Source organism: Chelon labrosus, assembly GCF_963514085.1.
Source record: "Chelon labrosus genome assembly, chromosome: 2".
NCBI lineage: Eukaryota > Metazoa > Chordata > Actinopteri > Mugiliformes > Mugilidae > Chelon > Chelon labrosus.
The window spans coordinates 9,593,974-9,722,517 of NC_140338.1; the positions used below are offsets into that span (position 1 = coordinate 9,593,974).

The 128,544-nt window shown below is 42.2% G+C and overlaps 10 protein-coding genes across 11 annotated transcripts; all 10 read right to left on the reverse strand.

The window, feature by feature from the left end:
• Positions 1–6,077: 6,077 nt before the first annotated feature.
• On the reverse strand, positions 6,078–13,448 carry LOC311502889 (vascular cell adhesion protein 1-like). Its single transcript, XM_084565321.1, has 7 exons — positions 13,319–13,448; positions 12,826–13,158; positions 11,673–11,930; positions 9,360–9,629; positions 8,862–9,194; positions 7,848–8,105; positions 6,078–7,647 (listed from the first exon to the last, which is right to left on the reverse strand). Exons 2-7 carry the CDS (start codon positions 13,109–13,111, stop codon positions 7,475–7,477), a joined length of 1,578 nt encoding a protein of 525 aa, XP_084421447.1. The 5' UTR covers positions 13,112–13,158; positions 13,319–13,448; the 3' UTR covers positions 6,078–7,474.
• Positions 13,449–14,001: 553 nt separating this feature from the next.
• LOC311507928 (vascular cell adhesion protein 1-like) lies at positions 14,002–27,593 on the reverse strand (the record flags this gene model as incomplete). The annotated part of the gene is made up of 7 exons (XM_084572471.1): positions 27,260–27,593; positions 26,301–26,558; positions 17,983–18,036; positions 17,185–17,448; positions 15,350–15,682; positions 14,352–14,609; positions 14,002–14,171 (listed from the first exon to the last, which is right to left on the reverse strand). The coding sequence occupies exons 1-7, from the start codon at positions 27,543–27,545 to the stop codon at positions 14,002–14,004; spliced, it is 1,623 nt and encodes a 540-aa protein (XP_084428597.1). The 5' UTR covers positions 27,546–27,593.
• Positions 27,594–36,656: 9,063 nt separating this feature from the next.
• LOC311495721 (intercellular adhesion molecule 2-like) lies at positions 36,657–40,631 on the reverse strand. The gene is made up of 4 exons (XM_084555282.1): positions 40,335–40,631; positions 39,237–39,500; positions 38,876–39,160; positions 36,657–37,918 (listed from the first exon to the last, which is right to left on the reverse strand). Exons 1-4 carry the CDS (start codon positions 40,405–40,407, stop codon positions 37,746–37,748), a joined length of 795 nt encoding a protein of 264 aa, XP_084411408.1. The 5' UTR covers positions 40,408–40,631; the 3' UTR covers positions 36,657–37,745.
• A 12,519-nt stretch (positions 40,632–53,150) lies between these two features.
• ptcd1 (pentatricopeptide repeat domain 1) lies at positions 53,151–59,765 on the reverse strand. The gene is given in 9 exon segments (XM_084562130.1): positions 53,151–53,869; positions 53,872–53,986; positions 55,308–55,490; positions 55,592–55,708; positions 55,834–56,508; positions 56,618–56,719; positions 56,821–57,039; positions 59,019–59,159; positions 59,236–59,765. Coding segments are annotated over 9 exon segments (2,166 nt in total). The 5' UTR covers positions 59,707–59,765; the 3' UTR covers positions 53,151–53,726.
• A 1,507-nt stretch (positions 59,766–61,272) lies between these two features.
• On the reverse strand, positions 61,273–65,954 carry fbxl18 (F-box and leucine-rich repeat protein 18). 2 transcript variants are annotated; one of them, XM_084572181.1, is made up of 7 exons: positions 65,797–65,954; positions 64,743–64,940; positions 64,315–64,664; positions 63,539–63,674; positions 62,360–63,441; positions 61,925–62,143; positions 61,273–61,825 (listed from the first exon to the last, which is right to left on the reverse strand). In XM_084572181.1, the coding sequence occupies exons 1-7, from the start codon at positions 65,848–65,850 to the stop codon at positions 61,669–61,671; spliced, it is 2,196 nt and encodes a 731-aa protein (XP_084428307.1). In that variant the 5' UTR covers positions 65,851–65,954; the 3' UTR covers positions 61,273–61,668. The 2 variants fall into 2 exon arrangements, with proteins under 2 accessions (XP_084428307.1, XP_084428306.1); XM_084572180.1 differs by having other exon boundaries at positions 64,315–64,940.
• Positions 65,955–67,659: 1,705 nt separating this feature from the next.
• On the reverse strand, positions 67,660–71,486 carry actb1 (actin, beta 1). Its single transcript, XM_084566821.1, has 7 exons — positions 71,409–71,486; positions 70,314–70,445; positions 69,969–70,208; positions 69,158–69,404; positions 68,867–69,058; positions 68,571–68,752; positions 67,660–68,338 (listed from the first exon to the last, which is right to left on the reverse strand). The coding sequence occupies exons 2-7, from the start codon at positions 70,434–70,436 to the stop codon at positions 68,195–68,197; spliced, it is 1,128 nt and encodes a 375-aa protein (XP_084422947.1). The 5' UTR covers positions 70,437–70,445; positions 71,409–71,486; the 3' UTR covers positions 67,660–68,194.
• Positions 71,487–75,636: 4,150 nt separating this feature from the next.
• Positions 75,637–87,349, reverse strand: LOC311507945 (uncharacterized protein; the record flags this gene model as incomplete). Its single annotated transcript, XM_084572493.1, has 11 exons — positions 75,637–75,817; positions 75,929–76,088; positions 77,298–77,519; positions 79,490–79,681; positions 79,769–79,934; positions 82,182–82,345; positions 83,940–83,998; positions 84,106–84,194; positions 84,285–86,174; positions 86,509–86,877; positions 87,307–87,349. 11 exons carry the CDS (start codon positions 87,347–87,349, stop codon positions 75,743–75,745), a joined length of 3,429 nt encoding a protein of 1,142 aa, XP_084428619.1. The 3' UTR covers positions 75,637–75,742.
• A 3,433-nt stretch (positions 87,350–90,782) lies between these two features.
• Positions 90,783–98,985, reverse strand: LOC311507958 (perforin-1-like; the record flags this gene model as incomplete). Its single annotated transcript, XM_084572522.1, has 4 exons — positions 90,783–91,036; positions 92,067–92,160; positions 92,273–92,748; positions 98,902–98,985. The coding sequence occupies 4 exons, from the start codon at positions 98,983–98,985 to the stop codon at positions 90,818–90,820; spliced, it is 873 nt and encodes a 290-aa protein (XP_084428648.1). The 3' UTR covers positions 90,783–90,817.
• A 94-nt stretch (positions 98,986–99,079) lies between these two features.
• LOC311495731 (perforin-1-like) lies at positions 99,080–103,989 on the reverse strand (the record flags this gene model as incomplete). Its single annotated transcript, XM_084555293.1, has 7 exons — positions 103,647–103,989; positions 103,477–103,556; positions 103,231–103,276; positions 100,722–100,864; positions 100,503–100,641; positions 100,334–100,414; positions 99,080–99,583 (listed from the first exon to the last, which is right to left on the reverse strand). The coding sequence occupies exons 1-7, from the start codon at positions 103,914–103,916 to the stop codon at positions 99,080–99,082; spliced, it is 1,263 nt and encodes a 420-aa protein (XP_084411419.1). The 5' UTR covers positions 103,917–103,989.
• A 19,915-nt stretch (positions 103,990–123,904) lies between these two features.
• Positions 123,905–125,491, reverse strand: LOC311497482 (perforin-1-like). Its single transcript, XM_084557803.1, has 4 exons — positions 125,251–125,491; positions 125,013–125,151; positions 124,849–124,929; positions 123,905–124,521 (listed from the first exon to the last, which is right to left on the reverse strand). The coding sequence occupies exons 1-4, from the start codon at positions 125,418–125,420 to the stop codon at positions 124,024–124,026; spliced, it is 888 nt and encodes a 295-aa protein (XP_084413929.1). The 5' UTR covers positions 125,421–125,491; the 3' UTR covers positions 123,905–124,023.
• Positions 125,492–128,544: the final 3,053 nt, after the last annotated feature.

Below are 128,544 nucleotides of genomic sequence, written 5' to 3' on the forward strand. Positions count from 1 at the left end.
TAAATCGCCATATAATTACATTTTTTTTTTTATCTTTAACCAAAAAGCTATTTTATTTCTGACACACTGAACACTGCGGGTGGGTGTACGAGAGGGAAAGATTTTCAGTCAGGTGAGTTTTAGAAGTTATGGAGATTACAAATGCTCTGTGAATAATACAAACAAGTCTCCACCTGACCTCCTAATGTGCAGTTCTTAATGTTTGTCTGACGTCACGCAACATTGCCTTTTATTAACCCTAGCATATCGAGCTACCGGGAAACACGGTAGTGGTTTTTCACTTGGTCCCGTCCCAATCCCATGACAAAATAAAACAATGAATCTGCTCCATTGGATGTGATGTGATATAGTATATCCAGTCTTGGGGAGTCGTGAACTACATGTAGGCCCCTTTTTTTATTTCAATTTTTAGATATTTTTATATTATTTATGTATGAACTGTGAAATTGCACTTATAGTTTAATTGCATTGAATGGGCCATTTCTTTTGCTATAATTCTATAATACATAATTTATTTAATGTAAAATAGGCCTATCTTATCAGAAGCATTTTCTGTACATTACAAACACTGCACTATACAGTATACAGTATGTGCTATGCATAGTATTGTGAATGTATAAATATGTTCTGTAGGGGGCTAACCCTGGAAGCACCTGTCCATGAGAGCATTTGAGAGCCTTGTGATCAAGTAAAATAGCTGTAGTGAAATATGGGATGGTAAGGCCAGATAACAGGTTCACAAAGGCTTTATAATATATTGTGATTGTTTTTTATACAAGTAGGCAACATACTTTTATATTTTTTATATTCTCCAGTGTAATTCCTGGGCTTCACCAAAATCATTGAATGTATCCACATTATATGGAAACTCAACTGACTGCAACAGAGGTTTCAGTTGTCAGTGCATTTTTTATCAGTGAAAAGTACAGTATACTGTATAAGTTACTTAATTCAGATTCTAATCATTCTATTTAAGATGAGGCCCAACCACAAGGCTCCAGACCTGAGAGCGAGGGAGAGCGTGCGGAGGATCATGCATCACATCAAACAGGTAGCCTACATAATCAGGGTGATGAGCTGTTAGAGAGTTACTATAAAAGGGCCATATCAAGAGTGTGATGAGGAGAAACATAGATGGTAAATGGCCTTGCTTTTATATAGCGCTTTTCTACCTATTGGTACCCAAAACGCTTTACAGTCACCGACACATCTACCCATTAGTAGTAATGGCCCTCTGACACCCGAGGCTCCGACACATGCGCCGAAGCTCATGAAGCAATTGTATCGAACCACTGTGCCGAGGCGTGGTTTGGTCACGTGACTAGTGACGTTTGAAGCACTTGGGTGACGTTCGAAGCAGTTCAAGTGCTTCGAATGCTTCAGCGGCAAACGAATCACCTGAGGGGTTCGGTTTGTCATGTGAATCACCTCGTGGGATCGAGTGTGTTCAGGGATATCTCGGATATCATATCCCTATTTAGTGGTGCTCATTTGAATGTTTCTTTGCAGAGTAGGTTGGTTTGTTGCTGTAGTTGGAGTTAGTTGCGTATTTTGTGGAGATAGATCGTAAGATTCAGATTGAAATAGATAAAATAGTCACACAGTTAGACAACACTAGATTTATAGATAGACATAGTTACATAGATAGTTCAAAATATCATTATATATAGATAAGCTAGAGAGCGAGAGATACAGATAAGATATAGACATATAGTCAGAAGTGCGTGTATAGTTTTGGTTCGGACAAATCACGTGTTTTGTGACGTATGAACCATTTCACTGCTTCATTCAGAAACCCTGTCACTGGTTTGGTTGTCTCGGCTCTTCGGGAGAGATGAGATGAGTCTTCGAAGCAAATAATGACTGAGTCAAGAGAGATTTGGTTTGACAGAGTTGCATTCAGTACAAATATTCTCTAACACTACTAAACCATGATACCAAGAGCAAATGAAAGTAGCTGATGTAAGCGCTGAAACATAATCATTAGTGTAAGTTAGCAAAGGTTCAAAGAGTGTAGCAGTGACGTAATCAAAATGGTCCACCGACAACGGTTTATCATTGAGGAGGTTCGTGGTACACTGTGAAATCACCGGTCTTTCGTTAGCGAAACAAGGGTTCGATTCCCATTTGTTCTTTATTATTTATTTTATTGTTATATGTATATAATTTTCTTATAATAAACTTTAAACCACATATCCATGTAATGTAGTCGAATAGGAATGTGCATGGCAAATCAAGTCCCATACAAGCATGAACCAACGTCTCCATTGCACTACATTTTATTGTCCACTAGATGTCCTAATAGAGCACTGTGTCACTGAAGCTTCGAGTAATGAACCTTTTTTTGAATCACGTGTCGAGGCTTCAACAAAGCCTCGATTGCCCAACACTACCCATTAGTACCCAAGTGTGTTATATTATTAATCAGTGTTGGTAAAGAAGATGATGGAGCTCAGTTCTGGTGTGCAGGCAAACTAGGACAAGGACCTGAAGGACCACAACCCCCTCCAGTGGTGAAGTCAGAAAACATCACTGCTGCAGTCTACTGTGAGTCTGACAAGAAAAAACTACTTTAACATCTTTGTTAATCATTTCACTCAACTTGCATTGATGGTTGACGTCCATTCATTCATTCATTCAATCTGTCCACTTCCTCTCAGCTTTACAGAGCTTTATTTTAAGGTCCAAGACTTTACTGTTTTGGTTTTCTCTCATAGTTCTGACCAGAATCACTTTCTGTTGCAGAAGGCAGCTGTTTATAGAGCTATAGAGTTTATACTAACTGATCATCAACAAAGGACATTCCCCAGCACAGGTTATGGTCACTTTCCCTTTGGAGGACGCTTTAGTGACCAAGCTTTAACTTTTATTTCTAAGGGATGACAGTGAACAGAACATCTAAAACATTTTACACTTAACTGTTTTTATCTCAATGTCTTTTATTCACTGGGACTCTGAACCCTCTTAAAGTCACTCTACATACAGTATATCAGGATCCCCCAATTAATTTTACCAAAAGGTTGAATATTGTGAAGCATTTACATTTACATACCACAATAAGACTTACAAATGGACTTTCACTCCTTAGTCAGTGAGAGAATGACAGTGATGGTCTGAGGCAACATTTCTGAAGTAGCTGGCATTAAAACTGGTAACATGCATAGTGTTGACGTGCTGCTTTACTGAGTACAGAGTTAGAAACATCACTGTGATGACAGTAATGAGGTACTTTCTACTATAATGTTCCAATGTGTGTGTGTCAGTGGATAATGTGTTGAAATAACTTGTTCTATTTCTTCCTCTCTCAATCAACACACAGATGGACCTAAGCCACTTGCGAATGAAAACATCACAATCACAGTAGGAGACACTCTACGTCTGAACTGCTTGACTGAAGGAAACCCCAGACCCTCATACTCCTGGAAGCTCCCAGCAGGAAGAGATAACTCCTCTTTCAATGACAGTATTCTCATCATCCAGTCTGTGGACTTTGATCAAGGAGGGAATTATGTTTGTACCGTCAGCAATCAAGAGGGGACTGTCACTGTGAATTATTACGTGGACGTCCAAGGTGAGTGTTTTCATTTCTAGTTATCAAAGGTTATAATTGTTACTGAAAACTGAGCAACCACAATGTTGCTTCCAGTTTTGCTGCAGCAGTTGAGAATTAATAATAATTCATGTAAAACCAGGAAGGAAGTTCATTGTGACTGTTTCATTTTGTATTATTCTGACGTTTAATGTTCTCTTTTCTTTTTCTCTTTAACCGTACCTCTCACCCACCTCTGCAGCCAACATCATCCCATACATCATAGCAGGGGTAATAGCAGCTGTTGTCCTGATTACCTTGATCACAGGATACATCCAATATAAAGAACACTATCGAACCGGACGATACAACCTGAAGGCCGTTTTCCATTTACATACACGACACGTTCCTCTACCATCTGAAAGTTAAATTTACAGTAAAATCTGTACACATGAGGAAGAAGATTTTTCTAGGAAAGCTTTGTATTCTACTATCAAATTCACCATGCTGATAGCTAACTTGGAGGTTATGGAGTTATGGTTCAAGTATTGAATTGCTTTTTATGTGACCATGTCTTAACACCAACACAGGCCAATAAGATAACAGCCTACAAGGAAACTAGACATCAACTCATAAACATGGTGAACTAGCCAAACTGAGGTGTGTGGAATTTATTTTACTGCAATGCTACCAGCATATGTGTGCAAATACCAACTTGATGGGTCACCACTAGCACGTATCAATCACTTTTACAGCACAGATAATTAATAGGACTATACTCTGTCTTCTCATTCTCCTCACTGTGTCTCTCATCATGATGGTGGATTCATGAACATTAACATTAGCCAACGTGAGAGAGGCCTTTAGTTGTTGTAAAAGTTACTCAGGGTTCCTTTGTAACCTCTCAGACTATTAGGCATCTTGTTTTTGTAGTGATCTGTGTCAGTCAACCTCTTCTGTGGAGGGTAACAGTCGTATTAAATCTCCTCCATTTGTTCACAATCTGTCTGACTCTTGATTTTAAACTCTTTAGAGATGGTTTTGTGACCTTTTTCCAGCCGGATGATCATCAACAACTCTTTTTCTAAAGTCTTGAGAAAGCTCCTTTTGTCTGTGCCATCATACACTTTGACAAACATGAAGATCGGACTGTGACAAATCCCTGAGTCTCATTACATTGACTGGAAAAACTTTTGAACAGATGGACTCTAATTTGAAATTAACTTGTAATCCTGGAAGTGAACTTACTTTTGCAACTCTCTGATATGTAATACTGGCTTATTGTCCTGAATAAACAAATACACAAGCAAGAAATTTCTGTTTTACTTGTTTGATGGGATTTTCTTTGTCTACTTTCAGGACTTGAGTGAAAATCCACGGAGAGTTTGAGCTATTTTTATGCACAAATGTAGAAAACTTTAGAGTGGGACAATCCATGCACATAAATAACAGAAACATCAGGGTTTTTACTGTGACTGACACACAGAGTACTGAAGATGTCAGCGGCATCTCACCTAACACTTACTTCCTTTTACTAAATAAAAAGGTTGTGGTGAGAGCTCAGTACTGGTGTGAAGCCAAGCTAGAACTGGGACCTGAAGGACCACAACTCCCTCCAGTGGTGAAGTCAGAACAGCTCACAGCCACTGATACAGTAACTGTTGGTTCCAGAGCCACAATGATTCACAGCTTGAACAATAAAACAATAAAAACAATAAAAATTAAATAAAAGTCTTACCATTTTTTGTCTCAGTCTTCACACCAGTTCTCGTGCTGGTTGTTGTCGTCACCATCATCTTTGCATCCTCAAAGCTGCTGGAAGGTTTAACTCTGTGGAGTTTGTTAAGGACACAAAGTGTAGTTACATTTTAGGATGTTCTCAGATTGTTTTAATATGCAGAGAGGACTGTGAGAAAGCAGCAGCCTGTGTAGATGCAACGCCTCCATTTAATAATGTAGTACTGACACGTCCCCACTAGGTGGTGGTAGATTATAATCTCAGATCATCAGGTCACATCCTCTGTGAGTTTAATCCCTCGTGGTTATAACATATACACTTTGTGGGTTCTTTACTAGATGATCCTAAAGAGGTAGCAGCAGTAGAGTTCCTGTGTTTGAGTTTGAGAACTTCAGGGACAATAGGGAATAAAAATGAATTAAAGATACAACAGGGTATCAATCTGGTCGCTGTACAGTGTCATAGTTTAGGAAAAAATATAGATGTTTGGATAATTTGAGATATTTTGTTTAGAGTTAAATAAGCAAGTACAGTGCAGGGATTGTCTTTCTGACTTTTTAATATGTACATGAATACATCATATTTAGTTCAGTTCATCTTTTCACTATTTATGTTTGTAAAACAGAAGTTAACACAAATAAAAGCTGAAGATTTGAATGAGTCTCTGTGTTTCTGTCAAGACTGTGATCACATCATTCTCCAAACCCATTTCCCGTCATTGAAAAGTTGAACTACAGAGCTTTGTGCAAGCTCTCACATCCCTCCTGGTGTTTTTCCTGTTTGTACCATTCAAACCTGGGATTACAATAAAGCTATATATTTGAAATGAAAATAGTTTTTGGTGTGGGCGTATGTGCCCTTTGATTTAGGACCACATATCTACCACTTTGGAGGTGCAAAATGAAAAAATTATTAAAACAAACTGAACAAAAATATTAAATCTAAATATTAAATATTAAAAGATATGGAGGGCTTCCTCTGGGAGATGGAGTGGGAAGGGAGCTGGAATAAATTGACTAAATTGAAGAAGCAGGAAAGAGATCAGGAAGGTCTGCTTCTGGAACAAGCACTCCTCCATGAACTAGGCCAAAACTTGTGTGTGGACGGCAGTGGTTTAAAGTCACATTTACTGCTATTTAATTTTAGGTACTTTACTTGAAATGCTACCATTTGTGCAGCTTTACTCAGAAAAATGATAGAAAAATACTACTGATTGTATCATCAGTTGTGTTCTATGCTCACCTTACCTTCAACTTTAGACTAGAAACACATAGATAGAAATGTATAACAATGACAATTAAATGTATAACCTTCAGATATAGAGTGTTGCTTAAAGATTTTTGTGAGTTTTTAGACCTGAAAGTTGATCTTCACAACACGTTTGTCAAAGTGCATGATGGCACATAGAAAGGAGCTTTCTGAAGACTTTACAAAAAATGGTTGTTGTTGATGATCATCCAGCTGGAAAAAGGTCACAAAACCATCTCTAAAGAGTTTAAAATCAAGAAATCAGCAGTCAGACATATTGTGAACAAATGGAGGAGATTTAATACGACTGTTACCCTCCACAGGAGAGGTTGACTGACACAGATCACAACAAAAGCAATTCACATTGGCTGATGTTAATGTTCATGAATCCACCATCATGATGAGAGACACAGTGAGGAGAATGAAAATAGATAGATAGATAGACGACTTTATTGATCCCTTTGGGAGGTTCCCGCAGGGAAATTGACATCTCCATCGCAACCAGCACTTTCAGACATACATGTAGGAGACAGTATAAAAAGCCCAGAATACCAATACACCCAGTGAAGAATAATAAAAATAGTAATACAAAATGAGGGAGATGAGGGTGAGAGGGGAGGTAGTATAGTTGTAATGATTATCTGCGCTGTAAAACTGAGCAATACGCGCTAGTGGTGACCCATCAAGTTGCACACATATGTTAGTAGCATTGCAGCAAAATAAATTCCACACACCTCAGTTTGGCTAGTTCACCATGTTTATGAGTTGATGTCGAGTTTCCTTGTAGGTTGTTAGCTTATTGACCTGTGTTGATGTTTTTTTGACACTTGAATCATAACTCCATAACCTCCAAGTTAGCATCAGCATGATGAATTCGATAGTAGAATACAAAGCTTTCCTAGAAAACTCTTTTTCCTCATGTGTACAATTTCCTCCTGCATTCATGCCTTCATGTAAATTTAATCTTCAACGGGTACAGGAATGTGTCCTGTCTGTAAAAGGAAAATGTCATTCAGGTTGTATTGTCCGGTTCGGTTCTGTTCATTATATTGGATGCATCCCGTCATCAAGGTAATCAGGACAACAGCTGCTATTATCAGCGCTATAATGTATGGGCTGATGTTGGCTGTAGCTGTGGGTGAGAGGTACGGTTAAAGAACAGAGGACATTAAATGTCAGATTAATACAAAATGAAACAGTCGCAATGAACTTCCTTCCCGGTTTTACATGAATTATTATTTATTCTTAACTGCTGTAACAATACTGGAAGCAACACTGTGGTTGCTCAGTTTTCAGTAACAATTATAAACTTCGATAAATTAAAACACTCACCTTGGACGTCCACGTTAAAATTCACAGTGACAGTCTCCACTTCGTTGCTGACGGTACAAACATAATTCCCTCCTTGATCAGAGCCCACAGACTGGATGATGAGAACACTGTCGTTGAAGGAGGAGTTATCTCTTTCTGCTGGGAGCTTCCAGGAGTATGAGGGTCTGGGGTTTCCTTCAGTCGAGCAGTTTAGACGTAGAGGGTCTCCTGCTGTGATTCTGATGGTTTCATTTGCTGACACAAGTGGCTTAGGTCCATCTGTGTGTTGATTGAGAGAGGAAGAAATAGAACAAGTTATTTCAACACATTATCCACTGACACACACACACATTGGAACATTATAGTAGAAAGTACCTCATTACTGTCATCACAGTGATGTTTCTAACTCTGTACTCAGTAAAGCAGCACGTCAACACTATGCATGTTACCAGCTTTAATGCCAGCTACTTCAGAAATGTTGACTCAGACCATCGCTGACATTCTCTCACTGACTAAGGAGTGAAAGTCCATTTATAAGTTTTATTGTGGTACGTAAATGTAAATGCTTCACAATATTCAACCCTTTGGTAAAAATGAATTGGGGGACCCTGATATACTGTATGTAGAGTGACTTTAAGAGGGTTCAGAGTCCCAGTGAATAAAAGTCAAAAGTCCTCCAGAGGGACAGTGACCATAACTTGTGCTGGAGAATGTCCTTCAGTTTGTTGATTATCAGTTAGTATAAACTCTATAGCTCTATAAACAGCTGCCTTCTGCAACAGAAAGTGATTCTGGTCAGAACTATGAGAGAAAACCAAAACAGTAAAGTCTTGGACCTGCAAACCAAATAATAAATCTCTGTAAAGCTGAGGGGAAGTGGACAGTTAGGAGATATATGTATGTGTGTTTGTCACTATAAGGTCCCTGGTTAGGAACAGCTTCAATGAATGAATGAAAGGACTTCATCCATCAAAGCAAGTGGAGTGAAATGATTAACAAAGGTGTTAAATTAGATTTTTTTCTTGTCAGACTCACAGTAGACTGTAGCAGTGATGTTTTCTGACTTCACCACTGGAGGGGGTCGTGGTCCTTCAGCTCCTAGTTCTAGTTTGGCTTCACACCAGTACTGCACTCCATCATCTTCTTTACTAGCGTTGATGTTCAGAGTGAAGGTCTCAGTCACTGGTTTATAGTGTTCACTACTTATAGACTGGAGTTGATCCAGTGCTGTCTCTCCTCTGTAGAAGGTCACAACAAGGTGTTTAACAGGAGCTACGTTCTTCACGGTACACTGCAGCTGGTACTGATGACCCTCAATCATCGGCCCAGTGTGATCTACAAAGCTGATGGACACATGTTCTGGAGGCTCTGAGGAGACAAGGACGAAGACAAAGATGTAGAGAGACACACAAAGCAAACTAGAGACTATAAATCCCTGTAACTACTGTGAATCTGAACTAAAGAAGAGAATAAATTCTGATCATAAATGATAAAACCATCAATGTTAAAAGTGTTTTGGTCAAGTTTACTTACGGTAGACAGTTACAGGTAGGTCAGTACAACACTGTTTATCACCACGAGTGTTGTAATAGCACGTGATAGTTGAGTTCCATTCAGTCACTCTGTCAACGGTCCACACAAATGTAGTTCCATTTTCTGTTACCACTCCCTGGGATTTTTCCAAACCAGATACGATGTCCTGGCAGGAATTATTACAAGGAACACATGTAGCAGAGGTTGGGTCTCCATACTTCACTACCAGACTGGATGGAGTGAATACAGGTTTATCTGCACAGTTGTAATCTGTAAGATAAACAATAACTGCTCTGAAACATCTTCACACACAATGTCCGTCATGAATGAAACCAAACACTAAAGTACTATATGTAACTGTCTGTGGGACAGATTCATTACTTAAATAAATTCACATTTCATAAAAATACAAACAGGTTTGAGTCCATGAAATATTTTTAAAAGATTGATAAATAGGAATATAAGTACAAGACAATAAATAAGTGACGTAAAAATGGTTATATTATAATTAACTTGTGTAACAGCACCATACTAAATGATTCCAGTTGTGTTTAAAAAGAAACCTTCACGTGAGGACGTTTTATTTTGAAATTATATGGTCACATGACCTTGAGTTTGAACTGTGGGATTGTGGGTCAGAACAGAGCCCGTCTCAGAAGCCGGAAGTTCACTGAGAGTGGAACTTCTCCCCTTACTAGACATTCTCTGGTCAGAAGCGGGACCAGAGACATGGAGGTAGGGAGTCATGGTGCATGGTCGTAACTATTTACACTGTGTTCAAGAGGCGCACACTCTAATTGTGCTTTTGTTCCATTTGTGTATATTTTTCAGTGGTTTACAATATAATTTGAGCACTCAGTATATAAGTGTTTATTAATTTATGTTGTGTTAGCATTAGCCTCATACTACGGAAGCGTATTGCTGCCACACTGTAGGAAAAAAAAGGCTCAATATTATGTAATTACATGAAAGTTTCTTGTTATAACATGATATTTTTCACGTTTTAACATGATAAGTATCACGTTATTACATGAAATTATCATGTTATTTCATGATAATGATATTTTCACGTTATAACGTGAAAATATATCTTGAAATAACATGATATTTTCACGTTATAACGTGAAAATATCATTATCATGAAATAACGTGATAATTTCATGTAATAACGTGATAATATTTTATCTTGAAATAACATGATATTTTCACGTTATAACATGAAAATATCATTATCATGAAATAACGTGATAATTTCATGTAATAACGTGATAATTTCATGAAATAACGTGATACTTATCTTGTTAAAACGTGAAAAATATCATGTTATAACAAGAAACTTTCATGTAATTACATAATATTGAGCCTTTTTTTTTTTCTACAGTGTGGCAGCAATACTCTTCCGTATCATACAGATTCTATGCTTTGACTTTATACTCGTCACAGTGTCTTACGATTTGTTACGTCGGTGGAGGAGAAGAAATAAATATGAAATCAAGACGTCAGTACGAAGCGTGGCCTTTTTTGTTGGACGAGTGTAGCTGCACTATATATACTGTAATGTTAACTGTTGATGAAACGTATTCATATTTTTTTAAGCAGAATAATAATTTTCATAAAACAAAAAATAAACTTTAATAATGTGCATGCACACTCCTTCAGCAAAATATGTTTTGATTATGCAGTCTGTCATTTTGATCCCTCTCATATATTCGGTTATTGCTAATTAACCACAGAAATCAATCCAGAAATTTAAAAAGCAGTTTAAGATACCTCTGGAGCTTTTCAGCAAAGCATTGAAACCATATTTGGATTGTCATAAGCTTCCGTGAGATAATGTGATCTAGGAGGTTTGGCTAGTTCACCATGTTTATGAATTGATGTCTAGTTTCCTTGAAGGCTGTTAGATTATTGACCCGTGTTGGTGTTAAGCCCTGGTCACATAAAAAGTGATTTGACACTTGAACCATGACTCCTGATCTCCAAGTTAGCTATCAGCATGGTGACATTGATAGTAGAATACAAAGCTTTCCTAGAAAAATGTTTATTCTCAACAGCTATTATTATCCCTGATATACTGTATGAGGGTAAGTTGGCTGCAGAGGTGGGTAAGAGGTACAGTTAAAGAAAAAAATAAAAGAGAACATTAAATGTCAAATTAATACAAAATTAAACAGTCACAATGAACTTCCTTCCTGGTTTTACATGAATTATTATTAATTCTCAACTGCTGTAGCACTACTGGAAGCAACATTGTGATTGCTTATTGTTCAGTAACAATTATAAACTTCGATAACTGGAAATAAAAACACTCACCTTGGACAATCACGTAATAATTCACAGTGACTGTCTCCACTATGTTGCTGACGGTACAAACATAATTCCCTCCTTGATCAGATCTCACAGACTGGATGGTGAGAACACTGCCGTTGAAGGGGGAGTTATCTCTTCCTGCTGGGAGCATCCAGGAGTATGAGGGTGTGGGGTTTCCTTCAGTCAAGCAGTTCAGACGTAGAGTGTCTCCTTCTGTGATTGTGATGTTTTCATTTGCTGACACAAGTAGCTTAGGTCCATCTGTGTGTTGATTGAGAGAGGAAGAAATAGAACAAGTTATTTCAACACCTTATCCACTGACACACACACACACATTGGAACATTATAGTAGAAAGTACCTCATTACTGTCATCACAGTGATGTTTCTAACTCTGTACTCAGTAAATAAGCATAGTCAACACTATGCATGTAACCAGTTTAAATGCCAGCTACTTCAGAAATGTTGACTCAGACCATCGCTGTCATTCTCTCACTGACTAAGGAGTGAAAGTCCATTTGTAAGTTTTATTGTGGTATGTAAATGTAAATACTTCACAATATTCAACCCTTTGGTAAAATGAATTGGGGGACCCTGATATACTGTATGTAGAGTGACTTTAAGAGGGTTCAGAGTCCCAGTGAATGGAAGTCATTGAGATGAAAACAGTTCAGTGTAGATGTTCTGTTCACTGTCATCTGTTAGAAATAATCTTAAACAATAATCATCTTGCTAGCTCAATTAACTGATCCTGAACCATCCTTAGCCAGAAAAGTTAAAGCTTGATCACTAAGGTGTCCTCCAGAGGGAAAGTGACTATAAGCCGTGCTGGAGAATGTCCTTCAGTTTGTTGATGATCAGTTAGTATAAACTCTATAGCTCTATAAACAGCTGCCTTCTGCAACAGAAAGTGATTCTGGTCAGAACTATGAGAGAAAACCAAAACAGTAAAGTCTTGGACCTGCAAACCAAATAATAAACCTCTGTAAAGCTGAGGGGAAGTGGACAGTTAGGAAATATATGTATGTGTGTTTGTCACTATAAGGTCCCAGGTTAGGAACAGCTTCAATGAATGAATGAAAGGACTTCATCCATCAAAGCAAGTGGAGTGAAATGATTAACAAAGGTGTTAAAGTAGTTTTTTCTTGTCAGACTCACAGTAGACTGTAACAGTGATGATTTCTGACTTCACCACTGGAGGGGGTTGTGGTCCTTCAGGTCCCAGTTCTAGTTTGGCTTCACACCAGTACTGAGCTCCATCATGTTCTTTAATAGCAGTGATGTTCAGAGTGAAGGTCTCAGTCACTGGTTTATAGTGTTCACTACTTATAGACTGGAGTTGATCCAGTGCTGTCTCTCCTCTGTAGAAGGTCACAACAAGGTATTTAACAGGAGCTACGTTCTTCACGGTACACTGCAGCTGGTACTGATGACCCTCAATCATCGGCCCAGTGTGATCTACAAAGCTGATGGACACATGTTCTGGAGGCTCTGAGGAGACAAGGACGAAGACAAAGATGTAGAGACACACAAAGCAAACAAGAGACTATAAATCCCTGTAACTACTGTGAATCTGAAAAGAAGAGAATAAATTCTGATCATAAATGATAAAACCATCAATGTTAAAAGTGTTTTGGTCAAGTTTACTTACGGTAGACAGTTACATTCAGGTTGGTACAACATTGTTTAGCATCATGAGTGGTGTAATAACACTTGATAGTTGTGTTCCATTCAGTCACTCTGTCAACGGTCCACACGAATGTAGTTCCATTTTGTGTTATCACTCCCTGAGATTTTTCCAAACCAGATACGATGTCTTGGCAGGAATTATGACAAGGAACACATGTAGCAGAGGTTGGGTCTCCATACTTCACTACCAGACTGGATGGAGTGAATACAGGTTTATCTGCACAGTTGTAATCTGTAAGATAAACAATAACTGCTGTGAAACATCTTCACACACAATGTCCTTCATGAAACAAACCAAACATTAAAGTACTATATATACACTGTAATGTAACTGTTAATGAAATGTATTCATATTTTTAAGCAGAATAATAATTTTCATAAAACAAAAAAATAATAATTTAATTCTGTGCTCACAAACTCTCGTTATATATTTTATTATTGCTAATTAACCACAGAAATCAATAAAGTTATAGAGCATGTAGTTTAAGATATCTCTGGACCTTTTCAGCAAAGCATTCAAACCACCATGGATTGTCATAAGCTTCTATGATTTAATGTGACCTCGGAGGTTTGGCTAGTTCACCATGTTTATGAGTTGATGTCTAGTTTCCTTGTAGGCTGTTAGCTTATTGGCCTGTGTTGGTGTTAAGCCCTGGTCACATACAAAGCGATTCCACACTTGAACCATAACTCCATAACCTCCAAGTCAGCTATCAGCATGGTGAGATTGATAGTAAAATACAAAGCTTTCCTAGAAACCAGTTTTTCCTCAACAGCTGCTATTACCCCCGCTATAATGTCTGGCATGATGTTGGCTGCAGAGGTGGGTAAGAGGTATGGTTAAAGAGAACATTAAACATCAGAATAATACAAAATGAAACAGTCACAATGAACTTCCTTCCTGATTTTACATGAATTATTATTTATTCTCAACTGCTGTATCAATACTGGAAGCAACATTGTGGTTGCTCAGTTTTCAGTAGAAATTAAAACACCTTGGACGATCACGTAATAATTCACAGTGACAGTCTTCACTTCGTTGCTGGCGTTACAAACATAATTCCCTCCTTGATCAGAGCCCACAGACTGGATGGTGAAAACGCTGCTGTTGAAGGAGGAGTCATCTCTTTCTGCTGGGAGCTTCCAGGAGTATGAGGGTCTGGGGTTTCCTTCAGTAGAGCAGTTCAGACGTAGAGTGTCTCCTACTGTGATTGTGATGTTTTCATTTGCTGACACAAGTAGCATAGGTCCATCTGTGTGTTGATTGAGAGAGGAAGAAATAGAACAAGTTATTTCAACACATTATCCACTGACACACACACATTGGAAAATTATAGTAGAAAGTACCTCATTACTGTCATCACAGTGATGTTTCTAACTCTGTACTCAGTAAAACAGCACGTCAACACTATGCATGTTACCAGTTTTAATGCCAGCTACTTCAGAAATGTTGCCTCAGACATTTCTCAAAGACTCAAAGTCATTGAGATAAAAACAGTTAAGTGTAAAATGGTTTAGATGTGTTGTTCACTGTCATCGCTTAGAAATAAATTTAAACAACAATCATGTTGCTAGCTCAATTAACTGATCTTGAACCATCATTAGCCAGAAAAGTTAAAGCTTGCTCACTAAGGCGTCCTCCAGAGGGAAAGTGACCATAACCTGTGCTGGAGAATGTCCTTCAGTTTTTTGATGATCAGTTAGTATAAACTCTGTAGCTCTATAAACAACTGCCTTCTGCAACAGAAAGTGATTCTGGTCAGAACTATGAGAGAAAATCAAAACAGTAAAGTCTTGGACCTGCAAACCAAATAATAAATCTCTGTAAAGCTGAGGGGAAGTGGACAGTTTGGAAATATATGTGTGTTTGTCACTATAAGGTCCCAGGTTAGGAACAGCTTCAATGAATGAATGAAAGTACCTCATACATCAAAGCAAGTGGAGTGAAATGATTAACAAAGGTGTTAAAGTAGTTTTTTCTTGTCAGACTCACAGTAGACTGTAGCAGTGATGTTTTCTGACTTCACCACTGGAGGGGGTTGTGGTCCTTCAGGTCCGAGATCTAGTTTGGCTTCACACCAGTACTGAGCTCCACCATGTTCTTTACTAGCAGTGATGTTCAGAGTGAAGGCCTCAGTCACTGGTTTATAGCGTTCACTACTTATAGACTGGGGTTGATCCAGTGCTGTCTCTCCTCTGTGGAAGGTCACAACAAGGTGTTTAACAGGAGCTACGTTCTTCACGGTACACTGCAGCTGGTACTGATGACCCTCAATCATCGGCCCAGTGTGACCTACAAAGCTGATGGACAAATGTTCTGGAGGCTCTGAGGAGACAAGGACAAAGACAAAGATCAAAGATGAAGAATCAAGAATCCTTTATTGTCATTATGTGAGAACATAATGAAATTTTGTGTGGTAGCTCCTGGCTTAAATAGTGCAATATAAAAAAAGACAATAGAATAGGCAAAAAAAAAATAACTATAAGAATAAGATAAAACGTAAAAATACAGCTGTACAAATATATACATAGGAATGAATAGTTAAGAATAATAAGAATAAGAAAAACCTTTATTAGTCCCTCAATGGGGAAATTGCAGTTTACAAGAGCGTACAGAAAATGCAGAATAAAAATAACAAGAGCAAAAAGAGTAGCTATAAAAGATAAATAATGAAATAGAATCGGATAGAAATATTGCACAGATTGAACTGTAACATTGCACGGTTTGAACTGTCACATTGAGGCACAGGATGTTTTCGATGGTTGCTCTGTAGAAGTTCATGAGCAGCTGTGAAGAGAGTCCACTCCACTTCAGCTTCCTGAGAAAGAAGAGCCGTTGTTGAGCTAAGCCTTCTTCACCAGGTGTGAAGTGTTCACGGTCCAGGAGAGGTCGGAGGAAATGTGGATGCCCAGGAACTTGATGCTGTCCACACGCTCCACTGCCTCCCCATGTAAGCAGAGGGGAGCTTGTTCAGTCTTTCTGGTCCTCCTGTAGTCCACTATGACCTCCTTGGTCTTGCTGATGATCAGGATAAGATTATTCCTGGGGCACCACTGAGTCAAATTCTGGAACTCTCCTCTGTAGTGGGTCTCATCGTTGTTGGATATGAGACCCACCACGGGGGTGTCGTCCGCAAACTTCACAACTATATTTGTGGGGTGGGTGGCAGAGCAGTCGTGAGTGAAGAGGGTGAAGAGGGCAAGGCTGAGCACACAACCTTGTGGCGTGCCTGTGTTGATGATCAATGAGGCTGATGTGGACTCCCCTGTCGTCACCACCTGGGGTCTGATGGTGAGGAAATCCCTGATCCAGGAGCAGAGCGATGCTGACAAACCCAGATTGTGGAGCTTCAGGGCCAACACATCTGGGAGAACAGTGCTGAAGGCTGAAATGAAATCCACAAATGGTGAGTCAGGGCCGTGTGAAGTGCTAACAAGGCAGCGTCCTCCGTAGAACGGTTCTCCCTGTAGGCGAAATGTAGGCTGTCCAGGCCAACAGGGATGGCGTCCTTGACGTGCTTTAGGAGGATCCTCTCGAAGCACTTCATGATGATTGAGGTCAGAGCGACAGGATGGTAATCACTGAGGCAGGGGATGGTGTTTTTTTTGGGCACAGGCCATAATGATGGAGGACTTCAGGCAGACAGGGACCATGGAAAGCTGCATGGACATATGCATGGAGCTGCAAGATGTAGAGAGACACACCAAGCAAACTAGAGACTATAAATCCCTGTAACTACTGTGAATCTGAACTAAAGGAGAGAATACATTCTGATTATAAATGATAAAACCATCAATGTTAAAAGTGTTTTGGTCAAGTTTACTTACGGTAGACAGTTACAGGCAGGTTGGTACAACACTGTTTATCACCAGTATAGTAACACGTGATAGTTGAGTCCCATTCAGTCACTCTGTCAACGGTCCACACCAACGTAGTTCCATTTTCTGTTACCACTCCCTGGGATTTTTCCAAACCAGATACGATGTCCTGGCAGGAATTATGACAAGGAACACATGTAGCAGAGGTTGGGTCTCCATACTTCACTACCAGACTGGATGGAGTGAACACAGGTTTATCTGCACAGTTGTAATCTGTAAGATAAACAATAACTGCTGTGAAACATCTTCACACACAAACATCAAAAGTACTATATATAATTCATTCATTCATTCGTCTTCTGTAACCGTTTATTCCTGTGAAGGGTGGCGGGGTCTGCTGGAGCCTATCCCAGCTGTCATCGGGCGAGAGGCAGGGTACACCCTGGGCAGGCCGCCAGTCTATCGCAGGGCTTACTATATATATACGTTTTGATTATGCAGTCTGTCATTTTGATCTCTCTCTCTTTATATATTCTGTTATTTCTAATTAACCACAGAAATCAATAAATAAAGTTATAGAGCATGTAGTTTAAGGCATCTCTGGACTTTTTCAACAAAGCATTCAAACCATATTTGTGTCGTCATTATGGTTTGTTAATATCTTATATATTATCTTACATATATACAGTCCATGGATGACAGTGTACACCACAGGTGGATCACAATAAAAGAAAAATTAAACTGGTCTTTGTGGGTAAACAAACATATTTAAATATTTCTACTAATATTTAAATAAACAAAACTTACCACAGCCGGACACATAGAGGTCACGCTGAAAGGTCATCAAAGAAACAACCAAGACTATGGAAGAGAACAACATTATGTCCTGTTAGTTTTGTGGCTAAACAAGCAAACACTCTGTCTGGTGGTGATAATCGCTAGATGGAGAGGGTCTGCAACAACAAGTTGAAGTGATGAAAATAGTAAGAACCACTTCTTTTTAATCACTATAAAAAAGGGGAAGTGGTAGTTGAGGCACTGGTGACATCTTCAAGTCTTCTGTGTGTCAGTCACAGGAAAAACCTGAGAGTGGCTTGTTTTTATGTGTGCAGGTTTGGAGTCTGATAAAACGCCGTACAGTGGAACTAAACCAAAACTCCTTGAACCGTAGCACCACTGACTGTGATATTGCTGACTATACATTATGTGTTGTGCTTCAATTTATTCACTTTCTCTCTCTGTGTCTCATAAAAGCAGAATATAACGTTTTATAATATCACCTTTTCAAGGTATTTATCATGTTCCCTCTATCTTAATTTTATTTAATTCCCTTTCTTGAAGATGGGTGGTTTGTGATTATTTTCTGTGTCAAAATGGCAGGGCCAGGTTCTTGTCCCACTCTGGCTAAAGCTATCTGAGCAGAGGTACCTTCTTAAATACACTTACACTGAACTCAGTAGCCATAGAAATCTTCCATAGATGATGGAGATGATAATCACTCAAACATTAAAAAGTTTGAAGACAGTTTGCATATGCCCTGCATAAAAACACATTTTCAGTTCTGCAAACACAAGGTGTCAGATACTTGCCATGATAACAAAGCAACACTCGCTTTGTGTAGTTATTTTAGAAACTGACAAACTGACAAAAACCAACAAGCGAGCGGCAGCACTTCTGCAAACTGAATCCGCCTGTTAATGAGATCAGAGGAGAATGTGCAGACTCAAACAATTATTTTTGAGCTTCGCGAGGAGAAGATCACGTTGAAAGAAATATGCATCATCAGCATAAAACCATGGAGCCAAAATGCCTTATGTCAACAGTCCCAGTCCCAGTGTAATAGTGTGTAAAATGTATTTTTGGCACACTTTTGGCTCCTTTGAGTCTATCCAAGTACCGATGCAGATCCATTTATGGCCACGGTCTATACAGTCATCTCTAATCCATGTCACAAACATTACTATTAGTTCATTGAACTTCAGAGGAACTGACTACAGATGTGGTTCAACGATTCTTCTTGGAAACACACCACAAATAAATGCTCATCATCATGAAGGACACATTTGCATATGGAGGAAGTATCACATGAGGTGTGTGAAAGACTGATTCATCGTGCTAAAAAAGTTAACCCTAAAGTGAGGCAGTTGCAGGGCCTGCAAGCAAACATAATGGCCCTCTTTCCAGAGAGCCCTTCATCAAGTACGTACCAGAAGAAGTCGTATTTAAACCTCAGCTTTCAAGTCTGTTGAAGATGTAGGATTTGTTATACCTTTTAAATGTCTCGTTAGGGCACCACCTCCTTTTATTGTAGGAAGAACACGGTTTAAGTCAATTTATCAGTCTCGATTAAATATGTGCAGTCAGGCACAATGAGACACTGTAAGATCTGGTTCATCTGGGTTTATTTCTGGTGAGGATGGCAGACAATTGATGCTGGTTTCATCTAAAGAAAAAATAGGTAACATTATAATAAAACTAAATACATAAGGATACAAATACATCATTCTCTTTTAACTATAATCAACATAAAGTGTTATACAAAATCAACTTTAACTAAATGATTATCTTTCACAAGAGAAGTGTACTAACATAAGAACTCACATTTTACTCAGACAAACAATTGCACAACACCTGTGGAAAGGGAACTGATGAAACCCATGAATATACAGGCTCTAATCAAGCTAGACTCCTCCTACTTCCTGCTTCCTTCAGATCCCTCCTCCTACAGGGCCTTCTCTTCACAACAGGGATCTTTCACCTTCATTGCATGGACTCCTAATGACACCAACTCTTGATCTCAAGCAGGTAACAGCAGAAAGATTCAGCCTACTTTTCATAGAGACTTCCCAGCAGAGGACTGTGAAGGCGAAGGGTCAGCGTGTTCCGGTTTGACGATATGATGACGAAAAGGCACCGCCAGGCTGGTTTCACCTGGAACGGTTAACAGGCACACGTTGCGTGGTCTGTAACTCAAACACCCAGTGAGGACGCTTTAGAGCGTTGTAGGTGTACAGCCAAGGCGGTAGATTGCAACTTTACAATGTCTTTGCAGGTGACGGAGGAAAGCGGGTTGTCACGGCTTCTCTGGAACAGCGTCGTTACTATGGTGATATGGTGGCATGATATTTCTGTTTTACTTGTTTGATTGGGTTTTCTTTGTCTACTTTCAGGACTTGAGTGAAAATTTTGAGTCATTTTTATGCACAAATGTAGAAAACTTTAGTGTGGGACTGGATCATGTTTAATCAGACTCACAATCCATGCACATAAATAACAGAAACATCAGGGTTTTTACTGTGACTGACACACACACTAAAGATGTCAGCGGCATCTCACCCACCACTTCCTTCCTTTTACTAAATAAAAAGGTAGTTGTGAGAGCTCAGTAGCCTACTGGTGTGAAGCCAAACTAGAACTGGGACCTGAAGGACCACAACTCCCTCCAGTGGTGAAGTCAGAACAACTCACAGCCACTAACTTGGTTCCAGAGCCACAATGATTCACAGCTTGTACAATAAAACGATAAAAACAATAAAAGTTAAATATAAGTCTTACTATTTTTTGTCTTAGTCTTCACACCAGTTCTCGTGCTGATTGTTGTCATCATCACCATCATCATCATCTTTGCAGCCTCAAAATATGCGGAGAGGACTGTGAGAAAGCAGTAGCCTGTGTAGATGCAATGCCTCCATTTAAATATAGCTGTAAGCAGCAATGAGGGGTCCAAGCAGGTCGTTTCGAATAGAGCTGCAATAGTACTGTGTCAAGAGGAAGCTGGCAATTTCTGTCAATAAGACAACCCACAGTATCTCCAGACATCAGAGTTCAGGTTTAAAAGTCAAACACATCCAGTGATATGAGCCAAAAAGAGACTTTTGCTAATTGCAGCGCCCCCTAGTGGCCGAATGACACCCAATAATTAATCTACTAGTACGATTTGTTTTTTTAAGTGGCCATATATAATATTTATATTGGCTAATACTACTGTATATTAAATAAATGATCATTCATGAACCACACATGTCAAACTCAAGGCCCATAACTGTATCAGGCAAGATAATATTTTATATCTATCAGAACTGACCTGCAGTTATTTTGCGTGCGTCAGGTAGGTACGTCATTCGGCTCCTCCTCACAACTTTATTGACAAACTCGGCAGTCTCATGGCAACCGCTCAGCATATCGGTACGGCAGCGCGGCGCTCTGCTACAAGCATTAGAGCACTAACTGCTAAAATATGTTAACGGTGATCCTGACACAGAGAATAATGCCTGGATTATGCTTCCGCGTAGTGATCACGCAATGGTCACGCAATGGCCACGCAGTTGCTTGGATGCAGTCGTGAGACCGTGATGGTTCTGCGTGGGGTTTACGTGTCGAAATGCAATTCAATGCCACACCGGTAGAGGGCGCTATGATTTTTTGTGACCGACCGACCAAGACTCTTGTGACGTATCTCGCCTCGTATAGTTATTTACCTTCCGACTTTTGTCGTAGTCACAGTGAACGATGTTGTCCATTCTCAAAGACCAACCAAACTGAAGACTTTTTAAAAATGGCGGTGTTTATGAGTGGAAACCGGAAAAGCGGTCTCCAGCGGATGTAGTTAGCGGACCAATCACAGCCAATGCCGCTGCGTTGCTGCTGCGTCGCCTCGACGCGCGTCGAGGATTTTTGGGAGGTGCACGTCTGGCCCTTGCGTAGGACGTACGGGGGTCCGCAAGGACGTAATAGGTCCGTACGCCCCCTCGCGCTGTGTCAACGCGGAAGCATAACTTGGGCTTAACGCTGTACCAGTTAGCAGCGTTGCTACTACGTCTTTGTGTAAGACGTACCAGTTACCAGACAGTTTGCACACAAGGCAAACAGAACACTCACTATAAATGACAGCACCACTGCAGCTAAACACCAGTCTGTTAACATAACATACAGACACACTGAAAGTGTCCGTTAGCCAAATAACAGCAACATGTTTAACACGGTATTAGCATTAGCATGCTAACTTAGCCCCGTGGTTAGCTCAGCTGATTGAGTTTGACACCACTGTCCTAAACAACCAATCAAACCACAGTAGTGTAATAAAATAGGCTATGCCCATGAACTGAAATATTCTGGCAAAACCATTGACCATTATTGTTAGATTTAGTGTTAGTGTGTGTGTGACAGACATGTGTTTTGGACATTTATGGAAATACGGAACAAATCACGTCCAGTATTGTAAGTAAAGTAAGTAAGTAAATTTAATTTATAAAGCACATTTAAACACAGCATAGACTGACCAAAGTGCTGTACAGTGGATAACAAGTATTAAAACAAATAATACAGAAAAACACATTGGACCATTAGTCATAAAAACATAATTAAAAGGAACCACATAGGATAAGCAGGAATACAGGATTAGGGAACAAAGAAGGCCAGAGAGTAAAAGTGAGTTTTTAGCCTGGATTTGAAGGCAGAAATGGAGGGGGCAGATCTAATATCCAGGGGGAGCTGGTTCCACAGACGTGGAGCAGCAACTTCAAAAGCTCTATCACCCCTTAGTTTGAGCCGAGAACGCGGCGCATGGAGAAGCCCTTTACCTGAGGATCTCAGGGACCTTTGCACTGAGTAGGGCTGTACAAGGTCGGTGGTGTAGGTTGGGGCCTGCCCATTTAGTGCCTTAAAAACAAATAATAAAACTTTAAACTGAATCCTAAAAACAACTGGGAGCCAGTGCAAGGAGGCCAAAATGGGGGGTGATGTGTTCACGCCTCCTGGTGCCAGTTAGAAGACGCGCAGCTGCATTTTGGACCAGCTGCAAACATCTAATTGAGGATTGGGGGAGACCAAGGTAGAGGGAGTTGCAATAATCCAGCCGTGATGTAATAAAGGCATGGATGACTTTCTCAAGGTCATTGTGATCAGTATTGGTTCAATACAGGACGCAACATTTAATTGCCAAAGAAGGGACGATTCCATATTTTACGGGACGGATGGCAACCCTACGTGTAATGTTAATTAGTTAGAGGCTAAAGTTAACATTTTACAAAGCTAACAGTGCAGTAAATCTACACAATAAACGTTAGCTGGCTGTAATTTCGTTCAACAGTTCCACCTTATACACACTAAATTAAACAATAATGACTTACTTGGCATTTTACACCAAATGAAGTTCGGAAAAGTTCATTAATCACTTCAACCATCTGCTCCTCGTCCGTTTTTCACAGTAAGGGAGAGACCAGTAATGGCGTCAAAATCGAAACTTAAAAGACGTTAGTGGGTGTGGCCATGGAGTTTACTCAATTGCACTCCAAATTGTTTACACCCAAGTGGCCGAATGACACCAAATTTGGCATGTCCCCTCGGGACGGGGTCTCTAAACATACTTCCAAATTTAGTTTTGATATGTCACACCGTTCCCGAGATATGAGCTTGTATCCCGTTTGCTGCCTTCGCCGCCGATTTTGATTGGCTGTAGCGGCCGAGCGGATATGAAGATCGAAACGGCTACAGGTAACTTTTGTGCGGATCGGTCTGAAGACGGTCTATGCTGATTTTGGTGAGAATCGGAAAAAAATTGCGACCGCTGAAAATTTTGTTTCGCTTTCAACAAAATCCAATGTGGCGGACAATCCAATCGTGCGAAATTAACATCATAGGTATCGTTGATCTCGGCATGATCCAAGGAGTCCAACAGTACCATGTTTTTGAATATCAGGCATACATGTCAAAAGTTATAAGCAAAAACGCAATTTTGCTAATGACATCGCCCCCTAGTGGCCGAATGACACTAAATTGTTATTGCGCACTTGAGTGGGAGCTGGGCTGGAATAAACTGACTAAATTGAGGAAGCAGGAAAGAGATAAGGAAGGTCTGCTTCTGGAACAAGCACTCCTCCATGAACTAGGCCAAAACTTGTGTGTGTAAAGTCACATTTACTGCTGTTTAATTTGAGGTACTTTACTTGAAACGCTACCATTTGTGTAGCTTTACTCAGCAAAATGATAGAAAAATACTACTGACTGTATTATCGACTGTGTTCTATGCTCACCTTACCTTCAACTTTAGACAAGAAACACATAGATACACTTGTATAACAATGACAACTAAATGTATAACCTATGCATAATCCTTTATTTAACATCTTTATGTAACATCTCTATGGTTGGATTCACAATGTTTTCTCACCTGTTCTCCTGTCTTCACATGGTCATTGCACTGAGGATGTTACGAGCAACAAGTGATAAGGGACTGATAGAACTCACATTACCATGGAAACCACATACCAAGATTATCTGTATAAAAGCCATGTGTGTAGGGGAGACAGCCAGAGGAGCTTCTCTCCAGAGAGAAACTGTGATTAGACTCTGATTAAAGAAACCTTTTTGACTTGATCAGAGTCTCTCAAAGTTCTTTTTTCCCCTCACAAAACACTTCATTTTACATAAAAACATGTGATTCATCTATAAAATATAAAATAGACAGAATATAATAGAAAATAAATTAAAGGCCTGTCCACCAAGGTGTTTTCTTTCAGATATACAGTGTCTCTTAAAGGTTGTGTGAGTTTTTAGACCTGAAAGTTGACGAAGAAAACCCAAACAAACAAGAAAAACAGAAATATTATACTTGTGTATGTTTATACAGAAAATAAGCCAATATTACATATCAGAGAGTTGCAAAAGTAAGTTCACTTCCATGATTACAAGTTAATTTCAAGTCCATCTGTTCAGAAGTGTTTCCTGTCAATGTAATGAGACTCTGGTGTCATTCAGTGCTCTGTTTAGTTAAAAAACAAATCAGATCTGTCACAGTCTGATCATCACAACACATGTTTGTCAAAGTGTATGATGGCACAGACAAAGGAGCTTTCTGAAGACTTTACAAAAAGAGTTGGTGTTGATAATACGGCTGGAAAAGTTCACAAAACTATCTCTAAAGAGTTTGAAATCAAGAAATCAACAGTCAGACAGATTGTGAACAAATGGAGATTTAATATTACCCTCCACAGGAGAGGTTGACTGACACAGATCACTACAAAAGCAAGATGACTAATAGTCTGAGAGGTCACAAAGGAACTCAGAGTAACTTCTACAACAACTAAAGGCCTCTCTAAACTAAAGGCTTCCACTTCCAGCTGTTCTTTGACGTGTGCACGCATTTACGGCGCTACTATTTCACCTGGCGACTAGAAATACTATTTTGTCCCATCGGTAGGCTGATAGGTCGCTGATTCAAGCAGGGTAGTCTGCTTTCGCCTCATCCATTCATAGATTACCAATCTCTTTTTTAAACAGTCTACGTTAATAATGTGCGAATTTGATCACTTTTGTGATAAAAGAAGTGTGGCGTGTGAGTGAGCGTGTGACCTTACTGAAATGCGTGTGTCTCATTTGAGAGCCATACAGCACGCCATCCAGCCTCCATTGCATCGGGACCACTGCTCCTCGTCCCAGCCATACAGTCTGTGGTACCAGTCAGCCCAGGTAGCCGGTACCTAATATCATTTGGTGCCAGCCTAGCGCCCACTGGTGGTATGTAGATGTATGGCTAGAGGCACACAGACAAATCTCCACACGCATTTGCAAAAGTAGCAAAAGTCACGTGTAAGAACATATCCAATGGAGAGGCCAGATATTTATTTTATTAATTTAGTTACACACACACGGATTGAAATACACATTTGCACGTTTTGCTACAATAATGCCCCCATAGTTTTTCCTCATGTGTACAGAGGGTCCATCTGCATTTTAATCTTCATCAGGTACAGGAATGTGCTGTGTATTTAAACGGAAAACATCCTTCAGGTTGTATTGTCCACTTCGATAGTGTTGTTTATGTTGGATGTATCCCGTGATCAAGGTAATCAGGACAACAGCTGCTATTACCCCCGCTATAATGTATAGAATGATGTTGTCTGCAGAGGTGGGTGAGAGGTATGGTTAAAGAGAAAAAGAAAAAGAAACGAGAACATTAAATGTAATAATATAAATAATACAAAATGAAATAGTCACAATGAACTTCCTGGTTTTACATGAATTATTATTAATTCTCAACTGCTGTAAAAATACTGGAAGCAACATTGTGGTTGCTCAGTTTTCAGTAACAATTACAACCTTTGATAACTAGAAATGAAAACACTCACTTTGGACGTCCACGTTAAAATTCACAGTGACAGTCTCCACTTCGTTGCTGATGGTACAAACATAATTCCCTCCTTGATCAGAGCCCACAGACTGGATGGTGAGAACGCTGTCGTTGAAGGAGGAGTTATTTCTTTCTGCTGGGAGCTTCCAGGAGTATGAGGGTCTGGGGTTTCCTTCAGTCGAGCAGTTCAGACGTAGAGTGTCTCCTACTGTGAGTCTGATGTTTTCATTTGCTGACACAAGTAGCTGAGGTCCATCTGTGTGTTGATTGAGAGAGGAAGAAATCTAACAAGTTATTTCAGCACATTATCCACTGACACTCACACATTGGAACATTATAGTGGAAAGTACCTCATTACTGTCATCACAGTGATGTTTCTAACTCTGTACTCAGTAAAGCAGCACTTCAACATTATGCATGTTACCAGTTTTAATGCCAGCTACTTCAGAAATGTTGCCTCAGACCATCGCTGTCATTCTCTCACTGACTAAGGAGTGAAAGTCCATTTGTAAGTCTTATTGTGGTATGTAAATGTAAATGCTTCACAATATTCAGCCCTTTGGTAAAATTAATTGGGGGACCCTGATATACTGTATGTAGAGTGACTTTAAGAGGGTTCAGAGTCCCAGTGAATAAAAGACATTGAGATAAAAACTGTTCACTGTCATTGTCATTGTCTTAGACATAAACTTAAACAACGATCATGTTGCTAACTTAACTAATCTTGAACCAACATTAGCCAGAAAAGTTAAAGCTTGATCACTAAGGCGTCCTCCAGAATGAAAGTGACAATAACCTGTGCTGGAGAATGTCGTATTGTTTGTTGATGATCAGTTAGTATAAACTCTATAGCTCTATAGAGGAACAGCTTCAATGAATGAATGAAAGGACTTCATCCATCAAAGCAAGTGGAGTGAAATGATTAACAAAGGTGTATTTTTTTCTTGTCAGACTCACAGTAGACTGTAGCAGTGATGTTTCCTGACTTCACCACTGGAGGTGGTTGTGGTCCTTCAGGTCCCAGCTCTAGTTTGGCTTCACACCAGTACTGAGCTCCATCATGTTCTTTACTAGCAGTGATGTTCAGAGTGAAGGTCTCAGTCACTGGTTTATAGCGTTCACTACTTTTAGACTGGAGTTGATCCAGTGCTGTCTCTCCTCTGTAGAAGGTCACAACAAGGCCTTTAGCAGGAGCTACGTTCTTCACGGTACACTGCAGCTGGTACTGATGACCATCAATCATCGGCCCAGTGTGATCTACAAAGCTGATGGACACATGTTGTGGAGGCTCTGAGGAGACAAGGACGAAGACAAAGATGTAGAGAGACACACAAAGCAAACTAGAGACTATAAATCTCTGTAACTACTGTGAATCTGAACTAAAGAAGAGAATAAATTCTGATCATAAATGATAAAACCATCAATGTTGAAAGTGTTTTGGTCAAGTTTACTTACGGTAGACAGTTACAGGCAGCTCGGTACAACACATTTTATCATCAGTGGTGTAATAGCACGTGATAGTTGAGTCCCATTCAGTCACTCTGTCAACGGTCCACACCAACGTAGTTCCATTTTCTGTTACCACTCCCTGAGATTTTTCCAAATTAGATACAGTGTCCTGGCAGGAATTATGACAAGGAACACATGTAGCAGAGGTTGTGTCTCCATACTTCACTACCAGACTGGATGGAGTGAATACAGGTTTATCTGCACAGTTGAGATCTGTAAGATAAACAATGAAATGTATTCATATTTTTTTAAGCAGAATAATAATTTTCATAAAACAAAAAATAATAATTTCATTCTGTGCATGCACACTCCTTCAACAAAATATTTTTTTGATTATGCAGTCTGTCATTTTAATCTCTCTCTTTATATATTTGATTATTGCTAATTAACCACAGAAATCAATCAATAAAGTCATAGAGCATGTAGTTTAAGGTATCTCTGGACTTTTTCAGCAAAGCATTCAAACCATATTTGGATTGTCATTAGCTTCCATGATGAAATGTGATCTACTTTCTTGGTTTGTTATATTATCTTACATATATACAGTCCATGGATGACAGTGTACACCACATGTGGATTACAATAAAAGAGAAATTAAACTGGTCTTTGTGGTTAAACAAACAATATATTTAAATATTCATTCATTTTCTGTAACCGCTTGTCCTGTGAAGGGTTGCAGGGTCTGCTGGAGCCTATCCCAGCTGTCATCGGTCGAGAGGCGGGGTACATCCTGGACAGGTCTCCAGTCTATCACAGGGCTAACACAGAGAGACAGACAACCATTCACACTCACACCATGGTCAATTTAGAATCACCAATTAACCTAACAAGCATGTCTTTGGACGGTGGAAGGAAGCCAGAGTACCTGGAGAGAACCCACGTAGACACAGGGAGAACATGCAAACTCCACATAGAAAGGCCCCAGACGGCCCATGGATTAGATCCCAGAACCTTCTCGCTGTGAGGCATCAGTGCTAACCACCACGCCACTGTGCCGCCCTATTTAAATACTTCTACTAATAATTAAATAAATCAAACTTACCACAGCTGGACACATGGAGGTCACGCTTAAAGGTCATCAAAGAAACAACCAAGACTATGGAAGAGAACAACATTATGTCCTGTTAGTTTTGTGGGTAAACAAGCAAACAGTCTGTCTGGTGGTGATAAGCGCTGGATGGAGAGGGTCTGAAACAACAAGTTGAAGTGATAAAAATAGTAAGAACCACTCCTTTTATATTTACTATAAAAAGGGGAAGTTGTAGGTGGGGCACTGGTTTCTTCAAGTATTCTGTGTGTCAGTCACAGCAAAAACTTGAAAGTGGCTTGTTTTTATGTGTGCAGGTTTGGAGTCTGATAAAACGCCGTACAGTGGAACTAAACCAAAACTTCGGCACCCTTTAGACTCGTTATATTTCGGCATAAAAATGACTCAAACCACACTGTGCCACCCAATATAATACTTGTGTATTTGTTCATTAAGGAAAATGAGCCAATATTACATATCATTCTAAAGAGTTTAAAATCAACAGTCAGATAGATTGTGAACAAATGGAGGAGATTTAAGACGACTGTTACCCTCCACAGGAGAGGTTGACTGACACAGATCACTAAAAAATAAAGATGCATGATAGACTCAGAGGTCATGAAGGGTAACCAGGGTAACTTCCAAGCAACTAAAGGCCTCTCTCTCTTTGGTTGATGTTTATGAATCCACCGTCAGGATGAGGGACACTCTTGAGCCCTCACAAGTCTGTAGCACCACTGCCTATACGGTATGTGTTGTGCTTAATAATTTATTCACTTTCTTTCTCTTTGTCTCATAAAAGCAGGATGCTGTACTTTGTTTTTAGATTACCTGCTGCAGAATATAAAGTTTTGTGAAGTCACCTTTTGAAGGTATGTATCATGTTTCCTCTATCTTAAATTTATTTCATTCCCTTCCTTGAAGATGGGTGGTTTGTGATTAAAATGGCAGAGCCAGTTTCTTGTCCCACTCTAGCACACATGGTGTTATTTGGATATTAAAGCTGTCTGAGCAGGGGTACCTCCTTAAATATACTTACACTGAACTCAGTAGTCAAAGAAATCTTCCATGGATGATGGAGATGATAATCACTTAAACATTAAAAAGTTTGAAGACAATCTGGATACGCCCTGTATAAACATAGGCTACACTTGTGATTGAGGTCACACTGCAGTAACCATGTATTTACTCTGCACACATTTTCAGTTCTGCAGACAAACAAACAAACTGCAAATATAGTGGGGTTGTTTACCACAATACTAGGCAACACTCACCTGGTGTGGTTATTTGAGAGACTGACTGTCTCTGTTTTCCTGTATTTTCTTCATTGGATTAAAACACAAAACAACATAGTCGCGGTTCATATAGCTCTACAGTTGGTCAGGTAACAGCGAAGGCATAAAAACGTTCAGACACGGGTCAGTGGTCACCGCTAACGAATCGGGAAGAAATGTGATCTCTGTGACTGTTAGTGGCCGATGCTCTGGTTTAACTGCCGATCTCTTGGGATTTTCACCACAACTGTAGCATTTGCTCACAATGAAAAAAAACAAAAAAAAAACAACAAGCGAGCGGCAGCACTTCTGCAAACTGAATCCGCCTGTTAATGAGATCAGAGAAGACTGTGAAGACTCAAACAACAATTATTTTTGAGCTCTGTGAGGAGAAGATCACGTTGAAAGACTGGAAATATGTATCATCAGCATAAAACCATGGAGTCAAAATGCCTTGTGTCAACAGTCCCAGTGTAATAGTGTGGAAAATGTATTTTTTTGGCACACTTTTGGCTCCTTTGAGTCTATCCAAGTACCGATGCAGATCCATTTATGGCCACGGTCTTCACAGTCATCTCTAATCCGTGTCACAAACATTACTATTAGTTCATTGAACTTCAGCGGACTCAACTGACTACAGCTGTGGTTCTACGATTCTTCTTAGAAGCACACCACAAATAAATGCTTATCATCAGGAAGTATCACGAGAGGCGTGTGAAAGACAGATGCATAGAAAGTTAACCCTAAAGTGAGGCAGTTGCAGGGCCTGCAAGCAAACAGATCAGCCCTCTTTCCAGAGAGCCCTTCCTCAAGTGCATACCAGAAGAAGTCGTATTTTAACCTCAGCTTTCAAGCCTGTTGAAGATGTAGGATTTGTTATACCTTTTAAATGTCTCGTTAGGGCACCACCTCCTTTTATTGTAGGAAGAACACGGTTAAATATATTTAATAACTAAAGGGATGAATTCTTTAACACAACTTATACCATTAATGCTCCGCTGTAAAATAACATCACAACCTGTTAAGTATGAATAATTATTTATTTACTGAAGTGACAACTACAAATAAATGAAGTACTAATAGAATATATTCACATGTGTGTAATCAAATATAATGGATATGATGAGACCTGAAATAACAAATTAGGAGTGTTTGCGGAGCAATGGTGAAGGATGGAGATGTATTATGGCTTAAACTAACGGGAGTGGATTAACTATGATAACTAATCTGATCAAATGTCTCTAAATGATATTAATGGGGAGTTTCAAAGTTAACTAGATGATGGTAAGCGATCATACAGGGGTCCATGCCATGGCGAAGCTGTCCCCGAACGGGACACAGAGGCATAAGCAGATCGGACATGGCCTGAGAGGAGGCAAAGTGTCTGTGGAGGAATCCTTCGGCTGACAGGTGAATGAGAGTCAGGTGGGTCGGAAGCAACGAAATTTGGTGGGCTCGTATGTAGTCTTCCACAGATGCCATTGCCTCAGTCTGCCACTAGAGGGAGTCATACGCTAAAGCAGGTGGGAAAAGACCTGACAAGAGGAGGAGACGTGTGACTAGGGGAAAGCTGGGTCTGCCAACTGAGTAGGACAAGGGACTCAAATATTCACACGTCACCAATAGCGCCCCCTATAGAGCATATTGCACGAGACCTGGTGGGCTTGTAAGGAGTCATCCACAGATTATTATTGTCTTTCAAGCAGTTTACTGTGGTGATTTGTGAGATATAAACATGCAGTTGTTGTAGCGCCCCCTACAGCCCAAATTTCACGAAACTCAGCACGATTGTACGCAAGCATATTATGACGGTTGCTAAGTTTCATAAGGATTGGGTGAATAGTTCAAAAGTTATAGGCCTTAAAGTCATATGAAATGTTTGTGTCACCTGTAGCGCCCCCTGTAGACGTAATGCCACGCAGCTTGATGGACGTCTACACAATATCTTACAGATTGTGTATGTCAGTTTTCATGAAGTTAGCTATTGCAGTTTTTGAGATATTGAAATGTTGGTTTCGTAGCGCCCCCTAGAGACCAAGGGTTGGGGTGCTTGTACAGAATCATATTATCAGTGATATGAAGTTTGAATAAGTTTGGGTATATACTTCACAAAAAATAAGCTTTGGAGTTATACTGTTGCACGGCATAAAAATTAAGTAGCCATTGACTTTGTAATTAATAACCCTGCTAAAGTTCTTTGGAAAACTTTTCATTATCTTTGTCCTTAAATTATATATGCCAAGTTTGGTGAGAATTGGAAGAACTGGATGAGTTTATTTTGCTTTGAGGTGCAATTTTTTAAAAATTGCCGAAAAAAAAAAAAATGGCAGGCGGAAATGGGTGTTGCCTTGTCAGTTAGAACCAGGACTATGTAAGGAATCAGACGGAGAAAGAATTTTGTTTCTAGGGCACACGGTCGTCAAGATATGAGCCAAAAAAATTGGCTTATTACAGCGCCACCTAGCTTTAGGTAGGCCTATGTATTGACACCTTGGCAAAGTGAAATGCTAGGACTTCTACCAAGTTACCAGGTTTGATGCCTTTCGCCCTTGCAGTTTGTCCTGGGCAGACACTTTTAGCTAAGCAGAATAAGATTAATCATAAGAATAGAAATCGCAACAAAATCAATAGGGATTGTAAAATAGCTCGTCTCAAACTGTATTAAGTGTTGTCGGGTACCAGGGAAGTTGTCATCACTACAGTTGTGCGGTCAGGCACAATGAGACATTGCAAGATCTGGTTTATCTGGGTTTATTTCTGGCGAGGATGGCAGGCAATTGATGCTGGTTTCATCTAAAGAAAGGCACCGCCAGGCTGGTTTCACCTGGATCGGTTAACAGGCACACGTTGCGTGGTCTGCAACTCAAACACCCAGTGAGGACACTTTAGAGCGTTGTAGGTGTACGGCCAAGGCGGTAGATTGCAACTTTACAATGTCTTTGTGACGGAGGAAAGTGGGTTGTCACGGCTTCTCTGGAACAGCGTCATTGCTATGGTGATAGTCTTGGTAGTTGATAGTTGAGAATTAATATTAATTCATGTAAAATCAAGAAGTTCATTGTGACTATTTCATTTTGTATTATTCTGACATTTAATGTTCTCTTTTCTTTTTTTCTTTTTTTCTCTTTAACCGTACCTCTCACCCACCTCTGCAGACAACATCATCCCATACATTATAGCGGGGGTAATAGCAGCCTGAAGGACGTTTTCCATTTACATACACGACACGTTCCTCTACCCGTTGAAGGTTAAATTTACAGTAAAAACTGTACACATGAGGAAAAACATTTTTCTAGGAAAGCTTTGTATTCTACTATCAAATTCACCATGCTGATAGCTAACTGGAGGTTATGGAGTTATGGTTCAAGTATTGAATTGCTTTTTATGTGACCAGGATTTAACACCAACACAGGCCAATAAGCTAACAACCTACAAGGAAACTAGACATCAACTCATAAACATAGTGAACTAGCCAAACTGAGGTGTGTGGAATTTATTTTGCTGCAATGCTACCAACATATATGTGCAACTTGATGGGTCACCACGAGCGCGTATTGCTCACTTTTACAGCACAGATAATCATTAGGGCTACACTCCCTCACCTGTCGCTCTCGTCTCATTCTCCTCACTGTATCTTTCATCATGATGGCAGATTCATGAACATTAACATTAGTCAATGTGAGAGAGGCCTTTAGTTGTTGTAAAAGTTACTCTGGGTTCCTTTGTGACCTCTCAGACTATTATGCATCTTGTTTTTGTTGTGATCTGTGTCAGTCAACCTCTCCTGTGGAGGGAAACAATGTTCACAATCTGTCTGACTGTTGATTTTAAACTCTTTAGAGATGGTTTTGTGACCTTTTTCCAGCCGGATTATCAACAACAACTTGTAAAGTCTTCAGAAAGCTCCTTTGTCTGTGCCATCATACACTTTGACAAACATGTGTTATGAAGATCAGACTGTGACAAATCTGATTTGTTTTTTTGTTTTTTTAACTAAACAGGGCACTGAATGATACCAGAGTCTCATTATGCTGACTGGAAACACTTATGAATAGATGGACTCTAATTTGAAATGAACTTGTAATCCTGGAAGTGAATTTACTTTTGCAACTCTCTGATATGTAATATTGGCTTATTATCATGAATAAACAAATACACAAGCATGATATTTCTGTTTTACTTGTTTGATTGGGTTCTCTTTGTCTACTTTCAGGACTTAAGTGAAAATCCACTGAGATTTTGAGTCATTTTATGCGCAAATGTAGAAAACTTTAGAGTGGGACTGGATCATGTTTAATCAGACTCACAATCCATGCACATAAATAACAGAAACATCCGGGTTTTTACTGTGACTGACACACAGAGTACTGAAGATGTCAGCGGCATCTCACCTAACACTTCCTTCCTTTTATTAAATAAAAAGGTAGTGGTGAGAGCTCAGTACTGGAGAGAAGCCAAACTAGATCTGGGACCTGAAGGACCACAACTCCCTCCAGTGGTGAAGTCAGAACAACTCACAGCCACTAACTTGGTTCCAGAGCCACAATGATTCACAACTTGAACAATAGAACAATAAAAACAATAAAAATTAAATAAAAGTCTTACCATTTTTTGTCTCAGTCTTCACACCAGTTCTCGTGCTGGTTGTTGTCGTCACCATCATCATCTTTGCATCCTCAAAGCTGCTGGAAGGTTTAACTCTGTGGAGTTTGTTAAGGCTACAAAGTGTAGTTACAATTTAGGATGTGCTCAGATTGTTTTAATATGCAGAGAGGACTGAGAGAAAGCAGCAGCCTGTGTTGAAGCAATGCCTCCATTTAATAATGTAGTACTGACACGTCGCCACTAGATGGTGGTAGATTATAATTTCAGATCATCAGGTCACATCCTCTGTGAGTTTAATCTCTCGTGGTTATAACATATACACTTTGTGGGTCCTTTACTAGATGATCCTAAAGAGGTAGCAGCAGAGGAGTTGCTGTGTTTGAGTTTGAGAACTTCAGGGACAATAGGGAATAAAAATGAATTAAAGATACAACAGGGTATCAATCTGATCGCTGTACAGTGTCATAGTTTAGGAAAAAATATAGATGTTTGGATAATTTGAGCTATTTTATTATTAATAATGAATTAAAAGTTAAATAAACAAGTAAAGTGCAGGAATCGTCTTTCTGACTTTTTAATATGTACATGAATACATCATATTTAGTTCAGTTCATCTTTTCACTATTTATGTTTGTAAAACAGAAGTTAACATAAATAAAAGCTGAAGATTTGAATGAGTCTCTGTGTTTCTGTCAAGACTGTGATCAAATCATTCTCCAAACCCATTTCCCGTCATTGAAAAGTTGAACTACAGAGCTTTGTGCAAGCTCTCACATCCCTCCTTGGTTTTTCCTGTTTGTACCATTCAAATGGTGAGAGACTCTGGTCAACACAACTGGGATTACAATAAAGCTATATATTTGAAATGAAAATAGTTTTTGGTGTGGGTGTATGTGCCCTTTGATTTAGGACCACATATCTACCACTTTGGAGGTGCAAAATGACAAAATTATTGAAACATACGGAACAAAAATATTAAATCTAAATATTAAATATTAAAAGATATGGAGTTCTGCCTCTTCTGGCAAAGAGCTGGAGAGGAAGGGGGTTGGAATAAACTGACTAAATTGAGGAAGATAGATAGACATAGATAGACAACTTTATTGATCCCTTTGGGAGGTTCCCGCAGGGAAATTGACATCTCCATCGCGTACAGCACTGTCAGACATACATGTACACAAATTATAAACCCACATACCAAACACCCAGAAAATAATGATAATAATAATAATAATAAATATTGTGACTGTACTGTACATACATGGTTGTTGAAGCATGGAAGCAGGAAAGAGATAAGAAAGGTCTGCTTCTAGAACAAGCAATAGGCCAAAACTTGTGTGTGGACGGCAGTGGTTTAAATTCACATTTACTGCTGTTTTAATTTTAGGTACTTTTCTTGAAACGCTACCATTTGTGCAGCTTTACTCAGCAAAATGATAGAACAATACTACTGATTGTATCATCGATTGTGTTCTATGCTCACCTTACCTTCAACTTTAGACTAGAAACACATATACACTTGTATAACAATGACAATTAAATGTATAACCTATGCATAATCCTTTATTTAACATCTTTATGTAACATCTTTATGGTTGGATTCACAATGTTTTCTCACCTGTTCTTCTGCCTTCACATGGTCATTGCACTGAGGATGTTACGAGCAACAAGTGATAAGGGACTGATAGAACTCACATTACCATGGAAACCACATACCAAGATTATCTGTATAAAAGCCATGTGTATAGAGGAGACAGCCAGAGGAGCTTCTCTTCTCTCCAGAGAGAAACTGTGATTAGACTCTCTGGGAATCATTGATTAAAGAAACCTTTTTGACTTTTGACCAGAGTCTCAAAGTTATTTTTTCCTCACAAAACACTTTCATTTTACATAAAAACATGTGACTCATCTATAAAATATAAAATAGAGTAGAATATAAAATGCATTAAAGGCCTCTCCACCAAAGTGTTTTCTTTCAGATATACAGTGTCGCTTCAAGGTTTTTGTGAATTTTTAGACCTGAAAGTTGACGAAGAAAACCCAAACAAACAAGAAACACAGAAATATTATACTTGTGTATATGTTTATACATAAAATAAGCCAATATTACATATCAGAGAGTTGCAAAAGTAAGTTCATTTCCAGGATTACAAGTTCATTTCAAGGCCAAATTAGACTCCACCTGTTCAGAAGTGTTCCCAGTCACTGTAATGAGACTCTGGTGTCGTTCAGTGCCCTGTTTAGTTAAAAAACAAATCAGATTTGTCACAGTCTGATCTTCACAACACATGTTTGTCAAAGTGTATTTTGGCACAGAGAAAGAAGCTTTCTGAAGACAAAAAGAGTTGTTGTTGATCATCCGGCTGGAAAAGGTCACAAAACCATCTCTAAACACTTCGAAATCAAGAAATCCACAGTCAGACAGATTGTGAACAAATGGAGGAGATTTAATACGACTGTTACCCTCCACAGGAGAGGTTGACTGACACGGATCACTACAAAAGAAAGATGCATAATAGTCTGAGAGGACACAAAGGAACCCAGAGTAACTTTTACAACAACTAAAGGCCTCTCTCACATTGGCTAATGTTAATGTTCACGGATCTGCCATGATGAGAGACACAGTGAGGAGAATGAGAAGAAGGAGGGAGTATAGTCCTATTGATTATCTGTGCTGTAAAACTGAGCAATACACGCTAGTGGTGACCCATCAAGTTGCACACATATGTTGGTAGCATTGCAGCAAAATAAATTCCACACACCTCAGTTTGGCTAGTTCACCATGTTTATGAGATGATGTCTAGTTTCCATGTAGGCTGTTAGCTTATTGGCCTGTGTTGGTGTTAAATCCTGGTCACATAAAAAGCAATTCAATACTTGAACCATAACTCCATAACCTCCAAGTTAGCTATCAGCATGGTGAATTTAATAGTAGAATACAAAGCTTTCCTAGAAAAATGTTTTTCCTCATGTGTACAGTTTCAGAGGGTCCATCTCCATCTGGGTCCATTCATGCCTTCATGTTAATTTAACCCTCAACAGGTACAGGACTGTGTCGTGTACGGAAATGAAAAATGTCCTTCACGTTGTATTGTCCGGTTCGGCTGTGTTCGTTATATCGGATGTATCCCATGGTCAGTCCGAAGGAAACTAGGACAACAGCTGCTATTATCCCCGCTATAATGTATGGGATGATGCTGTCTGCAGAGGTGGGTGAGAGGTACAGAAAAGACAAGAAAATTAAATGTTAGAATAATACAAAAGATGTAGAGTGTCTCCTGCTGTGATTGTGATGTTTTCATTTGCTGACACAAGTAGCTTAGGTCCATCTGTGTGTTGATTGAGAGAGGAAGAAATAGAACAAGTTATTTCAACACATTATCCACTGACACACACACATTGGAACATTATAGTAGAAAGTACCTCTTTACTGTCATCACAGTGATGTTTCTAGCTCTGTACTCAGTAAAGCAGCACTTCAACACTATGCATGTTACCAGTGTTAATGCCAGTTACTTCAGAAATGTTGCCTCAGACCATCGCTGTCATTCTCTCGCTGACTAAGGAGTAAAAGTCCATTTGTCTTATTGTGGTATGTAAATGTAAATGCTTCACGATATTCAACCCTTTGGTATCAATTAATTAGATAAACTGTATGTAGAGTGACTTTAAGAGGGTTCAGAGTCACAGTGAATAAAAGTCACTGAGATAAAAACAGTTAAGTGTAAAATGTTTTAGATGTTCTGTTCACTGTCATCTCTTAGAAATAAACTTAAACAACAATCATGTTGCTAGCTTAACTGATCTTGAAACAGCATTATCCAGAAAAGTTAAAGCTTGCTCACTAAGGCGTACTCCAGAGGGAAAGTGACCATAATCTGTGCTGGGGAATGTCCTTCAGTTTGTTGATGATCAGTTAGTATAAACTCTATAGCTCTATAAACAGCTGCCTTCTACAAGAGAAAGTGATTCTGGTCAGAACTATGAGAGAAAAACAAAACAGTAAAGTCTTGGACCTGCAAACCAAATAATAAATCTCTGTAAAGCTGAGGGGAAGTGGACAGATTGAATGAATGAATGAAAGGACTTCATCCATCAAAGCAAGAGAGTGAAATGATTAACAAAGGTGTTAAAGTAGTTTTTTCTTGTCAGACTCACAGTAGACTGTAGCAGTGATGTTTTCTGACTTCACCACTGGAGGGGGTTGTGGTCCTTCAGATCCCAGTTCCAGTTTGGCTTCACACCAGTACTGAGCTCCATCATCTTCGTTACTAGCATTGATGTTCAGAGTGAAGGTCTCAGTCACTGGTTTATAGTGTTCACTACTTTTAGACTGGAGTTGATCCAGTGCTGTCTCTCCTCTGTAGACGGTCACAACAAGGTCTTTAACAGGAGCTACGTTCTTCACGGTACACTGCAGCCTGTAACTACTGTGAATCTGAACTAAAGAAGAGAATAAATTCTGATCATAAATGATAAAACCTTCAATGTTAAAAGTGTTTTGGTCAAGTTTACTTACGGTAGACAGTTACATACAGATTGGTACAACACTGTTTATCATCAGTATAGTAACACGTCATAGTTGAGTCCCATTCAGTCACTCTGTCAACGGTCCACACCAACGTAGTTCCATTTTCTGTTACCACTCCCTGAGATTTTTCCAAACCAGATACGATGTCCTGGCAGGAATTATTACAAGGAACACATGTAGCAGAGGTTGGGTCTCCATACTTCACTACCAGACTGGATGGAGTGAATACAGGTTTATCTGCACAGTTGAAATCTGTAAGTTAAACAATGAAATGTATTCATATTTTTTAAGAAGAAGAATAATTTTCATAAAACAAAAAATAGGAATTTAATTCTGTGCAAGCACACTCCTTCAACAAAATATGTTTTGATTATGCAGTCTGTCATTTTGATCTCTCTCTCGTTATATATTTGATTATTGCTAATTAACCACAGAAATCAATCAATAAAGTTATAGAGCATGTGGTTTAAGGTATCAAAGGACCTTTTCAGCAAAGCATTCAATCCATATTTGGATTGTCATTAGCTTCCATGACTTAATGTGATCTACTTTCTTGGTTTGTTATATTATCTAACATATATACAGTCCATGTATGACAGTGTGCACCACAGGTGGTTTACAATAAAAGAGAAATTAAACTGGTCTTTGTGGTTAAACAAACAATATATTTAAATATTCATTCATTCATTTTCTGTAACCGCTTGTCCTGTGAAGGGTCGCAGGGTCTGCTGGAGCCTATCCCAGCTGTCATGGGGCGAGAGGCGGGCTACACCCTGGACAGGTCTCCAGTCTATCACAGGGCCAACACAGAGAGACAGACAACCATTCACACTCACACCTGCCCTCAATTTAGAATCACCAATTAACCTAACCAGCATGTCTTTGGACGGTGGGAGGAACCTGGAGTACCTGGAGAGAACCCACACAGACACAGAGAGAACATGCAAACTCCACACAGAAAGGCCCCAGTCGGCCCATGGATTAGATCCCAGAACCTTCTTGCTGTGAGGCATCAGTGCTAACCACCACGCCACTGTGCCGCCCTATTTAAATATTTCTACTAATATTTAAATAAACAAAACTTACCACAGCCGGACACATGGAGGTCCCGCTGAGAGGTCATCAAAGAAACAAACAAGACTATGGAAGAGAACAACATTATTTCCTGTTAGTTTTGTGAGTAAACAAGCAAAAAGTCTGTCAGGTGGTGATAATCGCTGGATGGAGAGGGTCTGCAACAATAAGCAGAAGTGATAAAAATAGTAAGAACCACTCCTTTTATATTTACTATAAAAAGGGGAAGTGGTAGGTGGGGCACTGGTTTCTTCAAGTATTCTGTGTGTCAGTCACAACGAAAAACCTGAAAGTGGCTCGTTTTTATGTGTGCAGGTTTGGAGTCTGATAAAACACTGTACAGTGGAACTAACCCAAAACTTCGACACCCTTTAGACTCGTTATATTTCGGCATAAAAATGACTCAAACCATCACGCAAAGAAAGTAGACAAAGAGAACCCAATCAAGCAAGTGAAACAGAAATATTATACTTGTTTTCTTCTTATGTAACCGCCTGTCCTGTGAAGGGTAGAGGGAGGCTGGAGCCTATCCCATCTGTCATCGGTCAAAAGGTCATGTCTCCAGTCTATCGCAGGCTTAACACAGAGAGACAGACAACCATTCAGACTCACACCTACAGCCAGTTTATAATCACCAATGAACTAATGAGCATGTCTTTGTATGGTGGGAAAATCAAAACAGTAAAGCCTTGGACCTGCAAACCAAATACTAAAGTTCTGTAAAGCTGAGGGGAAGTGGACAGTTAGGAAATATTACAAAGCCACGCAGACACAGGGCGAACATACAAACTCCACACAGAAAGGCCCCAGGACTGGATTCGCATCAGCGCAAACACTGTGCCACCCAATATAATACTTGTGTATTTGTTCATTAAGGAAAATGAGCCAATATTACATATCAATCTAAAGAGTTTGAAATCAACAGTCAGACAGATTGTGAACAAATGGAGGAGATTTAAGACAAGTGAACCTCCACAGGAGAGGTTGACTGACAAAGATCACTAAAAAATAAAGATGCATGATAGACTCAGAGGTCATGAAGGGTAACCAGGGTAACTTCCAAGCAACTAAAGGCCTCTCTCTCTTTGGTTGATCTTTATGAATCCACCGTCAGGATGAGGGACACTCTTGAGCCCTCACAAGTCTGTAGCACCACTGCCTGTGATATTGCCTACTATACAGTATGTGTTGTGCTTAATAATTTATTCACTTTCTTTCTCTTTGTCTCATAAAAGCAGGACGCTGTACTTTGTTTTTAGATTACCTGCTGCAGAATATAAAGTTTTGTAAAGTCACCTTTTGAAGGTATTTATCATGTTTCCTCTATCTTAAATTTATTTAATTCCCTTCCTTGAAGATGGTGGCTTGTGATTAAAATGGCAGGTCCACTTTCTTGTCCCACTCTAGCTCACATGGTGTTATTTGGACATATTAAAGCTGTCTGAGCAGGGGTACCTCCTTAAACATACTTACAATGAACTCAGTAGTCAAAGAAATCTTCCATAGATGATGGAGATGATAATCACTTAAACATTAAAAAGTTTGAAGACAATTTGGATACGCCCTGTATAAAAATAGGCTACACTTGCGATTGAGGTCACGCTGCAGTAACCATGTATCATACAGCTCTGCAGTTGGTCAGGTAACAGCGGTGAATGGCATAAAAACGTTCAGACACGGGTCAATGGCCACGACTAACGAAAGGGGAAGAGATGTGATCTCTGTGATTGGTGGCCGATGCTCTGGTTTAACTGCCAATCTCTTGGGATTTTCACCACAACTGTAGCATTTGCTCACAACGATGAACAAAACAAAAACCAACAAGCGAGTGGCAGCACTTCTGCAAACAGCATCCACCTGTTAATGAGATCAGAGGAGATTTTGAAGACTCAAACAACGACTATTTTCGAGCTCTGTGAGGAGGAGATCATGTTGTAAGATTAGAAATATGCATCATCAGCATAAAACCATGGAGCCAAAACACCTTGTGTCAACAGTCCCAGTGTAATAGTGTGGAAAATGTATTTTTGGCACACTTTTGTCTCTTTTGAGTCTATCCAAGCAGATCCATTTATGGCCACGGTCTTCACAGTCATCTCTAATCCGTGTCACAAACATTACTATTAGTTCATTGAACTTCAGCGGACCCACCAGAGGAACTGACTACAGCTGAGGTTCAATGATTCTTCTTCGAAACACACCACAAATAAATGTTCATCATCATCATGAAGGACACATTTGCACATGGAGGAAGTATCCTGTGAGGTGTGTGAAAGACAGATTCATCGTGCTAGAAAGTTAACCCTAAAGTGAAGCAGTTGCAGGGCCTGCAAGCAAACATAACTGCCCTCTTTCCAGAGAGCCCTTCCTCAAGTACGTACCAGAAGAAGTCGTATTTAAACCTCAGCTTTCAAGTCTGTTGAAGATGTAGGATTTGTTATTTGTTGTTATAAATTAGGAGTGTTTGCGGAGCAGTGGTGAAGGATGGAGATGTATTATGGCTTAAACTAACAGGAGTGGATTAACTATGATAACTAATCTGATCAAACTTCTCTAAAAGATATTAATGGGGAGTTTCAAAGTTAACTAGATGATGGTAAGCGATCATACAGGGGTCCATGCCATGGCGAAGCTGTCCCCGAACGGGACACAGAGGCATAAGCGGATCGGACATGGCCTGAGAGGAGGCAAAGTGTCTGTGGAGGAATCCTTCAGCTGACAAGTGATTGAGAGTCAGGTGGGTCGGAAGCAACGAAATTTGGTGGGCTTGTATGTAGTCTTCCAAAGATGCCATCGCCTCAGTCTGCCACTAGAGGGAGTCATACGCTAAAGCAGGTGGGAAAAGACTTGACAAGAGGAGGAGACGTGTGACTAGGGGAAAGCTGGGTCTGCCAACTGAGTAGGACAAAGGACTCAAATATTCACACGTCACCAATAGCGCCCCCTATAGAGCGTATTGCACAAAACCTGGTGGGCTTGTAAGGAGTCATCCACAGATTATTATTGTCTTTCAAGCAGTTTACTGTGGTGATTTGTGAGATATAAACATGCAGTTGTTGTAGCGCCCCCACAGCCCCACAGAAACTCAGCACGATTGTACTCAAGCATATTATGACAGTTGCTAAGTTTCATAAGCATTGGGTGAATAGTTCAAAAGTTATAGGCCTTAAAGTCATATGAAATGTTTGTGTCACCTGTAGCGCCCCCTGTAGATGTAATGTCACGCAGCTCGATGGACGTCTACACAATATCTTACAGATTGTGTATGCCAGTTTTCATGAAGTTAGCTATTGCAGTTTTTGAGATATTGAAATGTTGGTTTTGTAGCGCCCCCGAGAGACCAAGGGTTGGGGTACTTGTACAGAATCATATTATCAGTGATATAAAGTTTGAATAAGTTTGGGTATATACTTCACAAAAAATTAGCTTTGGAGTTATACTGTTGCACGGCATAAAAATTGAGCAGCCATTAACTTTGAAATTAATAACCCTGCTAAAGTTCTTTGGAAAACTTTTCATTATCTTTGTCCTTAAATGATATATGCCAAGTTTGGTGAGAACTGGAAGAACTGGATGAGTTTATTTTGCTTTGAGGTGCAATTTTTTCAAAATTGCGGAAAACAATGTCAGGCGGAAATGGGTGTGGCCTCGTCAGTTAGAACCAGGTTTATGTAAGAAATCAGAGGGAGAAAGAATTTTGTTTCCAGGGCACACGGTTGTCAAGATATGAGCCAAAACGTAAATTGGCTTATTATAGCACCACCTAGCTTTAGGTATGTATTGACACCTTGGCAAAGTGAAATGCTAGGACTTCTACCAAGTTACCAGGTTTGATGCCTTTCGCCCGTGCAGTTTGTCCTGGGCAGACACTTTTAGCTAAGCAGAATAAGATTAATCATAAGAATCGAAATTGCAACAAAATGAATAGGGATTGTAAAATAGCTCGTCTCAAACTGTATTAAGTGTTGTTGCTGGGTACCAGGGAAGTTGTTATCACTACAGTTTTGCCATCAGGCACAATGAGACACTGTAAGATCTGGTTTATCTGGGTTTATTTCTGGTGAGGATGGCAGGCAATTGATGCTGGTTTCATCTAAAGAAAAAATAGGTAACACTGTAATAAAACTAAACTCACATTTTACTCAGACAAACAATTGCAGCAAGGAGAGAGCCCAGGGCTCATTCAGTGCCCTGTTTAGTTAAAAAACAAATCAGGATTGTTACAGTCTGATCTTCACAATACATGTTTGTCAAAGTGTATGATGGCACAGACAAAGGAGCTTTCTGAAGACTTTAGAAAAACAGTTGTTGTTGATCATCCGGCTGGAAAAAGGTCACAAAACCATCTCTAAAGAGTTTGAAATCAAGAAATCAACAGTCAGAAAGATTGTGAACAAATGGAGGAGATTTAATACGACTGTTATCCTCCACAGGAGAGGTTGACTGACACAGATCACTACAAAAACAAGATGCATAATAGTCTGAGAGGTCACAAAGGAACCCAGAGTAACTTTTACAACAACTAAAGGCCTCTCTCACATTGACTAATGTTAATGTTCATGAACCCATGATGAGAGACACAGTGAGGAGAATGAGAAGAGAGAAAAAGATGAATGTGAGAGGGGAGGGAGTATAGTCCTTTTCATTATCTGTGCTGTAAAACTGAGCAATACGCACTAGTGGTGACCCATCAAGTTGCACACATGTGCTGGTAGCATTGCAGCAAAATAAATTCCACACACCTCAGTTTGGCTGGTTCACCATGTTTATGAGTTGATGTCGAGTTTCCTTGTAGGCTGTTAGTTTATTGGCCTGTGTTGGTGTTAAGCCCTGGTCACATAAAAAGCGATTCGACACTTGAATCATAACTCCATAACCTCCAAGTTAGCTATCAGCATGGTGAATTTGATAGTAGAATATAAAGCTTTCCGAGAAAAATGTTTTTCCTCATGTGTACAGTTTCAGAGGTTCCATCAGCATTTCATGCCTTCGTGTAATTTTAACCTTCAACAGGTACAGGAATGTGTTGTGTATGTAATTTGAAAACGGCCCTCAGGTTGTATTGTCCAGTTCGGTTGTGTTCTTTATATTGGATGTATCCTGTGATCAAGGTAATCAGGACAACAGCTGCTATTATCCACACTATAATGTATGGGATGATGTTGGCTGCAGAGGTGGGTGAGAGGTCTGGTTAAAGAAAAAGAAAAGAGAACATTAAACATCAGATTAATACAAAATGAAACAGTCACAATGAACTTCCTTCCTGGTTTTACATGAATTATTATTAATTCTCAACTGCTGTAACAATACTGGAAGCAACATTGTGGTTGCTCAGTTTTCAGTAACAATTATAACCTTTGATAACTAGAAATGAAAACACTCACCTTGGACGATCACGTAATAATTCACAGTGACAGTCTCCACTTCGTTACTGACGGTACAAACATAATTCCCTCCTTGATCAGATCTCACAGACTGGATGGTAAATACACTGTCGTTGGAGGAGGAGTTATCTCTTCCTGCTGGGAGCTTCCAGGAGTATGAGGGTCTGGGGTTTCCTTCAGTAGAGCAGTTCAGACGTAGAGTGTCTCCTACTGTGATTTTGATGTTTTCATTTGCTGACACAAGTAGCTTAGGTCCATCTGTGTGTTGATTGAGAGAGGAAGAAATAGAACAAGTTATTTAAACACATTATCCACTGACACACACACATTGGAACATTATAGTAGAAAGTACCTCATTACTGTCATCACAGTGATGTTTCTAACTCTGTACTCAGTAAAGCAGCACGTCAACATTATGCATGTTACCAGTTTTAATGCCAGCTACTTCAGAAATGTTGCCTCAGACCATCGTTGTCATTCTCTCACTGACTTATTCATTCATTCATCTTCTGTAACCACTTGTTCCTATGAAGGGTCGTGGGGTCTGCTGTAGCCTATCCCAGCTGTCATCGGGCAAGAGATGGGGTACACCCTGGACAGGTCTCCAATCTATTGCAGGGCTAACACAGAGAGACAGACAACCGTTTGTGTTTGGAACACTCACACCTAGGGCCAATTTTGAATCACCAATTAACCTAACAAGCATGTCTTGGTGGGAGGAAGCCAGAGTACCCGGAGAGAACCCATGCAGACCCAGGGAGCACATGCAAACTCCACACAGAAAGGCCCAGTTGGCCCATGGATTTCAACCCGGGACCTTCTCGCTGTAAGGCCTCAGTGCTAACCACCAGGCCACTGTGCCCTGACATAAAAACAGTTAAGTGTAAAATGTTTCAGATGTTCTGTTCACTGTCATCTCTGAGTAATAAATTTAAACAACAATCATGTTGCTAACTTAACTAACTGATCTTGAACCAACATTAGCCAGAAAAGTCAAAGCTTGCTCACTAAGGCGTCCTCCAGAGGGAAAGTGACCATAACCTGTGCTGGGGAATGTCCTTCAGTTTGTTGATGATCAGTTAGTATAAACTCTATAGCTCTATAAACAGCTGCCTTCTGCAACAGAAAGTGATTCTGGTCAGAACTATGAGAGAAAACCAAAACAGTAAAGTCTTGGACATGCAAACCAAATAATAAATCTCTGTAAAGCTGAGGGGAAGTGGACAGTTAGGAGATATATGTATGTGTGTTTGTCACTATAAGGTCCCAGGTTAGGAACAGCTTGATGAATGAATGAAACCAAACATTAAAGTACTATACAATGTTAACTGTTGATGAAATGTATTCATATTTTTTAAGAAGAATGAGAATTTTCATGAAACAAAAATAATTATTTAATTCTGTGCATGCACACTCCTTCAACAAAATACATTTTGATTATGCAGTCTGTCATTGTGATCTCTCTCTCGTTATATATTCTATTATTGATAATTAATCACAAAAAATCAGGTGGCACAGTGGCGAGGTGGTTAGCACTGATGCCTCACAGCAAGAAGGTCACTGGTTCGAATCCATGGGCTGGCTGGCCTTTCTGTGTGGAGTTTGCATGTTCTCCCTGTGTCTGCATGGGCTCTCTCAGGGTACTCCGGCTTCCTGCCACCGTCCAAAGACATGCTCATTAGGTTAATTGGTGATTCTAAATTGGCCGTAGGTGTGAGTGTGAATGGTTGTCTGTCTCTGTGTTAGCCCTGCGATGGACTGGCGACCTGTCCAGGGTGTAACCCTGCCTCTCGCCCGATGACAGCTGGGATAGGCTCCAGCAGAACCCCTCAACCCTTAACAGGAATAACCGGGTATAGAAAATGAATGAATGAATCACAGAAATCAATCAATAAAGTTACAGAGCATGTAGTTTAAGCATGTAGCATTCAAACCATATTTGGATTGTCATTAGCTTTCATGGCTTAATGTGATCAAGTACGTTTGGCTAGTTCACCATGTTTATGAGTTGATGTCTAGTTTCCTTGTAGGCTGTTAGCTTATTGGCTTGTGTTCATGTCAAGACCTGGTCACATAAAAAGCGATTCGACACTTGAACCATAACTCCATGACCTCCAAGTTAGCTATCAGCATGGTGAATTTGATAGTAGAATACAAAGCTTTCCTAGAAACCAGTTTTTCCTCAACAGCTGCTATTATCACCGCTATAATGTTTGGGTGGAAGTTGTCTGAAGAGGCGGGTAAGAGGTATGGTTAAAGAAAAAAAGAAAAGAGAACATTATACATCGGATTTATACATAATGAAACCGTCATAATGAACTTCCTTCCTGGTTTTACATGAATCATTATTAATTCTCAACTGCTGTAGCAATACTGGAAGCAACATTGTGGTTGCTCAGTTTTCAGTAACAATCATAACCTTTGATAACTAGAAATAAAAACACTCACCTTGGACGTCCACGTTAAAATTCACAGTGACAGTCTCCACTTCGTTGCTGACGGTACAAACATAATTCCCTCCTTGATCAGATCTCACAGACTGGATGGTGAGAATGCTGTCATTGAAGGAGGAGTTATCTCTTCCTGCTGGGAGCTTCCAGGAGTATGAGGGTCTGGGGTTTCCTTCAGTTGAGCAGTTCAGAAGTAGAGTGTCTCCTACTGTGATTGTGATGTTTTCATTTGCTGACACAAGTAGCTTAGGTCCATCTGTGTGTTGATTGAGAGAAGAAGAAATAGAACAAGTTATTTCAACACATTATCCACTGACACACACACGTTGGAACATTATAGTAGAAAGTATCTCATTACTGTCATCACAGTGATGTTTCTAACTCTGTACTCAGTAAAGCAGCACGTCAACACTATGCATGTTACCAGTTTTAATGCCAGCTACTTCAGAAATGTTGACTCAGACCATCGCTGACATTCTCTCACTGACTACGGAGTGAAAGTCCATTTGTAAGTCTTATTGTGGTATGTAAATGTAAATGCTTCACAATATTCAACCTTTTGGTAAAATTAATTGGGGGACCCTGATATACGTAGAGTGACTTTAAGAGGGTTCAGAGTCCCAGTGAATAAAAGTCATTGAGATAAAAACAGTTAAGTGTAAAATGTTTTAGATGTTCTGTTCACTGTCTCTTAGAAATAAACTTAAACAACAATCATGTTGCTAACTTAGCTAACTGATCTTGAACCAACATTAGCCAGAAAAGTTAAAGCTTGATCACTAAGGCGTCATCCAGAGGGAAAGTGACCATAACCTGAGCTGGAGAATGTCCTTCAGTTTGTTGATGATCAGTTAGTATAAACTCTATAGCTCTATAAACAGCTGTCTTCTGCAACAGAAAGTGATTCTGGTCAGAACTATGAGAGAAAACCAAAACAGTAAAGTCTTGGACCTGCAAACCAAAGAATAAATCTCTGTAAAGCTGAGGAGAAGTGGACAGTTAGGAAATATATGTATGTGTGTTTGTCACTATAAGGTCCCAGGTTAGGAACAGCTTCAATGAATAAATGAAAGGACTTCATCCATCAAAGCAAGTGGAGTGAAATGATTAACAAAGGTGTTAAAGTAGTTTTTTCTTGTCAGACTCACAGTAGACTGTAGCAGTGATGTTTTCTGACTTCACCACTGGAGGGGGTTGTGGTCCTTCAGGTCCCAGTTCTAGTTTGGCTTCACACCAGTACTGAGCTCCATCATGTTCTTTACTAGCAGTGATGTTCAGAGTGAAGGTCTCAGTCACTGGTTTATAGCGTTCACTACTTATAGACTGGGGTTGATCCAGTGCTGTCTCTCCTCTGTAGAAGGTCACAACAAGGTCTTTAACAGGAGCTACGTTCTTCACGGTACACTGCAGCTGGTACTGATGACCCTCAATCACCGGTCCAGTGTGATCTACAAAGCTGATGGACACATGTTCTGGAGGCTCTGAGGAGACAAGGACGAAGACAAAGATGTAGAGAGACACACAAAGCAAACTAGAGACTATAAATCCCTGTAACTACTGTGAATCTGAACTAAAGGAGAGAATACATTCTGATTATAAATGATAAAACCATCAATGTTAAAAGTGTTTTGATCAAGTTTACTTACGGTAGACAGTTACAGGCAGGTAGGTACAACACTGTTTATCATCAGTGTTGTAATAACACGTGATAGTTGAGTCCCATTCAGTCACTCTGTCAACGGTCCACACAAATGTATTTCCATTTTCTGTTATCACTCCCTGAGATTTTTCCAAACCAGATACGATGTCTTGGCAGGAATTATGACAAGGAACACATGTAGCAGAGGCTGGGTCTCCATACTTCACTACCAGACTGGATGGAGTGAATACAGGTTTATCTGTACAGTTTTGATCTGTAAGATAAACAATAACTGCTGTGAAACATCTTCACACACAATGTCCTTCATGAATGAAACCAAACATTAAAGTACTATATATACTGTTAACTGTTGATGAAATGTATTCATATTTTTTTAAGCAGAATAATAGTTTTAATTTAAAAAATAATTGAATTCTATACAAGCACACTCCTTTAACAAAATATGTTCTGATTATGCAGTCTGTCATTTTGATCTCTCTCATTATATATTCTATTATTGCTAATTAACCACAGAAATCAATCAATAAAGTTATAGAGCATGTAGTTTAAGGTATCTCTGGACCTTTTCAGCAAAGCTTTCAAACCATATTAGTGTTGTCATTAGCTTCCATGACTTAATGTGATCTACTTTCTTGGTTTGTTATATTATCTTACATATATACAGTCCATGGATGACAGTGTACACCACAGGTGGATTACAATCAAGGCCAAACAAAGAAAAATTAAACTGTTTTTTTTTTTTTGTGGTTAAACAAACAATATATTTAAATACTTCTTCTAATAATTAAATAAATAAAACTTACCACAGCCGGACACATGGAGGTCACGCTGAAAGGTCATCAAAGAAACAAACAAGACTGTGGAAGAGAACAACATTATGTCCTTTTGTGGGTAAACAAGCAAACAGTCTGTCTGGTGGTGATAATCGCTGGATGGAGAGGGTCTCGAACAATAAGTTGAAGTGATAAAAATAGTAAGAAAGACTCCTTTTATATTTACTAAAAGAAGGGGAAGTGGTAGGTGGGGCACTGCTTTCTTTAAGTATTCTGTGTGTCAGTCACAGCAAAAACCTCAAAGTGGCTTGTTTTTATGTGTGCAGGTTTGGAGTCTGATAAAACGGCGTACAGTGCAACCAACCCAAATTTTCTGCACCCTTCAGACTTTATATTTTGGCATAAAAATCACTCAAAACATCACATAATTTCTGAAAGTAGACAAAGAAAACCCAGTCAAGCAAGTGAAACAGAAATATTATACTTGGCTTCTTCTTCTGTAACTGCCTGTCCTGTGAAGGGTCGCGGGAGGCTGGAGCCTATCCCAGCTGTCATCAGGTGAGAGTTCAGGTCACCAGTCTATCCCAGGGCCACATATATACGAACCCATGCAGACACAGGGCGAACATACAAACTCCACACAGAAAGGCCCCCAGGACTGGATTCGCATCAGCGCAAACACTGTGCCACCCAATATAATACTTGTGTATTATATTTCATTAAGGAAAATGAGCCAATATTACATATCTATCAAAACCGTCTCTAAAGAGTTTAAAATCAACAGTCAGACAGATTGTGAACAAATGGAGGAGATTTAAGACGACTGTTACCCTCCACAGGAGAGGTCGACCAGCAACGATCAAAAGAAAGACACATGATAGACTCAGAGGTCATGAAGGGTAACCAGGGTAACTTCCAAGCAACTAAAGGCCTCTCTCTCTTTGGTTGTTGTTTATGAATCCACCGTCGGGATTAGGGACACCCTTGAGCCCTCACAAGTCTGTAGTACCACTACCAGAAATTAGAGCCATAACCTTTCATTTAGAAACTTGTCTTGCATAAGGTTTCATGAAATGCTGTTTTTATCTGGGAGACAGTGATCATCAATCCTTCACATTTAAAGTTTTTATCCAATGAATTCATGCTTTTGACTTTGGGGTTGTTTGTTTACTGTACTTGTCCTGAAAACAAGGCAACACTCGCCTGGTGTGGTTATTTGAGAAACTGACTGTCTCTGTTTTCCTGTATATTAAAACACAGAACAACATAGTTGCGGTTCATACAGCTCTACAGTTGGTCAGGTAACAGCGGTGGAAGGCATAGAAACGTTCAGACACAGGTCAATGGTCACCGCTAACGAATGGGGAAGAAATGTGATCTCTGTGATTGGTAGTGGCCGATCTCTTGGGATTTTCACCACAACTGTAGCATTTGCTCACAACGATGAACAAAACAAAAACCAACACTTCTGCAAACAGAATCTGCCTGTTAATGAGACCAGAGGAGATTTTGCAGACTCAAACGACGACTATTTTCGAGCTCTGTGAGGAGGAGATCATGTTGTAAGATTAGAAATATGCATCAGAATAAAGCCATGGAGCCAAAATGCCTTGTGTCAACAGTCCCAGTGTAATAGTGTGGAAAATGTATTTTTGGCACACTTTTGGCTCCTTCGAGTCTATCCAAGTACCGATGCAGATCCATTTATGGCCACGGTCTTCACAGTCGTCTCTAATCCGTGTCACAAACATTACGATTAGTTCATTGAACTTCAGCGGACCCACCAGAGGAACTGACTACAGCTGAGGTTCAATGATTCTTCTTAGAAATACACCACAAATAAATGTTCATCATCATCATCAAGGACACATTTGCACATGGAGGAAGTATCCTGTGAGGTTTTTGAAAGACAGATTGATCACGCTAGAAAGTTAACCCTAAAGTGACGTAGTTGCAGGATCTGCAAGCAAACATAATCACCCTTTTTCCAGAAAGCTGTACGTACCAGAAGTCGTATTTAAACCTCAGCTTTCAGGCCCGTTAAAGAACGTTTAGTGACATTTGACTTGACTCCATCTGCCTCCAAACTCACTAGATCCCAAACTAATCAATTTACCATATGAACGTTTTAAATTCGCAGACATACAAGGTCAACTGAGGCCAAGCTCTAAAATAAACCAGGATACAAAGTGAAAAAGCAGTCGGTCAACATTATGACCATGTCAGTGTGTCCAGCAGAGGGCTCCAAAGTTTACCCTGGACAGGTCTCCAGTCTATCGCAGGGCTAACACAGAGAGAGACAGACAACCATTCACACTTACACGCACAGGGCCAATTTAGAATCACCAGTTAACCTAATCAGCATGTCTTTGGACAGTGGGAGGAAGCCGGAGTACCCGGAGAGAAGCCACGCTGACACAGGGAGAACATGCAAACTCCACACAGAAAGGCCCAGTAAACCCATGGATTCAAACCCGGGACCTTCTCGCTGTGAGGGGACGAGACCAAATACTCTCTGATACTTCATCACCTTATTCATTGGGTTGGAGTGTAGATTGCAGGCTGACATGTGAGACCATATTCTGTCTGCATTGACACTAATAGAAGACAAATGTGACTTAGAAAAAGCAGCTGTGACAAAATTATCAGATGATGTTAGTTCAGCATTTATTCCGATGTTCAGTTTGCGTTCCATCTGAATAAGCAGAAACCAATTAATCACAGTGATCAGGTGCCGTTGTGCACAGATTCCTCCACCCAGTGTCGTCTAGTTAAAGAAAGAAATTATTCTAGTTTGAGTTAAATTCAGTAACGAGACATTGAGAACCAGCAGCAGGTGTTTGCCAATCGTAAACTTTGACCTTAGAGAGAGGTTTGGCTAGTTTTCTTCCAACATAATGTCACTGTATTAACCCGATCTGAGCAAACCTATGACCCAGTTGATTCAGAAATGTGAAGTTTCGTATCAGCCAGTGAAGGACATCCATCGCTCTGAAAATCAGTCTATGATCAGGGTCAGGTGAGTTTCAATAAAAATATCCTCAAAAACACACACACAAAAAAAGACTATCTCTCTGTTGTTGAGTTTAATTGTTACACAGCGAAGAATACCATCAACGCAATATGTCCATGTGACACTACTTGGACCAAAGTTCATCCAGGGCTACAGCGATAAATGCAGACAAGGAGGAGATGTCCCTGTCGCTAGAATAACATCTTCTCGCTGCTGCTCTCTGGTTCCTCTGGGAGTCCTTCAGTCCATCGGCAGGTTCAGTTTTCAGCCCTGCAGCTTCGCCTGCTCTTCCTCAGCGCTCTGAGCTGGCATGGCTCTCAGCCATTCCTGGTAGTAACCACGGAAACCATCTATGTGGACGAGGTAGTTGTTTCGGGACTTGAACTGCGATTGAGAGGACAGGGGAGGAAGGGACGAGCAGAGTGAAAGAAACAGCGTTAAAAATATGAATCCTGCTATGAACTGATAAAAGTTGGATCTTGGAGTGGGACAAACGCAGTTGCTAAGTTAAGTAACTGATATTGTTAACATAGCAACAATGCAGGTTTGTAAATGAGAGGGGACAGAGCTCTGATCACCAGCTCCCAGTACACCACATACATATAACTACTATTGTGTTTAATTTTTTTTCATTGTCTTGTGTGCAACAGCATCCTAAATACTATATGTTGCCAGAACACTGCAAATTTCCCCACTATGGGACATATTAGAGGATTATTTTATCTTCATTCACTTGTAACCTGCTTTCTTTCTCTTCAGCTGATAGGATGAGGTTCTGATGCTGGAGTACAGTGTCGTTTAGACATGAGCTGCTCATTAAAACCAAACACTTCTACTTCAGTCTCACAAAACCTTTTCCCCAATAGTCTTCTGGCTTGCCCACGTGATGTTAAAGGGGAATTACCGTTTTTTTACAACCTGGACCTTATTTCTGGCATAAAATACGATTGTTTACTCACCCATATAACTTTGGTGTCATTTAGAGTCCTTCGGAAGATATTAAGCTCCAGTGGAGCGCAACGTATATCCATATAATGGGAGTGACTGGGGCACCGAAACACAGCCTCTAAATAACGCATTATCTGCCATGAAACTCGTTAATTTCACCAATTTTTTGTTATGATACGCTAGTGATATTCCCTGTTGAGTCCGGAGTTAAATGTTATCATCATCCAACTTTGTTTATGATGGACGTCCTTACCGTTTTGAGCCAGAGTATACAGATGAGGAGCTCGTTGAAAGGAGGATGCGGAGGCAGAGAGAGGAACAGCTGGCCAAAGTACAACAAACCGCTGCAAATAGATAACAGGTAACTCCGGACTCAACGGGGAATAGCACTAGAGTATCATAACAAAATTTTGGTGAAATGAACGAGTTTCGTGGCAGATAATGCGTAATTTAGAGGCTGCGTTTCGGTGCCCCAGTCACTCCCACTATATGGATATACGTGGATCTATATCTTCCGAACGACTCCAAATGACACCAAAGTTATATGGGTGAGTAAACGATCGTATTTTATGCCAGAAATAAGGTCTCATTTGTTTGATTGGGTGTCTTTTGTGTACTTTCAGGGCATAGTGTGAAAATCTTCTGATGTTTTGAGTCATTTTACGCAGAATTTCAACATTTGCGTGACGCTGTATGGTCAGGTGTGTATTAACTGGTCTGAAACTCCTGTGCCCTCATGTACTGTACCTATGCTCACCTGGTTATAGCTGGGAGGATATTGTGCAGCAAACTCCAACTGTCTGATGATGACCTCATTAGGCGCCACCCCAGTGTCCTTCATGCTTTTCAGGAGCGTTTTCAGGTAAACGTAATCCATTCTACGAGTAGCTCGGCCAATTAGGGCAGAGAATATATGAACGTTGGGCTTCAGTCCGGCCTCCTGGAAAAACACACAATTCAGGGATGAGTTTCTGTCCTGAATAGAAATAACATAAAAGCCAGTTCAACATTTATTCAGACGTTCTGGATGCGTCTCATCACCTCAACGTCTTTCAGCAGCTGTAGACCGTCCTTCTGTCTCTCACATGCTAACGCAAGGCACCCAAACGTCTGTACATCAACATTTAGGCGTCGCTGTCGCATCACACTCAACACAGCCTGAAAAGAGAGAGTAGATGGGGATGCTGCTTCATATTTTGTGGTGAAGACAGAAAAATGGCCACAATCAACCAACACTACCTGCATAGATACTGAAAAAAAAGAGAGAGTGTTCTTGTGAGTACCTTCGCCCCCTCCAGGTCACTGGCTCTCGCTGTTCTGCGAATCACAGAGTTGAAGAACGCCACATCGACCTTCACCCGATGCTGTTTGGCGACCCTTAACAACAGCTGCAGGGACTCGTAGCCCGGCTCCATCGTGTCGGCTAGCAGCGTCAGAGTTCTGAGGTCTGGACTGAGTCCGTTGGCGGCCATCTTCTCCAAGACACCTTCAGCTCCACCGATGAGGGCGAGGCGATCAGACGGCCCATCTACAGCACAGAGGGAGATCACAGCACTTCTTTTCCCCTCAAAAATGTCCAGTAAGTTAGGAACTGTGGAACCAGCTCCTACGTCAACAGGTTGTGGGAGGTCTCCATTTTGTGTGACTGGTACCAGTTGGGTTGAGTGTTGTTCCCCGCTGTTGGACTCTTCCTCACTGCGTCTTCCTTCCTGCTCGTGGTCAATGTGTGGATCAGGCTGGAGAAACAGCTGTCTCTCCAGGACATCAATGTCCATCACACCTGGATTCCTGGACTCTGATGCATCTCGGCTCTTTTTCTGATGCTCGCAGTCAGTCCTCAGCAGAACGCCAGCAGCTAAGGCCAAATCACCAATCCCGCAGTCCCTGGCGGTTCTCAAGAGCAGGTTATAGTTCTGTGAGTCCGGATGAATACCTGACTGCAGCATCTGACGCCACACCTGAGATGAACAAGTAAGGCTCTGTTAGAGTTAGTTTTTACACTGTTTAACACTGCTTTTGGCCCACGGGCCTTATGTTTGACACCTGTGGTCTAAATCACATCCCTACCTGCAAAGCCAGTCTGAATCCCGTTTCTTTGTCCTTCAAGCAGCCCATCAGCAGGTAGTGAAACGTCTCCTGAGTTACAGGGTGTCCTTTCTGCAGCATCTCCTACAAACGTACACAAACTGCTGATTAGACACGACAACCTTCGGTGAACCGACCGCTCTTAAACACACACATGCAGCATGTACTGAAGATCAGCGTCGCACCCTGAACGTGTGAATACAAGCTTGGAGGTGGTTGGTGACGGCGTGGGTCTTGAGGAGGGCGTGGTATGTGATGGTGCTGAGAGGGTAGTTCTTGCGTTGGAGTTCTTGCTCCAACTTAAGAGCATGCTGAAGGCCGCCTTGTTTCAAAGGGGACTCGGCACAGGCGTTGAACAGCGCAGTGTAGGTCGCATCTGTGGGCTGCAGAGCTCGCTTCTTCATCTGGAGGAGACACATAAATAATCACAGAGAAGGTTTGTGATTGTGTATTAGGATCTGTCACAGATATAGATCTGGAAAAGACTTACATGGGACTTTCAAAGTATGTGCTGTAAGCGAGAAGCAGAGCATGTAACTCAGCAAATAGGTAGGAACCTCCTATTGGATAATTACTGCATGGGTGATTATCTTTCAGCTGGCAACAAGTTATTTAACCCGAAAATGATGCAATGAGTAGCTTCTCATTTCTTAAACAACCATGTCTAAAGACACATCCTGTGGTCGTGGAAAAGATGTTAGTCTGTTTGAGAAGGGTCAAATCATTGGCATGCATCAAGCAGAGAAAACATCTAAGGAGGTTGTAGAAACTACTAAAACTGGGTTAAGAACTGTCCAACGCATTATTAAACACTGGAAGGATAGTGGAGAACCATCGCATCAGGGTAAGAAGGGAGGCAGATGAAGTGATGCACACATCATGCCTAGTGTCTACTGTACAAGCCTGTGGGGGCAGTGCTATGATCTGGGGTTGCTGCAGTTGCTCAGGTCTCGGTTCAGCAACATTATGTTGCCCAAAGAATGAGGTCAGCTGACTACCTGAATACACTGAATGACCAGGTTATTCCATCAATGGATTTTTTTCTTCCCTGATGTTCACGGGAATATTCCAAGATGACAATGCCAGGATTCATGGGGCTCAGATTGTGAAAAGGTGGTTCAGGGAGCATGAGACATCATTTTCACACATGGATTGGCCACCACAGAGTCCAGACCTTAACCCCATTGAGAATCTTTGGGATGTGCTGGAGAAGGCTTTGTGCAGTGGTCAGACTCTCCCATCATCAATACAAGATCTTGGTGAAAGATTAATGCAACACTGGATGGAAATGAATCTGGTGACGTTGAAGAAGCTTATCGAAACAATACCACAGAGAATGTTTGCTGTAATCAAAGCTAGAGGCGGTGCAACAATGAAATATTACGAGTGTGTGACCTTTTTTTATTTGGTGGCCAGACAGTGTATTACTCAATTAGTTGATTGCAGTGGTTCCCGACCACTTAGACTTGGTACTCTTTAAAATGAAGGCTTATGGCCTTAGATGCACCGAGCGTCTGTAATTAATTCGTCAAAGTTAATTCGTTAATTTAGTGTGGAGAGGGTAGCTCGTATTTTGGCTCGAGAGAACCTGTGTCCTCTACTCCAGAAATGTGCATCTAACACCACAAACTCATTAACCCTCTCTGTAGTATTTTTCTCTTTGACGCTGTCTCCAAGAAAGTTTTCTCTTTTTTTTTCATTGTTGTTGTTTTGTTACGGCCTTTGCCTGAGTCTACTCCATGTATTACTCCATATTGGTGAATTAAGTTGATAGTACTGGATGATGATCTCCCCAACATTGCACAATTTACAAACTGCTTTCTGACTGGATTCATTTTCCAGAGGAAGGTTCTTCCACACAGCAGACATGTTTGGTCATTTTTGTTCTTCTTCTTCTTCTTCTTTGGTTTTCTGTCAGCTGTGACGCTAGCCAACAGCCGTTAAAACAGAAGACGAAGGAGATGTTTTGTCGCTACAGGGATGTGTTTTTTTTTTTTTGGCTTGGCTGAAATTAAACTTGTCTTTTGAAAAGTGCCATAGATATAAAGATTATTATCATTATTACTTAAATGATAAATATTTAGAGGCCTAACGGGATCACGCGCATCCCGTATTTCACAAGAATAACGCAAAACAAATGTAAATATATTTTGTGCATCACACAAATGTATATATGGGTGTTGCACTAGTTTGTGGGGTGAATTGTCCGGAGTTATACTAGAAGTGTTTTCTAATATTAAGTCTTTTCTCGTTGACATTAAATGTAGAGGACAGAATATGCAGCACAGACTCCGAAATGAACTTCAAATTTCAATAGTATACTTTCCCTAAAAGTACGATTCTATTGTAAAGATATTTGAAGCATATAAATAAAATATCCTACATCATTGTAGAGTTTGAAGGCCTTTTTCAGCTGTCCCGCTCGACCACAGCCTCCTATCAGGACAGTGTAGTTGAACTCCTCTGGCTGCAGCCTCTCTCCCTGCAGCATGTCCCTGGAGAACAGGTCCAAAGCCTCCTGCAGCTGTGAGAGGACAAACACGTTAATAAAATAAAATAAATACAGAAGAAAGGCAAGAAAACAGCTCAGCAGGACTGACCTTTTTCTCTTTAATCAGCCTCTTGCATTGTAAGAAGTACCAGTACGGTGTGTTCGTCCTGCTCAGCCTCCTGCGGGGTTTGTCCAGGTGTCCCTCAGCGGTGTCGTTTTCCGGGTACCTCAGGTCCTGGATGCCCGGGCTGCTTTTCCTGAACGACCTCCTGGAGGAAATGTCGGCGGACAGCGAGCCGAAGTCCTCCGTGTCAGCTGCGACTGAGGGGGAGTCCAGGGTGTCCGCGTCCCCTCGGGAGGACGCCGACAGAGACACGGACCTGGGAGTAAGTCCCGTGGGCAGCTGCCAAGGAGCCGGTGTGAAGAGTCCGCAGGGCCGGGGTTCAGACAAATCCGGTCCCCGCGTCAGAGTCACTGTTTTCGGTGACTTCTTAACCGTTGTCAAGGTGGACAGCCTGGCAACGGGGGCCGATATTTTTCTACCGGTCCGCACACACGAACAGGCGACGGACGTCAACATATTTAGCAATTTAACCTTGATAATTTCTTAAACAAACTGTCAGCAAACTTCAAGGTGTATCAAACTCACACGGCTACCTGGAAGGTAAAACTTTCGCAGCTCCTCCTAGCATGTTGAGCACAACCACGATGCTTCAATGACACAAGCTAGTCCAGACCTGAATAATAGATATCAGACCATAATGATCAAGCTCGATTTTTCGGATCCTTTTCGATTATTTAAGACATGTATCCGCACAATTATCTAAATTTAAAGATTTATATTTACTACTGGTATGAATAAACAATTAAAATGCTTTTTTTCTACAAAAAATAGAACGTCACACACTGATCGATCATATCGTGGATAGATTAGTGGGCCTGTGCCGTTGACTCCAATTGATATTGATGATGGGGACCGTGAAACAGAGGATAAAAGAGACTCTGAGTCTTATTTATTTTTTTTTTTTAATAACTTCCAGCTGCAGTACAAGTGGTGATGGTGCCACGGATCCTTTGCCAACATCAAATGTAAATCTACAAGCCGTTTGAATGGTTTGAATTCGCAGACATATATGAGGTCAACTGAGGTCACGCTGTAAATAAACCGGGATACTGAGTGAGAAAGCAGTGTCCAGCAGAGGGCTTCAAAGTTTAAATATGAAGGTCAACTTTCAAAATGAGGACATGGATGAGTCTGTGTGAAAAATTCCAAAAAATAAACAGTTGACAGTTGCTATGGAAACGACCTAAATGTGATCGGCGTGCTCTTTGGTGGCGTCACCGTGGTGTCATCACGTCGTATGTCCACGGAGGAACCGAGGTTTTAAATAGAGGTCCTCTGACAGTCATCTGACAGAATCCAGCATCCTAATAGATGCGTGAGGACCCCCCAACGACTGTATGGAGGGGTCCGGGTCTCTCTCCAGCCGGACAAAGCGACAACAGATCAGCTGTCCGCCGACTGAGACACCCGATGGATGTGGAGTCTCCGCCCGCACCCATCGGGTCTCTCTACAGGTGGACGGCAGACCTCCGTTCGCTTCGTCCGACCGGGAGACCCCGTAGTAGGAGACGCTCTCGAGGCGCCCTTGAGTGTCTTTACCTGTGTCCACTGACACATACATAGTCTTGTGACATGCACACAGTTTAGGAACAACTCAAAAAACATGAAAAACAGCACAAGGTGTCGACCTGGCGTCTGAATTCCCTAGATCCCAAACTGATCAAGCATCTGTGGGATGCACTGGAACAACCCCACTAACAATATCCTGTTACCAGACACCACAGGACACCCTCAGAAGGTCCATGTCCATTCTCTGATGAGTCACAACTGTTTAGGAGGCACAAGGGGAGACCTACAGGAAGGTGGTCATAATGTTATGCCTTATCAGTGTATTCTGTTGCACACTTTTTGTATTAGTTTCCCAAAGTGGACATCAGAAGAGTTAGTTTATCAACAGGTCTTCTTCCTTGGCTAAGCTAATTTGCTGGTGCTTTGATTACTGGTGTGGCTATACAATAATAATTTAAGAGACAGTTGAGAGAGCATGAAGAAAAAATGTCACACAGACAAGAATTAAAAATGGTTTATGTGGAGTTTATTATGACATCATCCAATTCATAGCCTCAGGTACAAAGTTATTAGTACAAATGAATCCCATAATTCTTGTGTCTGCCACTAACCTTTAAAGTAACATATTGGCCAAAAGAAGACACGACTTAGGCCCCGGAGGCTCCAGATATGAAATGTCCCGGAACAATAAAACTATAACTGAATCAGTGTGAGAGATCAGCTTTCCCTTTGGGGACCATGAGTACAGTGGCACGTAAATGTAAACGATCACAGTGGGTGAGCTGCTGTGGGGCAGCCTGAAACAGCTGATGTAACACGTGATTGGAAATCAGAGTACAGATTGATAGACTCTTTCATTTGCGACTTTTATTACCTACGGAAAGAAACGCTTGAAGCTTTCTGGTGACGTCACAGCGGTGATAAATGCGGCGGCTGAGCTACGTGGCTCTGAAACAAAGTGATCCGATCCAGGAGCGTTAGTGGAATCTCCCTCATGACCGAAGGCAGGTCCTCGTGTTGCAGCGGATAGATGACCACGCTGAGAGCCGGCCGCTCAGATGAAAACCTAATGGGAAATAAAAACAAAACACACAGAGATGGAATTTCAGTTCATTCTCGAGCCAACTCGTCCCCCTGCGCCGCACGCACAAACGCAATCACCGACCTGTCCATGAGCGTCTTCTGCAGCGTCCGACAGGCCACCAAGGTGCCGCTCATGAACACGTGGCACATGGTGACGCGGCGGCAGCGCTCCATGAAGCTCTCCAGGGCTGACGGGTCGAAGGTGCCGCTGCGTGAGATGATGCAGACGCGCTGCAGACGGGAGCAGCAGGACAGAGCCTCAAAGAACGACACGTTGGCGTTCAGGTAGGGCTGCTCTAACCTAAGAAACAAACACACAAACAGTGTTCAATAAACACAAGCGACAAGGTCAGCGACGGTGTGAACTTGTTCCAGGAATTTAAGTAAAAATAACCAGTGTATTACCCTCGTGAATTAATTAACAAGTGCTTTAGCTGAACAGAAAGGAAATATTATTGATGGGAGGGCCGTCTATATAATAGTTATTTTGTATTACTTTTGTATTACTTCTTCTGACCTTAGCTCCTGTAGCTGTGTGCACTGCTTCAGTGTGTCCAGCAAGGCAGTGTTGTAGTTCATGGTTTTCAGCGATCCCAGATTGGCCAGGGATAACACTCGTAGGTCTCTACACTGCCTGGACAGCTGTACCAGTCCCGTCCCCTTAAGGACCCCGGGGAGCCCTGCCAGAGTCAGACGACGCAATCGAGGCAAATCCCCAAGAGCTGCTAAGTGCGCGTCGGCTACCCCCCGTGCCCAAGCACACATACCCCGCGGATCCACGCTGGCGCGAGTGCACGGCTCGAGCCGAGGCAGCGCGGAGGCAAAACCCGGACCGATGAGCTCAAAGGTCTCCAAGAAAGGGCAGCCGGCTAAGAGCAAAGCGAGCCCCGTGGTGCTGTCCCTGGACAGAGAAGACTCCGAGTCAGGCTTGTAAATCTGGAGCCCGACGCGCGGAGCTTTCTTTAGCCCCTGGAACAAAGGGGACGGGGGTGCGTTATGCGTCGAGATGTGATGAACGTTCAAGCCATCTGACAGCGCGCAGGCAGGCAGAGTGAGAGAGCGCAGGTGTCTGAGTTTAGCCAAGCTTGCACACAGGTGTGTTCCCACATCCAGCCCGGGTGAGTTTTCGTGGTGATAATGTGTGTGCATGAGGTTTAGATGTTTAATGTTGCAACAGCAAGCTGCCAGCTGGCTCATCGTATCAGCAGCCAGCTGCTGATCTTCCACACTCCTGCACTCCGAGTGAAGAACATGGTTGATCCCGCTGAGGTTCAGGCTGATCAGCTGTGTGGCGTCTTTGACTCCTCCCTCCAGCAGCGACTGGAACACCTGCGGCCAGAAGACCGGGCAGCGGCTGAAGCTCAGGTGCTTGGGGCTGTTTCCCTCCAGAGCTCGCTTCAGCGACTGAGGATCGAGCCAGGTCCGCGGCAGCTGCAGGGCCACCAGGTCACCTTGTTGACCCAAGCTCTGAGCCAGCGAGGGAGCGGCAGGCCAGTGGGCGGGATTCGGACCAGGAATCGACACGATGAAAACTCTGAGACGCTTTGGGACGTGAACGCTGAACACTGCCAGGTAGAGAAGAAGCAAGGTCTGGTTTACCTGAGGACATCAATAATAATAATAATACATCAATAACAGTGTGCAGATATAAAAAAGACAGCTTTCACATACAGTACATACAAACTAACAAACTCACCTCTCCCGGAGCCAGCCTGGCTGTGAACTCCTCCAGCTGTTGGTAATGTGGCACACTACTCTGACCAACCATTAACTGGCAGCAAACACCAACACCGTCTCTGGTCACATTCGAGATGTCAAACTGCAGCATCAGCCTACAGAACAAACATAAAGATAATGTTCTTAGCAGTAAGAAAAATGTGAATGTGCACACTTCAGACGAGAAGTCCCGCAAGTGTTGTGCATTTTTCTGTAAACAGTGCTTAGGAGTGACAAGTAAATGCATATTGACTGAACTCTGGAATAGTATTTAGCATCATTGAAGTTTGCAACCATTGACTGAACTGTTGATTGTGTCCAGTGCGTTGGTTCATCACCCTGCAGTTTTAGTTGAGTGCTTTTAAGCATGCTAACATAAAGGCGTGTCAGTCCTGGTTTATTTGTCAGAATACAGAAAATGTGGTTTAATATTAATTTAGAATTCAGGGGGGACAAAATAAATTATTATTCATGTAACAGCTCACTGTGGCTGCTCCTTCTTGTTCCATTACTCCCTGGAATATTTCAAACTCTATTCTAAAAATGACCACTGTCTAGTTTTGTCTCCTTCACAACAAAAGACAACTTGTACTAAAATTATAAATTATTTTAGTTATAAATACTGCTAAGCTTTGATCAGTGATCCCCAGACTTGGTGAGAGTAACAGACTAAATGAGAGTGACGTTTATTTAAATGGTAGCAAGACAATTAGTGATTTCTGGACACGGATCTAACGTAATCTGACGTATCCTTACTTGCGGAGCTGGGAACAGCACGGCACCACACCGTAACTTGGCGTCAGGAGCGTCTGTCTGAGCTCCGACAGGCGGCTCAGCGTGTCCACCGCCTCCGAGCTGAGATGACCGGAGTGGAAGCGCGGCGTCACGTCAAAGGCAAGCGACTGGAGAGAGGAGAGGGAGGAGAGGAGCCTGGACAGACAAGGGGAGGTGAGGCGACAGCCGGTGACGTCGAGGTGGGTCACCCTCCTGCAGCGGGCGAGGTGATCCATGGTGGAGCCCGACAGCCAGTAGCAGCCGTTAAGGCAGAGAGACTGCACGTGGCTGGAGAGCTTCTTGAGAATGTGCCGAAGCAACTGATCGTCGGCCTGGACGGGGGGAAGAAGAGAACACAGCATTAAAATGGGACGGAAAAGACGATGCGAACTCCGATAAACCCGCTTTACCTTGTAATCCTCAGACAGGCTGACGTTGGTGAGCAGGGCCTTGTCGTGGCACAGCGTGTGCAGCTTCTGGCACACGTTTGCCACGTTCATCAGCAGGTCACACACAGGAACGTGGCGGAGGATGCACAGCAGGATCTCGTCGGACAAATCTGACATCCCCACGCAGGTGGAAGACATCGTGTCCTCTTCACATACGGCCTGAGACAGACAGGTGCTTTTAGACCAACCGTGTATTCACTCAAGTGTTTGGAAAAGAAAACGCTAAGATGCTAGGAATCTTTTTAGCGTTTACTTGAAAAACACAAGTAAAAAGAAGCTAAGATAGTTATATGCTAATAATAATAATAAAATACAATAGTATAAGTAAAATATACAAGATTTACATATGTGCAAATCTACAAGAAATATAAGTAAATATACACTTTATACATAGAGGTAGGATAAATAATAAGGTGCAATAATACGGATGGAGCTTTATTATCCTGTTATCTTCAGCTGAAGCAGACAATATTGTTAATAAATTACTTTCTTTCGGTACTTTATTTTTTATATATTTTGCATCGATACCAGTTATTTTCTAAAAAGACATTATAGTGTTTTTTGTTTGTGTGTTTTTTTTTAGAAATGTCAAATGATAAAATAAGCTACTATGCTACAGGTTACAATTTATGCTGTGAAAATGCATTAATGATTAGAAAGTGTACTAATAATAATAATAAATGTAATTGCATTAACGGTTATTGCTAGCAAAAAGAAAAATCTCTGCCTAGCCACTCTTCAGCGTTTTGTTGTTTTGTTTTTTACATTTGCTTAGCAGGTTGACTTTGGCTCAACAGACCCTTTTTATTTTATCATTTTATTACACCACCTGTGCGTATAAAGCAAACTCGGTTTAAAAGTTGACTGAAATCCGGGAGAAGCCTCGACAAACCCTGACTAGCGTTCACAAACATTAGCTAACGATGGTTCCGTTGGTCTGCTCCGCGGCACGCTAACGGGAAAAAAAAAAGAATACGTTGTTTTTTTGTTTTTTAGGGTTTGTCATTGCACCTACCGGTACAATCTGTCGATTCATGTCTTCTAGTATCCCACGCACAGGCCCACTCATGATCAGCAGGATTTTAAACGCTCATCCACCCACCAGCAAGCGCTTCATGTTCCGGCGGACCTGCCCCGCACACACTGAACCACGGGCGGCTAAACGTCTGACCGTTGGGGGCACGGATGACATCTGCGGCTGCGCACCGTCGGAAGACTTTCAGTGACGGACTGACTTCCTGTCGGTCCAGTGAAGAGGAAGTGGTAAATAAACGAGTAAATATCATTGACTGAATACAAAATAGAAAGAGATACATTATTATTATTATTATTATTATTATTATTATTATTATTATATTATTATTATTATTATTATTATTATTATTATTATTATTATTATTATTATTATTATTATTATTTCTAAGATTATAGAAACAAAATGTATAATCAGAATCAGAATACTTTATTAATCCTTCAAGGAAATTGTTTTGTTGCTGTTGCTCCCATAAAGTGACAGTTACTAGTTAACAGAGCAAATACAATAGAATAAAAGTAGTACAAAAATATATAAAAGAATAAAGTAAGATGCATTTAAAGTAAAAGAAACAATATTGCACAAGTATTCACAAATAAATTAACAGCGTCTGAAGCGTTAACGGTGTTAAGAGTGACCAACACTCAGCGGGAGGAGTTATAAAGTTTGATGGCCACAGGCAGGAATGACCTCCTGTGGCGTTCTGTGGTGCATTTGGGTAGAATGAGTCTGTTACTAAAGGTACTCCTTAGACTGACCAGTGTGTTGTGGAGTGGGTGAGATGTGTTGTCCAGGGTGGTCTCCACTCTTGCCAGCATCCTCCTCTCTGATACTGTGTTCAAAGAGTCCAACTCCACCCCGACAACATCACTGGCCTTGCGGATCAGTTTGTTAAACCACCATTTAATACATCAGCAAGCCGCTACAAAGTACATGTGTAGTTTCGTAATTGACTTGCTTGTCTAAATTTATTCATAAACTACCCAAAAAAACAAAAACAATTATATGCCAGTATGTGGAGAACATCTGTTACAGGATTAATCTGTTTTTTAAAGAAGTGCTGACTACTATACAGTTAAACAAGTTCTTCTATGACTGGTGGCAGAAAAAAAAGCGTGTTTATTCAAAGTCAAATGTTCACAAAACATGGGAAACTTGCATTTAATTACTGGGGAAATAACACAGACTGTGCAGAATATAATGATACGAAATGCTCCAAGTTACTGGATTAAAATTCACCAGCAGAGGGAGCCACAGTATTAAAAGAAATCTTTCTACAGATACAGAAACATGAATTTATATATGGTTATAATTTTAAAAAGTTAGAGAAGCTTAATATGCGGGAATTTCCCACATTTAATTAGTTGATCACTCCACAGTTTACAGTGTCTCTCCTCTAAGAGCAGTCTGGTTGAATTATGCCAGTTCATAGTTTCCAGTGTTGACATGTTTTCAACAATAGGTATTTCCACCCCAGTCTGTGGAACTTGTGTAGTTCGACAATAGGCAGACGTGAGAGTCTTTTGCCGTTTATATTTAAATGACATAACATTGTGTTGAGTTTAAATTTAGAGCAGAATTTGACCTTACATGGCAGACAGGTGTCAGATAACAATGGCTCCATTCTATTCAAATAACCCAGTAAGTAATGACAGTGAAGTAATGAGCACATAGCAGCTAGATTGAAGTCAATCAGTGCTTTTCCTACAGTGACAAAAACTCTCATACTTAAAAGTTGTTCTTGTGCTTTTTTATTTAAGTGTAAAGCTCTATTAAAGTGCAGTAGGATGCAGCTATAAGGTTCTTTTCATGTGACGAAGAAGAATGAAGACCAAGCAGTCAGACTGGAATCTCAGACATGTGCGCTTTATTGGGTTGTTGTGTACACCAGAGGCCTGAAGCCCCATGCACAAACCTTCATACACCTCAATACAAGGCAGAAGCTTTGTCTTTTGCATGATGACAAAAACAAACTGGACCAAGTATCGTTTAAGGCCGAAAGTACAAAAACAAAACAAGTTTCAGATTACATAATTTACATAATAAGCAATACTACAGGTCTGTTGGGCAGTGGGCCCGCCAGAGAATAAACCTTCATAGAGGCAAATAAGGTGGTGAACAAAGACATCTGGAATGACCTACACAAACACGACAATGGACATCATGTTCCTCAAACATTCACACCGCCTGGGATGCTCCGTACTTCCTGCAGAGTTTCTCCCCATCAGGGGGCATGGTGCCATAGCCAGAGTGATGAGGGAAATGGGAAGAGGTGTTGTGGGCTCAGCACACACCAGTGTGTTGGTGTAGACGTGTATGCAGAGCCGGTCGTTTGGATTTGTAGCAGTGTGTGTTTTTGGTGGGTGGGGACAGAGTCTGTTTAGAAGCACTTCCTGTGGACGATGCTGGGGCCAGACTCGTCGTACTCCTGCTTGCTGATCCACATCTGCTGGAAGGTGGACAGGGAAGCCAGGATGGAGCCACCGATCCATACGGAGTACTTCCTCTCTGGGGGAGCAATGATCTGCAAGGAGCAAGATGAAAAGTAGCGGCATTAATACCAAAGTCAAACTACGTTTTTATAAAATGCATAAATATTTATTAAGTCTATAGTTAGTTAAACACTAGAAGCAAGAGGTTCAACAATATAAAATGTGTTCCTGCAATGAACATGTTTGTCCACTGAGGGGCAGTAGAGGCAAAGAGCTTTCTGGAACATTTTTGCATCATTGCTTGGAGGAGGATGAGAGTTTTACCTTGATCTTCATGGTGGTGGGTGCCAGGGCAGTGATCTCCTTCTGCATGCGGTCAGCGATGCCGGGGTACATGGTGGTACCTCCAGACAGCACAGTGTTGGCGTACAGGTCCTTACGGATGTCCACATCACACTTCATGATGCTGTTGAAGGTGGTTTCATGGATGCCGCAGGACTCCATACCTGTGAAAAGGTGCAACATGTAAGGCTTCGTCTTTCTCAGATCTCATCTACAAAATCTGTTAAACTCAAAGAAAAAAGAAAAAAAGAAAAAAGGATTTCCCTGATGTTACTTACCAAGGAAAGAGGGCTGGAAGAGGGCCTCGGGGCAACGGAACCTCTCATTTCCAATGGTGATGACCTGTCCGTCAGGCAGCTCGTAGCTCTTCTCCAGGGATGAAGAGGAGGCAGCAGTTCCCATCTCCTGCTCAAAGTCCAGTGCAACGTAACACAGCTTCTCCTTAATGTCACGCACGATCTCACGCTCGGCTGTTGGTCAAGAAAAATAGATTTAACCGTCAGTTTATTTCCAAGTCTCAGACATTAAACTTTTTTTTTTTTTTTTTAAGCGAGTGACCGTGCGCTCACCGGTGGTGGTGAAGCTGTAGCCCCTCTCGGTCAGGATTTTCATGAGGTAGTCTGTGAGGTCCCTGCCAGCCAGGTCCAACCTAAGGATGGCGTGGGGCAGAGCGTAGCCTTCATAGATGGGCACCGTGTGGGTCACACCATCACCGGAGTCCATGACGATACCAGTGGTACGACCAGAGGCGTACAGGGACAGCACAGCCTGGATGGCCACGTACATGGCGGGGGTGTTGAAGGTCTCGAACATAATCTAGAGAAGAGAGAGAAAGAGAGATGGGGGGGAGAGGTGTGAGATGAGTCACTGAATCAGTGAGTCAAGGTAACCTGAGGTAGGCTAGTAACGGTTAGTACAGTCATAAGGAAAGAACAGCACACTTGTAGGTTTTGAGAATGAACGCCATACTACCACACATTACGCAAGTTTGGTCATGTTGAAAGTACAAGTTGCAGTGCAGCAACCTTATCTACTAGCTATTGCGTCATGCACACACACACACGCATCAGTGTAGTTGGACGCTTGCCATCTAATTTAGCAAGTCTAATTCGAAAAAAACAGCGGTGCCCATGCTGCCACTAGTCATTCCTGATGCATCACAGTACAGCAAGATAGAAACCTGAAGCATCCGCAGAGTTGTAAAGATCAGGTCAGGGCAGAGGAAACCTGGAGGTTGAAGGAGCAGGAGGAAACGGATAGATTGAGCAGGAGGAGGAGGAGGAGAAGTGCCCGAGTGGCCACACAGTTTCCCGTTGTAAGATCCAGCAGTATAGGTTCCCTGATTCAGAGGGGTTTGTCAAGAGTGTCGGGCGTCGTTACCTGGGTCATCTTCTCCCTGTTGGCCTTGGGGTTCAGGGGGGCCTCTGTGAGCAGGACGGGGTGCTCCTCGGGGGCGACTCTCAGCTCGTTGTAGAAGGTGTGATGCCAGATCTTCTCCATGTCGTCCCAGTTGGTGACAATGCCGTGCTCGATGGGGTACTTGAGGGTCAGGATTCCCCTTTTGCTCTGTGCCTCATCACCGACATAGCTGTCTTTCTGGCCCATGCCGACCATGACACCCTGGGAAGAAAAAGAGAAGTGCGATTACAAATCATTAAAAAAAAAATATATATATATGTTAACTTAAATGTTTTGCTGGAGCTCTTTGTATGTTGAGAACTATACCTGATGCCTGGGGCGTCCAACAATGGAGGGGAACACAGCACGTGGGGCATCGTCTCCTGCAAAGCCAGCTTTGCACATACCAGATCCATTGTCAACAACCAGGGCGGCAATTTCGTCTTCCATTTTTTTTTTCTGCACAGAAAAAAAAGGGGAGAGGAGGGATGAGAATGAGCAGAATATTCAAAACTGATGCTCAGTGACAGCGAGGCATAAACATCTGGCAAACATCAGCCGGGCTTAAAGCTTTGCCATTATGGAGACCGGACGCTGGATGTCGCAGTGGCGCCAGTTCCCGTCCAAGATCCAGAGCTCAGAAAACACAAAAGGCTGTTTCTCTCTCTCTCTCTCACTCCCTGGGTCTGGCCATGGCCATATAAGGCAAAAGTGAGCGCAGCTTAGAGACAAGCGGCGGACCGGCCCGGAAGCCGCCCCGCGTGTCGGTATAAACCTCAAATGACACCGACACCCGACCACTCCCTTCACCGGGACCATCACAGCCGCAGCGTTAACCATCCACACATCCCCACCAAAACCTCAGACCTCGAAGCTGCAGTTTTAACAAGTGAACTTCCTATCCGCACCGTCATGCACAGTCATCAGGTGCACACATATGTCGTGACTATCAGTTTCAAGGTTATATACTAACAAATACTAACAAAAAAAAAAGAAAAGAAAAGCCAACTTCTGTCATTCATTACATGCAACTTGATTCTCAAATTAATTCATAGCTGCAGTTTAGTCTTTTTTAATTTGAATCCGTCTCCATCTGTCACAGACTGAGCCAAAGCAGATGCTTACATGTAAACGAGAAGGTCAAGAATTTTTATTTATTTATTTTTTTCTTAAACGCAGTCCGATTTCTTAGCCAGATTAAGTGATAACAGCTTAACGCAGTTTTATAAATATATAAATATCAACACATTATCCAACAGTTACTGGACAGCAGAAACTATAACGGTCACTCCAACTTAATGAAAAGTCTCAAATAAGTCTAAAAAGAAAAAACGGCTCGGTGGAGTATTTTTTTTTTAAAAGAGATTAAAATATGACTAAAAAAAAAAAAGGTGTAATTCTTCATTTTTTTTTGTTTCTTACCTGTGTGAGGGGAGGTTAAGCGGCTTAGGCGAACTGAGGCTGATCTCTACACTCCGGTAGGGTTTAGTGTCTGAGCTTGACTGCAACGGAGGCCAATAAACGGCAGGACTTTATCCGCGCTCGTGCTGCAGCCCCTCTCCATAAAAGGAGAACTTTCCGCACGGCGGCCTCTGATTGGTCCCGCCGCATCCACTGGGTGTGGCGCATGCAGATGTCTGCTCTGCGCTCTGACATGACAGGAGGGAAGACGAAGAAGATGATGATGATGAAGCGCCATAAAAACCTATATTCACCTCAGAGTTATCAGTCTGGCCTCGTCCCAGTCCATCAGTTCAATATTACGCAATTTATTTTATTTTTTATTTTTTTATATGGGGGAGTTCTTCATTATTGTGACTGCAGGGATGATGATGATGAGGCACACGCGTGATGCACAAGTGGGCAACACATGTCACAAGTGATAACGCTTCAAAACTCAGTTTGAGTGGAAAAGAAGTTGAAATGTGAATGTTTGAGTGTTTGGTGTCGTTGCACAAGAAGAATACAGAGTACAGTAAAATGGTTTTAATCTTCATCCAAATTTCCTAAGGGATAAAGTATCTCTCTATCTATCTATCTATCTATCTATCATCTAACCTTCTATCTATCCGTCCTTCCGTCCTTCCGTCCATCTATCTATCTATCTATCTATCTATCTATCTATCTATCTATCCATCTATCCATCCATCCATCCGTCCGTCCGTCCGTCCGTCCGTCCGTCCATCTATCTATCTATCTATCTATCTATCTATCTATCTATCTATCTATCTATCATCTAACCTTGTATCTATCCGTCCGTCCGTCCGTCCGTCCGTCCGTCCGTCCATCTATCTATCTATCTATCTATCTATCTATCTATCATCCATCTATCCATCAATCATCTATCCATCTGTCATCCATCCATCTATCCGTCTATCTATCATTTAACCTTCTATCATCTATCTATCCATCCATCTATCCACCTTTCTATCATCTATCCATCTATCCATCTATCCATCTATCTATCCATCCATCTATCTATCTATCTATCCATCTATCTACATTGGGAAGAGGCCTCGATATCCTAATTACACCGACCACTCATATCCTGTCTTGTGTTTTGTCTTTATGCATTGGAAAATTAATTTAATACAAATCCACAATAAGTTTAATTCAGATATATATATATATGTGAATGCATCAGAACTGGATCACACCGATACGTCGTTAAACAAGCCCCTCATCTCTCTCACTCATCACATACAGTACACCGGTTAATGGTGCCAGCCAGGCCAGGCCACGGGGCGCTAACAACCTCGGGGGTCACTGACAGCGCTGTTAACACCTTGTCTGGCTCGTCTGCCCCGGCATACCACACACACACACACACACACACACACACCACACATGCATGCAGTGCTGATTGACAGTGATACATGTGGTCAAGGCTGAGGTATGTTTAGAGCAAAACTCAGGAGGCTGTGGATGTGTGATCTTTCACCACTTCCTTTGTTCTGCATTAGGACAGAGGGCTGATTAAAGCTGACTTGTTTAAAATGACACAACAGACAGGTGTGTCATTTCCGGAGCATACCTACCACATTTGTTGTTGCCATAATGAAACTACTAATGAATTTATTACGCAGGACTGTGACTCATGCGTGTACACACCTGTTGGCGTGCACGCCCAGATACCGCATACCGCGTTATGGCTTTTGTAATCTGAAAATGCTGCTTTAAATGTAATGTTTATGATGGAGGTGGAGAAAAAAATAAAAAAACTTTCTGCAAAGCTCATCTCATAAGTTGACCAGAGACTGAGTGGGAGGGTCAGGTTGCTGCTTTAACTCAATAAGGGCACCGGACAAAGACTCATAAACTTACACTAGGAATTCTCGCTGGCTCAACGTGTTCCTAATAAGGATATATGGGAGCCGGTTCACCAAAAGGGACAGGAAGTAGGTTTTTACGGAGCCTCGCTTCTGCAGATGTGACGGAGGAAGTGACCACACAGACCTGCAAACATACATGGTCATATATCATAAGAGGTGTGTGGAGCAGCTAGGGACAGCGTTACAGTGGAGAGAGGGGGGGGGTGGTGGATGAGCTGTTCAGGGGAATTGGCTTTTCAGACAGCAGCATTATCCTCCTCTAGACAGACACTAAACGCACGCGCGCACACACACACACACACACAGACACACACACCAAGTATAGACCCAGGGCAGGACAACCATCCCTTTAAGAGTTCCTTTGGATGACGTCCATATAAGGAGATATTGGAGCAAGTCACATGGGGGGAAGAATGCAATGCTCAGGTCATGTGACCAGTCTGAGGAAATGAATGAATCTCCCTTTTTAAGGCTGCGTCTGTTGTTTGTTTGCCACCATTCCCCTTGATCTAAGTATTCTTCATCTAATGTGTGTTTTGGTTCTTGTTCACAAAGGGAGTATGCCTTTTAGTTATTTTTTTTTTTTATTTGCACCTTTCTCAAACTTTGTACCCGGCTCCTCCCTGGTGGAAATTTCTCAGCGTTTCCTGTGGACACTCATGCCATTCTTCAAGCCATTTCAAAATTCAAAGGGTTGCACGCCTGAGTCACGCATGCATTACAGCACACACACATATATCCCTCCCTTGCATTGCTCACTCGCGCAGTCAGAGAAAACTCACAGGCCTGGCTCTCGGCTCTGACTAAGACCAAATATGGAAGAAGCTAGCAGGTAGCTCCTGTCCACTCACTCTCTCTCTCTCTCTCTCTGCCTTAAACACCCATGAGCCCTCCTTCCTTTATTTGCCACATTTCCTGCCTCCCCGAATCAATCACTCTCTTGTTTCACATCACTGTTATAGGAGTGCACTGCAAGGTCAATGTGCATATTTGCCTGTTTTCGCTCGCTGCCAGTCGTTCCCAGTCATTTATGGCATCACATTCCAGGTTTTTCAAGCATTGGGGGTAGGAGGGGTGTGTGGCTCATACCAGAATCAGAAAGAAGGATGATCAGTCAACTACTGTTTGAAATAATATGGGAGGAGTGATATCCATGAACAGAAATAACCCCTTCAGAACAGAACAGCGCTCCCTTAATAATTAATGGTCCTTGCGAACATGAACAGTTCTGTGACGATGCTCGCAGGAGAGCTCCTCCAAGGACTACATACCTCCGAGGGCCTTTTTCATGTTTGCTTTCGTGACGCCGACAGGAACGCTTGAAGTGACATAACAGCCGACTGGCGGCCTGGCATGGAATCCTTTTTACATATACGTCACAAATAAGTCGCGGCGCTTAGCTGGAGGCAAATAGGAATTTCACTTAGTTTTGTATAACAAACAGAGTCACGAATAGGTCCAGCAAAGCCCGGGCTTCACTATCCGTCCGGATCTCTGCGTTTTGTTCCCTGCTCAAGGCTAACGTTAAAAGCTTCTGCTTTCATGGCTAACATTTAACCAGTATTTACTTGTTTTCTGTTTTGCTTAACACTGGGGTTAAAGTGCAGCTTTCATCTGGTCGACCAAAAGGTCCCTGCCCTGAAGCAGGAGCTAAAAAGGTCTTAAAACCAGGGGAAAATGATCACACACAGTTCCCACAAGGCGGACACACACACACAAAAAATACGACGTACTTCCTGTAACCTATGAAAAGGTTCTCCGGTCCAAAACCTCCCATAGAAAAGCAGCATTTAGCTACGACGCACTACAAATCCAGCCTGGAACAAAAAGGCTGATTCTTTTGATCCATTCATGCTCAGAGGGGAAGACAATTATTAGCCGCTAATAAAGGTCAAGGTAAAGGGCAGCAGCTCTGGATCACAAGATTAGCAATGATTCAAAATGTCTCTCGGCCCCAGCAAGCAGAAAAGTGACACGGGGTGAACCTACGGGCCTCGAGGTATTTGCCTATCAGGCATGGTTAAGCAGCAGCAGGCAAAAAATGGGGAAGCAGCTAGCATGGCAGGGGAGGGGGGGGGGAGAGAAAATTCTGCCATTTGTTTGTTGGACTATTTTTTGACCAGCTGCAGAAAATCACTGTACCAGGACAGGAAAGGTTCATGCAAATCATCCTGTTCACTTTTAAAACCATGTGATGTTCCTTTTTTTTTTGCAGAACTTCACCTTATATGACAATCACTTTCACGCTGAGCTAATAGATTCTTTTTTGTGGACACAGATTTATATTTAACATTCAGACAGCCTCAGAATATACCAACATCCTTTTACATTTTATTCACAAAAAAAGTAGGTTTGAGCTTTACAATGCAAACTTCAAATACCAGTGTCAGAACAATTGAGACTCTTCATCGTGTGTGTGGTGCGTTAAGCTGTCCAGCTCTTCCCCAGGTCCACCAGCTCCATGCCTTCGCAGTAGGAACGTGGTCGTGACACCCTGACCTAGTTTCACAAGGGGGACAACGCAACATTACATAAGGAAACCAGATTTTTATTTTTTCTCTCTCTCACACTCACACAGCACATAAAAAAAAAAAAAAAAAAACCACTCACTGTGGGCGTCCTGTGAGAGGCCAGCTGCTGCAGAAGTGGGAACGGAGTCCAGTGAATGGGTTCCACCGGCCAGCTGCAGACAGAGAGGTCACTGGCCTTACCTGAGTCCAACACACCATCCCCCATGCTCATCTCACTTCCCCTCCAACCATACTGGGAGCTAGATGAAAAAAGGCATCGCTTAGACACACATTATCTTTATACAGTTTATGCAAATGAGTATAAAAGGATGTAAAAGTTTATTTGCTGAGGCAGACGCTTGACGATAAATCCTACCTTTTAAAGTAAATTCTGCATTTCTTTCCTAACACTACTGGATTATCACCCCACTTAGATCTATGAAGCATTTTAGTGTCTTAGTTTTGAAAATTTTTGGCCGAAAATGCACTTTCGGGCCATTTTCGGCCCAAAATTGCTGCGGCTGTTGCTTGCACGTGTTGTTTCGGCGATAAAAGTTAGAAAAATTTTTGGCCAAAAAAACGAAAATGCACCTTGGGGCCACTTTCGGCCGGAAATTTATCGCCGAAACAACACGGCCGAAACAGGATGTTGTGATGAAGAAAGCAACAACCGCAGCAATTTTCGGCCAAAAATGGCCCAAAAGCGCATTTTCGGTTTTTCGGCCAAAAATTTTCCAACTTTTATCGCCGAAACTAAAATTTTTCAGTGCATCCCTAGTTTCTTTCAGCTTGTTTAAAACTTTTAATGTTTAGTTTCTAACTGATTACACTACTGATTTAGCTCCAAATTGTGTGGACAGACAAAGTTGTCAACAAGCTGTCACTCGTCAGCTTTACTTTTTTTATATATATATTAACGTATAGATTCATTTACTTAATATGTATTAAGCTTTTTAAGTCCATGGATGCCTTTCTTCAAAGCGGACACTTTTTCATGCTTTGGTATCTACTCTGCATTTTATTTTTCTTCAACCAGTTTCATGAGGTCAGCTGGAGTTTTTCCAGCCGCCCTGAAGGAGTTCCCACATGTGCTGAGCACTTGTCGGCTGCTTTCGTCTCACTCTGCCGTCACAACTTATTCCAAACTATTTAGCTCGGGGCGACTGTGTAAAGCTGCTTTGAGAGGATATTGTGGATATTTTGAAGAATCTACAGCGCTCTACTTCTTATGCAATGCATTTCATGTTTGGCAATGACTGGTGGGAATCAGAGTACGCCCTGTCTCTAAAGCATGCACTGCATTTTTGGTATTGATCCTCTGCATCACATAACTGCTCAATGTGGAAATCTCCGGGCCGCCGGCTTCATTATCACCGAACACGTGAACTCTGTCTCTCTGTCACCGTCAAACGCCCAGAAAGTTCGTGCGCGGGGGCAGAGTGCGTGCGTGCGTGCGTGCGTGCGTGCACCTGTGGGGGTAGATTGTATTGATGTGCGCCCCGTGGCTGGGGCAGGTGGAGGCCAGCGACAGCGTGTCGTCGTGGTAACAGCAGGGGCGGTCGAGCGCCCGCAGATGCAGCAACTCATCGGAGCGTGTGAAGGCAGGATTGTCCAGCGAGTCGGCTGATCCCGCCCACGAGCGCAACCAGAAGCGACCGGACAGCTCGTCGAAGTGGTTGAACCTGCGATAACTGCACACACACACACACACACACACACACACACACACACACACACATATATGCAATCATAAATAAATAGCCACAGGGTACAACGTTCATTATATTAACTTCAATGTGACCTGGGTTAAAGCTAATAAACTTATATAATGCTCATAGATGTTTTTTTGTTTTGTTTTGTGCAATTTCAAGGATGCCTTCTACAATCTGTGGTCATAAGACGACAAATTGGGGAATGGCGACTGCACAAATAATATTATAAGTCATGCTAAATGGCAGTATAAGGTGTCTGACATGTAATTATTTTCCCTTAAAAGGTTACTGATGGAGCTGCAGCAGAGAGCAACCTTTAGTAAAGGACAAAGAACTCCTAAGATAAGGGAAGGGGCGGAGCTGACCCCGTTGCCATGGATGACATCATGTTTCATGAATGAACTCACTATGTCTCGCAGTGACAGATGACCACTGTGTTAGCACGCAGGCACACAGTTATTTATTTATTTATTTGTTCAATCATTTTCTCTGCACAACCAATTCTGTCTGGATAACTTTTAATTTCTATTAGTAATCTGAGATATTATCAGTGTGATGCGCCGGCTTTAACAGTGAAGAGTTGGTCAAACCATCACGTCTGGAGGTTTAGAAAGTGTTATGAACTCAACGTCCAAAATATTAAATACTGAAAGTTTAGTACTGCTGCACGTTTTCCAAAAATATGCATGAGCAGACAATTATGTAGAGGGTTGGACTTGCTGTGCAAAGACTCCTCTTAACTGCTCTCCAAGCTGCTAATTCTAGTTCAGAAATGCTTCGTAGACCCAAGAATAAGAACAGCACACCCCTTATTTTTAGGAGTTTCTATTAACCGACCCAGTTACCCTTCAGTTTTGTGAATGCAAGTCCTAATCTTGCGTCCTTCCTTTAAGGAGACGCTCAAATGCACGTCAAATATTTAATTTAATTTAATCTAGGCAGAAGGACAGAACAACAGTGTCTATTTCTTTCTTGACGACAAACACAAAAATCCTGGCTGGTACAGCTTTAAGAAGCACAATCCAAATGGCTGCACTTCAGCACACTGGCGGCGGAGGACAGTCCAAATCCACAAGGTTTCCAGAATTTCTCCACTTGGAAGAATACCCATTGTTCACAACAATGTGGATGTAAGAAGAAACCCGTAGGCCTGCCACTGAAAACAGTTCACACACACATATATACGGGAGGAGTGAGGAGTTACGTCTGATCATCTCCTGGCCCTGTGCCATAACAGACGTGATGTGATGACAGTAACCATGTCGGGGGCCGCCTGCATTTAGATTCAGCCAGGCTGCCTCAAGTCCTTCCAGCGGTCTGCAGTGCAGCCTCCCTCCTCGGTGTGTGGTTTGGCAGACAGACTCTGACACCTAGTGGAGATTACTGTATGTGCTTCCATCTCAGTGTCTAGTTTTTCTCTTCTTGAATCAGTTCTTTGCCGTTAGTGCCAACTTTATAGGTTTTATACGCCAAGCTCAAGGAGTTACCTCACCAAACACAGTCACAAACACATGTCATTCTTTCTACTTAATCATCTTCTAAATATCTAAATACAACGATCAAGCATAACATTATGACCACCTTCCTAATATTGTGTAGGTCTCCCTTGTGTCTCCAAAACAGTTGTGACTCATCAGAGAATGGACATGGGCCTTCTGAGGGTGTCCTGTGGTGTCTGTAGACAGGATGTTGTTAGTGGGGGACCTTTGGGTCCTATGGGTTGAGGGTAGGGGCCTCTGTGGATCATCCCACAGATACTTGATCAGTTTGGGATCTAGTGAATTTGGAGGCCAGGTCAACACCTTGTGCTGTTCTTCAAGTTTTTTTTTAGTTCCTAAAGCGTTTCAAATTATTTAAACTGTCAGTGGTTTTAATGTTGTGGCCGATCGGTGTATGTTTCCGTGGAGCTACTTGTATTTTTGTGTATCACCAAGTGCGTGCGTGCGTACCTGCTGCGTGTCTGGTCTACTTTGGCCTGGATCAGCATGGCCCGGTAGCGCCGCACCGCCACAAAGGCCAGAACGCCGATGACCGTCACCATGACGACCAGGATGGCGAGGCACGCGCCCACGAGCCGGGCTCGAGTCATCCTCATGTCACACCTCTGACCCATGTACCAGAAGTCGTCGCCTACAAGGCAGCTAACGCACAAAAAACACAAAGTCACTCGCAAGCACAAAATCTCCCCCCGGACGAACGGCGAGAGACGCTTTTCTATGCTCTCTTACCGGCAAACTGGAAGTTGTCCTGGGTGGTGTGTGCAGATGCCGTGGTGGTGGCAGTAGTCGAAGCGGCAGACGGAGGAACAGCTATAGTTTGCAGCGACAGGCGGGGACACACATTTATAGCCGGAGGGACACTGCAGCAACCAGTGACACACATCACCCTGCAGACCTGGAGAGGAGACAAGTCAAAGAATGAGGCCGGGGCTGTTCTTTGTTTTTAATACCGTCAAAGAGTCTCATGAGAAAATGAAAACAATTGTTTTAAACTTCAGTTCCTCCGGCACTCAAGGGCTGTTCATACCCACTGTAGGTGTAATCTTTAAAAAGAGGTCATAAAGGAAAAGTACTGATCATAAAACATTACTCAGTGCTGTAATGCATAGATTTTCAACCAGGGGTCTGCGGACCCCTAGTGGTCCGTGGTGTAATTGCAAGGGGTCCGTTAAAATAAAATATCTTTTAAAAAAGATCCTATTACATTTATAGAAATGGCATTATTTTATTCAAATATCACTGAGACCTTTATCTACCTAAACTACAGAGGGTAACATTACTTTTTTTCTCTAATTCATAAGTGTAATTCATTGTATTTTAATAAGAGATCATGCGCCCGTTTGCATTGTTAGGGGTTGGTGGGGGTCCTGAGGGTCGATCAAAAATATGCAGGGGGTCCAGGACTCCAAAAAGGTTGAGAACTACTGCTGTAATGTGACTGTAAAGTGACTATTTTGTACTCACATCAATTGGTCATTATCACAGAGGTATTAATGTTTAAACTGAGTTATACTACTGTATCTGGTTGAGGCAGAGCTACTCTTAACATATTAGTTTATAGTCTAGTTTGTAAAAGAGAGATCACAATTAAAAGTGACACTTTGCTTGGTTTAAAACAATAATAGAAATGTCAAAATGGTTGAATATATAGAATTTAAACAGAATTTTGCACCTAAACCGATAACTTGCTGATTTTGCAGACATTAACTGGCCGGTCTCAGCCTTGAAGAGCAGTCAAAAAACATCCAAGCAGCATTTCAAAACATTATTTGGACCAACTGGACACATATTCAGAATCTATGTGGTGACTTTTCTTCTATACTCCTTGTATTTGGTTGAGCCAGAGCCACTCTTGGCATAGTTTAGTTTATAGTCTAGTTTGTAAAAGAGAGTTCACAATTAAAGTGACACCTTTAAAGCCATTGCTTGGTTTTAAATGACAATAAAAATGTCAAAATGGTTGAATGGTTACACCCTGGACTGGTCGCCAGTCCATCGCAGGGCTAAGACAGAGAGACAGACAACCATTCACATTCACACCTACGGCCAATTTAGAATCACCAATTAACCTAACCAGCATGTCTTTGGACGGTGGGAGGAAGCTGGAGTACCCGGAGAGAACACACGCAGACACAGGGAGAACATGCAAACTCCACACAGAAAGGACCCAGTTGGCCCACGGATTCGAACCCAGAACCTTCTTGCTGTGAGGCATCAGTGCTAACCACCACGCCACTGTGCCGCCAACTGGACACAGAATCTATATGGTGACTTTTCTTCTTTCACATGTTTGTTTGTGTTGCAGGTCTAGCTTTGGAGCATGTGCCTCTTTATATTTTATGTGACTTGTCCAGTAATTGAAGGTGGAAAAAGTGATGATATTTCCTCCTGGAATGTAGTTTGTTAGAGATAAAAAAAAAAACTATTTTTATAAATTGAATAAAAAGAACATAATCATGTAAAGCACCAGTTCCCCTGTTCCTAAGTATTTGAGTTAGTAGCTGGCAGCACGTAGAAACGACTTAAAATAAACTGCAGCGGTTCATCTGATCATGGAACAGTGGAACATGTGGCACGCTGATGTGTTGCTCTGGACAGAAACGTATCTCGATGGCACATTTCTTTGCTGTAAAAACTACATGGGATTATTTATATACGTCGCAGATGACGGGGCGTGTGGATTCTTTGAAATCCAGTCTCTGTCTGCGGGGTCCGAATGAACCTCTTTGTCCTTCACAACCAGGAACAGATTCTGGACGGTGAATCTGTCCCAGCGGCAACAACACAACTCAAAGGAAGAAGATGCCTTAAATGCCACAGTAACAATGTTTTATTTTAAAGTGAGCCAGGTGACATAATCTAATTTTTTTTAAAGATTAGATTGAGGGTTTAATCGAGTCACTTCAATTGAGTTATGATGTTAACATGGGTCTGCCTGCAGCCGGGTTAATTAAATAAGACGGTTAAGAAGATAATTCACTCTCAGGTAACTGAAACCACTGTCGCAGACCGCCAACCCCACAATATGTTTTAGGCTTTTCTTGGAGTCGATTGTAAAGAGATGCTAATACATGAAGGGACACACACAGAGGCCGACGTGAAACAGAAGTCAATTATCTGTACGAAGACGACGGTGGCTCACCTCCGAGTGTGATGTTGGCGATCTTGGACGATCTGAACGTCCTCCTCTCGCGGGCGGCCTGAGCCAGTCCTGTTCGTTCCAACAGCGACGTGGGTCCTGACGTGCTGAGCCACGGCAGAGCCTTGCTGGTTTTAAACTCCACCAGACTCTGCACTGCATGGCCACTGGATCAAGAGCAGATTAACAAGATTAAATCTTCCGTAGCTAGGCGAACATTTATTAACATTTTAATACAATCATATTCAGTGTTTTGAAAAAGAAACACCTGACGATGTAGTTTCACAACACTGTCCTGAAGGTGTTTCACCTCTCCGTCCATTATCTTTTACCGCTTATCCACTAGAGCACAGGTGTCAAACATACGGCCCGTGGGCCAAAAGCAGCCCGCCAGAGAGTCTAATCTGGCCCGCAGCATGAATTTGCAAAGTGCAAAAATGGCATGCACTACTTTGTCCACTGTTTTAGTAAGAGAAGTGGACAGAACACAACACTGAGACCCAGGACTAAACAACAGACAGCAATATGCTGAAATTTCATTAATTTTTGTTCAGAAATCTTTTTTTTTTTTTTTTACAGGATAGTTATAAAATATAAACATTCTTCTATTCTTCACTAAAACAAATGGAAATTTTTTTTCGATCGAGTTGCCGTCTCTTATAGGTTATTATGCTGTTATCTTACTGGTCTGGCCCACTTAAAATCAAATTGGGCTGTATGTATGAGTTTAACACCCCTGCTCTAGAGGGTTGCGGGGAGGACGGAGCATATCCCGGCTATCTCTGGGCAAGAGGTCAGGTACACATTGGACACGTCGCCATGTCTTACAGCCAAATTAGAATTAACACTAACAAGCATATCTTTGCAGATTGTGGGAGGAAGAAGGAGCACCCGAAGAAAACCCACTACACCACAGAGAAACAATACACACTCTGCACAGAAAAGTCCAGCACCTTCCTGAACCCAGAACCTTCTTGCTGTGAGGCCTTAATACTACTTAATACTTCAATCATTCAGTCATCTTCTGTAACCGCTTGTCCTTTGAAGGGTCGCGGAGCGTGCTGGAGCCTATACCAGCTGTCATGGACAGGTCTCCAGTCTATCTCAGGGCTAACACAGAGAGACAGACAACCATTCACACTCACACTCACGGCCAATTTAGAATCACCAGTTAACCTAACCAGCATGTCTTTGGATGGTGGGAGGAAGCTGGAGCACCTGGAGAGAACCCACGCAGACACAGGGAGAACATGCAAACTCCGCACAGAAAGGCCCAGAACCTTCCTGAACCCAGAACCTTCTTGCCGTGAGGCCTTAATAGTGACCACTACACCACTGCGCCAACCTATTTCACCTCTTTTCCTCAAAAGATTGTCAATACAGATGGCTGTACGTCCTTTCTCAAACATAAAAACAAAAAGCTAAATATGTCATCATTAGTGAGAGTTTTATATTTTCAACGGCTGTGGTGTCTCTGTGAGGACATGAAGCGACATCTTTACTAAAAATGTATGCCTATCCACTGAGTTTGACATACGCAACAAGATACTGTTCTATCCTCATGCTGTTTAAGAGATTAAGAGATACTGGACAACCTCAGAAATGCGCAGAAGAAGAATTGTTCATGTTCTGAACGAGAATCTTTGAGGGATCCGGAAACGTCCAGGTACTTTTTTTTTTTGGAAAACTGAATGGTCACTTCTTCGGTTACTTGTGGCCTAGAAACATACTGTGTCCCGTCTGTATACCGTGTCACCTCACCTGCTCCAGACTCCCAGCAGCCTGCTGAACCCTGGAGCCTTCTGTAAGTACGGCTCCACCTGAAAACAGGAAGAGATTAGTTGGTAAAAACCTAGCACGCAGAAGCCTAAAAGGTACTGTGCGATCATACAGCTGTATGAACTGCTGTTTGTGTACAATCCCTCACCCAGGCTGCAGTGTCTTCTTCTAGGCCGGCGGTAAAAGCCGATCTGGACTCTTCCACAACTATCTGCAGCAGCAACTCAATCGACTCCACTGAACAGAACAAGCAATCGACTGCATTAGAAAAAGGCCTGGGACGCCTGATTTGGATACTTAACTACAAATAACACATGAGGTCAGTACCTCTGATGGCAGCAGGCTGGTCTGGCACAATGTAGAACGTGGGACTCTTTGTGGAGCTCCAAGCGGAGGTTAAAACTGAAGGTGTGAGCGTCAAATTCTCCTTCTGGCTGGGATGTACAGTCGTCCCGGGTAGGGGTGGCTTTGGTGGTCCACTTGTGGGAGTGTTAGCGGTCGTGCTGCTAGGAGACCACTGCCAGACCTTGTCCTCTTTCTCTCCAGATTTTATAGTTGTAAGCGAAAACACAGAAGTACGTGTAGTAGGAGTGGTGATAGTACTGTGTGCCTGTGTGTGTGTAGGGGATGTCTCCGTAGAAGTCTGCAGAGGGCGTTGCGTCTGAGGTTTGTGCCATGTTTGCGAGGATGCAAGTGTGGTTTTGTGGTCCACAGTGGTTGTTTGCATGGTGGGCTGAGTGACAGAGGAGGTTGAAACGGTGCCGTGCGAGCTATCAGGAAACAGAGTGTGTGTTTGGAGCATGTACGAAGGCGTAGATGAGTCTACGGACGCGCCGGACGACAGCAGAGGAACAGAAGTTGACGAATCTGTGGGCGAGCCGTCGCGTGGGAGTGTTGACGTTTCTCTGGCGGTTCCTGTCGCTGCAGAGTTTTGGACGACATCACCCGTCGTGGGGGCTGCTCTGGGTGTGGAGACAGAACCGGTGAACCCCGGAGTTCCCTCGTCATCCGCGGTAACGTCACGCCGCGAGGTGACGCCGTTAGCAGTCGCGTCCTCGCTCGTGAAACGCATTTGCGCGCTCTCCGTAGAAGCTTGTTTGTCTTTGGCGCTCGTGCGTGTGAACGTGGAGGACGTGTGCGGGGAGTGTGTGACGCTCTGTGTGCTCTGAGGAGATGTGGCGTGACGGTGTGAGGTGGAAGCCGGCGTCGGAAGCGTCTCATCAGACTTAGCGGACAACTGAAACGCAGCCGTCTGAGCAGTGACATCTGAAGCATTAGTTACAAATGAGTCACCCTGACTTATGTTTGGATGAACTGAAGCAGCCGGTCGTGTACCAACAGAAGCGTTGAGCTCTGCGACGTGGGTGGTGGGCGAATGAGTCCTGCCGGAGCCCTGTGGAGACGATGATGATGACAAAGAAGTGGGTTCAGTGTCAGTGTCTGCGCTGCTTGATTCATGCTGTGGAGGTTTGGTGGATGCTTTTGAAAGGCCAAAGGTGGTGGCGGAGGTCAGATCAGAGTCAAGTGTGTCTGTGCTTCTTTGGCTCCTCCAGAAATGTTTATGTCCAGGTGTCCCACCAGCAGCTCTGCCACGCGGGATCAGGATGGTCTTACTCTCCCAGGTCGTCCGGGAAGGCCGCTCAGTGCTTGAGCCGGACACACTCTGGTCGGTTTGTGTGGCTACGTGTTCGTCTCTGAGATTATATTTTTGTACATCTGTCCCACGCAAGGCTTTAGAGCTGCTGGCCGTTGCGTCTGTCTGAGCCGTCTGAGCGTTCTCGTTGCTTGTGTTCGCCGTATCTGTGGTCAGAGCATGGCGAAAATATGGGTGTGTTCCTTCTCTGGCAGTCATCGGTGTATCTGTGAGGTGAGCCGCCGCAGATGTATCCGCTCCATTGTTTGGCTTTTCCTCAGGAAGAGGGAGAGTTTCCCTATCAGTTCCACCAGCGACAGGGAGTCCCTGCTGGGGTGAGGTGGGGTTCGGCAGGCCCTGGTCCTGAGAGGAGGAGGAGGAGGAGGACGAGTAGGCACCAGACACGGACTGAGGCTCCAGACCTTCGTAGAGGCGACCCCTGACCCCATCTGTACCTCTAACCAGCTCCTGACCAACGGGAGCGGCGCTCGTAAAGCTGGTTCCTGTCTGGGACCAACGAACGAGGTCCCAGTCTGGACGGCGTGTCGGTCGGCCCTCCGAGGAATTCCTCTCATCTTCCTGGACTGCACGACCAGGAACAAACACAAAAACAGAGAGAGACAGGGTGAGGACAGGCCGAGTGGAAACTACAACAACATAACATCGCTCCGTCTCACAGCACACACAGAGAGGGTGATAAGAACTTTCCGAGGGACAGATTCGCACAGCGCATTTTTGAACAACCCATTTTCGCAGCGTGTCGCCTTAACAACACGCTGTACCAAGAAATACCTTTCACCCTGCTCCAAATGTCATTACAACTATTAGATCAAACTCGTGATCGGGCTAATTGCACGCAAGCGGGGCCGCACTGACTCAATATATTAAACTGGGGATAATTGAGGAATGTTTTCTCACCATAATACGCCAGCTGGGCTGCCTCTGAGGAGGGTCCCGCTCCAGTCCAAGCGATTTCAGCTTTGTTTCTGCCGCTGCAAGAGAGCAGAGCCGCCTGCCCTCTCTCCAAAACCTGACTCTCCCTGTCCCAGACACATCGCACAGATATGCTCGATCCAACGTCCAGCCATACCAGCTTTAAAAGTACCGTCCTCCCCTGAGGAATGCGTATCGTCCAAGTGCAAACTGGAGGTGCCGAGGCCCGTCGGCTCACTGGGGTGCTGGTGTCAATAAACAGTACAGGCGGGGAGAGGCTGATGCGACCAGGGGACTCTTGGTCCAGGGCGACATCTCCACCGCAGAGCTGGTGCGACGAGGCCAATGTTTTATCTAAGTAGAGAGAGAAAAGATGCTGCTAAGAGAGGGAATTGTAGACTTTAATCCCCCCGTGTTGAAGTACAGATCAGTTAAACATCTATGGGCACAAGTTGAGGCAAGTTCATCCAAAAGTGTATTTTCGCTTTCAAAAAACAGAAGTGGGGGATTTCTGTGGAATAAATGGAACAAAAAACACAAAACTAAACAAAAACACAAGAAATATTTGATGGATATGAAGTTTTATGAATCAGAAATCATTCCTCAGCTCTTTTGGGCTGTGGTTATGATACCTACCTCAGATTTATTTACAGATAATGAAATAAAAATAAGTTGAAAAGTTAAAAATGTGGATAATTCAGAGTACAATGTTTGAACAAAGACAACACAAGTTAAAAAAAACCTAAAACTACAGCACTGCGTGTCGCTGGCACACCTCCTTACCTGTTGTGATGATAAAAAGCAACAGAAAGACGTGGAGCCGCATTTCCAACGCTCAGACATCTCACTGTCAGAGACCTTATTCATCCCAAACCCATACAGATGTCTCAGATTCCGGCGTCCTCACGCTGTGACCGGGACGAGCCAACTGCGCAGAGGAGAAACGATGTCCCGTTTTCCTGACTGAGGACGGTCCCAGCGAGCGAAAAAAGAGAAGGAAAAAAAAAAGCGCAGAGGCGTCAGAAACTTTCCCCCCACCTCCATCATTTCCTTGTAACGGAAACCGCCGTGCTGTCACCCAAATTAGACACACGTGTGCCAGGCAGCGTGTTTTCTAACGTGGGGCGGACGGAGACCTGCTGGTTGGGGAAGCTTTCTACCTCCAGGGCTGTTGCGCGCCGACGTTTAAATCAGTTTCCGAAGATGAGAAGAAGGAATCCGGCGGTTCGCTGCGGGTGTTTTTTTTTTTTACGCGTGGCATAAACTGAGGACAGGAAACCCTTTGCCACAGGAGGCAGGGAGACATGAGAGAGGCAGTTCATTAGAGCTTTCACACAGACACCCCACTGGGAGAGATGGAAACCAGTGGACACACCGAGCATGAGGCCCCGTTTGAGCGCTGCTTCCATTTGACCCAGTATTTAGTTACTGGGTGACATAACCACAAAAGGTGTCCTGTAATATAATGTAACCAATATTAATACTTTTTATTGTTAAACACTGTGGGGTGAAGCAAAGTATGCCATGATTTATAAGGTAAAAGTTTTACTGGTGTGCTGCTCTGTGTCTGAACACATCTGTTTTAAATCTGTATACATGGTAAGGTCACCACACTGAACTACAGCAGCAGATATTAAAGCTGCACCGCCACAGGAAGAGTTTCTTTTCAGTTCAGGTGTGTGTTAACTTTAAATCAGCCACAACATTAAAACCACTGACAGGGGAAGTCAATAACATTGACCATCTTGTGACAATTCAGTGTTCTGCAGGGAAACATTTAGACCTGGCATTCATTCATGTGGATGTTACTTAGACATGTAACACCCATCTAGACCAGACCAGACACCCCTACCCCATAGCAATGACACTCCTTGATGGAAGTCACCATCCCCATGCAACCTGACAGGCTCACACACCAAAACTCAAAAACACCTGGCCTGGCCTCCAAATTCACTAGATCCCAAACTGATCAAGTATCTGTGGGATGATCCACAGAGGCCCCTCCTCTCAACCCATAGGACCCAAAGGCCCCCACTAAGAACATTATATTGCCAGACACCACAGTACACCCTCAGAAGGCCCATGTCCTCATTCTCAGAGCAGTTTTGGAGACACAAGGGAGACCTACACGATAATAGTCATAATGTTATGGCTGATCAGTGTATTACACTTTCTTACACTGAGTCTGCCCTTCTCTGGGGTATTTGCACCTTGTCAGATTTTTTATATATTTAGTTTTGGATGGGCACCCTTGATCAAAATTATCCCGTTCAAGTTGATATTATGGTCTGATTGGAAATGCACCAAGGATGCAAGGAGCAAAGTGTTTCGTCCACTTGATGAATTAAAGTCAAATACTCACTGTTCACCATTGTTCACCAACTATTTGTCAACTCTCTATCTGCTCATCGTCATTCAGGAAATGACTACAGGAAATGTTTAAATGCAGAACCAACAGAAAACAAGTCATTTTCCACTAAAGCAATGACTGGACAACCTCAGTGCCCTTTTCAAAGATATTTTGAGATTACAATAATGTGTTGGACATAAGTACTCTGAGCATATTTTTATTTAATGCTTTTTTGAAAATATATATGTACTCCTTTTAATTTTTTTCCCCCAGCATTTGAAAGTAGTTTGTTGTATCAGAAATGTAATTGTAATCTCGCGAAAGTTGGATAATAGTTTGCTGATTCTCTCTGACAGCAAGATTAGGATGTTAACTTCTGGAGCCTATCCCAGCTGTCATCGGGCGAGAGGCAGGGGTACACCCTGGACAGGTCGCCAGTCTATCTTAGGTCTAACACAGAGCGACAGACAACCATTCACACTCACATTCACACCTACGGCCAATTTAGAATCACCAATGAACCTAATGAGCATGTCTTTGGATGGTGGAAGGAAGCTGGAGTACCTGGAGAGAACCCACGCAGACACAGGGAGAACATTTAACTGCACACAGAACGATGGATTCGAACCTGGGACTTTCTCGCTGTGCTAACCACCTCGCCACTGTTCCACCAAGGATGTTAACTTAGTTTAGCACAAATAAGACTGAGAGCGGGAGAACAGCTAGTGCAGCCACCAATTCAAAATTCATGAATGATGAATGAAAAATCATTAATCATTAAATATTTAACCAAATTTAAAAAGAACGATTTCTTTCATTTTCATTTCAAACCCAGTTGTTGAGGTGTTTGTGTTCATGGAAGTGAGCGACAGATGAGCTTCAGTCCAAGCTAAACTTTTCTAATTCCCCATTTCCCGTCCTTGCTGATTTGCTGATTTGATTGCTTACCGACTGCTTCATATTGAACAGACGCAACTATTGTTCTTCTCATCTTTCTGTCAGAAATAAACCTGAGTGGGAAAACGCATCCAGCAGACGCAGATCAAATTATTTAAAAGTCTCTCTTTTCTGGCATAAAGGTAAGACTCACATATAAAGTAGCTGCAGCTTACAGACTCGTGGACTTAATGAAAAGGGATCCCAACGGGATCAATAAAGTTGTCTATCTATCTATCTATCTAAAACAGGTAAAACTTCCAGAGAGACTCTCATATAACACATAATCTAGATAATTTCATAGCCCTCAGTGTTTTTGTCTACTGTATTTGTTCTACTAGTGGTTTAGATCTCTTAATAGATTCTACAAAGTATAACACGACAAACAGAGCTGGTGTGATCGATAAAATTTTTCTTCACATTTCGAGGATATTATATTCTTGTATTTTTCTGTGATGTTGCCAGATATTAATGTAATTCAAACTGTTAAAATTTCATTTATTTTGCAATATTAAATAAAACTAAAGTCTGTCTAAGTCTATGTGTTTGGTTCCTTCAAGGCCTCAGGTAACAAGCAAATGTGTCAGCTTGGTGCTTTATCTGCCGTTTAATCACATAAACTCATGCTAATTCCTTAGTGGTGAGCAACAGGAATTCACAATTAACCCTGCATTATTTCATATATTAGAAATAAAGACTGATTTTCAGGTGATTAATTACTGAAGTGTATGTTTTTACTGCCCTGTGATAGACTGGAGACCTGTCCAGGGTGTACCCCGCATCTTGCCCAATGACAGCTGGGATAGGCTCCAGCCCCCCTGCGACCCTTCACAGGACAAGCGTTTACAGAAAATTAATGAATGAATGTTTTTTACTGTTCCAAATGAAATTTTATTGGTACGACATTTGTTAACACACAAATGTGTCTCAAATAGTTTTCCTGATGACCAGAACATAACCAACAGCTTCTTTAAACCTCTGAAAAATCAAACTGGCTATATCTCTAACTTACAGGACTGAATGAGATGGTTTGTACTGGTTAGACTCGTCTCCGGTCAGGTGACGGTCCGAGGTCATGGTGTACTCAACCCGAAGGCTGCCTCTAATAAATGAACATATTATTGTTTGAGTCCCCTGGACCAGGTTCCTCACACATAATCCGAGAAGGCGGCCTCCCCTATAATCTTGATCCCAGACTTCAAGCCTCAGAGCCAAGAATGGGGTCACCTTCACAAAGAAAATATGAATGAAAGTTAAATGACATTTTTATGAAAGTACACAAGCACAAGATGAGTAGCTTATAGCTGGCTGGCATGAGGGGTAAAGAAGTCATATCATTTTTGAGGTTATGTCTAGAAGTTAGATTTTAGTCTGACTCAGTTTTGACCATATGTTTAGTCACTATTTTTTGGCTTTGTAAGACATTATATTTAATGTCATATACAGACGTTAGATTAATTGTAGGGTCACCAGTTTAAAGGGGAACTACTGGTTTTTACAACCTCGAAATTATTTCTAGCACAAAATACGGTTGTTTACTCACCCAAATAACTTTTATGTAATTTGCACTTGTTTCGGAAATTATTAGATCAGCGTATATCCACATAGTGGGAGTGAATGGGGCACCGAGACGCAGCCTCTAAATAACGCATCATCTGCTGCGAAACTCGTTCATTTCCCCAAAATTTTGTTATGATACGCTGATGCTATTCCCCGTTGAGTCCGGAGTTACCTGTTATCATCATCCGGGGTCTGTAGATTTAACGAGTTTCGCGGCAGATAATGCGTTATTTAGAGGTTGTGTCTTGGTGCCCCATTCACTCCCACTATATGGATATATGAAGATCTAATTATTTCCGAGTGCTAATGACACAAAAGTTATTTGGGTGAGTAAACAACCGTATTTTATGCTAGAAATAAGGTCCAGGTTGTAAAAAACAGTAGTTTCCCTTTAACCATTCACACTGAAGGCAAATTTAGAATGACCAATTAACCTAACCAGCATGTCTTTGGATGGTGGGAGGAAGCCGGAGAACCCGGAGAGAACCCACGCAGACACACGGAGAACATGCAAACTCCACACAGAAAGGCCCAGTCGGCCCGTGGATTCAAACCCAGAACCTTCTTGCTGTGAGGCATCAGCGCTAACCACCACACCACCCTTACCAGCATTTCAAGATTCACAAATAATCATCTGTACAAACCAAATCTGTTGTTTTTTTAAGCTAAACATGGGATAAAAGTGATTTGTACTGACGTTGCCCAGATCGAATCGAGCGTTCCAGAAAGGGTTGTTGGATCTGATCGGGTAGGTCTGGTGGTAAATTGAACTGTACCACATCTTAACGTACCTGTGAAGTGGCAGAGATGTGGAAAAGCAGACAGCCGTATGATTACTTCATTTATGCGACTCATTACTTTTACTGTGACTCACTTGTGGGTCTTAACAAGTCCTCTACTTACGCATTAACAGTGCTGGAAAAATCTTCAAGATTCCAGGCTTGGACAATAGTCACCACCAATGTCCCATTCAAGGACGCTTTAGGAGCACCGTCAGAGTCCAGGTTAGGGGAACCGTTGAGCCGAGCCGAGCTTCCGATGGCGCTGTTTTTCAAATACTTTTCCGTGGCAGCCTTCAGCCCGGTTCTTTGTGCCAATGATGGTACCAGCTCGTACAGTGGTCTTAGGGAGTACCGGACAACATCAGGATGATCCTTGAGGGATTTCAGCCATATCTGGTATCCCAGGGAGTCGTTATGGGTGAGTGAAAACTCCCCTGTCCAGCCTCTGCCCCCTACCACCTCCGTGAAATGTTTGTGCAAACCTGAGCCGTAGGAGAAGGCGGCATCCTGGTTGTTTAAGACTTTGGTGCAGAAGCTTTGAGAACTGGAGAGTTTCTCCCTGCCCAGGCTGACGTTGAGACCCAGTGACAAGCAGTACTGCACCACAAAACAGGAGGGGACATTAGAACTAGACAATTCCCCTGCGGGAAATCGCAAGAGTGATGCAGTGGCCGCAGCAGTCTGCGATACCATGCTATATTGCTGTGATAGTACGATGCTATGATGATGCTACTATGCCAAGATGCTACAATGCTATGATGCTAAGATACTAAGATGCTATGATACTAAGATGCTACAAAGCTAAGATACTATGTTGCTACGATGCTAAGATGCTACAATGCAATTATACTAAGATGCTATGATGCTTTAATGATCACCTGTTCATATAGTCATAATATAATCCTGGTGAAAATATTTGCGACTTACGTTGCAAATAATTTCATGTTTGACTACAAAAAGTAATGGTCAGGTCAAGACAGGTATGAAAGTATTCGCGACTTACGTCGCGAATGTCTTTACTAAGTAGCATGTCTTTACTACCATGAGCAGCAGCTATAACAAAAAGCACAACTCAAATAGTCATTTAAGGCCTGGTTCCTTCTGACTGGATGGGTGTGAGTTTGATGTCATGCAGGGTACAACAAACCAAACAGGATGAGGAGGATGCAGTAGGCCTGGCTGAGAGAGAGAGACACTGAGAAGGGTCGTCCTTTACGCCCTTCTACAAACTGAAGGGCAGGTACAGGCCGCAGAGCCCTCCCAGCTCCACCTGAAAGCCAGCATCAAATAAGGAAGAGAGTGGGAGGGATCTCACTAGGATCCCCAGACAAAGAACGAGCAAATCGTAACAATTGATCGTTAATCATAATAATTTTAACAATAAAACTCATTACTCCTACCTGAGCAATAGTTTAACAGTTTACGGCACAGTCTTACAGTTAGATAAACAATAATATTAAACTTAACACATCCAGGCTGTAACAAGGAATCAGCGATGAAGTGAAGACCTTCAAATTGTCCTGCGAGTCCAGCTCTTTGTCTCATGTTGGACGTCACTGCAGTCTGTCTGGATCAGCTGGAGGAAAACTATATGCAGACAAATAGACATGTCAAATAATGTTATGTAACATACTTAATATAACTCTTATGAGTGTTCAACAGCTCATTATTTATTTAATTAAAAACATCATATTATATTAAATTACTCCAATGATATAGATATACTGTCATTAATGTTGTTGCAAGCCATAAATGTTTCCTACTTTATGTGGTGGAATAATATATTTTTCAGTTTGACACAGTTTCATTTAAAAATATCTTCCCTTTAAATTGTAAAACTTCAACATTATTACTGTGATAAGCACCCGCTAGCAAGGCGGCGAATTAGCCGGCGGCTAACCCCACTAGCCTCCGCGTTAGCTCACGGCTAACTGCCGCGGCTAATTCGTGTTTACCTCCCGCGGGTCCGCGGTTAAATCCCGGTTAGCTAGCGGTTAGCTAGCGGTTAGCTCGAGGCTAACTCCGCGGTTGAGTCCGCGGCGTTAAGGTAGCGGCTAGCTAGCTCCGTTAGCTCCGCTAGCTTGCTAACATACATGCGCTATGCTGGAAGGCTAGTCGTCGGCTAAATCACTGGGCGGCTAGTCGTTTTAATGTTTTGGCAGATCATGTTTTCCACTGAGAGCTCTTTTCCCGCCTCTCGTCCCCTGCAGCTGCGTGTGTGAACGTGTGTAAGCTGGTTGGGGTCTGGTTGTCATGGCTACCAGGGTCAACTGCTCCTGTTAGAATGTCAGTTGGAAGACGGGGAGAGAGAGAGAGAAAATGCTGAAATATTGCCTCGAACAGGAAGGACTTGTGGCCAAACCGTATTTCCAATCATTGAACCGACTTAACTTTGGGCATCTCGAGGCTTTCCTGAACGTCTAGATATGTGATTTGTGGGTAAAATGAAGAAATGTGACCTATTTAAAGCGATTCAAAGAAAGGTTACGTCTGCTTTCCTCCAGAAATTTCCCTGCCTTTTTAACATGGCAGTCTATGGAGCTGTGGGTGGGTGTTGCTGGCGCATCTTTGTGTCTGACGCCAAAACTATAAGACTAACAGCTTTAGCAGACGAATTTGAGTGAGAAGACACATTTTCCTACGTTTCTATGTATAAATTATGTCTGTCGTGTGAAATTTGTGGCCACGGGAGCAGTTTCTGTGCAGTTTTTTGACTAACTTTCTTCTCCCCTCCTCACTCTAGCTGATGATGTCATCCACTCTAGCACAAACATTCCGCGCAATACACACCCATTATAAACCCTGAAATTTGAGTAAAAACCTACACAACTCTGAGGCTTCATAGTTTAAAAACGGTAAAAGTTGTCGACAAGTGAAGTGAATCTCTGAAGAGAAGGCAAGAGTACCTACGTTTTAAAGTTTAAATGAAGTCTCTCGGTTAAAGTATGCCAGAGCAGTTCATTGTTGAAAATGTCTGTTGAAATTGTTTTTTTTTCGGGCTTCTCCATTCATTTCAATTGGGAAATTTGTCGCAGTCTTGTTTGGAAGAACTGTATAGAAGCACACCGAGTCCGATCGAGACGCACGTTTTGATGTATTTTGACCTGTGTGCGACGAACGGTATTTGAGTTGAAAAGTTTCGAAAATCGCGTAGGAAAAAGTTTAATAAGAAGAAAAACGTAGTGAAGAACAATAGTTTGCAGTGCTTCGCACTGCAAACTATTGGCCCCCATAGCTTTGCTATGAGGGGGTCAATAGTTTGCATTGCAGGCACTGCATCACTAATAAGAAGAAAAACGTAGTGAAGAACAATAGTTTGCAGTGCGAAGCACTGCAAACTATTGACTCCCATAGCTTTGCTATGAGGGTCAATAGTTTGCATTGCGTAGCACTGCATCACTAATAAGAAGAAAAAACGTAGTGAAGAACAATAGTTTGCAGTGCGAAGCACTGCAAACTATTGACTCCCATAGCTTTGCTATGAGGGTCAATAGTTTGCATTGCGTAGCACTGCATCACTAATTAAAACTCTGGCACTAAAATCACTCATGCGAAATAAAAGGTTGGCTTCCTTTTATTTCGCATGAGTGATTTTAGTGGGGGGCTGAGGCCTACTGTGATAGAAGGGTCCAAAGAACGGGGATCCCAGGCACATCACACATGAGGCAAATAAACAAAAGTGAAACAAAGCAAACACAGTATAGAGGGGACACCACCACTGGGACACCAATCCACCACCGTAGGCTCAGCACCTGAATGGGGAACACCAGAGAGCAACAGGTTAGGAATGAAATAATAAAGAAATCAAAGAATTAAATCTAATAATGAAACACAAAACAATGAAACATAAATCTACATAAACACAAATGAAATGCAACCCACAATAACCGAAATAAACACAAAGCTAACAGGATTGCAAAAAAACTAATTACTGCAAAAGAAAAAGAATATATCACAAGGGAAGAACAAACACACACAAAAATGACAAACAAAATTAAGTCCCCACACTGCTTCTTTAGCTACACTTCCTTAAAAAAAAAAAAAAAAAAAAAGTGACCCAAAGAGGAAATCCAACTTCAGCTGAAGCCCAAAAGATTCTTTACATTTTAACAATTATCTTCCTGTGGCACAACTTATCATCCCCCTGAAGCCCTACTACCACCCAATGTCTCTCTCACACACATGCACACCCACACCCACAAATCTATAGTTCAGTGCATCTCCACAAACCCTACCGATATGTTGAACAGCTGCTGAGGCAACACTACCCATGTCCACCGGGGTCCTGTGTGGGCGAGTCTCCTTCTCAGGAGCGGGCAAACCGACACTCAAGGTCACCGCACAAAATTGTTAAAATAAAACATAATTAAAATTACACACGTAAATATATATATATAGAATACATAGGTACAATAAATTACAGCAGATAAAAGTGAAACTATGAAACTGAGTAGGTCTGTCTGAATAAATAGGTTTTAAGGAGAGATTTGAAGGCGGTGACAGAGTCTGAATTTTTGATGTGTTCTAGGAGGGCATTCCAGAGGTGGGGGGCTGAGCGGCTGAAGGCTCTGGACCCCATGGTGGTCAAGCGAGCAGGTGGGAGGGTGAGTTGGATGGATGAGGATGACCTAAGAGCGCAGGCAGGAATGTTTATGTGGAGGTGGTTAGTGAGGTACTGAGGAGTGAGGTTGTTTAAGGCATTGACGGTGAGAAGTAGGAGTTTGTAGGTGATGCGGAATTTAACAGGAAGCCAAAGGAGCTGCCTCAGGACAGGTGTTATGTGACTCATGGAGGGGGTTCTGGTGATGATACATGAGGCAGAGTTTTGAACCAGACGAGACATGACCCATGAACGCTGATTAATTGGTACGTTTATTATTTATTACAATGAGACTTGATTGTTCGTTACTCTTGCCTACACAAAAACTATTTCCCTTCCGGGTGGAACAGCCGACCCAGTAAGGACAGGTTCCCATTTATAGTCACACCCTTTCAATTAGACCTTCTCAGAATACCTTCAAACATATACAGTATTATGCTTTTTGGTCTCATCCTCAGGCCGATGTTGTTGGTCAGGCCCACTTAAAACAAGGAAGTACAGTCTGTAGTTTGAAGTGAAGCAGGTTTACAATCTTTATTTTGATGAGAAAGCTACACAGAATTTAATGCAACAAGAATTTAACATTGCCTCCACCATCACAAAACAACTGACTGAAACTTCTAACAGCAAATATTGAAGATCAAACTGAGGTCTGATCTTCTGCAAGGTCTGCATGACTAAGCTCATCAGTCATGTGACTTGTTGCAGTATCAGATCAGCAAATCCAATATCACACATGATTAAAGAAAAACATGCAGCAGCAAAAGATATATTTGTTACTATGGAGATGGTTCATAACGGTCACATTTGTCTCCAGTCAGATGACGGTCACAGGTGAGTTTGTACTTGATCTCATAGCCACTTTTCCTGTTTGAGCAGGTGTATGTATGTGTGCCCCTTTTCACGGGCGTCTGACATCTTAACAGAAGGTCATCATGACGCACATCCTTATCCCAGACCTCGACCACCAGACTAAAGGACGTGTCCACCTTCAAGAGAAACAATTCATTAAAGTAAGATTGGTAGTAATAAGGTTATCTGTCAGATTGAGCTTAAAGGGGAATTAGCGTTTTGTACAACCTGGACCTTATTTCTGTATATCCATATAGTGGGAGTGACTGGGGCACCGAAAAGCAGCCTCTAAATAACGCATTATCTGCCGCGAAACTCGTTCATTTCACCAAGATTTTGTTATGATACGCTAGTGCTATTTTCCGTTGATATGGGTGAGTAAAGTATTTTATGCCAGAAATAAGGTCTACGTTGTTTTTTACAACCTCATTTACACACCCATGTAACTTTGGTGTTATTTCATTTGTCAGATAACTACATCTACGTATATCCATATAGTGGGAGTGACTGGGGCACCAAAACGCGGCCTCTAAATAACGCATTATCTGCCGCAAAACTGCAGCAGTTTGTTGTTTCAACGAGCTCCTCATCCGTATACTCTGGCTCAAATAGTAAGGACGTCCATCATAAACAAAGTCGTCGTCCACAACCTCAGAATCAGAAAAATATTCAGCCATGTTGCAAAAAACTAGCAGTAGTACTTAGCAGGTAAACAAGTCACGCAAGTGGCGCACGGTGCTCAGAGATGACATCATCCAGGTCAGAGGTTACTAGGTCAATCTACAGACCCCGAATGACGATAACAGGTAACTCCAGACTCAACGAGGAATAGCATTAGTGTATCAAAACAAAATATTGGTGAAATGAATGAGTTTCGAGGCAGATAATACGTTATTTAGAGGCTACGTTTTGGTGCCCCAGTCACTCCCACTATGTGGATATACGCAGATCTAAATATCTGATGAATGACTCCAAATGATACCAAAGTTATATGGGTGAGTTAACGATTGTATTTTATGCCAGAAATAAGGTCCAGGTTGTAAAAAACAGAAGTTCCCCTATACTTAAGAGGCAGCAAATCCAACATAAAGAACAGTGGGACTTGGGACAGTTTAATCCTATGTTCCAAACCCACTGTATTTCACAGGAATGATTTTACTTATCCTCGATGAACCCATTCAGATTGCACTGCAGTGCCTGAGTACAATGAAAACAATCTGGGGAATTTTAGCTATACTGATATCATCAAAAAGGCACTGAACTGACTAGAATACATTCAGAGGTACAAGGTTACTGACCATGCCCAGATTATAATAAGAGTTCCACCAGGGGTTGTTTGACTTGATCATATGAGTCGTGTGACTGATGGAGCCATACCTCATGATAGCATAGCTGTGGGTAGGAAAAAACAAAGCAACAGATGAAGCAACACTGCTGTTTGATACACCAGCCTCAGATTTTAATCCTTGAGCTAATTCACCTCTCAGTCAAGCCAGTAAGATCTCCTTTCAGACCCCAGGCTCGGATGATGGTGACCTCCAGGGTCCCCTTCCAGTTTTTCAAGGGGCAGCAGTTGAAAGACAGGTTAGGACTGTACCCACCACAAGATGGTGTACTCTGTGAGTCACTCACTGCATTGTCGTTTAAGTACTGCTCAATCGCAGCCTTCATCCCTGCCTTCTTGCTCTCATTTGGTACCAGCTCATATAATGGCCGAAGGGAGTATGAAACGACACCCGGGTGATCTTTCAGGGTGCTCAACCAATTGTTGAAGCCGCTGGAGTCTTCGTAGGCGAGTGAAAACTCTCCCAACCAACCAGTGCCACCTTCCACCTCTGTGTAGTGCTGGTGGAGACCACTGGTGAACTGGACTGACGCACCTTGGTTCTGCACGACTGAGTTGCAAGACTGAGTTACAAGGCTGGAGCTTGCCAACTTCCCCAGACCAACAGAGAAACCAAGTGATAAACAGGAGTGAACCTGGAAGACAGGAGGAAAAATAAAATATTTCTTATACTCACTGACTATAGACAGTATTTACTGTACATGGTTGCTGTACGACGAGCTGTGACACACCAAACTAGCAGTTGGCCCATGTCAAGTTATCTGTGGTGCTAGTTTTTCATGCATAAAAACACCCTTGTTCAGGTGACCACTGTTGGTGGCTTTTCACCCATTTCAGCACGTTGAATTGGTGGCACTGGCCTCCTGCTGGGATCATTATTTCCTCTCACACAGATACAGGATGTTCATGCAAGATAGTAGCTGTGTTCTTCACAGTGTGTTAATCAGCGTTAATTCTTTGGTATTGGGCCTTTAGGAGGAAACAAGAGTGAAACCACCACACGTCATTAATTAACTTGAATAAATTAGTGCAATTAAATAGCAATAGCACATGTTTCTATACAGAGTATGAGGGAATTTTATGGTTTTGCCCTCATCATATTTCAACCCAGTTTAGTTTGTGAGAGAAACACTGACCACAAGATTTAAAATCCAGATAAAAGATAATTTGAAATTTGTAGCTAGCATCATTCTTCAAACTTCAATTTAAGGATAATTAAACAAAATTTGAACTTAAAACCGTCTTAGATTATAGGGTCTGACATGTAATAGCTAAATAAACATCCCTGGTGCACAACTCAAATATCTTCTTTGTGTTTTTCACTGCAGAGTAACAACACGTGTGTTTGCATGAACATATGGAGACTATGTACAGTCTCCCAGTACCTGATCTGAGGAGAGTCCGTTCAATCTGGACAAACATGTTCGTGAAGCTGTCACTCGCCTGAGTCGCCCCCCAAGGGAAACCTGAAACAAGGTACATTGTTGTTGAAAAGAAAAAGTACATTACTATATGAAGTAATGTAGAAATCAACAATGGTGTGAAAGTTTTAACCTGACGAATGTAATGTGTGCCGTAGATGTCTATGAGCTTGTTGTACTCAGCCTTGGTATAATTGTCATGGTGACTTGGCAACCTGGCCAAATCCTTACTGAACTCTGAGCTGAGGGGGGGTTTGCTTGGCAAACGGTAACTAGACACAAAGATACAGTCTTAACTACTCAAACAATCTTTCATAACGTATTTGGTGAAGCAGAATTGCTTGCAACCTACCTATAGTGACTGCAGGTGACTCTATGCGTGCTGAAGGTGTAGCGGTCCTCGCTGGTCCTTTGTTTGGCAAAGTTATAAACAGTCGAGTGTTTTCCTTCCACCCCCCCACCGGAGTTCAAAAATGAATCTAAACTGAGGCCAACCTGATAAAAATGAGTGAAAATGTAAAAGTTAATGAGCTGCTTGATGTACAATAATAGTCTCCAATAACATGTGAATACATGTTGAATACACGTTTGATACAATTGATATGTACATGAAAGACTATTAAAGACAATAACCTCAATTGAAACCCATGTACCTTATTATTTAGATAGTGAGTAGGGGTTATACTATGGTTCTAACTAGTCGACTTTACTGCTGCGCCATGACACTTTAAACATCAAGTTGACTGGCACCGATCACATGACAATAACAACACTGATGCCTCCAGGAAGACAGGTGAGGAGCCCAGTGGGTCATTGAAGCAAACTAGCAGCGGTTCATCAAGTGTGTGGTAGAGGTTGAACAACTTCGGATTTTTTAAAGTCGACTAATATGTAGTGAAAGTTAAGTTGACTCTGGACTGACTTACATATTCTGCAGGTCATGGTAGTATGGGCTTCATCTTTAGTGAAGTATTTCCACACACTTGATGAACCGCTGCTAGTTTATGGCAATGACCTACAACTGTCTTCTAGGAGGCGTCTATGTTGTTATTGTCACGTGATCTGCGACTAGTCGACTTCCTGCTTAAAACATTATGACACGGCAGTGAAGTGAACTAGCCGGTACAACCACTAGCGTGTCGGTATATTTCACTTAAGATAAAGCCCATACTACCGTGACATGTAAAGTATGTATGTAAGTAAGTCCTGAAATACAACAAATATACTACTGTAATACACACACACTTCTGAAAAGGCATCTGCTAACACTAGCAGAGGAACAGTCCAAATCCTCTTGTTGTTTCACCAAACGCCCATCAACAATTTACTGGTGAATTTAATTGTGTTATTAGTAGGGCCGGGACTCGATTAAAAAAATTAATCTAATTAATTAGAGGCTTTGTAATTAATTAATCGAAATTAATCGCATTTTAATCGCATATAAATATTTGACCTGAGAACAGTGAGAAGTAATTTTTTTCATATGGATTTTTAGTATACCATTGAATAATGACTAAATTTCCCATCCACGGGGCCAACCAAAGCGGTCTCATCAGCTTCTTCTTTGATGTTCACTGTGGTTTGTTGTTGTCTGAAGTAATGAACAGTGTTGCCAACTCTTCAGGAAAGGAAAGTAGCTATTGGCTGTCCTAAAAGTCGCTAGAAGTCGCTAAATGACGTCATCGGCTAATTTGCATAATTTACCTTTTGGATGTAATTGTGATGGACGCTGTATTATTAACGCGCCTCCTTTATCAGGGCTTGGTATTGGCAAAATGACTCTAAAGAGACACTCTGGCACAGTAACTTAATTTTTTTTTTTTTTTTTTTTTTTTTTCTTAAGTTTGGTTTAGTTTCTAGCCTACAAGTCACAGGCACAGAAGAACATGAGCATTTTTTGCCATAACTAGAATATTTTTAACATTTTTTGTACAAACGGTTTTTACTTGACAAAATTAACAATCTAAATGGATTATTATTTTATTATTTATTTTAGTGTGACAGTGAAGAAACATTTACATCCCGCTCTGTAAACCAGGGCGCGATCAGCGGCAGCTTTGCGCATGCGTCATTCGTTTGCAGTCTGGACGCGGTGGCGTGGTTCTCCCCGCTCTGACCGCTGCTGCGCGGGGCTACTGTGAGACTGACCGCCTGTGAGTGCTTTGGGATGGGAGAGGGGCTCACGGCAGCACCCGCTGCTTGTTGAGGACACTGGTAATGAACGCTAGTTGGTGCTCCAGTATAATCGGTCCGCCGAAACTCATCCAGTGAGAAACGTTCCGCGGTGCAAAAATAAGTGTGATTAAAATGCGTTAAAAAAAATTAACGCGTTATTTTTGTGTAATTAATTAATCTTAATTAACGCGTTAAAGTCCCGGCCCTAGTTATTAGACATTTAGCTGCTGCAAGAGACGGACGTTATGGTAGCGCTGAGAGTTTGCAGAGTGAGATAGATAAAGATTAGAAGTGTCAAACTGATGGTGTTTATGGTGTTGACGTGGGCTACAGCCGACAGTAGCCCGTGTTCAAGCTTCAATAAACTTGCAGAAAAGCCTCCGTTAGATGCTACAATATGTATTCAGATCAAGAAAACAGATTCCATTGTTGGTAAGCATTACTTTTTACTATGTTTTTATGAGTGACGTCATCTGTGACTAGTTGATGTCAACCCAACCTTCACCACATAGAAGTCAACTTTAAAAAAAAAAAATAAAAGTGTTCAACCCCTAGAAGTAAGGTATCTAATGAAATCACTTTTGATCAGAACTTGCAGTCTTTTGTTTGTGGCAGTGACCGGGACTCCTTCCTGTCAGTGAGTCATAGTGACATTATTTCACCAGTAGCTGTGAGCTGTATCCTACCTTCCAGTCATGAATGTCCTGGGAGATGTAAGTTTCAACCAGTGAGCTGTAGACCAATTTAAAGTGGAAAAAAATGGACATGAAATCAAATAACAAGGCTGATCATAGAGAGTTGAGTTGGCATCATGTGTTTTAGCATGGCAAACCTCATATGCATTTTATTTATTTTATGGTAAAACACTCACTGAGTGCCAGTCTGTGTCTCTGGATATTTAATATCTGTTATAGTAGTGTATAATACCATACCTAATAGAGGTGTGTACACTGTTTTTAAAATCAGAACTGCATCGGGTGATTGGACGCCAGTCCACTGCAGAGACTGGCAGCTGAAAACGAAGCAGAGGACACCACCATTAATTTGTACACATAAGGTATGTGTGACTACTTAACTCTGTAACTGTTTGTTTATTAATTACTTTCTGCAGCTGGTTGTCTTGAAGAGGGTTGGAGCAGAGAGTGCAGGTGCCATTAGGGTCAAGGTAGGTCTTCACATCCACCACGTATGACCCTTTTCGACGCAGGGTGACCATATCAAATCCCTCCCCCACCAGGTTGTGGCCTGGTACAAAGGGAGCAGACTCACACTGGCTGCGAGTCCCAACCTCACAGGAGAGAACAGGGGAGCAGTACGACAGAAAGAGGAAGAGACTCAGGTAGAGAGAGGTGGAGGCTGATGAGGAGAGCATGGCTGAAGTCAAAGAGACTGAAATCTTTCAGACAGACAGAGAGTAGATAAGGACATCAGTGAAGGTAATAAGAACAGGCTTTGTATATCTTGTATCTATTTTATGATATTTAATGTGGTGGTTTAAAAGATACAAACAAAAAATCAACCTCTGTCTTTATCTGTCTATCTCTGTTACGGCCCTAGTGCCTCTATGGTTGTTTTGGTGTGTTTGTGCCTCTCTCTCTCCCACTCTCCTCCTCCAGGTGATCGCCCCTCCTCCGACCAGCAGCCGTTTCCACTCAGGTAATCAGCTGATCCTGGTTAAAGAGTGGAGGAGAGGTGCGGCAAAGGGAGAGAGATGGTGGACCACAGTGGTGGAAGCATGAGGTTGACTTTGTTTGTGGGATCTCTAAATGGTGAAGTACTGAATAATCTGTTCTGTGGAAAAGACAGTAGTAATCGTTCTTGGTCTTTTGCCTGTGTTCCTTTTCCCCCCAGGTGTGGTGGCGCTTTTGGTTTGTTTTGTCTTTTTCCCCCCAGGTGTGGTGGCGCCTTTAGTTTGTTTGTGGCTGTCAGTTCTGGTCTGTTGTGTTTAGTTTCGTGACCAGCTTTCTTAGTTAACATTGGTATTTTGTTTTTGAATAAAGAACCATTCCTTTTACACACAGTTATCGGTCTCTGTGTCGCTTTCCTTTTACCCGGAAACAATTTTCTTTTGTTTTCCTCCCTTCATCCCCTGGCTACATACTCGGGAGGTAACAATCTCCATCAAATTTGTCTTTTAAAGAACTTAATGACATTTTACAGTTGAAAAATCAACTTAACATTGTTCTCTGGTTTATAAACCAATGTTTATGTGACCGGTTTGAAAATGTGGGATAACTTTGAGTAACCAGACAGAAGTTTGGACATTTCTGTAGGCATAAATCAGAGGATAGGAAGAGGATATCAAACCATTTATACTAGTAGTGGACTGATAAATGGAGGCGGTGGATGATATCTTTCTTTAGATGTTTGTCAGACCTGCCCAAAACTCAATATAGTAATAAAGGTGAATATAGAAATAAATCGGGGACAATAAAGACTCCTTGAACCTTGAACCTTGAATAAAGACCAGATCAATAATTAACCTTGCACTGATATGTTTTTTAACGAATCACATTAAATACTTTCATTTGTCAATTCTTGATTAGATTTCTCCATTATTTCATAAGTCAACAGCTACAAGGACAGAATATTTACTACTGCGTTATTTACAGAATATTACCTTGCACATTAGGGTTTCATGTAGATCAGTATTAAATTCATGTCTGGTCTATTAAAGACTGTTGACAATATCCCCCCCTCCAATATTTAAAAAAAAGTACCTGTTTCAAATGCCAGAAGGTTTGCTGTTGCTGTTGCTGCTTCACGTCCAGTAATCAGACTATGTCCAAGAAGATTCGACCAGAGGCAAGAAATAGATTACAGCTGATGACGAAATAGAAAATTGGGAGTGGCAAACTGAGAGGTGAAAAAAACAAAAAACTAACTGGAATACTGTATCCAGATTTAATGAAATGACCTTGGAAAACACTAAAGTGCTGAGTCATTAAACAAGCATTGCTTAAAGGTGCAGTAGTAAAGTCTTATAAAACTAACTTTCTGTCATATTTGCTGAAACTGACCCTATGTTCAAGTATAATTGCATGAAGCAGGTCATTTTAAAAAAAAGTTCGGCTCCTCTGGCCCCAACTAGAGCCTGTAGCGCGATTTGCAAGACATCCAACGCTCCACATTCAGATGCACCAATCAAGCCCAGGGGTGTATCTAACAGAGTGTCAATCACTGCTCATGGACACGCAGCGCCCTCCCCTCCCTCCACCACCTCGACCTCGACGGGTCGCACCACCTGGCACAGGGGCGTGTAGAAGGAGCCGGGATGTAATCCTCGTCTGAGGCCTGTGCCTCAGCTTCACTCTCAAACGTCTAACCACATCAACAGGTAGCGGTCATATATCTACCACATAGCAAATTGATGAATCTAAACTGTTGAATAAAACGCCACAATGAATGCTTCTAACTGTTACTGATAGCAAACATCACCGGTGTAGGCTACTTTCAGAAACATCCTAACCTTGGTTTTGTCCTAAAGTTGACTATTGCTAAATATTTTGACCTAAAGTATAATGACTGTATCGTTGTACTTTAGGTCAAATTATTTAGCAATAACGAAGGGTATTATAAAAACTATTTTGTTGTTGTTACATCGGTGTGTTCCATGCTAGTTTGTTTACTCACTTTCTCTCGGTTCTCTGCTCGTGCACAGTATTCCAGGGCCAATATGCACGCACTCTATCGTGCACAGCTCTCCCTTGTGGGGGGAGGGGCTTGGGAGACCGTTTTGGGCTTTAGCGGAAAGGGGGGAGGGTCTGAGAAGTTGTCGATGTTCAATTTTTTTGGCTAAGTCCTGGATCTTCGCAACCCTGCCTACTGCACCTTTAAGTAAGGCCCGCTTACTCCTCATCGACCTGAACCATCCCCTGATCGGTGAGTTTGTACTGCTTCCGTCGGGTCGCAGGTATATTATGCCAAGGTGTAGGACAGACAGACTCAAGAAATCTTTTATCCCTGCTGCCATAGGTTTTCTTAATAAGTGACTTTTTATTCTGTCTTCTGTGCTTGATGTTTGTTGTTGTTTTTTAACATTGTTTTTAATATTGTCGACTGTGTCTGTGACTGCTGGCTGCAGAACAATTTGCCCCTCGGGGACAATAAAGACTCCTTGAACCTTGAACCTTGAATAAAGACCAGATCAATAATTAGCCTTGCGCTGATACCAGGCCTGGAATTTCGTCATTTTAGGGTCAAGGCTGTTATTGAATAATTTCTCTTCCCTATGGATAGTTTGTGTGGTTAATGTGTGATTACTTATGGTGTCAGTTATCTGCCCTATTTTCTCTCTGACGAACATACCAAGACCAAGGTCCCTCTGTTGGCGTCTTCAATCTCACTCTCTGGGGGATACTTTGCATTACAGGCATAGCTGTAGAGTTAGATGATAATGCCCTCCGTCATTGTCTGACAATTTGTATTTCCTAGCTGGTGTGAATGCTTATCTTCATGTTTATGTACAATGGCCAATGGGATACTAACACATCTCCCGTTTGCTGCTTCGGCCTTGCTTGCTAGTATAAGAATCTGAGTTCACTGTTTGTCCCTTAGAATTTGAGGTGGACTCATGCACGTACGTTGTGATGACGAAGCTTCTGTTCTCCTCGATCGAGCCTAAATAAACTCCTTCAGCCTAAGACATACAAGACTCTGGTACTTCTTCTTCTTCATCGGCATCATCACAAATTCCTCCCTAACAAAGGCCACTTGGCCTTTTGTCTTGTCAGTTTTTTGAGAGCACAAAGGCCAAAAGCCAGGGCACCAAGGCCATAAAATAAAACAATGATTTTTTACGTCCACGTCCATAATGAATTTAATGTAAGGACTAATGACGCTTCTGTGGAAGATTGGAGTCTCAGTCAAACTGTCAAGCAGGTAAAGAAACATCTCCTATACTTTTTCATGTCTGGAGAAACTATTGAACCAATCTAAAAAGAATACAAAATGAACCGTATCAATCTGATTGTTGCTTGTGATTTGTCTGTCTTGTTTTTACATGTGATTATGTTTTTTTTATTATGTTTTTATAGTTGTCTATTTTTTAACCTGTCTGCAAGCCAAGTTTCCCTTAGGGGACATTAAAAGCAACTGAACTGAACTGAAGTACACAGGAAATTATGAAGTCTATCACTCACTTCAAAAACTGTAAAACTTATTAAACCAATCTCCACCCACAATTTTTGCTCAATTGACACTAAATGTGCAAGAGCATCTTCAGGCTGTCCTCAAAAAACTACTACACAGATTTTTGATTGACCAAAATTGAGCCTACAGTGCATCAGAATGTTAGCCTGGTCGTCACCATCCTACGTTTCCGCCCAAAATTTGATTTCGGTCTGCACGTTAGTCTGGCCCAATGTAATAGGAATCTGTCTCCGTAATGGGCGGATGTTTTTTTTGAGGTTAGAAATCATTGGAGTTCCCTTAACCAATCAGCAACGTTTGGTAATAACGTATATATTGTGCGCCGGAGTTCAGGCTCATACGCTTACCACTTCCGCTTCCAGTTAAATAAATCAAACTTTTCCCAAAGCCAGTTGGAAGGAGAGCTACGTTGTCCTTGCCATTTATAAAATTGACAAGACAAGCCTCTTGTTCTGGTTTTAATTCCGTGATGCTCTCGAGAGTTGAGACAACTTCGCGGATGGCTTCGAGCGTCTCTTCCTCCGTCGCCATTGTTGCTATGCTGTGGAACTACAAGCTTCGCTGGACTACAGAAGCAACTCGGCATGCGAGTTTCGCGTCATCACTCAACTGTTCGCTGATTGGTCCGATCAAACGCGAAGCTTAGAAGGGCAGTTTGGCCAGACTGAGGTGCAGACCGAAATCAAATTTCGGGCGGAAACGTAGGATGGTGACGACCAGGCTATCAGAATGTAGCCTGACTGTGTTAATTTTTATTTAACCGGGCGTGTAGAAGGAGCTGGGATGTAATCCTCGTCTGAGGCCTGTGTCTCAGCTTCACTCTCGAACGTCTAACCACATCAACAGGTAGCGGTCATATATCTACCACATAGCAAATTGATAAATCTAAACTGTGGAATAAAACGCCACAATGAATGCTTCTAACTGTTACTGATAGCAAACATCACCGATGTAGGCTACTTTCAGAAACATCCATCCTTGGTTTTGTCCTAAAGTTGACTATTGCTAAATATTTTGACCCAAAGTATAACGACTGTATCGTTGTACTTTAGGTCAAATTATTTAGCAATAACGAAGGGTATTATAAAAACTATTTTGTTGTTGTTACGTCGGTGTGTTCCATGCTAGATTGTTTACTCGCTCTCTCTCGGTTCTCTGCTCGTGCACAGTATTCCAGGGCCAATATGCACGCGCTCTATAGTGCACAGCTCTCCCTTGTGGGGGGAGGGGCTTGGGAGACCGTTTTGGGCTTTAGCGGAAAGGGGGGAGGGGCTGAGAAGTTGTCGATGTTCAAATTTTTTGGCTAAGTCCTGGATCTTCGCAATCCTGCCTACTGCACCTTTAAGGAAATGTGCTTAGAAAACACTGAAGTGCTGAGTCATTAAACAAACATTGGTTAATACTTTTGCATGTAAACATTGACATTATTGTGGTGTGTTTTTCTCTCTTTATACTTGGTGTTAGAGATTATTTAGTTTATATGCTAAATGTATGACACATTGATGTTGGAAGCTTTTTGTGATGTTTTTGTGAACCTTGTTGAGTCTTCATTTGATAGGCTTTGAACTGGCCACACATTGTAAGTGGGAACTATGGACTCACTAAGAGGATGCTATAGATGGAGACTGAGAGGCTTAAACACAATGGAAATACTGCTGAACAGAATGAGGATAGTCAGCTGCCCTCTCTCTGCTTCTTTCCTCTGGCATTTTATGTCTAATTTAGGTTATCTTCATGTGTCCTACACAAATCCTTCACTCATGCACTATTTTCTATCAAAAAAAAACAAAAAAAACAAAAACTCGAATTTCCCTCGGGATTAATAAAGTATCTATCTATCTATCTATCTATCTATCTATCCACACACCACTGACTTTACTGACTTCCACGTTTCACATGACAACACTTACATGACACATTTATTAGGTGAGCAACAAAGTACAATAACTGTACAATTACAGGAATAAGACTGAATGGAGGAGGCCTATGAGAGTAAGAGGGCCAAGTATGAAGAGCTGGCAAGCGAATGCCGAAGCAGGCGATGGAGGACCTGGTGCAACAACACTGAAGTTGGGTGCAGAGGTTTCGCAGGCCAGTCACTCTTTAGGGCAATCAAGAGGCTGGGAGTGAGAGGGCTGCACAGTAAGAGAGCCATTAGGAAGATCTCGGAAGCCGCAGAGAAGGCATCAAGATGGCTGTGGATCAAGTGGTTTAATCCGTGGACACAAGCTACTTAGAAACAAGTTGGGGCCTGATCAACTCCGGCTGGGTGGCCTGGGAGAGAGTGTATGATGTTGAAAGACCCGAAACACCCGATGACCCCAGGTCACATCAGTGAAGATGTGTCTAAATTGCATCGAGAGGTGTGTGTAAGAAGTAGACCCACTGTATGTTACAGGAATCATTTGATTGCCCTCAATAATTGCCCTCAATGAACCCATTCAGATTACACTGCAGTACCTGACTCAATACGAGTACAACCAAAAACAATCTGGGGAATTGCAGCTATACTGATATCATCAAAAAGACACTGGCCAGCAGTAGTTCATTAAACACTGCTTTACTCAAACTAGAATACATTCAAAGGTACAAGGTTACTGACCATGCCCAGATTATAATAAGAGTTCCACTGGGGGTCCTTCGACTGATGGAGCCATACTTCATGATAGCATAGCTGTGGGTAGGAGAAAACAGAGAAGACGAAGGACTAAGTACACTTCAGTGAACTATGCACAAAGTGGAAAGTGCATGTTTTCAAGTTTATGCAAACAGTGGAGACAGTGCCAACAGTGGAGACATGGCAAACAGTGGAGACAGTGCCAACAGTGGAGACAGTGCCAACAGTGGAGACATGGCAAACAGTGGAGACAGTGCCAACAGTGGAGACATGGCAAACAGTGGAGACAGTGCCAACAGTGGAGACATGGCAAACAGTGGAGACAGTGCCAACAGTGGAGACATGGCAAACAGTGGAGACAGTGCCAACAGTGGAGACATGGCAAACAGTGGAGACAGTGCCAACGGTGGAGACAGTGCCAACAGTGCTATTCAAAAACAGGTCACTGTAGCCACTGTTTGCATAAACTGAAAAACATGCACTTTCCACTTTATGCATAGTTCATTGTAGTGTACTTAGCTCTTCATCTTCTCTGTTTTCTCCTACCCACAGCTATGCTATCATGAAGTATGGTTCCATCAGTTGAAGGACCCCCAGTGGAACTCTTATTATAATCTGGGCATGGTCAGTAACCTTGTACCTCTGAATGTATTCTAGTTTGAATGAAGCTGTCACACAGCGGTGAATTGTTTTCGTATTGTCTCGTGGTTTCCTGTTTTATTTTGAAAGTCTAACTCTCCTCTCGTTTCAGGTCACTTGCCCTTCCTCTTGTGTCACCGGTCTGATTGTCTTCCCGATTCCTGATTGTTTCCACCTGTTCCCCATTACCCTCCTGTGTATATATGGTCTGCGTTTTCCCCTGTCTTGTGCCAGTGTGTCACGTATCGTGTCGTTGATTCTTTGTGCATACCAGCCTACGTACATCAAGTCATAGCTAAGTTTTTTGTTCTTGATTATTCATAGTCTCGTTTTGCCTCCTTGGAGTGATTTTTTGTTTGATACTTTGTTTTGTTTTTTGATAGCTTGTGTTCGTTAAGAATAAATTATCCTTTGCTTTTCGCTACCTCTGCGTCTGAGTAGTGATGGCCAGTCGAGGCTTTGTTGAAGCCTCGACAAGTGATTCAAAAAAAGGTTCATTACTCGAAGCTTCAGTGACACAGTGCTCTATTAGGACATCTAGTGGACAATAAAATGTAGTGCAATGGAGACGTGTCATACTGGTTCATGCTTGTATGGGACTTGATTTGCCATGCACATTCCTATTCGACTGCATTACATGGATATGTGGTTTAAAGTTTATTATAAGAAAATTATATATATATATAACAATAAAATAAATAGAGAACAAATGGGAATCGAACCCTTGTTTTACTAACGAAAGACCGGTGCTTTCACAGTGTACCACGAACCTCATCAGTGAAGTGCCATTGTCAGTGGACCATTTTGATTACGTCACTACTACACTCTATGAACCTTCGCTAATTTGCACTAATGTTTATGTTTCAGCACTTACATCAACTATTTTCTTTTGCTCTCGGTGTCATGGGTTTAGTAGTGTTACAAAATATTTGTACTGAATGCAACAGTGTCAAACCAAATCTCTCTTGACTCAGTCATTATTTGCTTCGAAGACTCAACTGATCTCTCCCGAAGAACCGAGACAACCAAACCAGTGACAGGGTTTCTGAATGAAGCAGTGAAATGGTTCATACGTCACAAAACACGTGATTTGTCCTAACCAAAACTATACACGCACTTCTGACTATATATCTGTATCTTATCTGTATCTCTCTCTCTCTCTGTCTTATCTATATATAACGCTATTTATGACTATCTATGTAACTATGTCTATCTATCAATCTAGTGTTATCATGTAATTCATCTATTTCTCTCGGAATCTACGATCTATCTCCACAATATACGCAACTAACTCCAACTACAGCAACGAACCAACCTACTCTGCAAAGAAACATTCAAATGAGCATCACTAAATAGGGATAGGATATCCGAGATATCCCTGAACACGCTCGATCCCACCAGGTGATTCACATGACAAACCGAAGCCCTCAGGTGATTCGTTTGCCGCTGAAGCGTTCGAAGCACTTGAACTGCTTCGAACGTCACTCAAGTGCTTCAAACGTCACTAGTCACGTGACCGAACCACGCCTCGGCACAGTGGTTCGATACAATTGCTTCATGAGCTACGGCGCATGTGTCGGAGCCTCGGGTGTCAGATGGCCATCACTACGTCTGAGTCCTCCTCCTTAACCTGGCGTGTCAGTACACACTGGCCAGTATGGACCCAGCAGAGGCAGACTCCATGACGGCGGCTCTTTGGGCACAAGAAGACCGCATTTCTCGACAAGAGGAATTTCAGACTGCCATGGCGACTCAACTAGGCCTTCTCTCGTCGAGAGTCCAAGCTCTGCTCGACCGTTTTTCCAGAGAGACCGTAACCCCCTCAGCATCTGAACCACCTACAGCACCGGAATTTCCGGCCCCCGCCGCTGTTTCAGCCCAGACTGTGCCTGTTGTCGGTGGGGGTATTAGATTAGCCCCTCCGGAGCGTTACTCGGGAGAGGTAGGACACTGTAAGCCTTTTTTGATAGATTGCTCCATCCATTTTGAACACTCACCCCACGCCTTCCCCACCGATCGGTCTAAGATTGCCTTCATAATATCCCACCTGTCTGGTAGAGCTCGGGCCTGGGCCACAGCCGAATGGTCACGTAACTCACCACTATGCAGCTCTCTCTCAATATTCACAGACACACTACAGCAGATTTTTGACCCAGTCTCCACCGACCGTGAGAAGGCAAGAGAGCTCAATGGGATAAAGCAGGGCCACGACTCAGTCTGCGACTATGCCATCCGTTTCCGCACCTTGGCCGCGGAGAGTGGGTGGAATTCAACGTCCCTCTACGATGTCTTCCTCCAAGGGCTAGCTGCACCCATCCAACATTCGTTAATACCCCTTAATCTACCTCCCGATCTGGACTCCCTCATTGCTCTTGCCATTCGTACAGATAATAGAATCCGCGTACTCAAATTACACAGCAGTAAACTCCCGGCAGAACCTTCACCAGACTCGTCAGTCCCCAGCCGTGTTCGCTCTAAGGAGGGCGAGGAGGAGCCCATGCAGGTGGGTAGGACCCGTTTGACACAGGAGGAGCGGCGGCGACGACAGCTGGAAGGTCGGTGCTTTTACTGCGGAGGGACCGGTCATCTCATCGTTTCCTGTCCTGCCAAGAAATCGACAGTGGTGAGCCAGTTCACGGCATCGGACTCAGCACCTCGTAACCTCACCTCGGTTAAGGTAACACACAACACTGTTTCTACCGAACTAAAAGCACTCATAGACTCGGGGGCAGATGAGAGTTTGATGGACTGGGGTCTAGCAGAGAGGTTGGGGCTCACAGTTAAACAGCTGACTAAACCTATCAAGGCCAGCGCCTTGGATGGCAGTGAATTGTTCACCATTACACACACCACTGAACCCCTCAATCTACATATTCACGGTCATCATGAGGAAATGAGTTTTTTTCTGTTCAAGTCACCGACACATACACTCATTCTGGGACACCCATGGCTGCTTCAACACAACCCCCATATCGACTGGTTAACGGGAAAGATCTTGGGGTGGGGAAAAGACTGTCTGGTTCGCTGTCTCACTACCCCACCTCAGGGGGAGCCAGTCACCAGGATTCATTATGTTTCTGCCATACCTGCTACAGAATCGGATTACCCGGACCTGAGCACTGTTCCCTCCTGTTATCACCACCTCCGGGAAGTTTTCAACAAGACCAAGGCTACTTCACTCCCCCCACATCGACCTTATGACTGTGCCATAGACCTGATTCCCGGCTCCACAATACCAAAGTCACGCCTGTATTCTGTTTCGGGTCCTGAAAAAGCAGCCATGAAAGAATATATTGAGACCTCTCTCAGAGCAGGGCTCATCCGTCCCTCATCGTCTCCAGCGGGTGCTGGGTTTTTCTTTGTAGATAAAAAAGACGGTTCTCTTAGACCATGTATTGACTACAGCCCCCTCGATGACATCACCATAAAAAATCGCTACCCTCTTCCCCTTATGACCTCGGTGTTCGACCAGCTGCAGCAGGCCAAAATCTTCACCAAACTAGATCTCCGCAACGCCTACCACCTGATCAGAATCCGGGAAGGGGACAAATGGAAGACCGGCTTCAATACACCAAGTGGTCATTATGAGTATTTAGTAATGCCATTCGGACTCACTAATGCCCCAGCAGTGTTTCAGGCTATGATCAACGACGTTTTGAGAGACTTCTTAGATCAATTTGTGTATGTGTATCTAGATGATATACTCATCTATTCTCATGACCTTGACTCGCACATCAAGCACGTTTCCCAAGTCCTGAAGAGACTGCTGGAAAATGGACTGTATGTCAAAGTTGAGAAGAGTGTTTTTCATGCTGACACCGTCTCCTTCCTTGGCTTCATCGTAGCCCCTGGAAGGGTGCAGATGGATCCAGCTAAAATATGCGCTGTAACTGAGTGGCCCACTCCTGATAACCATAGAAAGGTTCAGCAGTTCCTTGGGTTTGCTAACTTTTACAGACGGTTTATCAGAGGTTTTAGCGCTATAGCAGCACCCCTCCATACTCTTACCTCTCCCCAGGTGCGGTTTCACTGGTCGCCAGAGGCAGAGACGGCTTTCCAGACCCTCAAGCGCCGTTTCACCTCGGCTCCCATCCTCACCTTACCAGACCCCCAGCGGCAGTTTGTGGTGGAAGTCGATGCATCCAACGAGGGGATCGGGGCTATCCTGTCTCAGCGTTCAGAGCGGGAATGTAAGATGCACCCCTGTGCCCTGTCACGTCTTTACGAACCCGAGCCAATGGCCAAGGAACCAGAACCTATCCTTCCACTGACATGTGTGGTTGGAGTGGTGACTTGGCCGATAGAAAAGAAGGTAAAGCAGGCTAATGGTGAGACTCCGCCACCTAGTGGGTGTCCCGAGAATCGATTGTTCGTTCCCGTGGAGTTACGCCCACAGGTGATTCATTGGGCTCATACCTCGCTGCTTTCCTGCCATCCGGGAGTTCGGAGAACCATGTTCGCCATTTCCCGGAGATTCTGGTGGCCGTCCATGGAACCGGAGGTCCGGGAGTACGTAGAGGCTTGTTCGGTCTGTGCCAGGAACAAGACGTCCACCGGTGCACGCATGGGACTGCTGCAACCGCTTCCTATTCCTTCCAGACCGTGGGCCGACATCTCCATGGACTTCGTCACAGGGCTCCCGATCTCTCAAGGTAACACCACAGTACTCACAGTAGTGGACAGGTTCTCTAAGATGGCAAGATTCATTGCTCTGCCGAAACTGCCTTCAGCCAAAGAAACAGCAGATATCATGATTAACCATATCTTCAGAGTTCATGGATTTCCCAAGGACAACGTTTCCGATCGGGGGCCCCAGTTCGTGTCCCGGTTCTGGAAGGAGTTCTGTCACCTCATTGGAGCCAAGGCCAGCCTGACGTCAGGATACCACCCAGAGGCCAACGGCCAGACCGAACGCCTAAACCAACAACTGGAAACCGGCCTCCGGTGTCTAGTGTCCCAGAATCCCTCGACATGGAGCAAACACCTGGTCTGGGTGGAATACGCACACAACTCCCTTCCCACTTCTGCCACAGGGTATTCACCGTTTAAATGTGTTTTTGGATACCAACCACCTGTCTTCGCAGAGAATGAGCCAGAAGTTTCCGTCCCCTCAGCCTATGCCATGATCCGCCGCTGCCGCCGTATCTGGGCAGCTGCCAGACAGGTGTTAATTCGCCAAGGAGACCGCGTTAAGAAGGCTGCGGACCGCAGGAGACGACCCGCGCCCGTCTACCAGCCTGGCCAGAAGGTATGGCTTTCAGCCAAGGATCTCCGCCTCAAAGTTCCATCCAAGAAGCTGGCTCCGCGGTTCGTGGGTCCGTTTCCGATCACTAAGATCATCGGCCCTTCAGCGGTTCGCCTTCGCCTGCCCCGATCCCTTCGAGTCCATCCTACCTTTCACGTTAGCCAGGTAAAACCAGCCAAAGAGAGTCCCCTGGTCCCGACTGTCGCGCCTCCGCCACCGCCTGAACTGGTAGACGGGGGTCTGGTATACAAGGTGAAACAGCTGTTGGCAGTACGCAACCGGGGCAGAGGGAAGCAGTATTTAGTGGACTGGGAAGGGTATGGTCCCGAAGAGAGACAATGGGTGCCGTCACGTTTTGTTATGAGTCCACAGTTGATAAGGGATTTTCATAGGGATCATCCAGATCAGCCTGGGCCGTCAGGAGTCGGCCCTAGATGGGGGGGGTTCTGTCACAGCGGTGAATTGTTTTCGTATTGTCTCGTGGTTTCCTGTTTTATTTTGAAAGTCTAACTCTCCTCTCGTTTCAGGTCACTTGCCCTTCCTCTTGTGTCACCGGTCTGATTGTCTTCCCGATTCCTGATTGTTTCCACCTGTTCCCCATTACCCTCCTGTGTATATATGGTCTGCGTTTTCCCCTGTCTTGTGCCAGTGTGTCACGTATCGTGTCGTTGATTCTTTGTGCATACCAGCCTACGTACATCAAGTCATAGCTAAGTTTTTTGTTCTTGATTATTCATAGTCTCGTTTTGCCTCCTTGGAGTGATTTTTTGTTTGATACTTTGTTTTGTTTTTTGATAGCTTGTGTTCGTTAAGAATAAATTATCCTTTGCTTTTCGCTACCTCTGCGTCTGAGTCCTCCTCCTTAACCTGGCGTGTCAGAAGCAGTGCTTTGTTTTCATTGTACTCATATTGAGTCAGGTACTGCAGTATAATCTGATTGGATTCATTGAGGTTAAGTAAAATTATTCCTGTAAAATACAGTGGGTCTGGAACATAGGATTGAACTGTCCATGCTTTTCATGGAGACAGATGTAGTCAGTGTGCATTATTTCTGTGAGAGGGAGAATTGATCTTTTTACTGCTTTGAAAGACAGATGACCAAAATTTTAAATGTAACTTAAAGGATGAGTTATTCCATTGCAGTTATATATAAATTGCAATGGTTACATTAGAAATGTTGGACATTATCTAGACACATCAACCCCAGTCCCACTGTTCTTTATGCTGGATTTCTGCATCTTAAATTACCCATTAAGTTCAATCTGACAGATAACATTATTACTACCAATCTTACTTTAATTAAAATTTTCGCTTGAAGGGGGATACGTACTTTAGTTTGTTGGTCGAGGTCTGGGACATGGATTTGTATGATGATGATCGTCTGTTAAACTGCTGAATGTCCATGGAAAGGGGTTTTCCTTTTTTCTCTCCGGCAGTGCAGGTGGTGGCTTGGGGGCATGGCTGACCCAGGGTGCATCCGAATACCCATACTAACGTACTGTTCAGTAGGCGAGACGCAGTACGTCACAGTAGTAGTACGTCCGTATTCTTAGTAGACATCGACTAGTAGGCGAAAAATACCCGGATGGCCTACTACCTCCACAGTATACAACGGTAGCTCACTACACTATCCCACAATTCAGCGGGAGCCCGCTAAGCATAGAAGAAGACGAGCCGCCGGGAAAATCAAATCAGACAAAATGGCTGAGACCGTTGTGACAGCTACAGCTACGACAACCGAAGTTTATAAATGTAAGTATATTAGGATAAATGTTGAGTTTAAAATGTTGGTTGTTTCGAAAATACTTCTCCGAGGTGGCTTTAAAATTTCGCGGCATCCGTCGGTGTGCGTCATATGTGTCGGCGTCACATGTAAACATCCGGGGTCAAAGGACAGGCAAGATGGCTGCCCAGTACGTCCGAATTGTATGCCTACTACTCGCTCGCATACATAAATAACGTACTAAATTGACGGTTGAGTAGTACGTTCTCCAGGTTACCGAGGTAACGTTAGGCTACTCAATACTCTCAATTATGTTTCACATTGCCATAATCGACGTGCTAATGATGTTTTCCTCGGCGTTTCAGCATAATGACAGAGAAACGGGCTCATAATGCATTACTAATGTTAGCAATGACGACTCACCGTTTTTATTTCCCAAACAATTCCTTACCTTTTCAATTCGATGACCCACCTCCTCTGTATGCGCTAACGTAACGTTACTTTGCACGAACATGCATAACTTTGTTCGACTGTCGTGAATATTTGAAATGTCCATTTACATTATGTACAAGTAAGTTAGCCAGGAGAAAATTAGCAACGTTGGCGTCTGTCTTCAAATTCTTCTCCGTTTTCAGCCGTCTCCATCTTTCAAAGGCATCTCCTATACAAATCCTTGTTTTATTTCGGACTTTGTCACGACGTAGTTCAGATTCATAACGGTCTTAGGTTTCGGAACGTTATACATGTTTTATCCGACACGTTCGTAGCTGCAGCTGCGGTAACTAGAGCAGAGCTGGCAACCCGGATGACGAAACTCTACTGACTTCGTGATTAGTAGATAGGTGGAGGGTGGCGCCTCAGGCCAAAACACAACATGACAACATCAACATCAGTTGAGGGCTGCAACTCTCACTTTTAAATGACAATATCCTGGCCGGACCACTGTTGTCAGTGATATAAGTATTTGAAATGAACATGATTTCTTCATGTCTCGTGACATATCAGGGCCATTTTATGATTAATTGAAATACATTTCTTACATACTGTTCCTTTAAATAAACATGCCCTTACATGCTAAATGCCTGTCATTAGATGCTATATTAATGCAAACCAAACAATAATATTACCTGTTCAGGCCTCAGTAGGTTCTTCTTAAATGTGCTTGCAGTGTGAATGTCACAAAATAAATGAATGTTTCTCCGGAGAATGTCGACAACACGCTGAAGTCTTCTCATAACTGAGCGCACATCAGGACACGTGTGTTGGTTTGAAAACATAGGAAGTACATTTACTTACCGTAAACCTCAGTTCTTTCCTTGGGTTTCTTTCATTTTCGGTAGTTAATATAATTCTGATGTATGTTCAAGTGTCTTTTTTATAATAACTTTCGTTTTAGTTTTTTATCTACAGAAACAGGATGTGACCTCATGATGATTCCAGTTGCCATGCCAACCGCTCCTCAGAGCGATCGCGTAGAGACCGTGAGAGCAGGAGAAAGAAAGAATAAATAAATAAATAAATATGATTTATAATGCAATATTTCATTATAACTGGTGGAGGTCGAGCAGAGTGCAGTATTAATCAAACAAAAATGAATCACTCTTGGACCGTACTGCGCAGACTCTGGCTCCAAACTCGCAAGATGGCGCCACCCATATCCCTGGGAAACGCAAGGGAGTGGGGACGCATTGTCCATATTTATATAGTTTATGTCAGTCCCCTGGCAGGACAGCACAGTCCAGTGACAGTCCAACTTTCATGAAGCGAACACTAAAGCTGGGGTTGTGGGCATACTAATCCTAGCCAGCCAACTAACATTGATCCGAGGTTAGCTGAGCTAGCTAGCAGCACAAATAACACACAAACTTTCTAAAAACTCCAGCGTTACACCTCTCCCTCATCCGGCCCACATCACGAATAAATGCCTTACCTTTATCCTCAGGCTGTTTTTCTTCCTCTGTTTTCTTCTTCTTGTGTTTTATTCTCTCTGGATTATGATGCCATAGCGCTGTTTGTCATTAATATCCTCACTAACGGGACTGATGGGTAGAGATCAATCATTCCCATCATACCTGTCGGTGATCCGTACGTCACCTACTGCGTGACCATGTGCGTGACAGTGACGTCCAACGATTTTGACTTAATTATGCCACAAATCCACCATCCACATCTTGTCATTACAGCTTATTTTATTTACATCTTACATTTATTTTAAAGCATGTGTGTGATATAATAAACACATGAGACAGCTGCAGATAAAGACAGGCCATTTTAATTCTCCTCAGATGAGGCTGAACTTGCAGCTTTGGGGCCCTCTGGTGGCTCAGGGGCCCTATTTGCATTTGCAAGAAACGGCTCTTCCTGTCTGATTAGATAAATAATCTGTGCTCACCTCTGTCAGTCAGTCTGTAGCACCTGTGTTGTCTGTCTTTGGAAACATGCTAGTTCTGTTTATTTCTTGTGTGCTTCTTCTTAATAAATTACACAGAGATAAAAAACAAAGTTTTGTGATTCATTCAGCGTATGGTAGATTTAATGCTTATTACCACGACAGTCACAAAACAACTGACTGATATTTCTAACAACAAATATAGAACATCAAACTGAAATACTGCTAAGTCTGTATGACTAATCTGATGATGAGGAGAGCATAGCTGGAGTCAAAGAGACGTTTGAAATGTTTCAGACAGACAGAGAGTTGACATCAGTGAAGGTAATAAGAACAGGCTTTGTATATCTTTGTATTTATTTTATGATTTTAATGTGTTTAATGTGGCAGTTTAAACAATACAAACAAAAAATCAACCTATCAACCTTATCTGTCTCTCTCCATCTAATTTGTCTTTTAAAGAACTTAACGACATTTTACATTGTTAAAAAAATCAACTTGACATTGTTCTCTGCTTTATCAACCAAAGTTGATGTCACTGGTTTGAAGATGTGGAATAACTTTCAGACAGAAGTTTGCTTGCATTTCCAACTGAACATCACATTATTAACTCCAGCAAATTTATCACATAGAAAGGAAAACAGAGTATTTAACTCACACTATGACGCCCAAGGACATTTCTGTTGCTCTCTGTATGTGGCTATCTCTAAAATCTTTTCCACAGTGAAGCATGGTGGTGGCAGCATCATATTGTTTTTTTTCTTAACAGAGCGGCAGTCAAATGAAGAGATTCTCTGTAAAATCTCTATGCAAATGTTTTTGGTTTTAGAGTACCTTATGACTTATGTTAAGCTTTAAAAAACTCAATTCAATATCTTGTTTCCAGTAATATTAATGAGGAATTTCACATTTGGACGATGAGCTATCTAAATAGTGGAAAAGTGCAGTTACAGAGAACAGAAGAAACAGGATGTTTTTGTCCTGTAATGGTATAGAAGCAAAGCCAAACACTTTAAGCCACTGAGGTGTTACCACACTAGATACTCGCACATATTAAAATGTAGTCCAAGACTCCTGAACGCTGACTAATTGGTACATTTATTATTTATTACAATGAGACTTGATTGTTCGTCACTCTTGCCTCTACAAAAACGGGACTGGTTCCCATTCATAGCCACACCCTTTCAATTAGACCTACTCAGAATACCTTTAAACATGTATTATGCTTGATGTTGTTGGCCAGGCCCACTTAAAACAAGAAAGTACAGTCTGTAGTTTGAAGTGAAGCAGGTTTACAATCTTTATTTTGATGAGAAAGCTACACAGAATTTAATGCAACAAGAATTTAACATTGCCTCCACCATCATAAAACAGCTGACTGAAACTTCTAACAGCAAGTATTGAAGATCAAACTGAAAACTGATAAGTCTGCATGACTAAGCTCAACAGTCAGATGACTTGTTGCAGGATCACATCAACAAATCCAATGTCACACATGATTAAAGAAAAACATGCAGCCCCAAAAGATATATTTGTTACTATGGAGATGGTTTATAACGGTTACATTTGTCTCCAGTCAGATGACGGTCACAGGTGAGCTTGTACTCAACCTCAATGCCACCATAACTGGCTGAGCAGGTGACTTTGTGTGTCCCCATTTTCACATATTCCTCACAGGATCCCAGAAAGTCATTATAGTACACATCCTCGTCCCAGACCTCGATCCTCAAACTAAAGCCTGTGTCCACCTTCATTAGAAAAACAGAATTAAAGTGAGATTGGTAGTAGTAGTAACTAATAAAACAATATCTGTCAAATTGAGTAATCAAGAGAACAGAAGGACTAATACATTAAATATTTGCACGTACAGATCTGATCTTAACTTTTCTCACTTTTGTTTGTAGGTAATAATAATAATGATAATAACACATTTTATTTATGGCCATTAGTCCACTAAACACTGCTCTACTCCAACTAGAAGAAATTCAGAGGTACAAGCACAAATTTCTACAGCAGTGTCTACAACTACCCCATTGAAGATGGGGAAAAGACATGCTAGCTACATACCCATCTAAATCTTAAACTTGATTTAGGCTCTAAACAAAGCTCGGTGTCACTCCACAGTCAAATCTGTATATATACAGAATCTGTGGAATCTCAGATGTCAGTCACAAATTGATCTCCTCTAAATCACTATAGGAAAACAAGTTGAACTTGAGTCATTATTTTCTGTATTATTAAATTAACGGCCAACACATCCAATAGCAGAACCCATTAACTGTGAACTTGAATGTTTTCTTACTGTTGTTTTAGACTACATTTGAAGTCCACACGACAATAAGTCACAGAATCCATGGCAACATTACAGGTCTTGTTTCTTGTTAATGTTTAGCACTGTTTAGTAGAGTGCAACTGCTACTTTTCTGCCTTCAAGTCAGTGATTAACTCATGGCATGTACCTTCCTTTATTTAGTAAGTATGCTAGCAGGGGGTCGCGTTAACCGAATATTTTCCGTCATTGACCGTTTTTTTTTGAAAACGGTGACGGAAAAATCTTAAGGCAATCTGTCATTTTGACAGAGCGCACTTCACACCCCAGACCACTTGGTGGCAATTGGCTCTTGTCTCTCTTGATTCGTAAGAGTCGACTAGAAAGTGACTAGATGCCTGCCCCCCCCCCCCCCCCCCCCCCCCACACACACACACACATTTACTTATTTCTAATTTGTCCTATTTTATTTGCACTTTCTGTGTCTTATTTTCCTTTTTTTTTTTTAATTGTGGGTGGGAAGGGATAAAATTCGCATATGGTCTAACTCAATCAGCCGGTCTGGCTCAACATACACTGTAAAACAACCCTTCTATTATCATTGTACTGCTGTAGCCTATGTGAACGAAAAATGTAATAAAAATAATTATAAAAAAAAAAAAAAAAGTAGTGTAAGAGTCGGTTAAGAGTCGGTTAAGTGTCGTTTCTCTGCCGGCCGAGTGAGAGGCTGCTGACTCTCGGTTAAGCAGGGATCCACGAGCAGCGGTTATGTGCCTTAGTTTGCTCGTGGTCATATCGGGTAGTAGACATTTTGTTTCTCTGCCGAGTAAGATAAGATGTTTGAATGGTGCAGTTTATTGATTATATATCAATCAAACGTGGTAGGCCTCAACTGAGTCGGTTAAATAGACGTCTAGATTCGTGATTCTTGAGTCGTCTTTGATGGCCGGTCATTATTATCATTTTTTGACAATCTCTGAAGACCCATGTCCATGACGGGTAAAAATAGATTATATAGATTTTTATGACCCTGTCAGTCAAAATGACAGACAATGAAAAAGTCTAGCGCAACCCTGTGTATGCTAGTTACTAACATTTAAATAAACTGTTCCATAAGTGCAAACAATTGTTTTTACATTTTTCGTTTCTCTACATACACAGAGATAGTGGAAACACTAGCTACAGAGAGACAAGAAGCATGTCATCTCAGGTGATTGAGACTGAATATGTTCTTTTGACTTTAGTTGTATTGAGACGGTTACTGACCGTGCCCAGATCATAATGAGCGTTCCAGTGGGGGTAGTTTGACTCAATCACACGAGTCTTGCGTATGATGGAACCATACTTCATGATAGCATAGCTGTGGGTAGGAGAAAACAGTGAGCAACAGATGAAGTAACACTGCTGTTTGATACACCATCCTCAGATTTTAATCCTTGAGCTAACTCACCTCTCAGTCACTCCAACATGATCTCCTTCCAGATCCCAGGCTCGGATGATGGTGACCTCCAGGGTCCCCTTCTGGGTCTCCAAGGGACAGCAGTTGAAAGACAGGTTAGGACTGTACCCACCACAAGTCGATATATTCTTCGGGTCACTCACTGCATTGCCCTTTAAGTACCACTCAATAGCAGTCTTCATCCCTGCCCTCTGGCTCTTATCTTGTACCAGCTCATATAATGGCCGAAGGGAGTATAAAACGACACCTGGGTGATCTTTCAGGGTGCTCAACCAATTGGTGAAGGCGCTGGAGTCTTTGTCGGCGGGTGAAAACTCCCCCAACCAACCAGTGCCACCTTCCACCTCTGTGTAGTGTTGGTGGAGACCACCGCTGAACTTGACTGACGTACCTTGGTTTTGCACGACTGGGTTGCAAGAGTGAGGGCTGGAGTTTGTCGACTTCCCCACACTGTAGGAGAAACCCAGTGATAGACAGGAGTGAACCTGGAAGACAGGAGGAAAAGGGGCATTCAGGGGCCACTGAATGGTTGGTTTAATGGTTAATCTATGAATAGTTTGGATTTGTCTTCATCATTCATATTTAAAGATCATTTGAAATTTGTAGCTAGCTTCACTCTATTCATAGGGCCATTAAATTGAATTCAAATGTGACATAGTTTTAGATTATCTGGTTTGACATGCAACAGCTAAGCAATAACTGACATCATTTTTTGATGAGGTGCACCACTCAAATATCTCCTTTGTGTCTTTCAGAGTAACTGCATGTGTGTTTGCATGAACATACGGAGACTATGTGCAGTCTCCAAGTACCTCATTTGAGGAGAGTCCGTTCAATGTGGACAAACACGTTCGTGAAGCTGTCACTCGCTTGAGTCGCCCCCCAAGGTGAACCTGAAACAAGGTACATCGGTGTTAAAAAGAAAAAGTACATGACTTGTGAAATAAGGAAATCAACATGGTATGAAAGTTTTAACCTGACGAATGTAGTGTGTGCCGTAGATGTCTATGAGCTTGTTGTACTGAGCCTTGGTATTGGACTCACGGCGACTCGGCAGCGTGGCCAAATCCTTCCTGAACTCTGAGCTGAGGGGGGGCTTGATTGACACACGGTAACTAGACACAAAGAGACAGACAGTCTTACCTGAAATCTCTCCAACAATTTTTCATGAAATATTAAGCACGTTTGGTGAAGCAGGATATCTTGCAGCCTACGTATAGTGGCTACAGATGAACTCATGAGCGCTGAAGGCGTAACGGTCCTCGCTGGATCTTTGTTTGGCAAAGTTGTAAACAGAAGAGTCTGTTCCTCCCACGCTGAGGGACACAGCTGACTTTAAATTCAGGCCAGCCTGATGAAAATGAGTGAAAATATAAAGACGCATTAGCCGCTTGATGTATAACAAAAGCCTTTGTGCCAGTGTGTAGGAATCAGCACCAATAATTTACGTTTATATTTACATCTACCTGTCTACGAGTTATAAAGACGGCATTCTGTTTATTTAATTTCAACTGCAAAATGCGGTGCGAAATGTTTCCTACCTTCCAGTTACGCATGTTCTGGGAGATGTAAGTTTCAATCAGTGAGCTGTGGACGCAATTTAAAAGTATATAAATAAATAACAATCAGTATTAGATTATTCTTTATGGTTTAAAAGGTATTTTCCATGTTAAAATTTGTAGTTATAGCTGAGCAGAAAAATAGGAAAGAAATAGATATGCATTAACACAATAAACAAGTTAATGAGGACAGTGGGGAAGTGAAATGCTCATTTAAACTGGACCATATACACAAGTTGAGCAAGAGACAGAAAGTTGAAAATCATGATAATTGAGAGTCGAGATGTCTCTTAAAGTGGCAGCATATTTTTTAGCATGGCAAACATTTACATAAACCTCATATGGATTTTATTTATTTTATTGTGAGGCACTCATCAGTGTCTCTGGATATTTAATATCTGTAGTAATTATAACAGTGTATATAATACCATACCTAATAGAGCTGTGTGCGCTGTTTTTGATGTCAGAACTGCATTGGGTGATTGGACGCCAGTCCACTGCAGAGACTGGCAGCTGAAAACGAAGCAGAGGACACCACCATTAACTTGTACACATACGGTATGTGTAACTATTTAACTCTGTAACTGTTTGTTTATTTATTACTTTCTGCAGCTGTTTCTTTTGAAGAGGGTTGGAGCAGAGAGTGCAGGTGCCATTAGGGGTGAGGTAGGTCTTCATATCCACCACGTATGACCCTTTTCGACGCAGCGTGACCATATCAAATCCCTCCCCCACCAGGTTGTGGCCTGGTACGAAGGGAGCAGACTTACATTGGCTGCGAGTCCCAACCTGACAGGAGAGAACAGGGGAGCAGTACGACAGAAAGAGGAAGAGACTCAGGTAGAGAGAGGTGGAGGCTGATGAGGAGAGCATGGCTGAAGTCAAAGAGACTGAAATGTTTCAGACAGACAGAGAGTAGATAAGGACATCAGTGAAGGCAATAAGAACAGGCTTTGTATGTCTTTGTATCTATTTTATGATATTTAATGTGGTAGTTTAAAAGATACAAACAAAAAAATTAACCTCTGTCTCTCTCCATCTAATTTGTCTTTTAAAGAACGTAACAACATTTTACAGTTGAAAAATCAACTTGACATTGTTCTCTGGGAACTGATATAAATAACATTGACCATCTTGTGACAATTCAATGTTCTGCTGGGAAACTTTTGGATCTGGCGTTCATTCATGTGGATGTTACTTAGACATGTAGCACCCACCTAGACCAGACCAGACACACCCACCCCATAGCAATGACACTCCTTGATGGCAGCAGCCATCCCCAGCAGGATGCAGCCCGACACAGGCACACACACAAAAACGGTTTAGAAACAACTAAAAAAAAATACATGAAGAACAGCACAAGGTGTTGACCTGGCCTCCAAATTCACTAGATCCCAAACTGATCAAGTATCTGTGGGATGATTCACAGAGGCCATAATATTCCATTTTTAAAGACAGCAGCAGTGATATAATTATTCACAGATGTCAATCTCTTGCTTCTGGTAAGAGGCTGAGGTTCGTGAAACCAACTGAAAACAAAAAAGGGACCCAAGCAGAAATATGAAACTAGATAACAGACCACATGCAAACTAAGATTCCACTCAGATGCAAAGCTTCATATGTTTCCTGGGTAGACAGTGCCTGATAGTTATACCTGTTTCAAAATAAAGAACTGCAGACGTTGCTGAAACGGAAACAGGTCGGACTGTAGTTATCTTATCTTGTCTTATCTTATCTACAAACTCATGAGAATCAGAAATAGCTTTTTGTCAGCTATATATTTTTATCAATAAAATGATCTAAATCAGGATCTTAGAATAAACTCACCTCTGGTCTTTTAATGACTGCAGGATTTCAACAACAGTATCTGTTCCAAACGCCAGAAGTGTGGCCGTTGCTGCCTCACTGCCAGTAGTCCTGGTCAGACTGAGAAGGAACAACCTGATAGACCAGCTTATAACGAAATAAGAAATTGGGAGTGGCAAATCTTGAGGTGAAAACAACAAAAAAAAAAACAACAACTGGCATATTTCATCCAGATTTAAGGAACTGATATTGGAGAAGGGGGTGGAACAGTGGAGTGGCAGTTAGCACTGATGCCTCACGGTAAGAAGGTTCTGGGTTCCAATACAGGCCGTAGGTGTGCATGTGAGTGAGAATGTCTGTCTCTCTGTGTTAGCCCTGAGATAGACAGGTGACCTGTCCAGTGTGTAACCCCGCCTCTCGCCTGCTGACCCCCCCCCCCCAGTCTCTCACTCATTACTAATTACTTTTGATTTTTTAAATTACTTTACATCAGCAAAGGTCAGGAGGGTCGTTGAGGACCAGAAGAAGCAGAGAAGCCAAGCTTCTGGTTCTGGCTGAGAAGAAGTGATAGAAGTTGGGGAAAGCGAGAGGCCACATGTTAACGTGACTATCGAAATCCAGCTGCAGGGACCCGGCCCCACCATCCTGAGATGTTCTGGTGATTCAAGGGGCGAAACATCAGTGAGGGATGGCTCCCAGCTGAAGACCCTGCAGCTGGTACTTAGGCACTGGCGGAGATGCATCAAGCAGAAATGCCGTGCAGGTACCAACATCTGCCTGTGAATAATTTTATTTAGTGTGCACATCATGGACATTATTCCGATGTGTTCAATGCATAATTCCTTCATTTGCAAGATCTTTAAGATGTTTCTTGCTTGTACTGCCATTTAAAGTCTTCTTGACGTTTCAGTGGGATTTAAGTTTAGGCTTTGACCAGATCATTTCATAACTCTCAGTCTTTTCTTCTTGAGCCGTTCCTCAAATTTTTCACCGTGCTCAGGGTGTTTTCCTGTTGAAATTTGTGGACCAGTGGCCTCACATTATTTTGAAGCACTCCCAAGCACTGATCTGATGCAAACTTAAAAACAGTTCCTGAAAATCTGTCTTTGGTCTGCACCAAACATGTCGACTCTTGCCTGGTGT

What these genes read in the sequence shown, in the direction of transcription:
- LOC311495721 (XM_084555282.1), bottom strand. Translation starts at nt 40,407, where the DNA reads ATGTTGTTCTCTTCCATAGTCTTGTTTGTTTCTTTGATGACCTCTCAG. An exon ending in CCTCCATGTGTCCGGCTGTG is followed by an intron (nt 39,501 to 40,334) that starts GTAAGTTTTGTT and finishes TTTAACTTACAG; the next exon opens with ATTTCAACTGTGCAGATAAA. An exon ending in CATCACTGCTACAGTCTACT is followed by an intron (nt 37,919 to 38,875) that starts GTGAGTCTGACA and finishes CCACCTCTGCAG; the next exon opens with ACAGCATCATCCCATACATT.
- actb1 (XM_084566821.1), bottom strand. Translation starts at nt 70,436, where the DNA reads ATGGAAGACGAAATTGCCGCCCTGGTTGTTGACAATGGATCTGGTATG. An exon ending in CTTCCAGCCCTCTTTCCTTG is followed by an intron (nt 68,753 to 68,866) that starts GTAAGTAACATC and finishes ACCTTTTCACAG; the next exon opens with GTATGGAGTCCTGCGGCATC. An exon ending in CCACCACCATGAAGATCAAG is followed by an intron (nt 68,339 to 68,570) that starts GTAAAACTCTCA and finishes TGCTCCTTGCAG; the next exon opens with ATCATTGCTCCCCCAGAGAG.
- fbxl18 (XM_084572180.1), bottom strand. Translation starts at nt 65,850, where the DNA reads ATGAGTGGGCCTGTGCGTGGGATACTAGAAGACATGAATCGACAGATT. An exon ending in TGAATCGACAGATTGTACCG is followed by an intron (nt 64,941 to 65,796) that starts GTAGGTGCAATG and finishes TGTCTGTCTCAG; the next exon opens with GCCGTATGTGAAGAGGACAC. An exon ending in CCAGGCTGGCTCCGGGAGAG is followed by an intron (nt 63,442 to 63,538) that starts GTGAGTTTGTTA and finishes TGATGTCCTCAG; the next exon opens with GTAAACCAGACCTTGCTTCT.
- LOC311497482 (XM_084557803.1), bottom strand. Translation starts at nt 125,420, where the DNA reads ATGCGTCTTTATATTTTCACTCATTTTCATCAGGCTGGCCTGAATTTA. An exon ending in TTCATCTGTAGCCACTATAC is followed by an intron (nt 125,152 to 125,250) that starts GTAGGCTGCAAG and finishes CTTTGTGTCTAG; the next exon opens with TTACCGTGTGTCAATCAAGC. An exon ending in ACGGACTCTCCTCAAATGAG is followed by an intron (nt 124,522 to 124,848) that starts GTACTTGGAGAC and finishes CCTGTCTTCCAG; the next exon opens with GTTCACTCCTGTCTATCACT.
- LOC311502889 (XM_084565321.1), bottom strand. Translation starts at nt 13,111, where the DNA reads ATGATTGAGGGTCATCAGTACCAGCTGCAGTGTACCGTGAAGAACGTA. An exon ending in CATCACTGTTACAGTCTACT is followed by an intron (nt 11,931 to 12,825) that starts GTGAGTCTGACA and finishes ATCAACACACAG; the next exon opens with ATGGACCTAAGCTACTTGTG. An exon ending in CCTACCTGTAACTGTCTACC is followed by an intron (nt 9,195 to 9,359) that starts GTAAGTAAACTT and finishes TTGTCTCCTCAG; the next exon opens with AGCCTCCAGAACATGTGTCC.